The 139,053-nt window shown below is 49.4% G+C and overlaps 6 protein-coding genes and 1 long non-coding RNA gene across 18 annotated transcripts in view; 5 read left to right on the forward strand and 2 right to left on the reverse strand.

Annotated features, from left to right (window-relative positions):
• The window catches only part of Spns3 (SPNS lysolipid transporter 3, sphingosine-1-phosphate (putative)), a 51,043-nt gene extending 44,546 nt beyond the window's left edge, over positions 1 to 6,497 (forward strand). For 4 of the 6 annotated variants that reach the window (XM_076936382.1, XM_076936384.1, XM_076936380.1 and 1 more), the window contains 3 exons: positions 4,965 to 5,063; positions 5,145 to 5,316; positions 6,164 to 6,497. In XM_076936382.1, coding sequence (XP_076792497.1) covers positions 4,965 to 5,063; positions 5,145 to 5,316; positions 6,164 to 6,225 — 333 coding nt within the window. In that variant the 3' untranslated portion in view covers positions 6,226 to 6,497. The remainder of the gene's footprint in view (positions 1 to 4,964; positions 5,064 to 5,144; positions 5,317 to 6,163) is intronic. The other 2 variants (XM_076936383.1, XM_076936381.1) reach the window with 1 other exon arrangement.
• An 8,334-nt stretch (positions 6,498 to 14,831) lies between these two features.
• Spns2 (SPNS lysolipid transporter 2, sphingosine-1-phosphate) lies at positions 14,832 to 53,800 on the forward strand. 2 transcript variants are annotated; one of them, XR_013111209.1, is made up of 13 exons: positions 14,832 to 15,224; positions 29,945 to 30,010; positions 41,383 to 41,519; positions 46,313 to 46,464; positions 46,667 to 46,733; positions 47,984 to 48,126; positions 48,403 to 48,555; positions 48,641 to 48,830; positions 48,961 to 49,026; positions 51,020 to 51,118; positions 51,202 to 51,365; positions 51,746 to 51,906; positions 52,344 to 53,800. XR_013111209.1 is itself a non-coding variant. In XM_034504581.2 (13 exons), the coding sequence occupies exons 1-12, from the start codon at positions 14,855 to 14,857 to the stop codon at positions 51,900 to 51,902; spliced, it is 1,650 nt and encodes a 549-aa protein (XP_034360472.1). In that variant the 5' UTR covers positions 14,834 to 14,854; the 3' UTR covers positions 51,903 to 51,906; positions 52,344 to 53,800. The 2 variants fall into 2 exon arrangements, 1 of the variants encoding a protein (XP_034360472.1); XM_034504581.2 differs by having other exon boundaries at positions 14,834 to 15,224; positions 51,860 to 51,906.
• A 102-nt stretch (positions 53,801 to 53,902) lies between these two features.
• Positions 53,903 to 64,548, reverse strand: Mybbp1a (MYB binding protein 1a). Its single transcript, XM_034504579.2, has 25 exons — positions 64,124 to 64,548; positions 63,925 to 64,020; positions 63,191 to 63,274; positions 63,035 to 63,109; positions 62,834 to 62,941; positions 61,951 to 62,126; positions 61,691 to 61,858; positions 61,466 to 61,583; positions 60,567 to 60,862; positions 60,276 to 60,386; positions 59,777 to 59,902; positions 59,357 to 59,624; positions 58,424 to 58,520; positions 58,192 to 58,343; positions 57,837 to 57,917; positions 57,620 to 57,748; positions 57,370 to 57,540; positions 57,120 to 57,280; positions 56,488 to 56,731; positions 56,277 to 56,408; positions 56,122 to 56,190; positions 55,600 to 55,713; positions 55,382 to 55,483; positions 54,692 to 54,840; positions 53,903 to 54,584 (listed from the first exon to the last, which is right to left on the reverse strand). Exons 1-25 carry the CDS (start codon positions 64,313 to 64,315, stop codon positions 53,990 to 53,992), a joined length of 4,014 nt encoding a protein of 1,337 aa, XP_034360470.1. The 5' UTR covers positions 64,316 to 64,548; the 3' UTR covers positions 53,903 to 53,989.
• A 1,255-nt stretch (positions 64,549 to 65,803) lies between these two features.
• Positions 65,804 to 83,002, forward strand: LOC143442759 (uncharacterized). Of its 3 annotated transcripts, XR_013111210.1 has the most exons (7): positions 65,804 to 66,017; positions 74,511 to 74,570; positions 75,667 to 75,824; positions 76,521 to 76,641; positions 76,826 to 76,909; positions 78,885 to 79,072; positions 82,233 to 83,002. It is a non-coding gene; the product is annotated as an uncharacterized LOC143442759 (long non-coding RNA). The 3 variants fall into 3 exon arrangements; XR_013111212.1 differs by lacking the exon at positions 82,233 to 83,002 and having other exon boundaries at positions 75,667 to 75,719; positions 78,885 to 79,071; XR_013111211.1 differs by lacking the exons at positions 74,511 to 74,570; positions 82,233 to 83,002 and having other exon boundaries at positions 78,885 to 79,071.
• On the reverse strand, positions 66,011 to 69,355 carry Ggt6 (gamma-glutamyltransferase 6). Of its 3 annotated transcripts, XM_076936387.1 has the most exons (5): positions 68,673 to 69,355; positions 67,807 to 68,009; positions 67,616 to 67,729; positions 67,107 to 67,309; positions 66,558 to 66,799 (listed from the first exon to the last, which is right to left on the reverse strand). In XM_076936387.1, exons 1-5 carry the CDS (start codon positions 69,023 to 69,025, stop codon positions 66,701 to 66,703), a joined length of 972 nt encoding a protein of 323 aa, XP_076792502.1. In that variant the 5' UTR covers positions 69,026 to 69,355; the 3' UTR covers positions 66,558 to 66,700. The 3 variants fall into 3 exon arrangements, with proteins under 3 accessions (XP_034363190.2, XP_076792502.1, XP_076792501.1); XM_034507299.2 differs by having other exon boundaries at positions 66,011 to 67,309; positions 68,673 to 69,040; XM_076936386.1 differs by lacking the exons at positions 66,558 to 66,799; positions 67,616 to 67,729; positions 67,807 to 68,009 and having other exon boundaries at positions 67,135 to 67,309; positions 68,673 to 69,193.
• An 8,518-nt stretch (positions 83,003 to 91,520) lies between the features above and the next one.
• Smtnl2 (smoothelin like 2) lies at positions 91,521 to 112,749 on the forward strand. Of its 2 annotated transcripts, none has more exons than XM_034506728.2 (8): positions 91,521 to 91,992; positions 99,288 to 99,375; positions 100,044 to 100,283; positions 100,778 to 100,853; positions 101,815 to 101,994; positions 102,889 to 103,006; positions 103,305 to 103,456; positions 111,662 to 112,749. In XM_034506728.2, the coding sequence occupies exons 1-8, from the start codon at positions 91,603 to 91,605 to the stop codon at positions 111,786 to 111,788; spliced, it is 1,371 nt and encodes a 456-aa protein (XP_034362619.1). In that variant the 5' UTR covers positions 91,521 to 91,602; the 3' UTR covers positions 111,789 to 112,749. The 2 variants fall into 2 exon arrangements, with proteins under 2 accessions (XP_034362619.1, XP_076792503.1); XM_076936388.1 differs by lacking the exon at positions 91,521 to 91,992 and adding an exon at positions 92,287 to 92,381.
• A 25,907-nt stretch (positions 112,750 to 138,656) lies between these two features.
• Tekt1 (tektin 1) overlaps positions 138,657 to 139,053 on the forward strand; it is a 24,285-nt gene continuing 23,888 nt past the window's right edge. Inside the window, exon 1 of the mRNA XM_034507085.2 lies at positions 138,657 to 138,788. The gene's annotated coding sequence lies outside the window, so the exon portion shown is untranslated. The remainder of the gene's footprint in view (positions 138,789 to 139,053) is intronic.

The raw sequence follows: 139,053 nt of genomic DNA on the forward strand, positions 1-139,053 counted from the left end.
AGAGAGGGATGCTGGACTTGGAGCACTAGCCACTAAAGCCTGCTGGTTCCAGCCCATCCCACCTCATGGAGTACTTGAAGGGCCGGCTGGGCTATGAGACCTAATGCTGTTTTCACCACATGGTTTGCTGTCCAGAGTCCAGCTTACTCCTTCCCCAGCTCCACTGTGTTCAGTCTCTCAGCTGCCTCTGAGGAGGCATGAGGACTTTGAACATTATGAAAGTCTGAACCCTGATTGATAACAGGACTCCTAAGCTTAGGAACACCGGGGGCCTCCTGCTGTCTCCTGGCAGACTGGCGCAGTCTAGCACTGGGTATAGAGTTCGGGGTGGCCTGGCCATAGGTAGAAAGCTGTCTGGTGAAGAGGCTCAGGCTGGAGTCCTCTCTAGAGATGGCCCTGGGCATGAGCCTGCTTCTGCCCTGTTACACACAAGCCATGTGACTTTAGGCAGGTTGCTTTGTATCTCCGAGCTTAGGTTTCCTGATAAGGAAAATGGAGATGGAATGTTAGTCCCATTGTTGCGGGAGTGGGGGGAGAGACAACCTGTAGAAAGTTTAGCCCAGTATCAGGCACAGGGGTTAATGGATAGGATTCCTATTGTGAATCTGAGGTTTCCATGGCTCTTCTATCTCCTAAAGTTGTCTTGGGGTCCTAGAATCTGGGTTTGGAAGGACCATGGGGATGTATATCATTTGATCAGACAACAAGATCTGATTGAACACTATGTTGACAGGATGTTCACTGCCTGCTGTGGTTCAGACTCAGCCCTGTCTTTGGCTCTAGTGAACAAACATATCACTAGATATAGCCAGTCTTCCCTGCCCCTCTCTCTGCACCTGGAGACCTAGGCTCCAGGCCAGACTCAGCCACAGACCTGGCAAATGGCCCTGGGCCTCAGTTTCCTTGCCCATAAAAAGGTCTAATCATTACCTGCCTAGTGGGGTGAGTGAGACAGCCCGAGGGAACACCCACCCTCTACATAGCTCATCCCCTCTCAGGCGTTCAAGCCATACTGAACCTGCCCCCCACAGCTTCCTCCGCTTACCCCCCACTGTGATCCCTTTTCCACATGACAGCCCCAATGATATGTGGAGGCTACTGGAGGCTACGTGGCTTCCCTACGTCTGTCTCTGCTGGAATCATTAACCTGGCAGAGCCAGACACTTTGCAGTGCTAAAGAGGAGTGTGCTCACAACTGGGAAGGAGGGAGAGGGTGGTTCTGGGGGCCAGCTAGAATCTGGACTGTGGGGGAGCTGGCTGACCACGTGCAGCCCAACCTACAACTCTCCAAGCCCTTCATGGCTTGGAGGCTTCTGCTTTTAGCCAGCTCCATGCTCTTCTCTCTGCCTTCTCGACTGCTCTAACCCCAGTGGCCCACAGTGATCTTCCTGTATTAGATAGGATGGTGGTGTCAGGGAGCACATCCCTTTCAGCTCCCATGTTTTAGAGGGGCACACATTTACAAGAGAGTACACTATGCAGACATGGCAGAAAGCCAAGTGCAGGAAACAGAGAGGGGGCACATGTGGAGACTGAGGTCCCATGGAGAAAGCAGGTCAGGGAAAGGACTTATGTGGGGACAGATCGTGCAGGAAGTGGAAGAAGGGCCCCTGTACCTACCTGTGCTTCCTCCTAAGCGGGAGGTGAACTTCTCTTTGCTTGCTGTGTGGCTATTGCAGCCCGAGACATTCAGGTGGATAGCTGAGAACAAAGAGGGTTTAACAGGAAAATGAGATAGAGACTGTGGGTTCCTGGGGAGCTGGTACCTGAGAGGGGACAGGGGACAGGAGAGAGGGGAGAGGAGAGAGGAGAGGGGGCAGGAGAGAGGGGACAGGGGACAGGGGAAAGAATGGACAGTGGAACTCAGTCAGGAGTGTTCTATCTGCCTGTCATGCCTATCCCCACTACTTATGATGATTGTGGCCATCACTTGACCTCTGTGAGAGCCTCAGCTCAAATGCATGATAGATGGGCAAGTAACTCCCACCAGTGTGCTCCAGGCCAAAAGAGAGCAGCGAACTAAAACCTGTACCCTGTGTGTTCCTGAGGAGGTGTCATCTAATCCCCACCAGCCCTGCCTCAGGGTACCACTCTGTCCACAGGGGAGAATCTAGGCTCCTTTCTGTGTCTCCAAGGGCTGCTCCAATGGCTCTCAGACTTCATTCTTCCTGAGTCAAGCTTAGAGGAGCTTGTCACTGATTGCAGGCTCTTTGTCCTCATCATCTGATTGGATGGGTGGAGAGTCGGGACAGGAACTGCATTGCCAGCAGACTTCCCACAGAGGCCTGACCCAATAGTCCAGCACAGCTTCTGGGTTTTCATAGTTATCTCTCCAGCCTGCAGGTTCCTTGCAAATTTCTCTTTATTTATCTCCTTGTTCTCCATCCTCACGAGGAGCTCGTGCCCTGTACCCTCCCTACACATCTTCTCCTGGCTTGGCTGTGCCTGAGGCAATCTTTTCTCCTGGAAAGACAAAGAAGGTGTCTCTCTCTATCCCTAACTCTGCTCCAGGAGCCTCCAGCTGTCCTACCCAGGCTGCTCCTCTGAGGCTCACTCTTCCTCCCAGGCCTGAGCAGAAGGCTGCCTGAGGAGGACTGTATTACCATTCAGGGGTGTCTGGCCACAGGGGTTGAGTTGGGGAGTGCAGAAGGCAAGCTGCCAGGGAATCTGTCCTTAGTGATTGTCTCCCCAACTTTCTGTAAGGCGGTGGCTGCCAGCACCTCTCTTGCCCCAGGCTATAAAGGGACCGGCTTTTCTGAGAAGGGTGAGCCAAAACACAGGTGTTTTTGTCTCAGAAGCTGGTGAACCTGGAATGTTGGAAACCTAAAAGCCACTCATTTTCAAAATTACCCACCCCCAGCTTGCCAGGTGCTGCTAAGGCCCAGCTTTTGCAGAGTTACAGGCACTCAGAGGAAGCAGGGAGGCAGGAGGCAGGAGGCAGTATCGATGTTTCCCTATATTGAGAAGGTATGGAGGCAGGTTGCAGACCTTACTCTGAGGGTCTGAGCAGCCCCAGCCCCATGTGGATCTGTGTGGATGCTTGAGGCCTCTATGTAGGAAGCCAAAGCTGAGCCCGTCTCCTCAGAGCCACCCATGACTAATCACATAATTATGGGGTGAGAAGGAAGTCCTGAGAAGGTGCAGAGCTGTGGTTGGTTCCTCCTCCAGTGCTGCCAGGTCCTGAGGATGGCAGCAGGCCCAGCTTCTCTTACTATGTGGGAAGAAAACCTTGGCCTCAGTGACCACCGTATCATCTGATGGCCCACAGTGGCTTCCCAGCTCAGGCCTGCCCACCTACAAGCCCCTCTCCTCCAGCAGACCTCCTGTGTTTGTCTGGAAGGGTTCTGGATTCCAGAGCCATATTTTTGGGATCCTACCTTCCTGTGTCCCTTTTGACCTCTCTCTGTAAGACATTGATTCTCCTGCCCACAGGCAGGACCACTAAGGAACCTCTCTTTTTATTTTATTTTATTTCTTTTTTGAGATAGGGTCTCACTATACAGCACTCATTGGTCTGGAACTCTCCTGCCTGTGCCTCCTGCCTGTTGGCATTAAAGGTGTGAGCCACCATGACCTGCTTCTGTTTTCTTAGCCTTTGTCAGCTCCCCTCATCCCTTAACAGCGGAGGGTCAGGAGGCCAGTCCCTGGGAGGAGAAAGCCTGTCATCCAGTCTAGACCCTGTTACTTCCTGGTTGGGGTGCTCTGGGCAATTTAATTACCTGCTTTGTAAGGTTTTCCCATCTATAAAATACAGGAAATAATCATATCCCCTTCATGACTTGTTGGAGCTGATACATAAAAACACATGCAGGAAGTAGTCATTAAATGCTATCATTATTATTATTATTATTATTATTATTATTATTATTATTATTATTTGAAGATGGGTTCAGATAATGGACACTGAGGTTTTGGGGACAAGGCTCCAGAGCAGCAATCTCATCTGTGGCTGCCATGGTAGGGAATAGCTCTGAGCTGGCAGCTTTTCTCCTGAGACCAGTCTTTCAGGAGGTTCCATTTGACTTACTTGGTCGGCAGATTTTCACTAGACCCCCTTGTCCCTCATGTTACGGTACTCCAGGGACACAGGTGAAATTAAGGACTTTGCTATTAATACAGTATGAGAGGTAAGGAAATGGACCACAAAAAGACTCCTCCCAGTTCCAAGGGCGTGCTCTCATCTAACTGTGGTGCCTCTGTGTGTGTGTGTGTGTGTGTGTGTGTGAAGGCAGGCCCCTAAACCTGAGAGGGCTTCACAGAGGAGGTGGCATAAGGGTAAGTCTTAAGTGAGAAATAGTGCTGCCGCTGTTGGCCCAGTGAGGGAATGCCTGCCAGGCAGGAAACAAACACGCTCAGAGCCTTCTGCCAGCAGGACAGATATTCATGTGAAGCTTCTGAGTATAAACTGAATGACACCATGCATAGCCCTCAAGGTGGGTACTATCATTATCCCATTTAGAGAGGAGACAGGAAAGGCTGAAGCGACTTGCCCAAAGACGCACAGCTAATGGGTAGGGATCAGGAGTGGACCCCAGACTGTCTGACTCCAGAAGTCACATTCTTGATGCCCTTACCTTCTTGCATGGAACTGTGTGAGCCTCCCTGGCTCAGCTGCCCTGCACTGGCCATACCTACCTGCACTGATCTCTGGAGCCCTGAACTGAGATACTGCCTACCACTGTGTTCATAGCCACGCGGACTCTCCCAGCTCCAGTGTGAACTCCCAAGAGTGTCTCTGTTCAGTGCCATGCTCCTTTCCCACGATCCCTGTCCTTGGAGGCCTCTGGGGCTTCAAGGGGCCTGAGACTGAGAGTGCCACTCAGGTCTTGAAAGTCAGTAATTCCCCTCCTGTCCGTTCTCTGATCTGTCCAGTCTACCCACTCTGGGCAGATTGGAACAGAGGGAGAGGGTAGTGGCACCCTGTCTTCCCTCAGGCTTACCTCTGGGGCTTCTGTGTTTTGCAGTCAGTGGTGGTGCCCAGGTGCCGGGGCACGGCAGAGGCCCTCCAGATCACAGTGGCCCACGTCCTGGGAGACGCTGGCAGCCCCTACCTCACTGGACTTGTAAGGAGTGCCTAAGTGTGTGTAGGGGAGGAACCTGGGGCCACCTGGTGGTCCTGGCAAACACCCGTCTCTTCATGACAGATCTCCAGTGTCCTGCAGGCTGAGCGCCCCGACTCCTACCTGCAACACTTCCTCAGCCTGCAGCACAGCTTTCTGTGTTGCGCCTTTGCCATCGTGCTGGGTGCTGGCTGCTTCCTGCTGACTGCACTGCACCTGGAAAGAGACCAGGCCCGGGCCAGGCAATCTGGCAGAGGTACTCCTACCCCTTGTTCTCCCTGCCAGGCTCCAGGTTGGACACTTCTGGACTGGGAGCAGTGGTGACTGCCTCTGCCTCTGGATGGTCCATTCCAGAGCATTTTTTATGCCCCTACCATGTGCCAGGCAAGATAGCACATTGCCAGAGAGAGAGAGATGGAATTAGGCAAGTCAGAGCCCTCACGGAGCTGATGCTTTAGTGTCTAGAAGCAGACCAAAACCAGAAAACAGGAGGGGGAAATGTTTGCCATTAGAGCTATAGAGACAAAAAACGGGAAAGGTTGATAAGGACAGATGATGTGGTCCCCATTGAACTGGTGACACTGGAGTGAAAAAGCAAAGAGGAAAGGGGGGAGCTAAGTAGCTATCGATTGGAAGGGGCTCCAGGAGGTGAGAACAGCTTGTGCAAAGGTCCTGTGGTGGGAATGTGCCTGATGTGTTAGGGTCTGACAAGCTGGCCAGTGAGACTGTACCAGGGACGAGGGGGAGGGGGTGAGGAAAGCAGAGCACAGGGAAACCCTTGAATGGACTGTTGCCTTCACTGAGGGGGAGATGGGAGCCCCTGTGAGCTTTCCAGAGGAGAGGTCCTGAAGGTTTTTGTGAACCCATCCCCTGTGGATGCTGTATTGAGAAGAGAATTTAGAGTGCCAGACTTGGGGCAGAGATGTCTCAGAATGCTCTGGGCACTCGAGTTAAATCCACAGGGACGGCACTGAAAGGAGGACTGATTTGGGATTTATGATGCAAACAGGACCTCAAGGATTTGTAATAGATTGTCCCCAGGGCTGGTCTCCAAGCCTCTTCTACCTCCTTTGGGCTGACTGATCATTTTTTGCCTCCCGCAGGAACTCTGGACAACAAGGACATAGCCAGCAGGAACACCGGAGAGCCAAGGGCTGCTATCTGACACCAGTACCCCACAGAGTAGCCCTGAGCCCGGCTTGCAGTAAGCAGGCTCCATCCTACCTACATCCTGGGAGCCCCACCCATCTTGGCTGTGACTCAGGGACCCCAGCTAAGCTACACTTGCCACTTTTTCAATCCCCACTAGAGAGCTGCCAGGATTGAGCTGTCACCATCCTCCAGGGAGTCTGGGCCCTGTGTCTTCACCCTCCAGGGAGACCAGGCCCTTATTAAAGCATGACCAGTGCAAAGCCCTCGGATTTCAGGGCTTCTAGACCATCTTGTTATTTATAGCCTTGTGAAGCCTCTGCAGGAAGGAGGGGGAGAGAAGAGATGGGCAGGCCAAGCCAAAGATTCATGGTGGCCTCTACAGTGGGGATCCTGAGGGAGTTGCTCGGCTTTGGTGTCTGGGCGTCTCCACCATTACCTTCTCACTCAGACTTAGCTTCTCCAGTTTGCAGAGGCACAGGGGACACACAATACCTCTCTGTGAGAATTCGTCATCTGAATGAGAGGTGGTCTAGGAGGTGGGTTCCCTGTGACTGCTGGTGCAGCCTGTGCAAATTACAGAGGCAACTGCTTCCTAGCCACACGCAGAGTGGCTCGCATGACTGTTCACACATAGTCCTGAAGTAGCCCTCCCTCTCTCCGGCCTATGCTTTGACCTCAGCATCTCCATGGGGGTGTGTGTGGGGGTACCTCTATGGGACCCACGCTTGGCACTGGGTTCTGAGCAGCTGGGCTCAGCGGGCCCTGTAGGAGATCAACAGCTTCCAGGCAGGCAGCAGCAGGGAGGCATGTTCTTTCTCCCTCTGACCCCAGCTCTGTCCCCGCCCCTGGAGCCCAGCCAGGCAATCACTCACTCACTCACTGCCACCTCTGCTGTGCCAGGCTGTGTCTGCCTCCCAGCATCTGTGGGCAGAGCAGTGGCCCAGCATTCAACACAGCTCCTGGTCCTTACATTCTTCTCCTGTCTCTTAAGGTTTCTCCTTGTCTCTAGTTTGCTGTGGCAGACCCCTGGAGCTATGTTCACTAGGTCAGCCTACACCTGCCCCGAGGATCAGCTCTCCTCAGGGACAGACAACTCCAGGACAAAGAACCCCCTGCCCCCTTCACAGGTTGGCATCTGGAGCTCATGAAACAACCACCCTGAAACTCCAGGGAAACATGCTGGTGTGGAGAGTATGATTCTCTAAGAAGGCAGCCATGCTGCTCTCAGTATACTGAGGATCAGGGCTTCTTCCTCCCTTGATCTCAGCTGCAGATTCCACAGCTCTATTTGAGAGGCATCAAATGCAGTTTTCTAGCCCAGGCCCCACGTGATTCTCTCAAGCTAGCACCAGGGTCAGAACCTAGTATCCATGCAGCTGTGAAGCTCAACTTCCAGACCATGGGCAGAGTCCATTGGCTGGGAAGGGAGGTCAGAGACATCATTTGTGCTAAGTCTGCAAACATTCATTGATATCAGTAGGTCCCATCAAGGTGTGGGCTCCAGCCTGTCCTTGGACCTCCCAGCCCAAAGCAGGACAGAGAAAAAGGGGTCACATGACTCAGAAACCTTCTAGAGGTAGCTTTGGAACAGGTAAAGACAAGAGATGTGGAAGAAGAAACCCTAGGTAGGGGGAACAGAATTATGGTAGAGGGGATGGGGCAGGAGGCACATAGTGACTCATGAAGGGTGAGGCCAGAGGGGAGGTATGCATGCCACTGGTAGGAAGAGGCAGGACTGGCTGGAAACAGGGGCCCTCGGTTGCCTGCCATAGTGTTATAGCTTTCATCCCTAGTCTAGGGTCATTTCTTCTAGTGCACTCTGAAGTCTGAGTTCCTAAGATTCAATGAGACTTGATGCTCATCCAGGGGGTTACAAAATATTGTTTCTAAATGAGTCTGGGGAGTGCCAGAGTTCTGGGACTGAGGGACCCTGAGAGGACAAGGCCACACCTCATCTACTGCTAAACCAGGCCCCAGCGTCTCTCGGGTTCTACTTCTTGCCTGTTGGGGATCAGTCCCAGTAGATGAAGTCACAGGTGCAAGTCTGTGAGAGGACCTCAGTGCCTTACCTCAAAGAGTAGAGGAGTGTAGTAAACAGAATATATCTTTATCGCCTGAAGGGCAGTTGTTGGGTAATCCTGGTTACTGACACTCTGGGCTTGTTTGTTGGGAACGTCAACAGGAATGAAATGAAATGCTATTTAGCAAGCAGAGTCCCCAAGCCCGATCCTGCTCTCTCCCCGTTAATGACTCAGCTTCTAGGAGGCATCTTGGCAGGAAGATGTGCTTGCCTGTGCCCGTGAGACCAACTTGCTCTCCAGGTTGGTATATGACCATGGCAGAGGTGCTTGTAGCCTGGTGATGAAAGCTTTCCTTCCTCTCTGTCTTTACAGGGTTGAGCATGCATCTAGGTTCCTGCACCTCTACCCTGGCTTGTTCTCCAGCAGCTAGCCATTGACCTGTCTGTCCCACTCCCTGAACTGGGTGACTTCCTGCTGTATCTGGGTGGGGCTGTAAGGTAGCTGAGCTTACACAGGTTCTGTCAGAAAGTACAACAAGAAGCATTGATGATTGTTGAAGCCATGATTTACCCCAATGCCAAGAGGATAGGTTTGCACTGGCTCCTTCGGGTGGCCTTATCAGTTTTGGCTATGGAGCTATATGCTACAGAGATGGACTGACTACTTTAAGGAGGCAAAGGACTCATTCACAGTGTAGGCAGAGCTCATAGAATTGATGGGAAGGTTGAACAGTTCGAGTTTTTACCTCATCTTTTAAGTTTTTCAGAGCTCTAGACATTCTTTTCCCACTTAGTCAAGATTTAATGCCCTAGACATAAGAGTCCAGTTGGGTTAGGTTGGAGCCTCTGCCTGTGGCTTGATTCATAGCTCCATTAAGACCAGGAAGCCATGAGAGCTGCTAGGAAGAGGAATGAATTAATTCTGCTCATCCAAACCAAATGGCCAGGGGGGTGTGGTTTAATGACAGTGTGTTTTCCTAGCAGGCCCCATGTTTGATTGTCAATGCCAAAACGGTGAAACGGTGAACATTAACACACACACACACACACACACACACACACACACACTTTCCTCAATGACAGCATCTACTGTGATGATTTGGAATGGGTCACTGGACTCTCTACAAGGTGAGAGACAGGCTCCTCCCAATTTCCTTCCAGAGACTCTGTTTCTGAAGGTCTCAGTCCATGATCAAAGGTAACAGAGGCACCTACAATTTAGAAAGTGTTAAAAGTGCTCAAGTGAGTCACTCATCGACGCACGCCTTTGATCCCAGCAATGGAGAGGCAGAGGCAGGCGGATCTCTGCCAGCCTGCTCTATAGACTGAGTTCCAGGACAGCCAGGGCTACACAGAGAAACTCTGTCTCGGAAAATAAATTAAAATAATGGAACACGAACTTTGCTATGAGTGGGAATTCAGAGCCATCTGTTCTGAGCAGGAGAGAGACCAAGATGAAGTGTTCAGAGTAAAATCATGTGGCAGGCCCCAGGCTGGGGGACAAAGACTCCAGTGAGTTGTCAGTGTAGCAAGAACGGGAGCAGAATATGGATGCCTTCTCCCAGCTGGGGTGGTGACCTGCAGGAAAGCTGTTTCGAGGATGGAGGGAGGAGTCATGGTGGAGAAAATACCTTTTCTAGAGATACCAGGATTGAAATCTGGCTGGTTTCTGACTCACCCAGAGCGACAGATACACAATACAAATCAACACATATTTCCTGCACCTGCTAAATGTCATTTGCTCATTCAATCAACAAACATTCTCTAAGCACCTCCTCTGCACTGGATGGTGAAGATGAATCAGATAGGGGATGAGTCCTTGAGGCTCATGTCTTTTGGAGGTGGAGTGGTGGTGGAATCATACAAACATAATCAGAATAATGAGTTTGGCGTGATGGAGGAATATACATTACAACATAGCCTCAAGGAGAAATGATTGGTCATCCAGGTGGATCAGGAAAGGCTTCTAGGAGGAAGTCAAGTCTGTACTGAATTTGTGAAGGACCAGCTACAGGAGCTAGTCTGGAAGGCCTTGTAATACAGCAAGAGCCCAACTAAAGGGTCAGGGGAGTGGGTTGTTCATGTGACGCTCTCCGTGGTCCTGAACCATCATTGAGTTAGCAACAAACAGCTTTTCTGGTGAAGGACAGACCCAGACTACAAATAAGTGAGCCAATTTTTACATTTGCCCAGGCTCCAGAAAGTATACAACTGTCAATCCAAGGATCTCTATGTCCTTGGAACAGTGTCTCAGATCCTTTACCATGAGATAATATACTGGAGATATGTAGGAGGCTCTGAGGCCAGAAACACATGGGTTAGGAAGAGTTGTGAAGCCATGAAGAGATCTATGAAGATGCAGGTAGTGATGGGACCACAGGTATAGTTTTAAAATTAGTAACAGTCACTCTGGGAGAAAATCCTGGAGGTAGATATGGGGCAGGCAGTCCAAGTGAGGCATCTGAGGGATCTGAGATCTATCAGTGGGCAGTGGGGAACACTGAAAGTGAGACTTGACAGGCTATATCTAAATAAGGGGTGCAAGTAAGACAGTCATAGATGGCCCACAGGGTTTCTCCTTGGTGTCATTGTGGGTCAGAAGATAAAAGATGCCATGATGGCACGCAGATTAGAGGGAAGGATGGTTAGCTCCATTGGGGATAGTTTAAGGTGTGTGTGGGGGGGATTGCTAGGAGGATATATGGGAGACTGTATGTGAAATGAGGACTTGGTGGTAAGGACCGTCTAGAGGTGGAAGTCAGGGTATCACAAACAGAGGCATGATCACCAAGACCCCATGTGTAAATGAAGGATGCCCAAAGGGTGTGCAAGTGATGAGAAGCTACCATTGCCTGAGACAGGGAGAGGCTACCATGTGGGGATGCCAGAGATGAGAGGAACAGATCTGCAGATCATCAGCCTTGGTGGAGCTCATCGTATGTTCTCACAGAATGGTCTGTAGAGCCATAGTCTTACAAACTGTTCGTGGGCATATGGTAGCTTCTCCCTGCCTCTGGGAGACTTGCAATGTACATACCCATTGTCCTGGCTAGTTTCTATTACTGTGACAAAACATCATGACCAAAGACAACTTGGGGAAAAAAGGATTTATATTACTTACACTTACACACCTCAGTCCATCATTGAAGGAAGCCAGGGCAGGAATTCAAGGCAGGAACCTGAAGTCAGGAACTGAAGCAGGGACCATGGAGGAACACTTCTTACTGCCATGTCCTTTATGGTTTTATCAGCCTGCTTTCTTATTGCACCCAGGACCACCAACCCAGGGATGACACCACCCACAGTGGGCTAGGCTTTCCTACTTCAATCATCAATCAAGAAAATGCCCCACAGGCTTGCCCACATACCAATTTAGTAGGGACAATTTCTGAGTTGAGGTTCCTTCTTCTAAAATGTCTGTAGCTTATGTTAAGTTGACATAAATTTAGCCAGCACAGTCATAGAAAAGGATCTGAGAAGTCTCTCAATAAGGAAATATCTGTTTACTTCACCGTTTCCCAAATATAGTTATTTGGAGTAATGGCACCTAATGTTCTGTGCCTCATTTGTTTTGGAATTTGTTGTTGAAAAAAAGGTCACACTGTGTAGATCACACTGGCCTGGAACTTGCAATCCTCCAGCCTCAGCTTCTCGGGTTCTGGGATTATTGGTATGTGCTAGCTTTTGTGTGGTGGTTACAGCCTGGAGCTGATGAGTGAACACCAGAAGGTCCTGAAGCCATCGCTGAGTTCAGATTCTCATCATGTCCAGAAGAAAAGAGTTCTGTAGAAGATATGGGCAGAGTGATGGGTAACCAGGAAGGTACCGACTTAGGAGGTAGCCATAGCTTGGCAGACTGCTTCTTTCTCTAGAATCTCTCAGTATCCTAAGCACAGAGATAGAAATAATAACACACACAGGTCTGATGGACATGGTGGCTCATACCTTTAATCCCAGTACTTGGGAGGCAGAAACAGGTAGACCTCTATGAGTTTCGAAGTCAGCCTGGTTTACACGTGAGTTCCAGAACAGCCAGGACTCTACCTCAAGCCCCCTCCAGAACAAATAACACCCAGAGGCCCCCTGACACTAGGATGCTGCCAGGAGTTCCCACACAGTCCTCACCCTATGCACCACCTCACAGCCAGAAAGCGCCTATTGTTTCTATCACCTGTGGATAGGAACCCTTTATCTTACGGAGGATCAACTCTGGACACTGCCTTTAAGTTATAGTCTTATAGTAGGAATGTATGGTTTGCTTGGTGGCAAACCAGGGTTCTCTCCCACCCCACGTATGAAAGACTCAAAAGTCTGCCCTCTTTCCCAGCTCTAAAATTCAACCATGGGTGGAGTTGAAGGGCAGTAAGTCAAAGACCAAAACTTGCTCTGTTGGGCAGAGTGGTGAAAGGGTGAGGGTTCAGGGCTGGGAGATAGAGATGCAGCCCGGGTAGAGTGCAAAGTCATCAGAGAGCCTCCCTCACAGACACACAGCTGGGCAGCATCCACAGCAGACATGGCCCTCTATCTGGCACAGATACACAGGTCTGGCCCCCATGGAGCTTCTGGATCTGTATTTGTCTGCTAATCACCTGTTATCCCTGGCCACCCATTAAAATCACCCCCCCCCCATCCCCACTGACTTTTTAGGCCAGAATCCAACCAGCTGGAAAGAGGCAGCAGGCAACTTTCAGAATGAAATCTGTTTTCCTAACCTTTCGTCACAGTCATTCATACTCAACACGCTGAAGCATATTTTTAGTTAGTTCACAGAATTTAAAAGACACCTTGAAGGCGCCAAGAAACACCAGCTTGGGGATTAACTTTGCTCACTAAGACAGTAGAGTGTGAGTGTGTGTGTGTGTGTGTGTGTGTGTGTGTGCCCGCGTGCCTCATGCTTTGTCATCCATTGGCTATGCCATGACTCACCATGGTTGACACCTTCACAAGATGTTCCTGTTGTGGACGTGGGCCCTGGAGCAGCCTACAATAGCAAGATGATTTCAGAGCCCTGGCTTAGTACCAGCCAGACCATTGACTAGTTGTCTGTTTATGATGGGTCACTTTGGTGACCTGGAGCCTGTCTGTGAAACAGACAGAAACCACTGAATATCTGGGGAGCTGAATTAAGTCTCCCCTGACTCTCTCATTTGAACCAAGGGCTTGGCACACACACACACACACACACACACACACACTAGGGAGAACATGCTATACTGGGTTTTAACGTCTTCTCTTTCTTTTTAAATATTTATTTATTTAGAGACATGTTGGCCCGGACTCACTAGCCTGGAACCTCAGAGTTGACTTTAAACTCACAGAGATCCCCTGCCTCTGACTCCCAAATAATGGACTTTCGAGAGTGTACTTCCATGGCCAGCATGGATTTAGTTTTAATCAAAGCCCCGAAGAGACGAATGAGAGAGAGTTGCCAAGGGAGTTTCTCAGACCCAGGCCACATCTGGGTCAGAGTGGAAAGACCATTCTTTACACAGAAGCTACCTAGCTGTTCTCCAGAGCTGACACCCCCACCCCACATGCTCAACTATCTGGACTATATTCACCCAATAGAAACAGAGACCCAGAAAGACAGAGTGTTAAGCCACACGCAAGAGCGGATATGGGCTAGGATCCAGCTTTCCAACATTCACTAAAGGTTTTGTGGAGATGGTACCCTCAGATAGGCTTTCCCTGCTCTATTCCCTCTCCTCCCCCTCGCTTTTCTGAGAGACAGAATCTCTCCTGACTCAGCTTCCCAAATGCTGGGGTTACAGGTGTAGGACATCCTGCCTGGCTTTGAGGAGGCCCTCCTGGTTCTCCTGGGCTCTAATCCGAGCCCTGGTTCTCACAAGCTCCACTCCGTGGGCGTAGAGATATGATCAAGTGCACACACGGGAGAGAACCCAGGGTAGGTTGCGGCCTGGAGCTGCTTCTCTAGAGATAAGAACAATGTACCTTCATGAGGTCTGTGTCCTGGGTCCATCAATCATGATTCTTAGGCAGCGCTGCCTAAATGGACTGAATCAAGGTAACTGTTGGAGCCACCAGCTCGCCAACAGGTTCCCCTGTTTTGACCACATCTGAGACATTTTTAAATGCGTAGTTTAAGCCGCGGGCCCCCCTCGGCCTCAGCCAGGGGTCCTCTCCCACCGCAGGGGCAGGGTGGAAGTTGAGTAGGGTCTGGGGCATCCTTCTTCCCTCACCTAAATCCTAATCAATGCTGCAGCTACCCCCACAATCGCTTCCTGATCCCCGAGGGTTCCGTGGCCGCAGCGCTCCTGCGTGACTTGCGCCCCCATCAGGCGGGTGGGGCTCTGCGGCGAGGCTCCCCCGCACCCCCCGGGGCAGCACGTGCGGGGCGGGGCTGTGGCTTGAGGCCGGAGGTGATTGGACACGAGCCTGGTGGGCGGGGCCGGCCGCAGCTGTCAGAGCCGCCGGGGCCGCGCGTCTCACTGAACAGTAGCAGCGGCGCAGCCAGGGCTGGAGCCCGAGCGCAGAAGCCGACGGGCCGGGCCGGGATGGTGCAGCGGCGGCTCCGCGGCGCGCGCACGCACTGAGCGGGCCCGGGCTGGGCCTCGCGTCCCTCGCGCCCCCCGCGCCCCCCGCCGCCCCGGCCCCGGCCGGCATGATGTGCCTGGAATGCGCCTCGGCGGCGGCGGGCGGCGCGGAGGAGGAGGAGGCGGACGCGGAGCGGCGGCGCCGGCGCCGGGGGGCGCAGCCAGGGGCTGGAGGTAGCGCTTGCTGCGGGGCGCGGGGTGTTGGGGGCGCTGGAGTCGTGTCCGCCGACGAAGAGGTGCAGACGTTGTCCGGCAGCGTGAGGCGGGTCCCGTCCGGACTCCCCAGCATCCCCAGCACCCCTGGCTGCGCAGCCGCTGCCAAGGGCCCGGGCGCGCCGCAGCCCAAACCCGCCAGCTTGGGCCGAGGGCGGGGGGCAGCCGCTGCCATCCTGAGCTTGGGCAACGTGCTCAACTACCTGGACAGGTACACTGTGGCAGGTGAGCAAATGCCCCATTCAGCCCGAGGACCAGGGCCCTTCCATTCCAGATGCCCTAGGGAGCTTTTGGTTGCCAGCCCCCTAGATCCAAGCCCTCTGGAGAGTCCCTGAGGACCCTCTGTTCAAGCGATGCTCTCGTGTTCCATGGGTCCAATCCAAAGCACCCCAAACCCCGTGTCAGGGGTTGGTGGAGTTTCCACCCCTGGAACAGCCAGTGAGCCCTCGCCAACCCTTGACGGCTCATCCGTTGTCCTCCTGAAGTCTCCTCTGCGTCTCTCTTGCCTTCTCGCCTGTGCGCCCCCTTCCTCCACAGCCGCAGGTTCCCCCGGCCTCTCCTCCCTTTCCACTAGCCCAGGCCGTCTGTGCGTGCACGGGCCCGTCTGTTCCTTCTTTCCTCGGTCTCAGCCACCCCCCCTGCATGCGTGCGGCCAGTGTGTGCGCCCCTTGCGGGTGTGCGCCAGGCGGCCCAAGTGTGTGCGCGCGTGGCGGCGAGGATATGTGTGTGTGAGCTTGTAAGCGCGTGGCTGACAAAGGCTCAGGCCTGCGGGGAGCCGAGGGAGGGGCGGGGCGGGTCCGCGCCGCCTGGGGACCCACGATGCGGTTTGCAGCTGGCCCTGGCTTGAGGCCTGGAGACGCCTCCTTCTGCTCCATGGCGCTTGGAGCCTGGAGCAGGCCTGGGGGCGGGGGGAGGGGGGGTTGGGGGTGTCTAAAGAGAGGCAGCCTCATGCTCCTTGCGCATCTCTGCGAATGAACCCTAGGTCTGAGACTGAAATGGATACAACTGGGTTTCTATCCTGAATGTGCTTGATGTGTGTGTGACCTTGGGCCAGTTTCAGCTTGTGTTTAGTTCTGTTTCCGTTTGTGAATTGATTGATCCCTGGGCCTCTTAGGGTGGATGTGGCTCTGGGATTGTATTCTGCTGGCGTCTCTCCCTGTCTTTACAGGGGTCAAGAAGTAGGGACTTGTCCTAGAGCTGGCCCTGCTTGAGAATAATGCAGCCTTGAAAAGAAAAGAATCTGGCTAGGTTGGTCCCGGGAGCTCCCTGTGGAGGAGAGCAGTTGGGGGGGGGGGGGGAGGCCCAACATTCTAGCCTACAACCTAATGAGAAAGAGGGGAGAGGAAAGGGGAAGAGAGATGATTTGGATATTTTGCCTGACACTAAAGAAAACTCAGGGATGACTGGGAAAAGAGAGCCCTGACATAAACCACACAACCACATGCCACCTGGGTACTTGGGTGCTCTTTTTTGGGCCTCAGTCTTTTTCCTGTCTTGAATAGTTTTGTGTCAAGTGGAAGGAAAGAACTCTAATGGGAGAGCAAAAACTATCCCTCCCTCATTTTGCATGTACACCCACCCACCTGCTCTCTGTCCCTTCCTGGGGGTGAACTTGAACCAGTAGCATCAATTTTTGGGTCAGGCTGTCCTAAGAGACTGTTCCCTTGCTCTGGTGAGCAAGAGCATGGTGTACCCTCAAGTGTGCCAATCTACCACGCATATGATGTGCTGCCCAGGGCTCAGGATCTTAGGTGCGCACTCTGTGAGGACAAGCCAGAGAACATTGGGGGCCCTTACTTTGCAAACCAGGCTCTTTCCAGTTGAGGGAAGTCAGGCTGTTGGTTAGTCCTATCCAAGGTTGCCCAGTGGGGTGATCAGCAAAGCAGGTGTTAGACCTCCCTTCCCCCCCCCCCCCAAGCCTGGTCTGAGTCTCTTCTCTGTCTTAGGTAGGAAGTATTGTGTGGCTTTTAGTTCTGCCATGCTTGTTTTATTGTGGCCCCAGGCCACTACTTCTGAGGTTCCTAGAGGAACCTGAGGCCAGGGGCAGAGAGGGGGAGGGGGGATCAAGGAGTGGGGTCTTATCTACCTTTGCCAATACTTGGGTCAGAGCAGGAGAACAAGATAGCAAATTTGGGGTTAACTGATTGGGGGGCAGTGCAGGGGGGGGAGGGAGGCCTGGAAAACTCTGGACATATACTGCCTGAGCCGTGTATCTCTCTCACTGTCTTGCCAAGGGTGTAAGCTTGTGTACTACCCCCACCCCATCCCCAAAACAACAGGCGTCATTTCCTCTCCGGATAAGCCTGCCTCCCTTTCTTTATGATGGCCTTCCCTCCCCCTGCCCCTGAGTTCAGTTTTTAGGAATATTTACAATCTCTATGGTGACTACCATGGCTTTCAGGGTCTTGTGCCAGGACCTGAGTCCACCTGTTGCCTGCTGGCCCTGCTGGGACAGAGGCGGGCATATAGACACTCTGCTGTGTGGGCACTTTTGATGTTTGTACCCATCTGACCCCTAAGAACCTCACAGTCTGGCCCCAGCAACCTCATCAAAGCATCGGGAGTTTCTGCTTTTCTTTATGTCCTTCCTGTACAGTTCTGTTTGCTCACAGCAAAGCCAGTTCTGTCCAGAGGAACACAATGCAAGCTACATATGAATGCCAAAATGTCCGGTTTTCAGGCAGAAAGAGAGCAGGTGCAATTAATATATTTTATTTGTATGTGTGCACATGTGGGCACAAGTTTCTGTAGGTACATATATGAATGTATGTGGGTGGGTGGGTATGGAGGCCGGAAATCAGCCTCAGGTGTGGTTTCTCAGCAGTGGCCCCCACTCTTTTTTGAGTCGGGGGTCTCTTATTGGCCTGGAGCTTGCTGATTAGGCTAGACTGGCTGGCTAGTGAATGCTCTGGAGTTACCTGTCTCTTCTCCGCAGTGCAGATTACAAGCACACATGAGCACAGTAGCATGCTGTCGAGCCTGGGGTTTTAAAAACTATTTACTTTAGTTTACATGCGGGTGGGTGTGGAGGTCAGAGGTCAACTAACAGGAATTGGTTTTCTCCTTCCACCGTGAGTTCTGGGAATTGGACTGAAATCATTAGTCTTCATAGCAAAACCCCTTATTCTCCAATTATCTCAGTGGTGTGAGGCTAGACCCTCCCCCACCCCACTCCATAGGTTCTAAGGTTCAAACTCAGGCCTTCCTGTATCAAGCACTTTAGTAGACCAAGCTACCTCCCCTGCTCTAAATAATACATTTTATTTAACAGGACATGCCCAACGATTTTGTTGTTATTCTGGGATATCTTACATCTCTTTTCATACTGTCTTCCAAATCATTGGATGATTTGGATTTACTATCACAGCCTGGGTCAGACTCCCGGTGGCTGGGTCACAGGAGGATACAGTGCAGGGTTAGAGTCTTTGCCACCAGAGTTCGTATCCAGCTGCATCAGTTTGCCAGTTGTGTGGCCTTGAAACCATCACCTGGGCCTTCTGTGGGCTGAGTTCTCCCTCCACCTTGGGTGGTATGGAATGAATGAGAATGTACCCGCAGCACCTGGGCGGAGGCCAGATACCTGGGAGGCCTTCACAAAATGTCATCTGTCTGCTCTTTCATGCAGAGGCCCAAGCTGTGTCCCTAACCAGCATGTCCTTCCTCATTCTCTCTGTATATGACAGTTCTTTTTGGGCTGTCCTTCGGGATACCTTTGTAGAGCCCCTCCCTTCTGCACCAGAGCTGGTCTCTGTCCTGGGAACTGCAGTGGCTTGTACCTCTATGTTAGCATTCCCAGCGCCACCCCATGATCCAGGTAATTATGGGCTCTCCTCCTCATGGGAACCCCCTTAGGGCAGCCAGCCTCAGACTTGGGAAGGAGGGCTGGTCCCCAGTCTCTGCTCCTAAAGTACTGCTTCACTTGGGTAACACTGAGTTAGCACAGCAACCTGGTTGACTACCTTCCCACCACCTTCTTATACAGATGGAGAAAAGGACAAAGGTAACTGTGGCTTCCAGGCCAGGAGCAAAGTTCCCTTTCTGGCTCTGCTTCCTAGAAGCAGAGTGGACTCTAATTAGTCTGGACTCTAATTGTGGTTGATGAGTGACTATTTGATAACCAACATCCTTCCCCAACTTCTTCAGAGCACCTGTGCCCTTCCCAAGACCTATTTCCTCTTCCTTTGATCCAGCCTGTGGCACCTGGAGTTGGGCTGGGCATCATTGTGGGGGCTGGTGAGGAGAGACAGAGCCTTGCCCTGGGGGAGTCCTTTTCTGCCAAAGAAGCTGAGACCAGTATCCATGGCAACTACTCACTAACACAAGCCCAGAAGGAATGATGAACACAGGGAACCTGCCAGGAACACAGGCCTGGCAGGCGTGGGGTTTCCCTTGAGCCTCTGGGCTGGGTCCTGCGCTGTGGTGTCAGGGCCCACTCTTCTCCTAGCTCTTTGTTTCCCTGTCTAGTTGAGTCTGTTTAGGGTAGACATATGGGGAAACTGAGGCCCAGGGTATCAAGTCACACTACACGGTCTTGTGGCTTTATGACTGCCACTCTGAATAGAGATGGTCACCCCCTTGGGTAGCCCTATCCTGGCTGCTGCAGGGCTTCACTGTGGGGAAACCCCCACTAGGGCTCTGGGTGTGGTATCCAGATCAGCTGTGCCCAGGTAAGCTTCAGAGTCCTGGAATGCCAGGTGACTCAAGGCCGGCTGGCCAGCCCCATGCCTCTGCTTCCTCCTCAAGTCTCTTCCTGTTGTTGCTGCCAGCACCTTTACTGTTGACCTTTCAGAGGTCAGTACCTCTCACAGGAAGTACCCAGGACCCCTTACAGCCTGGCTGGGCCTCAGTGTACCGTTTTGTGGTTGGGACAGGAAGGCTGCAAGGTCTGTGGATCACAGCCTAGTCTGATAAGGAGCCTAGTCTGATATAGTACTGTGGACAGTTGGGTCTGTTTGGAGAGGGGACACCCTCATCTCTTCCCCAGATCCTTTGACTATAGGAAGTGGCTTTTGTTTCTGCTTGGGCATGGGGGCCTGAAATCTTGAGGACAGACTGAGATAACAAAGGAGGCAAACAGAACACTGGTCTCATCCCCAGGCGCTGAGTGACTTCTGTGCTAAATGTCCTGCTACTTTCTGGCTTTGCCAGAGTAAACCATCTTTGCTGTGTGAGTCAAGATGTCTCCTATTCCCAAATCTATATTCAATGATTTTATTTATTTATTTATTTATTTATTTATTTATTTGCTGTGTCACTCCAAGGGTATTGAGGGCACTTGGTATCAGAAAAACTTTTCTGCTGTCCCTGGCTCTCCCTAGACCTCCATCTCCTAGTATCATTTTAGCCATGGTCCCCAGGAGCTATAATCACTGATTTCTGTTTTCCTGTGGATCTTGTCAGTGTCTGCCCTTGTTCCAGAAAGTCTCTCCTCTGATCTGAGCCAGGTGTCTGATACTTACTTTATTTTAAAAAAAAATTAGATATAGGGTGTGTGTGTGTGTGTGTGTGCGTGCGCGCGTGCGCTTTCCCTGTATGCACATCACATGCTTGCCTCATGCCCGGAGAGTGGGGTGAGAAGAAGGAATCAGATACCCCAGAACTGGAGTTAGAGGTGCTTGTGGGTCACCATGTGGGTGGTGGGAACTGAACCTGGGTCCTGTGCCATGCAAGGGCAACAAGGACTCTCAGCCACTGAGCAATCTCTCCAGCAACCCTTCCTCTTTGAGACAGAATCTCATGCAGCTTCAGCTGGCCTTGAACCTGCTATAGAGCTGATGATGGCTTTGAACTCCTGATCCTCTTGCCTTTACCTACCATATGCTGGGATTATAGATGTGTGCTGCCATCCAGCCCTAGTTTATGTCATGCTAGGATTCAAACCCACGCTAGGCTAGCCCTCTACCAGCTGAGCTATACTCTCAGCCCAGCTCTAGGTTTTATTTATTTAATTTAAAACTTTTTACATTTATTTATCATGTGTGCACATGTACCATGGCATGCTTGTGGAAGTCATAGGACAACTTACAGAAGTTGTTTCTCTCCTTCTACTATGTGGATGACAGGGATTAAACTCTGGTCATCAGGCTGGGGGTCAGTACCTTTACCTGATGAGCCATACCTCCTACTTTTAAATTGCCTGTTTTTGTTTCCATCATGGCACATGTCCCCTTGATAGGGTCACTATCTCCTTCTGACCTCAAGAGGCTGACATATCTGTGATCTCAGTGTGCACGGGAGGCTGGCACAGACTTGGGTAGCAATTAGGTGATCCAGCCCTGCCAACCTCAGAACACCTTCTTTGGGATGGGCAGAGCATTGATTAGCTGGACAAGTAGAGAATCAGGCCCCTGTGCAGAGGCTGAGCCTCTATGGCCATAGCTGGTTTGTGGATTCTGCCCTTTTATCCTGGCCAGGGTGCACAATGAGCCTCTGAGCTGGCATTTCCTGGAAGGAAATGAGATGAAGTGGGGTAGGGCTGTCCTTGTCTGCCCAGCCTTCAGCCTGGACAATGGGGGCCTCCCCATCCCAGGTGGAGCCACTTCTGGGCCTTCAGGAAGACATTTGGGAGGACATTCAGGAGGGCACTGTGGTGGCTTTCCTCATCTCTCCCGTGAATAAGGCTGGGCCTGGCCCTACAGTGAGATCCGGTGAAGTAGAGAGCCAGTCTGCTCGAAGTCTGGGCCTCTCCTGTTGGCTAGGAGGGGTGAGAAGACAAAGATAGTTCACAACCAGAACTGGGGGACAGGGAACACAGCCTTGGTCTCTATCTCTCCTTCTGCCCTCAACTCAGCTACGGAACTTGCCCCAGTCTCCCTGCACCCAGCTGTGGTCTGGGTCAAGATTTGGCCGAGTAGGCTGGGCCTGAGCAGAGGGGTAGTTTCTGTCAAGGATGTAAGGACAACTGGTGTGGGTGTTGAGGGGAGACTTGGATTGACAGTGCAGTCCAGGCAAAGCTCTAGAGGGTGGAAGCCAGCTCAGCCAAGCTCCTGCTTGGTCCCTGGCTGTGGTCATGTACCTCTGAGATCCGGAGACAAGAGTCCCTCAGGCTCTGTGGTTACTAGTGTAGGACACAGAAGGCTTGAGCCAACCCAACTCAGACCTCTTATCGTTTCCCTCTGCTCTCTGCCCCAAGCCATGGTCTCCTATCACCTTGATGGTCATACTGCCACACCTCTGAGGATCGAGATAAGGCTGTGGCCACATTGTCCCTGGCCCCTGGTGATCTGAGGAGTTGCTGGTCCAGGCCAGAGCTATGTGGCTAAGCTGGGAAGGAGTGGCCGTGCAGTGCCCCCAAATTGCTAAGGCTGAGTCTGGTTCCAGGAAAGGCAGCCCCAAATGACAGAGTAGAACCGCAGGCCAGTGGCTGGTCCCACCCACCCTGGCAGGGTGAGCTAGATGAGGAGGGGCATCTCCAAGGCTGTTGGAGGTCTGCGGCAGGTCTCTGGAGTAGGGATGGGTTTTCCTAGGGTCCAAGGCTAGGGCTTTTTACCAACATGGCCCCAGCCAAAGTCACCCTAGACTGTCCCGATACTAATGGCTTTAGCTTTGCAGGGTTGTGTCGGAGAAGCAGGGTCACCATATGTGAGTCTAGAACATACCCAGTGAGGTTGTATCCAGGATGCTAGGCCATTTTTAAATCAGCAGCTGAGGCTTTGAGAAGGGGGCAGATGAGTTGGTCAGCTTGTTCCTGAAGGACAGGCAGAGGTTGGTCTGAGAGTGTGTGTGTCTGGGCTGGGTCCCCAGGCTGTGGCTTCCTGGCCTTAGCCACCCAGAGCCAGGCTCTTGAGCCTCTGTAATTACCAGGGTAGAAGCTGCCAAGCACTGGATGGGAAATACTCCCACAGGGAGCTGGTACCGAGGCTGCCACACAGGGCCCAGGTTTCTGAGGAGGCAGTGATAGAGGGCAGGGTGGTGTATCCCTTCAGATCCCTAGGACCTGCTTTCCCAGATATCCACCTCATTTCAGATAAAGGAAAACCGAAAGGACAGTTGTCTGCACTGGAGCTGTTTCCTGCCCCACTCATTAAAGATCAGGGATAACCGTATGACATGTATGGAGTACCTACCATGTGCCAGGGACCCTTCTAAATATTTCACATGGATTAACCTGCTCAAGCCTCCTAGCAATCATGGGAAGTAAAATTAAGTCGTAGAGATGGGAACTAGCTCAGAGAGGTTAAGTAGCTTTCCTATAGTCACACAGCAGAGAAGGTAGAAAAGGTAGGATTTAAACCCAGATGGTCTGGCTGTGTAGTCCATGACCCTGAGAACTCAGCTAAGCTGACTGCTGCTTAGGAAAGGCTGAGGCAGGTGAATGTGTCTTGGAGGACAGGTGTGAGTGCCACACAGACTGTTCTGGATAGTCAGGCAGGAAAAGCCCTCAAAATCATTCTGTCTTGACCTTGGATCTGAGGCTGCCTAAGGCAGGGCTTCCAAAGACAGTGCAGATTTTTTTATTTTCCTTTTTCAGGGGATGGGGTTGTATATAGAGCAGGCTGGGATTAAAGGGGTGCACCACCACACCTAGCAATGTGGCCTTTTCTTACATTCAGCCTTTTGAAGACTTTGGTGTTAACAGGATGGGCTTGGCTGAAGGAGGCCTGGCATCCTGAATCAGGGATTGGTCTCTTGGGGCTTCTGGTCAAGATGGGGACTCACCAGGAGCCTCTGGGACAGCTGAAATATGAGTAGAGCCAGAGAATGTCCAGGTCTAGGGTTCCCTGAGGGTCACAGGCTACACCTCAGCAAGAGCCTCAGAGGCCTAAAGGATACCCTGGTGGTATGACCTTGGAGGATGAAGTGGATCTTAACAAGTTGCACTGAACATCCCAGGGAGGGCATGGCCATGGCTGGGACTGTGAAGGGCCAACCACGTGGGCTACTGATTTGCTTGGCCAGTGACTTTGGCTACTGTGTTTATAGATTTTTTTTTTTTGTTTTTGTTTTTGTTTTGTTTTTCGAGGCAGGGTTTCTCTGTGTAGTCCTAGCTGTCCTAAAACTCATTCTGTAGACCAGGCTGGCCTCGAACTCAGAAATCCGCCTGCCTCTGCCTCCCAAGTGCTGGGATTAAAGGCATGCGCCACCATTGCCCAGCATGTTTATAGATTCTCGGTGCTGAGAAATCAACCTGGAGCTTGTGCATGCTAGGTGAGTCTCCTGCCGCTGAGCTACATCCTCAGCCCTCTCTTTACTTAAAAAAAATAATAATAATTTTTTATCTTTAGACAGGGTTTCACTATGTAGCCCTGGCTGTCCTGGAACTTGCTACGTAAACTAGGCTGGCCTCCAACTCAGAGATCAGTCTGCCTCTGGCTCCAGAGTGGACGGATTAAAGGCATGGTCTGCACCATACCCACTCGCTTTACTTTTTATTTTAAGACACTGTCTGTTTCCTAAGATGACTTTAAACCTTTCATCTGCCTGCCCTAGCCTCCCAAGTAACTGGGCTTACAGGTATGTAGCACCAGGCCTGACAAGGGATGGCATATTGTAAAGCAGGCACCCTCTTTAAGAGTGACTGAAGGTCCTGGGCAGGTTTGCAACCAACCTACTTTCTCCATTCTGTCCATTTACTCAGGAAAGAAATGTGGGTTCAAGAAAGTGAGTAGGGAGTCTGGAGAGATGGCTCAGTGTTTAAGAGCACTGACTGCTCTTCCAGAGGTCCTGAGTTCAATTCCCAGCAACCACATGGTGGCTCACAACCATCTGTAATAAGATCTGATGCCCTCTTCTGGTGTGTCTGAAGACAGCTGCAGTGTACTCACATACATAAAATAAATAAATAAATCTTTTTTAAAAAATGAAAGTGAGTAGTTACAGCTAGAGCTTGGTGCTCTGTGTGTACGTGTGTGTGTGTGTGTGTGTGTGTGTGTGTGTGTGTGTGTGTGTAAGAGAGAGAGAGAGACAGAGACAGAGAGAGAGAGTCAGATTACATCAGCAATAGAGAGCCACAGAAGGCTCTGGGCAGCCCTGGGCAGTGAGTTAATGCCCTCCAAGCTGAACCTGGCACATGACAAGCCCTCTTCACCTTGCTCTGGTCTGTTGTAGTATCACTGAGCCAGAGGCTGAGTCAGCAGGTCTTGAGGAAGTTGTGGGTGATTCTGAAGCATGGCCAGAACTGATATCCACCAGGCCGGCTGCAGCATTAGCCCCTAGAGTTTAGAAATAATCTTGAGGATTCTAGAGGTTCAGTCTAGGACCTGGAACCCAGTTAGCGATTGCTAAATGTTTGTGAGATCTAGCTGCAGGAAGGATGGCAGGGGCAAGGAAGGGCTAGAAGCAGGAAAACTGCCAGCCAGGCTAGGCACTGAAGAAGAGAAGGAGCTGGACTTGTTTGTGTGGCTAAGGGCTTTTAGGAGGGCTACAGGTAACTCCTAGGGAGCCTGGGTGTTCAGTGGTGCTGCTCAGGGTGTGGAGCCAGCTGGCAGCTGTGGAGAGAGGCTGGGCAGCTGAAGGATAAGAGAAGGGTCGGTGGACCACCAGGGGTGGGGGTGGATGGCCGCTGTCCATCCTGAATGAGAACACAATTTGGAGGGCAGAATCCTATTTTTGTCTTCTTTTGTTTGGAAGGTCTCATGTAGCCCAGGCCTGCCTTGAACTTGATACATAGCCAAGGATATCCTCCTGTCTCTCTACCTCTTGAGTGATGGGTTTAGAGGCATCACACACCACCACACTTAGTATATGAAGTGCTGGGAATCAAATTCAAGGCTTTGTGTGTGCTAGGCAGGCAGTCTAGCAACTAAGCCACATCCCCAGACTCATGGGGGTGGGCAATTTCAAGGGCTGCTTCTGGGAGGGAGGGGGGGAAGGAGGGGTGCTGGCCAAGTGGACATGTTGGGGTGTACACACTACCGGGATGCACATGGCATGGCATGTCAGGTGAAGGCAGACAACAAGAAAAGGCTGAAAGCCAAGGTACCAGATAGAGATTGACAGATGCAGGATCCAAATGAGGAGAGGAGAGCCTTCCCCAGAGGGATGTGATGGCTATGAGGCTATGAAGGGATTGGAGAATTCAGGGGTTCTGCTATTCCTTGGTAATGGAGGCCCTGTGGCCAGGGAGCCCTTGAGAATGTAGGTCGGGTGGCTTCCTGGAGAGGCTAGCCTATAGCTGGATAGGTGGGGGGCTCTGCTGCGGTGGGAATCTCACCTTGCCCACTGCCTAGCTGGAACTGGTGGCCAGGAGGCTGGGCTTGGATTGAGCTGTGGGAAGCTGCTCCTGGGCATGAGGCCCATTCTGTGACCCAGCAAACCTCAGCCTCCAGGAAAGGCTAAATGTAAGGCTGTGGTAAAAAGGGAGGATGTGTGTGCCTGCGCCAGGCTGGAGCCCAGAGGGAAATGTGAGCCAGCTGTGAGCTGCTGTGACACATGCTTCCCGTGCCAGTGGCTATCGGGATCCTGATCCCATGTCACCCTGCCTCCCTCCAGGCCAGAAAAGAGCAAATGACCTAGAAAGGCTCAAAGGGGTCTCTTTTGATACAGACCCTGCTCCCCAAGAAGGTTACTCTAGCCTTACACCCACAGTTTTAGGGCATGTGGCCGTGGGGATTCCAAGCTTCCTGTGCCCTGGCTTCTAGACTTTGGGGACCTTGGATGCCTGTCTGCATGAGGGGAAGTGGAGAAAGCTTCCTGGAGGCAGACGCAAATATCAATCTGGAAAGCACTGGATAGGGAATGGCCAGTTGGAAGGTTCTGCAGACTTCGATGCAATGCCCTTCCCTGAAAGAGAGGTCTCTTTACTTCAGACCATGCCCTTTCTTTAGCCGAGGGTGGACAGCCACAGCCTGGGGTGGGGTGCGGGTCATTTTCCCACTCCCTCCTGATTACCCAGTCTTTGGGCAAACACTGAAGCTGTGACTGCCCTTGTTGTGAGCTCCAGAGCCTCACCTCAGCCTGTGCCCTGCTCATGGCTACCCATCAGTCTGTACAGCCACCCCACCCCCTGCTGTCCCTGGGGACCAGCACTGTGCTGGGGCCTGAGCTAGGGGATGGATACAAAGCAGTAAGAGGCGGGGTGGCAAGGGAGTCCTTTGCTTTTTCACCATAAACCTAGTAGCTGTGATGGAATCTGCCTTTGGTTTTTCTCCTGCCTCCTGACAGAGCCCCAAAAGTCATTAGAATTTTCAAAATAATTTGCATATTTGGCATGCTAATGTTGACTGATGGCAATGCCCCCAGGGAGCCTCAGTTTAGGCTTGGAAGCCTGGGACAGAAGGGGAGCTGGGCACTGGGTGGATTACCACTGGCCAAGGGTCAGTGAGTCAGGCCTGGTAACAAAGCCTCCGCAAAATTCCCAAAGGACTGGAGGGTGCTGCTGAGAGGCTCCTATGGGTGGTTCTGTAGGTGACGTTTTAGGAGGTAAGGAGGCCCCTGTGTCCCTCTCCATGTGTCTCAACGTAGGCATTGTTCTATGTGTACTCTGAAAATTTTGTCACAGATTGTGTGTGTGTGTGTGTGTGTGTGTGTGTGTGTGTTCCCCTGAGTTCTGTGAGCTGTGCTAACAAATGATTGTGGAAATCTCACAGGGCAGCCTAGGAGTTATGATAAGCACCTGCAGGGGGGAACAGCCTTGGGACTAAGTCTTCACCCTGGGGGGGTCTGATAACTCCTCAGGTGGATACTGTCAAAGCTGAAGTATTTCCCCCACTTTTGTCTGCTCCAGATGCCATGGCTGTGTGTTGTATGGGGACCCCCTACCTTGACCTTTGCTCAACTAATAGAGGCCAACTATTACAGAAAAAAAGCTTGTTTTTTTTTTTTTTTTGTTTTGTTTTTTTTTTCCCTTCAGTATGTCAAGACCTGGTTTCAAAACCTATGGCCAGCCTGAGGTACTATGTCACAGTGGCTTCCTTCCTCTGAGCTTTAGGTTATTCGTGTGCAGAACGGAGGTGGCAACTCAAATGCCAGACAAGTGGCAGGATCAGATTTGCCATGAGAGCCTCTCGGTATGAGAATTTATCAGGAAACAATTACTAATACATCAGCTCCCAGTCACAGTGGGTCCCATGAGCTTACCCCCATGACTACATGTGTCTTCCCCTATTGAACTAACTCATCCTGACCCATCTCTGGGATGGGTGCTAGTATCAGAATGAACCAGCAAGCACTGGGCATTGATGGACTGAGGGTGGCAGGAGGAAGAGAAATAAGGGAAGTCTGCTTGGAAGAGGAGGCGTGGATGCCAGTCTTGAAGGGGTAGCAGGGTCACTATAGTGAGTAAGCCTTGGGCCAGGACAGAGGGGAGGTGTTTGGAGGGAAGCGGGCACTAGGTAGGTTGAGAGGTAGAGTTGTCATCCAAGAAGTGGGGCGGGAAGGCAGGGTTGGCAGAACCGTGGACCTGTTTGTTGTCTGTGACCTGAGGAAGGGTTTGCACACTGAGGAGCCACAAGTGGCAATGACTGAGAGGCCTGGCTCACAAGAGAGAGTGGGCTGGGTGCTGGGGGCTGGGAGGTGAGTGTGGGTGATTTCCCAAGGTTGGTGCTGCCTCTTGGCCTCTGAGGCTGGACAGGGTACCTCTGGTACCACATAGCGACTATGGCCATCCTCAGGCCTAGCTCCTACTATCCATCGTTGTGGCAAGGGCATTGCCCCATTAGACCTTGGTTATTAAGTCATTAGCTGGTCCTCACACTGCCTCTTCATTACAGTAATTATGGTGAATCCACTCAGGGAATTAGAGAGGAGGCTGCTTTCTCCTAGCTGTCAGGTTGCCAGTCACCAGCTAGGCCTGGTCCTACAGTCATGGAGGTCCCTCCGCTTCCCAGCAATGTCTAGAGGAGGACAATGACATTTGGCGCTCCCACCCCATCTACCATCCTAGAACTAGACACAATATTCAGCAACCCCTGACACCCCCCCCCCTTTTGCGTTAGTAACTTTGAGCATATGGTTCAATCTCCTGTACCTCAGTTTCCTTACCTGTCCAGTGAGATAACAGTGCCAGTCTTTCAAGGTTAGATGGGTAACCCAGAAATACAAACCGCCAATCACCGGTAATGATGTTATTGTCAGACAAAGCTCTAGGGTCCCCAAGGGCCTCTGCTCCTGTGCAGGCAGCTATTGAAGGGAGGGCGTTGTCTCTTCCTCTTCTCTCTCTAACCCCCTCTCTGTGGCCCAGTGGTCCTTCTGTCCACAGAGATAAGCCCAGTGGGACCCGGGACTAGACTTCTGGGGGTATGCTAACTCGGGTACTTGGCTAAGAGCTACGGAAGCCCCCACGTAGCCATGGCTCTGTCTGTCAGCAGTGAATGGCTTGTAGGTTTTCTTTAGCTCCTGTTGACAGAGCCACAGTGGAGAGCAAAGGTGGTAAACTGGAAAAGAGCCATATCCTCTAGGACCTTCCCCAGCCTGGAGCCTCCCTGAGGCCTGTGTCCTATGTCTGAGAGGCCTGAGGCATGAGGCCTGGTCTTGAGAGCATCTGGCATGAGTGGTATATGAGAGAGAGAGAGAGAGAGAGAGAGAGAGAGAGAGAGAAAGAGAGAGAGAGAAACGCTTGTGTAAATGTTGCCTTAAGCTGCCTTGCTCCTAGCCACTAGTCTCCATAGCTGGCTGTGGCTGCACTCTGCTCCTTATCTGGGGACTTTGTGAACAGCAGACAGCAGGGCCTGATCTCTGACCCAGGGTTGAGCCACAGGAAGGGCAAAGGTCAACCTTATTGGGTTGCCACAGATGAGCCTTGCTCTGCTTCATACTTTAGGCTTCTTTCAGGGCTGATGAGCAGATGTCATGTCCAGCCTAGGCCTAGGAAGCCTTCAGTAGGGATAGGAGGGAAGGTTGGAACCCCAAGCTTCCCAGTGGCCTGACTAGCCTGGGCAAAGTGGAGGTCACAGCAGGGTAGGAATGCAGGAGGTGAGCCAGGCTGGTCTGAGACTGAGGCAGCTGATGGGTAATGGGAATGCCCTTGCGTTAGACTTTGCAGTAAGCACCCTCTATCTTCCCTCTAGGTGTTCTTCTGGACATCCAGCAGCACTTTGGGGTCAAGGACCGGGGCGCCGGCTTGCTGCAGTCAGGTGAGGCCTGTTCCTACCTCACTACCTGCCTCCGGGTAGTGACTCTGCTCAGCCTTCATACTCTTGGTCTAGTCTGTCCCTGCATCAGAGTGAAGGTGGGCATCGCAGCACAGTTCCACTATTGCCACCCACACAGGCTCTGTCCTTCTAAGCCTCAGCTGCTTTTCTTATAAAACAAAACACACACATCTGCCTAAGTGGGTATAAGAGACAACAGAGAGCACAGGGCTGGGTGGAAGCCTGCTATGGAGAGCCTTCCTTTGGGTTCCAAGGCATCATCGGTACCCAGGATCTTGGCCCAGTTGTTAAAGTGAACCACTGATCTGGGTGATGTCAGCTGAGCCTTAGTGACCTACTCCTGTCACTGCCCTTCCCTCCCCGCCTTTACTCTGATCCACTTAGGAATCGCCTCTTAAATGACAAGGAATGCCCCCACCTGTCAGCTTCTGAGGAACCTGAGGTCCTGAGTATAGGTTCAGCCTAAGGGTTGCTGTCCCTCCTTCCTGGGATCCCAGCCTCCCAAGGTTCATCAGAGGCAGGACCTGAGGTTTTCTGCACTGTTATAATATAGCAGAGGCCACATAGAAAAAAATCACAGTGCAGCTGTCTCAGCCTGTCAGCTCCCTTTCTGGAGATAGAAACTATGTCCCCCTTATCCTTGCCCTTCCTTTCAGGGCCCCTGTAGGATCTGTACTCTTGGCTCCCTGGCCTCACCACTGGCTTTGGCTATACCACCATGAACTAAGCTGCTGGAGACTCAGTCCAGTATGGGATCTCAGGTTGTCTGGTCCTGACTGGGCCCCAACCTTGCTGTGTGACTCCAGCTTGTCTCTGGGCCCTTGGTTCTGGAGTTCATCTGGCTTTGAGCCCTAGGCATGCTGGTGTGTGGGAGAGCTCTGGTTTGCATTCCAGCCCATGAACCCTTCCCCAGCCTGGCTGTTCTAGGAGGGTGGGGGTGGAGGGAATCTGCCTTGAAACCTGCCTGACCTGTCTGGGTGGCATTCCATATGCACAATGGCCCCTAGAGCTCATGAATGACATGGCACATGGCATACAGCCCAGGCCCCTCAGCGGGCACCCGGACCCTGTCCCTGGACAAAAATCCTGGATAGGGTCTATGGCTCAAAGAGAGACCTATTGATTGGCTCCAAACACTGAACTAAGTAGGGGCAAGGCCGTGTGGTCTCAGGTCCCCACAGTGGTCAGGATCCTACCCTAGCAGCTGTGGCCTCCATCCAAGCCATGAGCCCAGGCCCTTCTTTCCCCTTCCTGCCTCCCTGGCTGGGCTGCCCTGCAGGTTTCTCCAGGCATTAGGCTCTGTACACAGTGATCACCCAGAGGAAGGGGTCCTGGCCAGTGGTAATATGGGAAAAATGGACTACACAGCTTTCCTAGACCCTGACCTCTACCCCACATTGTCCCCGAGTTCCCGGGAACCTAGGTGAACCCCATCCCTCTGGTCCTAGCCTTGCTGGTGATCTGGAAGGAGGCTGTACCCCAGATTTTCTCATCAACTACCCTGAGTGTGGTCAGTCCTACCTGGCTTCTCAGGGACATGGAACAGGTATCATCCCCAAAGAATGTGGGAGGACAAGCCCTGTTTTCTTCAGCAGTGCCTCCCAAGCTGGAGTCTTGCTTCATGAGAGGGCACATGGTGCCTTCTGACCTCCAGGGACCTGGCTGAAAGTGGACCAGTACCCCACAAGTATAGTCTCCTTTGATTCTTCGAGAACCCTAAAAGCTGTCTTTGCCAAGTTTACTTTCTGGTGAACGAGGTAGTCCAAGGGAAGGGAGTAACTTGTTGAGGTCTCATGGCAGAGGGACCCTGTCTCTGCAGGCTGCTGCCCTTGTGGTTTATGGAGTTTGAGTGTGTGGCATCACCGTGTCCTCACAGTGGGTACCTCCCAGCCTTCTCAGAGTCTCACGAGTCCTTGCCTTGTGGTCTGGATCTGCTGTTCACTGTGACACGGCCGGGATGCTCCCTGTAGTGTCCTCACCCTGTTGGCCATTTGAGCTAAGAAGCTGGACAAGCTTAACCAGGATGTGACTCAGTGGGTACCAGAGCAAGGCACCTAATTGGCCTGTGCCCTAGGCACCTGTCTCTTCCCTGAGCCTGATAAGGTCAGAGCTGGTAAAGGGGCGCCAGCTTGGTGTTGCTGCTTGCCCGGATCAAAGGGCCAGGGCTGAGAACAGCACCAGCTTATTTGTAGGCTCCAGGGGCTTTGGGGCTAGGAGGCATGTGAGGAGATAGAGGGTTTGGCTTGGGCTTGCCCTTTCTTTTACCCCCTGGGAAGGTGTTCATTGTCAGCATCCCCTTGCACACTGCTGCTGGCTCAGCTCTGCCTCTGTAGCAGCCCACAGTAGACCTCCAGCCATTGGGGGAGCTCCCATAGCCCACACTGAAAGGGGTAGCAGCTACACAACCAGTTGCTTGGCATGCCCTGGACTGGGTGCTATTCATGCTTAGACCCTGCTGACAAGCAGATCCCCTGTCTCAATGGGAGTAGAAAATGCTATTCAGTTACCTTTCAGGTGTAGGGTCCAGCGTGGGAGGCTGGAGAGAGGGCAGAGTGTGCACCTAGCTGTAACTGGTGGCAGGTGAGAAAGCCTTCCCCAAAGAGGTAACATTTCAGTGGGGCTTTTTTATGCATGGGAAAGGACATCTGGTCAGTTCATCAGTAGATGTCAGAGCCCTGCCCCCACCCACCCACACCTTGCTTTCCAAGCTCAAAAAAATATGAAGAGAAAACCTGTTTAAATTACATAGCTGCACTTGAAAGCTAAAGCTAACAGGGAATTCCCAGGTGCCAGAAGCAAAGAGCTGAAGTCAAAAGCTAGTGTGGGAGATGAAGCTGAAGTCATGTTTCAGAGCTTGGAGGGCAGTTGTATCTGCTGGGCACTTGGCAGTGTTCATAATGACATTTTTCACAAAATTTCAGACACACACAACACAGAATAGCAGAGCAGGCTTGCCCTGAATGCTAGTTTTATAGCTCCCAGTGCATTGCTGCTCATCCTCTAGGTTGGGGGCTTAGCTCAGATTAGTACTAACTTAGACTTCCAGGGTTACAAGGCTGACTCAGTTTCCTGCCAGGACTCAGGCAAGGCCCTAGATGCCAAGCTTGTCCAGGCTGGCAGACAACTCAGCTGGTAGAGGTCCCACTCCAAGCAGATGTCGCCTGCCTGCCTGCCTGCCTGCCTCCGACTTTCTGCCGAGAGCCTGGTGCCAGTCCCAGTAGCCTCAGGCCTACTATGCACTCCTTTTTCCATAGAAGCCATCTGTTTCCAGAGACCCTAGCAAAAGCAAATCCAAGTGGCTCTTTAGGGAAGCCTCTGTGATCCAAAGCTGACATGGACACAGGTGACAATTCTTCCTGAAGACAAACTCAGATTCAAAGTAAATAGTACACACAGCAGGACAGAGTAGGTGAAGAGTGTGTGATGCAATGGTAGAATGCTTATCCCACAGGTGCAAGGCCTTGGGTTTCATTCCCAGCACCAGGGAAAAATACAGATGCCACAGGCAACTTGTCTTTGTGAGAGACTGGCAGCTGGTCCTGGAAGCAGCCTGAAGAACTATAAACAATAGTCTTGTTTTTGAAAGATTTAAAAAAAATAGGTATAACTAGCCAGGCATGGTAGCTCATATCTGAAATCCCAAGCATTTAAGAAGGCTGAAGAGAATTACTATGAATTTTGGGCTAGCCTGGACTACAGAATGAATTCCAGGGTAGCCTGAGCTAAAGTGAGATTCTGTCTCAAAAACATGTGTTAATGAGTAAACTAGACCCAGTTGAAGAGAAAATAAACAAATTAGAAGATGAATCTGAGGAGTCAGCGTCAATGCAACACAGAGAAGGGGCAGTGGGTATGACGTTGTTTGTGATAGTACCCGGTCTTTGTGACCTGTGATTGGTCAGCCGTGACCTTCTGTATGAGGAGAATGGAGGAAGAAGAGGCAGAAGAATCAGTAGACATTTTTGTGAAGGGCTTGAAGGCTAAACTAAGGTTCCTGGGTTTTTTTTTGTTTTGTTTTGTTTTGTTTTTTGGGTTTTTTTTTGTTTTTTTTGATGGAAGGTAATTTTATATTTATGTACAGAAAACCCAAGTGTACATTTTTAACCCAGTTTAGTGGCGAGTTCTTTAGCTTTTGCCTTTTCCAGCTTGGCAATGAGAGCCACAGACTTAGGACCCAGGACGTTGCCTCCCCAGTGGCGGCGGATCTCGTCATATCTGTCATTATAATTGGTCCTAATGGCTTCCACCAGCTTAGCTAGAGCACCCTTGTCTTCCGAGTTAACCTGTGTAAAGGCAACAGTGGTACATGTCTTCCTGTGGACCAGGTGCCCCAGCCTGGCCTTTCCCTTGATGATGCAGTAAGGCACCCCCATCTTTCGACACAGGGCAGGCAGGAAAACCACCAGCTCAATGGGGTCTACATCATGGGCAATCACCACCAGCTGAGCCTTGTTGTTCTCCACCAAGGTGGTGACTGTATTGGCTCCTGCTCGGAGGACAGGTGTTCTCTTAGTTGGGACGTCCCCTTTGCCAGCAGCTTTCTTCTCAGCACGGGCCAGTAGCCTTTGCTTCTTGCTTTGTCTCTGGCCTGTACTTGTGGGCAAGCTTAAGCAGCTGAGTAGCTGTTTGCCTGTCCAGGGCCTGGGTGAACTGGTTAATGGCAGGAGGTACTTTGAGCCGCTTATAGAGGATGGCTCTTTGCTGTTGCAGCCTGATGTATCGGGGCCACTTAACGAAGCGTGTTAGATCTCTTTTGGGCTGGATGTCCTGCCCAATGCTGAAGTTCTTGGGCCTTTTCTCGAACAATGGATTGACCACCTTTTTGGCCTCCTGTTTCTTGACGACGGCGGGGGCCGGGGCCACCTTCTTCCCCTTGGCCTTCTTTCCTTTGGGCATCTTGCTCGGCTGGAGGAGAGGTTCCTGGGTTTTTATCTTAGAGCACTAGGAAGGCAGAGAAGGCTTTCGAGCAGAGCATGTGGTAGTATGCATGTTCACTGTTGCCCAGTGTAGGAACCGACGGCAGAGGAGGCTGGAGGCTACTCAGGGCTTGAGTTTGTGGAGCCACAGGAAGGGCCAGGGGAGGGGAGGGATGGAGGAAGAGCTGGCTCAGAGTGAAACTAGACAGTGTCTTCAGGCCTCACTCTTCTCCATCTTGATGAGCCCAGCGACGCGCTCTGCTTCGGCAGACCACGGGTACAGCTAGACAGCCCCACAGTCACCCTCTCAGGGCCCGCTGTTCAAAGGAGACCCGGAGAGGCCAGCGCAGGCTTTTTGTCTAAAGTAGACGTAGAGAGAGCAGCAGTGCTGTTTTTCCTGCCTGAGGGCTGAGTGTGGAAGGACACCAGATGCCACTAGTGGGGCTATGTTAAAGTGGCCTGGGTTGGACCTGGATGGCAGAGGCTGCCCACGTCTGTCTGAGCATCCTCCCTGCCCACAGGATGTGGAGGGTGGCGTGTCTTCTCAAAATAGCAGCCAGCTGGAGTCTGAATTTGGGAAACTGCCCTGGTTCAGCCAGGCCAGGCAAGAGCAGAAGGTAGGCTCCATGGCCACAGTGGCTTCTCTAGCTACTTACCTTGCCGTCTCCTACTCTGATGCCACTTTCTGGGGTCATGCAGGTCCCATGTATAGTGAGAGTGACATCTCCTACCATGGATAGGGCCATAGCGTGATTGCCTGTCAGCCTGCATAGCCCCCATGAGGCCTGCTCCTGCCTTCTAGACGTCTGCACACTGCATCCTCTGTCAGCTGCAGGAGGTCGATGACACCTCAGGAATGTCATTCAACCTGTCGTCTGTCTTATTTTTCTTTTGTGTTACTGGGGATAAAACCCAGGACCCTGAACTTGGTAGGTAAGTGCTCTGCTACTGAGCTATGTCCTCAGCACTTTCATTTTACTTTAAAGCAAGATCTTGCTATGTATTCCAGGCTAGCCTGGAACCTGCTCGGTAGCTCAAACTTGCAATTCTCCTGCTTCAGTCTCTTGAGTTCTAGGACCACATGTGTGCATTATCCATGATCTCTCTCACACATACACACACCCTCGCCCAGGCTCCTTTCCATTTTCTGATGGCCTTGAGCCAACCCTGTGAAGGAGAGTGAGGCTTGGTGCCTAAGCTCTAATGCTGGGCTGACCTCCTCCCATCAGCAGTAGCCTGGGTACCCTGCCCCCTCTGCCTGGCTCCTTGCCCTACAGCTCCATTGTCCAACCTGTGGGCTCAGCAAGTGGGAGCTGAGTGAGGTCTTCCCCACACCCTGGCCACAGGATGTCCTCGTGTATGCGGGAACTGCCGGGAACTGCTGGGAAATCCACTCTGCCTACACTGAGGTTGGGGGCGGGGCAGGGCAGCCAGTCTAGTCTGAAAGCTGTCCTCCCACAAGCCCATGGGGCTAGGGTGGACAGCACAGGAAGCTTCTAGTTGTCGCTGGTCTTTCTTTCCAGCAGAGCTGCCTACGGGCTTTGTAAGCCTCTCGGTGCCCATTGTTCCCGAGGGACATATAGTTAGTTCACTGTCCTTTGCTTGAGTTGTTCCTCCTGTACCTATCCTGACAGTGTACAGTGACTGCTGCTGGCCAGTGATGTCCCTGAGGGCTAGGAGGAGCCCGAGGCTCCCCATCAGGCTGCAAAGGTTACCTGGCACATTCCTGACCCTGAATTCCTTTGTTCTTAAGGGAAGTCATAAGGTCTCTGGCAGGCTAGCTATGTCATCCAGGGTGAGTTCCTCTACCCCTCCTGGGGCCTCAGTGGCTCTAGCTGTAATGTGGGTACAGAAAAGTAGGGCTCAAGTTTTCTGATGGAGTGGAGGAGCTTGGGAGCACGGCAGGCCAGACTGGCAGGTGGAGTCAGGTGCCCTGCTATTCTAGGAGCCTACCCAGCTGCAATGTTCCTGCCCACTGCATGAGCAAAAAGCCAGGGTAGGAGAGCCAGACAGCCCTGCTGAAAACACTGTGAGGTGGCCAAGGCCCGGGTGCCTGCCTCAGGTTCCTTCAGTCACCCAGTGAGGGCTTTCCCAAGTACTCCTCCTCACAGGGGTGGGATGGGACATGCTATGTATGCCTCAGAATATTAGCCCAATTCTGGTCTCTAGGGACATATGTCCCTCCATGGCCTTCTCATGCTGCGGCCTGACCCATCTACTGCTGTTCCCAGTACACTATGAATATTCTCTGATGTCAGGGGCATCTGTGGGGACCATCCCCTTCCCAGCCTAGCATCATGTGATGTGATTTAAAGCAAGGGGCTTCAGAGTTAGCTAAACTAAGGTTTAATTCTGGCTCAGACATACAGTTGCCCTGTGACATCACTTCTTTCAGCTGGGCCGTCTTCTCTGTAAGATGAAGTTAAGAGAGAGCATCAACAGAGATAATGAATGCATATGTCAGCATGTGTCCAGGACCTGGTCTGTCATCTGTCATAACTGATCCATCAATGACAACTGCAGGCATTATTAACAAGAAGCATCTTGCTTCATTAACCATCATATAATATAACTAGAAGACTTTAAATTATATATATATGTATGAGTGTGTGTGTGTGTGTGAGTGTGTGTGTGTGTGTGTGTGGTGTTGTCATCATGGTGAACTCTAGGAGTGTTTCATTACCCACTTTGACATCAGCAGGATTTGGTGCTCCTTACTGGTTCACAGGCTTTAAATACATCGAGCTGTGTAATTCATGGATGGACCTGTACTTTGGCTACACAAGAGGCATCACCTACTCTGATTTTCTCTGCCCACTTCCACCCAGCCCAGACTGGCATACAGAAGGCAGTTGTTCCTCTTCCCCTAAACATGTGTAAGCCCTTTGAGACTAAGCTTTTCCTTGTCCACATCCTGATCTAATCTTGGGCAGGTCTTAGGAGGCAGGGCTGACAAGAAAGCATTCTTTCTGTAGATGTAAGGAAATAATATTGGCCCTGGCTAATGTAAACATGGGCCTTGTTGACCCAGCCTGTGCCTCAGAGGGCAGGGCGCGAAGCACCTTCCCCCGCACTGCCTCATCCAATACTCAAACCACCCAGAGCAGCAGCTATTTTTATCTTCATTTTACAGATGAGGAAGTTGGCGTGGGGAGCTGGCTCAGAGTGGCTCATGAGAGTCGATTGTTAAATTTTTAGGAATTGTGTGAGCTGATTGTTAGACACAGCCATTGTTCAGAACTAAATTATATAAACTTACAACAGAGTGATTTGTATTAAAAGAAGCTGATAATTTCTCAGAAGTCATCACTTCCTAATTCCTTTTCTACATCAAGCTATTATCAGCGTGCTTAAGGTAAACTCCTTTTATCTGAACGGTGGAAACTCCTATGACTGGACAAGGTACTGAGCTCTGAGTGTCACATCTCTTAGGTGACTGGCCTCAGCTGGGTGGGAGTGTTTATATTATGGAAATGCACAACCCCCAGGCATCGTGGAGCCCCTCCTCTGTCCCTTTGTAGAGAGCCTGTTTCTACACATTTACCAACACACCAATGAAGCTGGGACAGAGACTTGTGACCTGACAAAGGAGCCTACCTAAGAAGGCTCAGAGCTGGGCTTGAACCCTGGGTAGGGTGTCTTTGAGGCCCATGGACTGATTCCGTTTAAAGCCTAAATCACAGACCTGAACAATGAGGTCTCCTATCCTGTGTTTTCAAGTCCAGTGGACCCTACGTGCTACCCTGAGCAGCCCACTTTGCCCTGCTCATGCCCTTCCTCTCTTCATTACCCCTCCCTGCTAAACTGTCTCCCCAGAGGCTGCTAAACCATGTACACATGAACCCAGGGGACAGAGGTCAGTGTTGTCTGGCCATCTGCCTACTGGCAGTGGGACTGCTTTCCATGAGACAGAGGGCCCTCCCTGTCTGTGGTTGGCCTCTACCCTGCCTGAATCTCTGTATCTCACCTGGAACACCACCCGCTCCCATCATCAACAATGGCATTCTCTCCAAATCCCTGAATATTACTGTGCTCTTGTCTCAGCAGAGCAAAACCAGGTCATTAGTTCTTTGTTCAGCATCTCCTGTCTTACCCGTGAGGATCCCACTCCATCTGGCTTCTTAGTCTTGTCTTCCACCCCTCCCCCTCCATCATTTTGCTACAGACACTCTGGCCTCTTTCATGCCCCTCAAACACGCTGAGTGCTCTGCTGCCCTTCTCCCTCCAGTACTTCTATGAGTGTTTTTTTGCCTCCTGCAGGTCTTTGCTGAGGTAAAACTTCTCGGCCTCTTCTGTTTAATACTGTGTGGTCTGTCTTCTCTCTCACACATAAATACAAATGTATTATAATGTTTGTCATACTCTAAGGCAACACTAGATTCTGGCTGTACACAGCAGCAAAAAGGATGTTTGGCAGGGATGTTTGAATAGGAATGGCCAATGCTTCATCCTTACCTCAGTCACAAGGAATGACTTAGTTTTTGCCAGATTCCTTAATTCCACCTGTGGCTGCAGGATCTTCCCTGTGCACTAAGCTCCTGAGTTTCAGGACACCTTTGTTTCTGCAGAAAGCCTTATCTTCCTCATGCACCTGTCAGCAGCTGCTTCTCACCACCCCTTCCTCCAGGCTCTGGTCCTCCATATACATCTCCTGTACCTGCTTAATATTCCTTGCCATGCTATACAGCTTATGAATTGTTACTACTATTGTGTTATTTATGTGCTTTACTTCCTTAGAATATAAGTTCCAGGAAGGCAGGAATCTCGTGTTCATCTACCCATGAATCCCAAACACCTAACGTCAGTATGTTATAGGTGCTCTGTCAGTTACTTTTCCGTTGCTGTGAAGAAACACCATGGCCAAGGCAACTTATAAATGTGTGATGGTTTCAGTGAGGATGGCTTCCCTCCGTGGCTCCTAGGTTTGAATGCTTGCTTCCCAGTTGGCAGAAGGGAAGGACTTGAAGGTGTGGCTTCATTGGAGGAGGTGTACCATGGGAATGGGCCTTGAGGTTTCAAAAGCCCACACCATCCCAGTGAGCTTGCTTTCTGCCTCCAACTTTTGGATAAGATGAAAGCACTGAGCTATTGCTCCAGCACCATGCCTGCCTGCCGCCACCCTCCCCACTGTGATGGTCATGGACCTCACCCTCTAAACTATAAGGAAGTCCCCAATTAAATGCTTTCTTTTATAATTTGCCTTTGTCACAGTGTTTCTTCACAATAGGACAGTAACTAAGCATGCCCCTCCCTCTAATTGTGGAATGAATTGATGCATGCATGAGTGACTAAGTGAATGGCAGGGTTTCCAGTATTCAGGATAGCTTCTGCAGCCTGCTGGGCCTGAGGGTATCCGAGTGACCCAGAAGACAGCAAGGCCTGGCATTCCAGGCTCAAGTTTGCCCTGATTTGCTGTGTGACTTTAGGTAGATCGATCCCTCACCCTCTGAGTCTCTCCTTTCAAGTATCTGTAAAGATTCGGAATTTTATGTGCACAAATGTTTCCCTCCATATGTGAGCACTACATGAGCGCTTGGTGACTACAGAGGGTAGAAGAGGACGTCAGATCCCCTGGGATTGCAGTTAGATAGTTGTGAGCCACCATGTGGGTGCTCGGAACCGAACCTGGATCCTCTGTGAAAACAATTTCTCTTAACCTCCGAGCCATCTCTCCAGCCTCATTCTCAAGCATAATACAGGAAGTAAGGCAGGCCATGCATGCTGGTGCTCCCAGCAGGGAGGCAGAGGCAAGTGGAACACTTGTGAGTTTGAGGCTAGCCTGGTTTATATAACATGCTTGGTGCCAGCCAGGACTACATAGTGAGACCTGTCTCCGAACAAACAAAAGAATATGGGCTGAGGATGTAGCTCCCCAGCTGGTAGAATGTTTCCCTAGAGTACATGAAGCCCTGGGTTTGATCCTTAGAAGCACATAAACTAGGTACGGTAGTGCACACCTGTAGTCCCGAGCTTGGGAGAAGATGGTAGGACCCAAAGTTCAAAATCATCCTTGGCTATATAGCAAAGTTAAGGCCAGCTTGGGTGACAGGAAGGCAAGCAAGCAAAACAAATAGCCAAACCTAAGGGACTTGGGCTCTGGGGCTAGGCAGACAAAGGTTCCGACTTGGCAGGTCAGGTTCCCTGAGCCTTGCTCTCATATGGGAAGCTCCTAGAGGTGAAGTAGTAAGCCTTGGGCTAGCACTCTGAGGAAATGTTCCAAGGGTCACAGGATGTGGAATAAGCTGGGGGTGATAGAAGAGTTGGAGTTCCCATGTCCCCTAATCCCTCACATTCCCCCTGCCTGCTCTGTGTGCCACACACTGAAGTTGTCCCTCCAGGGCCACTTCCTCCATCTGGATCCAGGCCCAGCTATGTCTCATTGCACTTGGCTTTAGCCAGGACGGCAAACACTCCAGCTCTCCTCTCTTTTTTCCACAGTATTCATCTGCAGCTTCATGGTGGCTGCCCCCATCTTCGGCTACCTGGGCGACCGTTTCAATAGAAAGGTGATCCTCAGCTGCGGTATCTTCTTCTGGTCTGCCGTCACCTTCTCTAGTTCTTTCATCCCTCAGCAGGTGAGGTCCCCCAAGGTGCCCCTGCTTAGCTGCCCCCCACAACCCCATGTCCAGTGTGCATGTCTTCAGAGAGTGTTGCTCTGGGCTCCACAGACTGAGTTGCTGAGCTTCAAGGCAAAACCATGGCAGGTATCTTTGTGTTCAGTTATAAACCAGCCCCACAGACAAGGACTTCTCTGTATTGACCTGGACTAAGAGGCTTGCAGCTCTGCGTGGCAACCTGACGTTCTGAGCAGCCTCTTGCTTGACAGGATGCCAGGAATAGAGTAAATAAGCATGCCCCAGGAATAAGGGCCTTGGCTTTCAGTCCTGGCTCCCTTCAGTTCTCTTGCTGTGAAAACCTAAGCTAGTCCCTGCCTGTCTGTTTCTGGCTCAGTTTGCTCTTTGATGACCAATCAGCCCCTTGAATCTGAGTCCCAGGAAGGCAAATGTCAACTCAACATCAAGGTGTTTTAAGAAATACTGTTGGCTTTCACAGTCCTGGGTTTGAATATCCCAACTTTGTTGGCCACTGAGCTTTGTGACTTGGAGATGTACTTCGCCGTTCTGCGCCTCAGTCTTCTCATTGTTAAAATAGGAATAATCCTACTCAGGCTAGCCCTCCACAGGAAGCAACTGATGTTGATGAATGTGCAGCATGGAGCATGGCCCCATCCAGAAAGTCCTCCTTTCTGTTTGTTCTTTCCAAGAAGGCCTGTGTAAAGTCTCATGAGGGCAGTGAGCCTCTCATGGCTAGGAGTAGCCAGCCATGTGACAGTGTCTGTGTAGAGTGATGGAGGAGGAATCAATGTCCTTCCTCAGGAGCTCTCTGTCTATCTCTGTCCTTGGGAAACAGGGGCAGATAGATGTAACAGATAGTTGTTTCACGCTCACAGCCTTCAAGATGTGCTAAGTGTCAAACACTGAAGAGGAACTGTCCCCTTGCCATCCATAGGTTCCAGGAAGGCTTCCTAGAAGCGGGTAACATGAATTTAGCAGACATGACTGGGAAGCCAGTACTTATATTGAAGAGGGCCCAGGCAGGGGCCATACCCAAAGATGTAGGGACAGTGGATTGTGTTGAGAGAAAGAGAAGGGTATCATGGCCGGAAAGAACGGCAGGGACTAGGTCAAGGAGGGCCTTGAGTGCCAGGCCCGAGGCCCAGTCCTTCCTCCTGAGGCAGCACTGAGCCCTGGAAGAGTCCAAAGGACAAGGAGGAGCCAGATGCTCGAAAGTGGGTCTGCAGAGCTGTCTTTGCTTCAGGGAGATAGGTCAGGCCCAAGACAATTCCAGGCCCAGAGCCTGGTCACCATAGAAACAAAAGACCAAGTCAGGAGCCCCAAGAGCCCTCTGAGCCTTGACCTGGCCCTGGCTGGGCCCCTGAGCCTGCTTCTAAGACTGATCAATGAGTCTAGATCTTGATGCCCTCTGTGTAGGGAGAAGAGATACACAGAGGCAAAGAGAGAAACTGGTCACTTTCAGTTGCTTTGTAAACTCTTTGTGATAACCATCCAAGCACCACAGGGGCATGAGGGGGGGGGCATTGGCAATGTGTTTTTAAAGTTAATTTGGCAGAGAAACTGCTTTAAGCAGCCAAAAAGAATGAAAAGTATCTGTGAGTGGGGTTTGCCCTATCAGTTGTCAAACAATGACCATTCTGGCTAAATCAGCCAAGGGGCAGACTAAGTAATGATTGATCCATGAAGCAAGGCCCTGGGGAGTGGGGAGCCAGTGCTGGCTGAGGGCACATCTCTCACCAGTGGCTCCAGGGAAAAGGGATGACCTCCATGACTGGAAAATCAATTATGGTACTATGTCAACCACGATGCAAAGTAAGCTTCAAATGGGGAAGTGAAAGCCAAAGCAAGACTGAGACACCTAACTATAAACCAACAAGAAAAAGACAATAGCTGATAGGAAAATAAACAAAGTGTTGTCAAGGCATTCCAGAACATTCCAGAACATGCCCAATGGCCAACGAATGGAGGAAGAGATAGCTCGGTCTCTGCAGGAATCAGAGAAATGCAAGGCAAAACAACAATGAGATACCATTTCACACCCATCAGATTGGCAACAATTAAAAAGGCTGACAATACCGAGTGTTAGCACAGCTGTGGGGAAGCCCGGCTGCCTAGCTGTTGGTGGGAGTGTAAATTGGCGGAGACTCTTTGGAGATCAGAATGGCAAGATACTGTAAATTCCCTGCTGCGTCCCTACATGGCCTAGCTTCTGTCTGGAGGGACACAGCCAAGAAAAACTCCAGTGTGTGGACAAACAAGTGCGAGGATCCTCCTAGGGAGAAAAAAAAAAGGATGGACAGATGGTTCAGTGGTTAGGGGTGCTTACTGCTCTTCCAGAAAACACAACTTGGGTTTCCCACTCCCCATACAGAGTGGCTCTTAACCACCTGTGAGTCTTCTGGCCTTTGGCACAGCACACACACATATACCACACAAACACGCACATAACACACACAGAGCTCATAAAAACACTTATATACATCTAATTTTAAAAAATATTTTAAAAACCAAAAAGAGAGATGCTGGAAAGATGGCTCGTTGATAGGAGTGCTTGCTGTGCAGGGCGAGGCTCTGAGTTAGATCCCCAGCAGTCTGGGTAAAAGCCAAGTGTGGTAGTATGCTCCTGTAACCCCAGGGCTGGGGAGTGGGGACAGCTGGCTCCTGGTGGCTCACTGACCAATCATTCTAGCTGAATTGGTGGGTTCCACGTTCAGTGGAACAAACTATTTAAAAAAAAAATACAATGGAGAGCAATAATAGAAGATCCATCCAACATTGACTGTTGACCTCGATGTATACCTGTGCACACTCATGCACACACTTCTTGTGTGCACACACACACAGAGAAGGAAGGAAGGAAGGAAGGACAGAAGAAAATCTCACTCAAATGCTCACCACTGGGGGGCAGAAGGAAGCTAGAGAGATGGCTCAGGAATTAAAAGCACTGACTGTTCTTCCAGAGTCCTGAGTTCAATTCCCAGCAACCACATGGTGGCTCACAACCATCTGTAATGGGATCTTATGCCCTCTTCTGGCCTGCATGTGTACATTCAGAAAGAGCACTCACATACATTAAATCATAAAAAAAAAAAAAAAAAAAAAAAAAAAAAAAAAAAAAAAAAAAAAAGCCCACCATCGGGCCCAAGAAAATACTCATGGTATACTCATACGGAATGACTAGTGGAAGAATTCAAGGTGTATTCATATGGAGTGACTAGTGGAAGAATGGACTTGGTCAATGCCAATTACTGTGCTTATATCTTAAAAAAAAAAAACCAATGAAGTACATGGTGGGATTTTAAAAAGTAGACCATGCTGGGTGGTGGTGGCACACACCTTTAATCCCAGCACTTGGGAGGCATCGAAGTCTCTGTGTGCTCAAAGCCAGCCTGGTCTACAGAGAGTTCCAGGACAGTCAGAGCTACATACAGAGAAGAAGAAGAGGAAGAGGAAGAGGAAGAGGAGGAGGAGGAGCAGGAGGAGGAGGAGGAAGAGGAAGAGGAGGAAGAGGAAGAGGAAGAGGAAGAGGAAGAGGAAGAGGAAGAAGAAGAAGAAGAAGAAGAAGAAGAAGAAGAAGAAGAAGAAGAAGAAGAAGAAACAAACAAGAGCATGGAACAGCCCCCTTCTGTCTGTTTGAAGCACAGAGGACACTGAGTGCTGTTTCTTGGGACTTAACATGTGCAGCATAGGACAGAGGCAGCATCAGTCTGGGAGGCCCCTATATGGGGCGGGGACAGAATTGCCCTAGATGCTAGAAGCTGAGAAGACTGATGTCTCCAATGTATTTCAAGCATGAAACAGAAGAGGACGTTTTGTACTGTGGGTCTCTAGTAGGCTTTCTTGAACAAGGCATGGAGGAAAATAAATCAAGATTTGACAGCATCAAATTAGATATCAAGAAGTCTGTGGATGGTGAAACTGGGTAAACAAAGAACTGAGAACAGTGATGACAGATGACAAAGGATCTCACCCTGCCATGTAGAAGAAGCTCATATAAATCCATACAAAAAGACAAGATGACCCAACAGGAAAAATAGGCAAAGGCTGTGGGCAATTGATCCATAGGGAAAAGAACACCAGGAACCAGGGAGACTGAAAGAAGGTCAAGGTGGAGGGTCAGCAGCCCCAAGCAGAGACAGCCAGGAGTCAGAGAGGTGGCAGGAGATGGCTGGAGAGAGACGACAGGGACAGCAGGGGAGAGCTGAGTATGGGGAGTGCAGCCAAATGGGTGGTAAGGGTGGGGTAGGGAAACCATGACCAGTCTGGGTTCTCAGGCCCTGGGCAGCTGGAGGCCAGGTCCACACCAAAGGAGTTGGACACTGACAGCTGGCATGGCCACACCCTTTTCCCATTGCTAGCCTTTGAGGTGTGTATTAGAGAGGGGCTCTGAGCCCACTAGGTGGCTATGCCTAACCCCCCCCCCCCCCCCAGGGTTCTCAGTGTGGTCAGGTTTGGTCCAGCTTCCTTGCTTGGAGGAGGGGCATAGAGCAAAGGTGATTTTTGAATCCTGAAGTGAGGCCAGAGAGGCAAAGATGCCTCAAGTGGATACAGTCCCCAGTGCTTCTGGGAACCCAGAGAGCCCTGTCTTCTCCCAACCTAGGAATAATCCATCCCAGTGAGATCTATCATTTTGAGGGGTATTCTAGGGCCCTGTGTAGCCTGTGGCTATGGTCATCGCAGAGGCTAGTCCTGGTCTCATTCTCTCTCCTGGTTTTTGGACCCTGCCAGGGCTGGGGTATAATGGGATAGGAGTAACTAACTGGTGCTCCAGCATCCTCTGTTCTCTTCCACAGTATTTCTGGCTGCTGGTCCTGTCTCGAGGGCTAGTAGGTATTGGTGAAGCCAGCTACTCCACCATAGCACCCACCATCATCGGCGACTTGTTTACCAAGAACACACGCACACTGATGCTGTCAGTCTTCTATTTTGCCATCCCCCTGGGCAGGTAAGTATGGACCGACACGATTAGAGGGAAGAGCACCAAAATCCCTTAGAATTCACTAACCCTGCTTTAAGCAGACATGGAAGCTGGCAGCTGCAGAGGACTCCTGGACCCACTCTTCCACAGGCTGGCTGGGTGGGAGGAAAGCATGAACTTCCCACACAGCCTGGCTGCTGGGTCTGACATATGTCTGTCTTATCTGCAGTGGCCTGGGCTATATCACAGGTTCCAGCGTGAAGCAGGCAGCCGGAGACTGGCATTGGGCCCTGAGGGTAAGGCCTAGGTCCCCCCCTGTTTAGCTCCTTACTCCAGTCTTTTCCCCCAGAGAACAGCCCTGCCCAGAGGTCAGACTTTCACCAGGCTTCCTCCCTCACTAGCCTGGGCTCTGGGGCTTGCTTCTTAGATCAGTTCAGGCTGAGGTATCGGGAGAGTTAGACAGTCCTGTCATCCACAGGGCCTCAGCCCAGGGTTGGAACCCTCCCCGCTCAACCCCCAGGAGTTGGAGAGGATGAGGATTCTCTCACCATGTCAGGAAATTCCAGGTCCACAGCACAGCTTCCTGCTTCCAGTGCTGGCTCTGTTCTAGGGCGAGGTTGGGACAGGACCTCTGTGTGGGGGCCCTTAGGGTCTGTAGCCACTTCCTGTTCTGTTGGAGGGTTGGGGCAAGTCACTAAGGCCCCAGGACAGTGCAATCGGAGGAAACAGAGATCCCCCGTCTCTCAGAGGAGCGGAAGCTCAAGACAAAGTGTTTTTTCCTCAAAAGCAGGAAGGAAGCAGCCACCGTGGAATTTCATAATGGGGAGAGGGGTTAGCCATAGGATGGGGCGATAATACATGCAGAAGAGTTCCCCAGCCCACAAGGAATCAAGCTTCTCTTTTCTCCTGGGCTGTGTAGAGAGAGGCTTGGGGGTGTCATTCTTAATGTGGGGCTGGACACAGGGAAGACCCATAAGGCCTTGTAAAGAACAGGTCGCCTGTCTGCTCAGCCCCTCCCAGTGTTTGAGGGACACACCTTGGAACAGTCCTACCTACCCCAGGGATTAGGCAGATGGGTATTTGGCCGTCTACCTACAGATGAACTCCTCCACTCAAAGACGCCATTCCCTATGCTTTTCACCTGCCTGCCTTCCTCCTACCTACCCATTCACCTCCTGTCTCTCCATCCATGCATGAGTGTGTCTATCTATCCATCTGTTTAGCCACCTCTCCCTCACTCACCTTCCCCCCTCCTCCTCCTCTTCCTCTTCCTCCTCCTCTTTTGTCCTCCTCCTTCCCTCCATCCCTGAAGTCTGTTGATCTTTCTTGAACTCATTTTTCTGTCCTGCCTTTAGTCTGGACTGTCCACTTTGAGCCCCCTAACACTTTCCCTGGCCTCATCCCCAGCGACTTTGCTCAGCCCTTCCGTTACTCGGCAGGGCAGATATTATTAGCCCAGGAAAAGGGCCTGGAGTCCAGGTAAGTTACCTGGGCTCTCCTATGCAGCATAGACAGCATTCAAACTTCACATCTCCCATCCTTCCAGGTTTCCCCCGTCCTGGGCATGATCACAGGAACACTCATTCTCATCTTGGTCCCAGCCACTAAGAGAGGCCATGCTGATCAACTGGGGGGGCAGCTCAAAGCACGGACCTCCTGGCTCCGAGACATGAAGGCCCTGATCCGAAAGTGAGTGCTACATGAAGGGTGTGGTGGGAGGAGGCGTGGCTAGAGCATGCCCATCCATTCTCACCTGCCATCTACACGGCCTGTAGTGCTGAATGACATTTTGGCCTGAGAGGTTATTGTTCCTGCATCCTGAACCCTCAGCTGGGCCTAAGAAAGAGCATTTCTGTCTTGGGAGGGAGCAGGTAGCTGGCTGGAGGGGAAGAGGCTGGCTCCTGGGCCCTGGTGTAAGGGCTGCCTGCTGCTCCAGCTCAGTCTCCCTTCCTGGATTTTCCCCAGCCGCAGTTATGTCTTCTCCTCCCTGGCCACATCCGCTGTGTCCTTCGCCACAGGGGCCCTGGGCATGTGGATTCCCCTCTATCTTCACCGTGCTCAAGTTGTACAAAAGACAGCAGAGACTTGCAACAGCCCGCCCTGTGGAGCCAAAGACAGGTAAAGCCTGGACCCAAGGGATGGATGCCTCTGTCTCAACCTTGGCCTTGCTCAAATCACACTCTACTGTCTTTTGTCCCCACAGCCTCATCTTTGGGGCTATTACCTGTTTTACTGGCTTCCTGGGAGTAGTCACAGGCGCCGGAGCCACTCGTTGGTGTCGCCTGCGGACTCAACGCGCTGACCCATTGGTGTGTGCCGTGGGCATGTTGGGATCAGCCATCTTCATCTGCCTCATCTTTGTGGCTGCCAAGACCAGCATTGTGGGCGCTTATGTGAGTCCACAGGAGGTTGGGGGAGATAGGCTAGAGGTGCAGTCTGACTTGCTGGACCCTCTGTCCCCATAGGGAGGGTCCTGTGTCCCTGCCCCGTGCCCCTCATGGTTGCTTTCTTCTCTGTGAATAGATCTGCATTTTTGTTGGAGAGACACTGCTGTTTTCTAACTGGGCCATCACTGCAGACATCCTCATGGTAAGCCAGGAAGGCCACAGTCACCATGTGCTGACTGACCCAGGCTTCTAACTTTCATTGGGGTAGCTTGAGAGGGTGGGTGAAGAGTAAGTAGCACTTGTTGGTGGGAGAGGTGAATCCAGAGGCAGGGAGGGGATCAGAGATATATAGGGGTCAGATCTAGGAGAGGCCTGAAAACAGAATTGGGCAGGTAAATATTGGGGTATAGGGCAGGGTTGTCTTCTCCTGTCTCAGGTTTGTGGCTAGGAGGCTGGTAGTGCCAGGCTGGCACTGAAGTGGTGCTGCCTGCCAGGACTCCTCCCCCAGTAGTTGAGTGTCCTTGCATTCTGCTTTGCCAGCTCAGGCTGGGTCCTAGGCTGGGTCCCAGGCGTGCCTGCTGAGTGCCTGCGGCTGGCTGGACAGACAGAGGCTGTCTTTACGGGTCCAACAATGGCCTGCAGACCAGCAGGCCAGGAACAAAGGGCTATCTGAGCAGCCTGCTCAGACTTGTGTTCCTGGGTGGGGACAGGGGGAACAGGGGAGGGGCTGTGGGCCTAGTGACTTGTAGCTCTGAGTGAAATGGGGGTGGGGGGGTGGGGATGTCAGGAGCGAGTGTGACTCCTGCCCGTGGCCCTTCTGGAACCTCCAGATGGGGGTCAGGAGACTAGAAAGGGCTGGAGATGGAGTGGGAGAGGTGTGGGGCTGGGGAATAAACACCCTCAGTGTGCTTAGGGGCTGGTGCTCAGGCCAGGAGGCCAGGGTCTGGGGGCCTTTGTAGTCCCTCCCTTTCAGGAAGCCTACCGTGTCCCACTCTATGCTTGCCCACATACCTATGTCCTCCCCCAGGGCCTCTGCTTCCTACCCATTTACATGTCGTGTAGAGGTGTGGGGAGGACTCGGTTACAGACCTCACCAAGAGGATGGGCAGGAACAAGGGCAGGGACAGGTCACTACATAACCCCTGAGTGAAGGGCAGGGACGGGTCACTACATAACCCCTGAGTGAAAAGGGTGGCAAGACTGAATCAAGTGTCTTTGGTGCTGGGCAGCACGCCCTCCCCTCACAACCTCTCCCCATCAGTCCCCCGAGAACTGTTGGCAGGGTCTGGGTCCCAGGGAAATCATGTCCCAGTTTTACTAAGTGTCCCAGCTAAGTGACTAATTAGTGGTGGAAATGGGGCCATGCAATCTCCTTAGATCCAGATCCCTGTCTCGTCACCACCAACAGGATACTTTGAGGGTGCTGGCTGCTGCCCCTGTACACAATGATAGGTGTCATGGACAGTGAGAGAGGCTGGAGCTCAGGGAAGGGGGCACCTGGTACTGCGTGTCCTCGTCTCTTCAGTCTCCGATCAGATACAGTCAGGGCCTATTCTGTCTAGCTCAGGACGTCCTGGGGCCTAGGGGTTCTCAGCCTCTGTCAGGTGCTTGAGTTCAAGTAGAGGCTCTTTGGGGTAGAATTCTAGTTCATGTTCTCTCTCCACCTCAGCCAGCCTCATCCTTGCTGCGTCCTCAAGGAAGGGAACCAAGACAGGTGTTTAGCTTATAGAAAGGAAGGGCTGGAAGCCTAGAAGCTGGAACTCTGTGTCCAGAAGTTGCACAACTCCACATGTGAGCCCTCAGAATGAAGGTTCCCTCCAGGAGCATAGCAACCTGAGGTCAGCCTGGGTTAAGTAGGAAGGCCCTATCTTTAAACAAGAAAGAAAAGAAAAAGTACCTTCAGGCCTTTTAACCCAGCTCCTCCATGCTCCAAGAGCTCTGGCCTGAAGATCTATGCCAACTGATACCCACGTTGTGCTCCATGGCTGAATGTGGTAGGGAGGGAGGTTGCAGATTCCCATCGCTGAGGACGACCAGCCCAGTCTACACGGTGGGCAGGGAAGTGCAGGGCTGGGTGGGAGGAGTGAAGGTACCAGGACAGGAAGCTGAGGCTGTGGGGGTTTCATAGTGTCCTAGCCACAGACATGAGCCTCACGCATGGACCTTCCAGCACTGACCTGCCCTTTCTCCTGCAGTATGTGGTCATCCCCACGCGACGAGCCACTGCTGTGGCCTTGCAGAGCTTCACTTCCCATCTGCTGGGGGATGCTGGAAGCCCCTACCTCATTGGCTTTGTGAGTGTCTAGGGGTGGGGCTTGCCTGGTGTGGGGCACAGAAGATAGTCCTGTCCTGACACCCGTACCCCAAATCTCCACAGATCTCGGACCTAATCCGCCAGAGCACCAAGGACTCCCCGCTCTGGGAGTTTCTGAGCCTGGGCTATGCCCTCATGCTGTGCCCTTTTGTCGTGGTCCTGGGTGGCATGTTCTTCCTTGCCACTGCTCTCTTCTTCCTCAGCGACCGCGCCAAGGCTGAGCAGCAGTGAGTAGGGTTGGGGTGGGCATGCTGTGAAGCAGGGACTGACAGTGGTAGTGTGGAGGAGATATGAGTTACTTGTACCTCTAGGGCTAGGTGACCTGCTGGAGGCCAGGGCCAGCTCTAGAACACTTGGCTCCAAGTCTTCCCATGCCCCTGCTGGTATGTTGTAGGCCCACCCCACTGTGGCCCAGGCTAGTAGATGCCAGGCCCTTTTGGAGCTCTAGACATGGGTTTTTCACTGGACTTTCTCTCAGGGTTTTAGAGCTGGGAGACCCATCCCCTTCTCTCACTTTCTGACTTCTTTCTCCTCTTTTCTCTATTCCTTTCTCTCTCTCTCTTCTCCCTACCCCTGGGCTTTCCCACCTCCCCCTGGGGCTGACGAGGTCCCTGCCCAGCGCCTCCGGTCTACCGGCCCCAGTGATTCGATGTGCCAGAGCCGTGCCTGGGCCCAGTCCCCGCTGATGTGCCACCCTGACCCCCGCCCGTCTCTCCCTCAGGGTGAACCAGCTGGTGATGCCGCCTGCATCCGTGAAAGTCTGAGGTGGTGAGTGCAGGCCAGGAAACTCCTGTGGGAGGAGTGGCCCTGAAGAAACAGGGAACAAAACACCTTCCAAACCATCTCCTCCCCTAGCACATCCCCTCTGCCTGGGTCTGCCCTCTTCCTCTGAAGTGTTGACACGAATCTGTATTTGTGGGAGCTGGCTTCTTCCAGTAAATCAGTGCCCTTCCCTCCCTGGAAGGGCCAGGAGCATAGGTCAGCACTGGGACTTGCCAGGTCCTGCTGTCCTCCTAAATCCTCCTAGATGTGTCAGGGCAGCTCCTACTCTGGCCTTCCCAGTGGCCTAGCCCTTGGAAGCTTTAGCTTCCTGATAATGTTAACCAGGGTCAGAGCCCCAAGTTCATAGATGTGGTGAAAGCTAAGGAAACCAGCTTTGGAACAATTTCCAAAGCTCCACCTCTGACCCAACACCCTTCCCACAGGTGCCGCTGGGACAGCAATGAACTGCAGTTTAGATTGGGAGAGGTTCTCCAGCATCCTGGACCTGCAGGACGGTCCCAAAGCTTCCTGTGTGACTCACAGTTGGGTACCCACCCTCTTTGGCCTAGGACTGCCAGGACTGAGTGGCCCTATCTTCAAGAAGCTACATCCTCAGTTAACCTGGAAGACTGTGTGTGCTGGAATCACTCAGTTGGACACAACTCCAGCCCTGGTTGGGGGCTGAAGGGCCAAGATAGAAGCCACCCTGCAGTGGGTAGTTGGGAAGATTCTGGCCTGCCCTTAGCTCATGTGATCTTGAGGGAGCCACTATCCTCCCTAGACAGTGGAACCAAGGAGCTGGAGCTTCCTCCCTTGTGTGCCATGCAAGACACCCTCCACAGCTTTGAAGAAACAGGTCCTGGGCTATACAGGTCGGTCTCAGGACCTCCGTTGCGGTTCTGAGGTCCGCCAAAGACCCTGGTGTATGGGGACCATGTCCCCACTCTTAGGCTCTAACCTTGGGAACAGCAAATTCAGCCTGGCATATGTAGCTGGGTACCCACTTCTGGGTGTTCATGGCTGGGATAGTCTCCCAGGAGGATGCTGTCTGTGCTGTCTTCAGCTAGTTCTTTGCCTGGAGGTTTTTCTCAGGTGGAACCACCCCCTAGAGGAAGCTGCAGCACTAGGGGGTGAAAGCCCTGTGGTAAGCTGAGAATTTGACAACCTTCTCTCCTCACCCCAGCTCCCCAAATCCTAGAGTCCCCAAGAAGCCACCTCCTCCTACAGGATGACCCGAGAGCCCTTTCCAATGAGGAGCCAGATAGGATGCTAAAGGACTTACACAGCAGTCCACACTACTTTTTGGCCCAGGGTATGAAACTGGAGACTGCCCAGCAGTGCCTGTAGGTATCATCCCCCAACTGACTCTCACCGGGCCAGGCCTTCACCCAGCCTTTGATCACACCATTCCCACACATACAACCCCACACTCCCCTACAGCCACCTCAGTCACCTTTGGGCATTTATCCCCAGCTTTACACTCCTCGCACACTGTAACCAAGGTGGCTCTGGTCCTGGGGTACCATTGGAACCTACGGAAACTTCCAGAACCAGCTTGGACAACAGTCCCTGTGGCTGTAGTATCCCATTTGCTGTAGCTTCAGTGGTGTTAGTGGTAACCACCACACCAAGCTCTGGGGCACCCTGGGGCTTCGGACGTGGGTTTGCAGAGGGTGCTATCCCTAAAGACCAGCCTGGCTCCCACCCTAACCCCAGCAGGGGCCCTAGCAATGTTTTCTTGTTGTACAAGAACCAGGTCCAAGTGTTGCCTCCTCTTCCTTCAGGAAGCTGAACTGCTCCTTTATTTTTTAGAGCTGCTGATTGTGAATCTCAAAGTCTTAAGAAAGAAGCCAAATATATATTCCTCTTGTAAATGAAGAAATAAACCTATTTAAATGTTTTGGTGGTTCTCCAGTGGAACAACCTGGGGAGGGGCGGGACTGTAGCACATGGGCTCCATCCCTGGAAGGTTGGTAAAAGATCCACTCTTTGGAGACTGGTGTGTCATATATCATGGCTTGTTTATTAAAATATTGGTGAAAAAAAATAGTCTCTAGGGCTGCTGACGGCAGGGAAACAGCACACACACTCAGGGTGTCTGCACTCTCCTCCTGACCACTCTCCTTTTCCTGACCCCACTCTGTAACAGGCTGGGACTCCTGCTCACCAGAGACAGCCGTGCTCGTGCTCTTTTCTTCTTCGGCAGGGCAGACTGGGGGGACTTTGTTATAACCTCCTTTGTGCTGAGAGCCTTCTGATGTTTTTTGCTTTCAGGCTCTATAGGGGACACAGGAGTGGCTCCATTTACTTGTGACAGCTTCTCTTTTTTCTTCTGCAGTTTTGGGGTCTTGGCAGGGGTGCTAGGGCTTAGGGTGGGGTTATTGGGAGCCGGACTCTTGGCTACAGTTATCCCATTCATCTGTGACGGGGTGCTGGCCTTCCTCTTCCTTTTCTTCTTGCCTGTGCTGGGGGGCTGGTCTTTACCAGTGGCAGCAGGCACAGCACCTTCTGTCACTGCATTCTGCTGGGATGCAGCATTCTTTTCTGGTGTGACGCCCTCAGATTTAAGTTTCTTTCGCTTCTTGGTCTCTGGCAAGAATCCCTTTTTCTTCCGCTTTGTGCTAATGGGGCTCTGGGTGTCACTAGGAATATCCTTGGCATTCTTCTTTTCTGACTTTGGACGCCTGTAAGGAAGAAGAATACAGAGTGTAGAGTGTGAGTGTGCAGTGCTGGTCAGAGGGAGGGTCCTTTTAGTCACATCCCCAATGCTGGTCCCTCTCCCAGAACATACTGGACTCCTAGCATCCTCAGGGCCTGCCAGTAGAGATCGTAGAGGCGATTGGAGCCAGATGAGTGATTCCCCTGCTGCAGGCTTTGCTGCAGCCTCTGCTGCTTGCTCTGAAGCATGCCCAAGAAAGCAGTGAGGTCCACAGAGAGCTTCTGCAAGGGAAAGGCAGGCTGGAGTAGCAGCGGCAGTGACCAGGCCTCTCGCCAGCATTCTGGTCTTCCCACTGGCTACTGGCTCCTGCCCTTAAGTCACTGGTCCCTCAGTTGTGGAGGAAACAAGGGCCCCTAGCACTGTTTCTCTTTTCACAGCCAGGAGCCTGGGTCTCTGCTTCTGTAGTTCCTCATCACCCCCAGCTGCCCAGCTGCAGTGGCCCCCTGGCCCTCATCCTGATGCCTCGTGAGTAACTCTTGCCCCTCCATTCTGAGCCTAGAACCGCGCCCTCATCTCTAGCTCCTCCCACTGATTACTACCATCTCTCCCATTTTCTTTCTGGCACAGTGACGCGGCCTCCCTCCCAATCCACCAGGTCCACTAGCATTTCATCTTTAAAAGGCCAGATTCCTCCCCTTGGAACCTCCATGTGGCTTCCAGGCCACACACCTCTGGTGATCTTTCCCCGGGAGGACTGTCAGAACCCTGATATGCTGTCCATTCCACCTAGGGCACTGATTCTTGGGCAGCTGGCTTACTTACCTCATGATTGACTGTCCTGAAGAGAGTGTTCAGCAGCTCCAAGATGGATACCTCCCTCTGGTGCTCCCCCTTGCTCTGTGCCTCCCCAAGAGTCTGCAGGGTCTATAGAGAAAGGACAACACTGAGGCACTCCTGAAAATAGCCCAAGGCCTTTCTACATCCTACACATAACAGTGGCTCAGGGGGAGGTTCATGGGTGGGGGCTTCACAGCTATTACCTGGGTGACCTTTCCCAAGAGTTGGCTAATCAGCTGCTCCCACTCAGGATCCTCAAAACATACTCTCAGCTCCCGTGCAGACAAGGTCTTCTGGAGCAGCAGGCATGCCTGGGCCTGCATCAAGGAGAATGTGGTCAGCAGGAACCCCAGTATGTCAACTCAAGGCTTAGGAGCCCACACAAGCTTAGAGGCGGCTGCCTGTGCTAGGCCTTACAACCATCAATTCCTCTAAGTGGGAAAAAGGCTACTGAGGCCTGGAGAGGCAGTGGTCCCAACTGGATAAAAGCAAGATCAACCTCTAGCCTGCCTGATAGCCCTGGCATCTAAGCTGACAAGGGATGCCCTCTTATGTAGGCCAGAGATAAAAGTCTCAGCAAGCTGGAGGCCTTGGGCCAGACAGCAAGGTTCCTTCAGTTCCTCTGTGGTGTGAGTTACAGCACTTGAGCACAGCCGAGGTCAGTAAAGCAGCACCTCTTAGGCTTAAGTGAGAAGACTGTACAGGTGTTTCAGACAAACCCTTACCTGATGGCGGGCCCGAGAAGGGCCAGCCACATGCTGGACGAGGATGGGGAGCAGGTTCTTAGAGATCACCTAGGGGTTGGGGAAGGACAAGAGGCCATTAGCTGGGGACTGGGCTGGGCAGAGTTCCCAACAGGCAGGCTGGCTCCCATACTTACCGGGTATCGGGAGAAGAGGCTAAGGAACATGGGGACTGTGAGCGGGCTGTTACGCTTGGTCAGAAGAGATTCCAATGATGCTGAATACACCCGGGTCACAAAGTCCAAGTTCAAGCAACTAGCAGTCTGGTCCTGGTGAGAGAGCTGGGGTCAGACTGGGAGCAGGGGGAAGGCTGAGGGAGAGTCCTGGCAAGGGCTGGCCCTGGCTTACCTCTGAGTCCTTGGGCTCAGCCTTGGTGTCAGCTCCCTGTAAATCCTGACCATCTTGGTGCCTCTTAGTGGTGTTGCCCTTGAGGACCCGCAGCAAGTACAGAGAGGCATTGAAGTAGTAGAGGGCGACAGAGGCATCGGCCTGGTTGCCAGCCTGCTGCACAAGCCTCTCCACCTGGGCATGCAGAGCCTCTGCACAGGGCTCCACCTCGTGGCAGTAGCGCCGGGCACGACACAGATGGTGCCTATGGGCAGGAAAGGCAAAGCTGGTTAAAAGGTGTTTCTCTACTTTGCTCTGTCATGCACAGTAAGAAGAGCAGTCCCATTGCACAGGTTAGGAAACCAACTTAGAGATGGACAGAAACTTGATGCCTCAAACTGCCCCACCTCTCCCATATGTATCTGTCTTGTGGAACAGTGGCCTCCGACCTCTGTAAAGAAAGACAAAGTTCTATGTCCTCAGAGATGGAAACAGAGTGGGCTTGTCAGAATTCCCAACTATTCTAACACCGATGGCTGGGATGGGACCAGATCTTCAGGACCCCTACTCTACTTGGGTGCTGCACGTGTGAGAAAAATGAAAAGGTGGAATCAAGGGCTATGTGTTCCCTGGGGTAACTCATGCACACTCACATGAAGATGCGGGCGGTCTTGTGCAGGAGGTCCTGCTCCTGCTTGGTGGAGTCTCTGCTGCGCATGCTGTGCTGGATGATGTTCAGCAGTGGCTCAAGTAGTTCCAGAATCAGGGGATGCTCAGGCTGCTTGGTCACCAGCACCTCGATCAGATCTAGTACCTGTGGACAAAAGGCTGAGAGTCAGCCCATACACAACATGAGAGAAGCAGGAGCAGCTCAGGGTGCCTGGCAACTACCTGCAGACTCACCCTGATCTGGAAGTCCCGTCGGAGCTTCTTCTCCTTCTGCAGCTTGTTTTTCTCCTCATGCCGGGCCTGGATGCGCATCTTCTGCTCTGCAAATAGGCTGGCCAGGTTCTGGTCCAGGGCCATCATGGCCTCATCCCCAAGCTCCTCATCCTCATCCTCGTCCTCTCCACCCTGAGACCAAGAAGCAGAGCCATCAGCCTACCCTTAAGTGGGCAGACAACCCCCTCTCTCTCCCCTGGGCCCTGCTCACCAGTGCATTCCCAGCTCGCAGCACTTCCATCAGCTGCTGACGGAAGCCTGGGTCCACATCCTTGTCACGGTCCTCCTCTTCACTTTCTTCCCCAGCCTCACTGTCCACGTCACTCTCTGAGTCTTCATCCTATGGGTGGGAGGAGTTAAGGCACCTTTTTGATGACACTGTGCCTCTCTCCAGCCACCAGCGCGACCTTGGCCTTATGGCTAAGTACCTCTCCATGCTCCAGCCGCTTCTCATCGGCGTCATCGGTGACCACCACATTGTCATCCTCATCCGTCTCAGGGTTGAGCACCTGAGGATGAAGTCCCAGACCACTGTACTTGCTGCCCCGACTTCATACTCTCTTTAGGTCACCCCTGCAAGTCTCTGCTATGTTGGTCAAAGGCCCCCACCACCCCAGGGAGGAAAAGAGGAGTGTCTTTTGAACAGGCTGTGGGGATGGCCTGGGGAGGGTGGCATGTAGCATTTTGATGCTGCAGAGGTATAGAAGAGGAAGATGTCACACACTCCCACTACATCTCAGTGGACCCATCTTCTAATCTATTTCTCCAAAGGCCCCAACTCACAGCCAGGATTAGCTGCAGACCACGTGGAGTAAGGTAGGGACAAATATGACCAAATACACTCCGGACCACCTGGCGCATCAAGTTGCTGGGCTGGGCCAGCAAGGACAGCAAGATCTCCACCATCACCTCCACCCACACTGGCTCCTGGGAGGCTACAAGAGGGAAAGCAAATTTAGCCTGAGCAGGATAAAGATACCCTGGTTACCCAACCTGGCCAGGAGCAATGACACACCTCTGGCTCTGGAGCGTGATCGGCGGGGCTTCTGCTCCATGCTTTTCTTGATACAAGCCTGAATGTCTCCGAGAACATCACAGCTTTCTGCAGGGGACTATGGGAAGAACAAAGCAGACATCAGAGAGGAACTGAAACCAGAGTCCTTAGGTGTGTCTGTCAGGTCACCCATACCATTCACAATGTGTACCTCAAGAGCCTTTTCACAACCTGTGTGTAGGAACAAGACCACAGAGCCTAAGTTCCCTATCAATGCCCAGTCAAGGCTGAAAAGAACACCCAGGGCTACAGGACTAGCAAATCCCAACCTCACAATGTTGGGCTAACCTTGTATTCATTCACAAAATAAATCTGTTAGTTGATAAACAGAGAGGGAGACAGTGTGGTTCTAGAGGGTGATACAACTGGCAGAATGTGATATATTAGGAAGCTGGTAGGATACAGAGTCTTTGCTGGGGAACACTACTAGCTTCAGGCCTGACTGTCCCTTGCTTGGGGTTGGGGGAAGCCCCGAGTTAAATATAAAGCACTGGGCCCCACTTCTAAATTACAAGTGTCCTGTGTATCAAACTGGCCTCCCTCCTGTAGGGGGCAGCACTTTCACATCCATAACTTTCAATCAGTAAATCACAGCTGGAAGGGACTGTGGGACTGTCAATCTCAGCCACTGGAGGTGTGGCCCAAAGCAAAGCTTCTGGTACCTGCAAACACAGGACAGGCCTCCAGGGAAAGCCTGGGATGCTGGCTGGTTCTCACGTGGATGGAGTGGGTTAATTTTTCCCCTTGAGTTATAACTTTCATGCAGGACTGGGTTGGCTTAGGAAATCCAACTTCAACCTCTATGTCCCACTGCCCCCAAAGCCACTGAGTGGGGGGAGCTCCACAGTGCCTCAGAACTCCAGGTTCCACGCCTTTCTCTACAGACCACAATACCTTGAAGAGGTGGAGGCCCACTAGAAGCAGCAGGTGCTGGAAGGCAATGGCCTTAGTCTCTGAGGAGCAGGCCTCTAGCTCCTTCAGAGTACTCATCATCTGGTCCCAGGCCTGACGCTGCTGTGTTGTAAAGGGTGTCACACTGGTTACATTGTGGTTATGGTTCAACAGCATGTCTGCCAACTGCACCAGGCGGTAAGTCCAGGGCTTCTTATTTTCAGCCAGGTCTGGTGTCTGCCTGAACTTCATACTGAGGGTCTGCAGTAGGCTGGGTAAGAGGAAGGTAGGATTCACAAGACAGCAATAGCACACCCAACTTCCTCTGACTACCCTGGGATTCAGCCCCACACCCCAGGCTCACTGACCTTGTTCACAGCTCAGAAAAGAAGTGTCCCCATCTCCTGGGTAGCCCAGACCTACCTGAAGAAGGCACTGACAATGACCCCACGGTTGCGGTCGTCCAAAGGGAAGGAGAACTGCTGCTTTGTCTCTGGGATCTGGGGCGTAGCCTTCTTTGTCTTAAAGAAGGCGTGAAAAAAGCAAAACCTGCGAGCAAACCAGTAGCAGCATGGCTAGACATCCCTCAGCTGTACCACATAAGGGCCATTTCTCTAGTTTGATCCTCTGAATACAAGTAGGCCACCTGAGATCAAGTGGGGAAGCCAGAGTTGCACCTCTGGAGCCAACAGATGCTGGCTGTGGGCAAAGGTCTGCTACAGATCAAGTCTGAACCTTTGTGGTTCCACAGCTGTACACTTTCCTGGTCTCTTTCCTTCATTGGATAATATAACCCACAGATCCCCTCCCTATGCCTATTCTGTACTAACAACTTAACCTGAAGGCTTCTGGCTCTAGGGGAACCCAAACAAGAGGCCTAGTTTCATAGTCATGCCACCCACATGGAGTGTCCCTCACACACCTGGCTATTTGCTCCACCACAGCGTCATCCTTCTCCAGGTGCAGATGATCCACAAGGCTGACCAGGCGGTGGATGATCCACTTCCGGAGCCGGAACACAGCTCGCTCAGGCCTGGAAGCAATAGAAGCCGAGTGCTCCTTTGCCCTGGGTCCACCCACACCCTGCCAATGTCCACTCAAGAGACACCAAGGCTACCCCCAAAAGCTAACTTTCCTCCTCTCCTGGCTCTAGTTTGAAGCCATTCCATTCAAGGCTTTGGGCTCCTCAAAGCTCTTGACACCTGCTACTCACACATTCAAGGAGGCATCCTGAACTCTCTTCTGGTTGGCAGTGCTGAAGTCAACCAAGGAGTCCAGGTCAGGTTGCAGGAACATGTTCCGTAACCAGGCCACATAGCTCTGCAGGGCTTCAGTATTCAAAAACTGTGTGACACGCCAGAAGGTAGGCATGACAGGGAGACCTTGATTGGTGATGGCTGTGAAGGCCACCATCATAGTAAACTGCCGCTTAGGGTCGTCCTGGCATCCTTCTAGGAAGGTACCCACATATGTACTTATTTCTGGGATGAACTTGAACAGGTTTTGGGGCTGCAAGAGATGAGCATCAGTTTGGGTTAGCACAGTGAAGAGGCAGGCACCACCACCACTTTTCTACCTTTCTCTCTAGAGATTGACCCCAGGGCTTCCCCACACCAGTTACACAGCAAGGCTGTGCCTAACTTTGGCACAGCTCCATCAAGGCCTATCCTTCATCCCTCAATTCACCCCCAGCACAGGATTATTCCCAATTCTCCCTCCAAGATGGAGGACAAGATGTTTTCCTATAAGTCCTGATAGATAGGTGGGTGGCTCAAAACCCACCTGCTTTCTGACAACCCTCTGTACAGGGACCCCACCATCACTGTCTTACAGGTGCTAGGCACAAAATGCAGAGCACACAGGGGTCAATAACCACTCCCCTCAATGTGACAACCCCCCCACCCCCCGCCAGCAGTGTTCCAAAGATGGCTGGCTGGGCTGCTGGTGAGTGGGCCTCAGGACAAAAGGGTCTGATCGTGTCTTCAGAGGAAGAACCACTGCCCTGGCCCTGTGGGCAACACTGACCCCACGGGAAGAAATGCCTACCTTAGAAATGACCATGACCGCCCTGGCCCTGTGGGCAACACTGACCCCACGGGAAGAAATGCCTACCTTAGAAATGACCATGTTCTCCCCAAAATGGCGGATCAAGTCTCCTCGCATCACCAACTGCAACTGTTCTTCTGAGAGAAGCGGCAGAGATGCACCCAGTAGGCGGAAACACATGTAGCTAAGGAGGAATGGGGCAGAGCCTGGTCAGGGCCCTGTTCATTTAGAACCTGTTCAGAACAGGTCCCACTTAGGCTGGAGGAGGGGGGAAACCAGTGTCACACACACCTGGTTGTCCAAGATGGATTCTTCAGCAGCCCCCCCTCCAAAACCTCCTTCCAGAACAGTTCAAACTTGTTCTCCTTAAGTGCCAGGCGGAGCAGCTCCAGAGCCACGTCAGGCAGCTTATGCTCCTTCTTCACAGAGTTGGCTGCGGCCTTCAGTATGTTCACCAGACTAGAAAGAAGGCAAGGGGATGCAATAAACATTATCCAAAGGCTAGAGTGCAGGACACCCCCAGTGAGAGCCCACTCACAATCTCCTCAAACCTGGGAATGTTGTCTGCTGAGAGCAGGTCGACCGGGCCGATCAGTGACTCGAGCTCTGTTGGCACCCTCTGCCGAGCCAAGAGGAAGAGCTCCAAGTACTTGGGAGAGCTGAGGATCACATTCATGTCACCTTTGAGGACCTTTGGCAGGATCTCCTGGAACATGGACTCTGGGACCTGGAGTGGGGGCACAGGTGGAATATGGTTTTCCTGGTTTTGGTTTCTCCTTCTGGGTCTTGTTCTACCCACGGGTTTCTGATACCCCACCAGTCAGCCAACTTGCCAAGCATCAGACCCGTAAGAAAGCACTGCTCCCCCAAGCCCCAGCATCCTATTGATGGCTAGCTGCCCTGAGGACTACATTTAAAATCACTGCTTTCTGTTTTGTAACAGGACTAGCCTGTTTCATATACACAGGGTCCTATGTGAAGAGCTGCAACTTGAATTCTGATCCGTCTCCATTTGTGCCGAAAGGACAAATCAGAGATGAACTAGTGGCAAATGATTCTAGATACAAACGTGCCTTGGTCTCCCAAGTAGGATAGTGCAGACCCAGGCTTGACCAAACTACGACAAATGTACTCAGATTGTCTTCTACACATTCAGGCATTGACAAGCACTAAACACTGTTTCAGACCTACACTATCCACACAAAAGCCACCAGAGAGGGTTATGGCAGATGTGAAGTACCTAACTGAGATGTGCTGTGACTCTGAAAGACATGCCAGATTTAAGATATTTGGTGACAGGAAAAAAAAAAAAAAAGCACAAAGCTCCTTCTACCAGTTGCACGGTCAAACCATCTGTCCTAACGTTTCTGTGTGCTAACCCCAATCTCCTCAATGTTCCCCAAACCAGAGAGCATGATCTGTGATTCTCTCTACCTGGGAGAGGATGTCCACCAGAGCCTTTATTGGCTGCCCCTGTAAGTGGTTGTGGTGATGGGACAGGATCTTCAGCAATTTCACCGACTTCACCAGGGCCTCTTTGTCCTGGTATCCATAGAGAGCAGAGGATGAAGAGCAGGGCATGCTACTGTCTGTTCCCCTCCAACCCTAAACAGTCCCTGTGCCCAAAACTCCTACCTTCACTAGGCGGCCCGACTGAAAGAGGGCTAGCACTCCAAACAGGTTTGCAAACAGAGTGGGTCTCATCATTGCCTAGAAAAATTCCAAACACAGGTGAAGAGGGTTCCTCCCATAGCTGTCAGGGGCAGGCTGTCTGTCTGGAACCACACGCACCTTGTTCACTGCTTGCAGACTGTATTTTTCTTGTATCTGACTCAGGATGTCACACAATGAGATGTCTTCAAAAGACTGCAACAGCTGACAGCAAAACCAAAAAGAGCTCAGGAGTGGCCAGGAGACATCAAAGCAGACCAAGTCAACTTCCCTTCTTCAGCTTTCCCCAATATAATGTTGGCCACTCCTCCCATACCTCACAAGTGCTGCGGATAGTCTGATGTTTTCAAGACACCAAATCTTACATAGCTGAGCTCCACCTCCACCAAGGCTTTGGAAGGCCTAGACTGCTTCTGTACCTCTTGGAGAAACCCATCTTATCCACAGACCTTATTCTGAGTTGCCTTGAGGCTGACTCTACGGCTTAGTCTTCATTGCCTTTCGTTTGTACAAATTTCTATGTGGTCTGTCATCAGCTGCCTTCCTAACCTGGAGGGGCTCCCCAACCTTGCAGAAGCCAACCTCAAAGCTCACTACTTCCAGTAACTGTAGCTAATACATGTGTAGCTGATAAACGTGTTTCAGAAAGAAAACGTGTTCAACTTTCCCCACCTGCCAGGACTTTGTTGTAGATAGGCCATGTTTCGGCACTTCCTCCCACCCATGTAACGATGCCTGCATCCCATCTGAAGTCTCTCGGATTTCTCCTTACCCAGCAGCTGCGGTGCCCCCCTACCCTTAGACTCCACTCTTTGCCCAGCGAGACTGTGCCCTTGCCAGACGCACTGCCTCACCTGTGCCAGCGCCAGACTGTAGCAGGGCCTAGCAGCTTCTCGGCCCACCCCAAGCCCAGTGATTAGGCGCTTCAGGGCATATTTCATCTCCGAATCCTACGGAACCAAGAACATTACTCGTGTTCAACAGTGATCTAAGGGCCCACCTCTCCCCCCTCCCATCCAGAGTAGCGACTGGGCCCAGGCTCCTCCATCATACACTCGGCCTTGTGCGCAAGTACTCCAACAACTTCTCCGTAGCCCGAAGCCGCGTTTCCTGCTCCGGCTTGGCGATGTCCCAGAAGAAGTCCAAGAACTCGCGGCTGTGCTCCAACAGGCTGCGGCGGTCGCCTTGCGGCGCTTCTGCGGTAGACGCAGGCTCAGCTTTCGCGGGGCTCTTCATCTCCGCCATGCTGAACCAAACACGTGGGATCGGAAGACAGTCTCTTCCAGGTCAGGTCTCCGCGCGTGCGCACTGGGACGTCAGATTAGGGGCGGGGCCTAGCAGGTTGGGAGTGAAACGCGTAGGGACTCGCCTTTTCCGTACGGTCTTGAGTGCAGCAGCGTCCTCCGCTCGCGCATGTGTAGAGGCTGCCGTTTTGGTCCCTTACGCTGGCGGAGTTTCTGACGACCCGCATTGCAAACAAATCGATGAAAGAGCCGTAATATGGTCTCTTTCCAGACCTGAGTCTGCTCGCGACCCGTTTTGAGACACCGGTGCAGCGGCTATTCCGCTTCTGTGGGCTTCCTTTCTAGTGGGAAGAGATGATTAATGAACAAGTAGCCAAATACATTTAAAACAATAATTATGAGGAAAATAAGGAATGTAGGGAGCAGAGGGGGACCTTTGAATGTTAAAATACGTGAAAACATCACCTGTTAAAAATTAAAGAGAAAATTCAATAGATCTTATGATACTATTTAAGAGACCATGACAAAACGTGGCTGACAGCTGAGGAACAAGATGGGCTCTCTAAGAGCAGGCAAAAGAACAGGCCAAGGACGTTTCTTCTACAAAGGCCGCTCATCTCTTAAGGGAATGATGTCAGTAAGAGGAGGAGGAGGACCCAGGTGCTGGGAAGCAAGGTTGTATAGGACACGGGGCCAACCTCAAGAGTTCGGATTTCCTCTGCCAGTGCAGGGAAGGATTTACATCTGATTTGCGTGTTTAAAAGATCAACTGAGCCGGGCGGTGGTGGCGCACGCCTTTAATCCCAGCACTTGGGAGGCAGAGGCAGGCGGATTTCTGAGTTCGAGGCCAGCCTGGTCTACAGAGTGAGTTCCAGGACAGCCAGGACTACACAGAGAAACCCTGTCTCAAACAACAACAACAACAACAACAACAACAACAACAACAACAAATAGAGATCAGGGATATGGCACATTGGTTAAAAGCACTTACTACTATTGCAGAGGATCTAAGTTCAGTTCCCAGCATCCATACAGCAGCTCACATCTATAGCCCCAGTTACAGGGGATCCAAAGCCATCTTCTGACCTCAGACAGAAGATGCATGTGGTACATGTACATATATGTAGTCAAGACACACACATATTAGATAAAAGCAACTTTTTTAATTAAAATAATTAAACCCTCAAAACCTTAAATCAGAATTGCCCTTTTCTTTGTCAGGTGCTACTGGATGTCCCTGGCCTTGACCTGAGGAACTATTTCTAAAGGATTGTATCCAAGAGATGACAGGGAAAGTCAGGGTCAACCCAGTTCCGGCTCTTCTGTATCCAGGGGCTCCTCCTACTCATTTCCCCAGCCCTTCTCTGCTCTGCCATCTGTTCTGCACATGAAACTAAGAGATTTACCTTGCACAGATGGAACCCCAGAAAGCAGAAGGTGGCTGGAGCATGAGGAAGCTAAAAGAGACCAGGCTCCTCCCCCCCCCCCCCCCCCCCCGTCTGCTGTTTATCATCTGTGCTGCAAAGGTTAACAGGAAAGTTAACCAAAGAGCATCGATGTCACTTTGTCCCTGGGAGATTTGGACTTTATTAGCTTCCAGTCCAATTGATAAAGGTCGGCAGGGAATGGTCCAGTGGAAGATGGAGCTGCCCACCTGGCTGAGACTAGGTAGGGGCGGTGACTCCCACTGGACTTTCCTGAAGGTAAGCTGCACTCAGCCTCTTTTCATCGATCTCTAGGTCTTTATTTGATACAAAAGCCAGAAATTCCATCAGTGCGGGGCACAGGAAACGTGGCTGGACCAGCCCTGGATGCCAGAGCTAGAACCAGGCAACAGAACAGGATGGAGGGTTGATGGAGCAGCAAACATATCACAGATACATTCTCTTCATACATTCATTGCTGCTAGGCCTTCTCTGTCTGGCTCTCAGGTTCCAGACACCTCTGCCCGTCTGTTAATACCCCTGAAAGGGGCAGCAGCCACTGGGGACACTGGAGACATGGGCGTGTTCTGCATGAACTACCACCTGCAGCAGGGCCCCTTGGCCACATATGCCAGGGCTCTCTTTGTGTCTTTGTTGGGCTTGATGTTGGGGCTGCTGTTGGATTTGAAGTGTTGCCAGATGATTGAGCAAGGTGCAAGTCATGGCTTTGGCCCCTCTGGGGATCCCTGAAGCCACCAGCCCCAACATATCAGCTTCTGTGTCATCCAAGTTGCCACGGAGAATGAGTGGACAGGCCCAGGCACTAGGTGCAGAGCTGGCTTCCAGGTTGCTGAGCAGAACACCAGTACTTGGGGACAGATGTCCCGAACCAAAGGAGCTGTTGATTGAGGAGGTTAGAAGGAGCATGGAGCCATTGCTGTCCACGGAGGCCAAGGCACTGCTCACTGGGGTTTTGGAAGTTTGCAGGTGTGATGAGCAGGAAGCTGAGCTAGGTGTCCTGGAGTGAAGACTAGACTCCAGCAGTTCCAGAAGTTCTGGGCCTGCTGAGGGACCAGGAGTAGTGAACAGGACACCTTGAGGCAGAAGAAGCTGCAGTGCAGGCTCTAAGGAAGGCCCAGGCTGAGCAGAGGGCAACTCTAACCCCAGGTCTCTGACCAGCAGGTTCAGCAAGGCATTCCCAGCAAGATCTGGGCTGGAAGCCAGAGCTGCATGGCGCAATACAGCTGCCAGGTTGGGGTTGGAGGCTCGAGCCCCAAGACCCAGTGGAGTTCCATTAGTATGGCAAAACAGTGGACAGAGCCCCTTTGTGCCCTGGACTGCTAGTGCACTTGCCAGGGATGCATCTACCTCAAAGCCCTTTTGAGCCAGCATGGCAGGCTTGGCCAGCAGGTGTGGCCAGGGCAGGTTGCCAAAGTGGGCATGAAGCAAATGCAGGGCAGGCAGAGCTGTGGGCAGTCCCAGGCCAGGGGCCAGGATTTGGGTTGGGCCTGCTGTCAGGGCAGTTGAGTTTCCTGAGGAGCTATTGTAGAAAAGACCCCAGAACGTGGCACCTGTTGGGAGACAAAGAGACCACACAGGGATCAGAGGCACTGGCCAGAATTGAGATCAGGATCCTCCAGCGGTCCCAGGTGGAGAATCACTGTTTTGCTTGCAACAGAGGTCACTGACTAAGCCTGAAATCAAGAGTTACTAACCAGGGTCAAAGGTTACTCAAGACTAGGCCTGGTGCTCAGATCCTATGTCCTGCTCACTAGCTAGTCTTGAGGTAATGGATTGACTGCCCGGATAAGTTACAGGTCACTAACTAGGCCCCAGGTTATATGCTCTAAGGTTCAGGGCCCACAGATCACACTGACCTAACCCTGTTGCATGAGGATGTACGACCGCCAGGCACAAAGCAGCTCCCACTCCAGCGTCCACGACATTGCCCCCAGCGACAAGCAGCTCTTGGCCCAGTTGGGAACATGTGGCTGTGGTAAGGAAAGGTCTCTGTGTGATGGGGAGGTGCCCTGGACCACTGTCCCCTAGCCCCTTCCCGAACACTGACCTGCAGGGCTGATAATGGCGCTGTGGTGGTACACACCAGGGTCATGGGAGTGTCTGCTGGCTGGAGGGGCCACAGAGCCCAAGTTTCCAAAAGGGCCGTTCCTACTGTGCAGCTGCCTCAGAGCCAGGGAGCTGCTAAGAGCCAGTAGCAGCAGGCCTGCCAGCAGGCGGGCCCAGGCTCCTGGTAACCCACCAACCTTGTTCCTGCAGGAAGGGGAGTCCTGAGCCAGGGATGGGGTAAAGGAGCACCCAAGAATCCCAAGAGGACCCAAGGAATGTGTCCTCCAAAGATTTGATTTTGCAAGAAGATAAATTGGTGAGAGAGAGAGAGAGAGAGAGAGAGAGAGAGAGAGAGAGAGAGAGATTGATTGATTCATTCCAGGACCAGGGCACTACATTGGCAAAGACACAGAGGTAGGAAAAAAATTGGAGAAACTGAGGCTGGCTTGGAAGGAGTGTCTACAGAAAAGCTGGAGCAGGGGCCAGTCAGTCAGAGGGAGACCTGGAAGGGGTTTAGCACACTGAGAAAGGAGGTTGAGGAACAGGATTTAGCCAGGTGTACCAGGTCCCAACCTGTCCAGCAGGTGCTATGGCATGGGGCTGGGATGAGGCTGGCAAAGCTGGGACAGGATAGGGACGAGCTTGATACAAATTCGATTCAGATACACAGACTTTTCTCTAACTGACTGTCTCAGTCCCAAGTTGAGTCTGCAGCCTAGAGCTCCCCTCCCCACACTCATCTAGAAAGTCCCTGGGGCTCAGCCAAGTGTGGAACTGAGTGACCCAGCTTAGGGGTTCCAGAGAGAAAGAGAACCTTGCCAGCCGTTCAGCCTGAATTATGGGGTTCCCAGGCCCTTACTGACTCACCGGGGGGTATTTTGGATTCTCCTTAGGGAGAGGACCAGTGGCTCTACTATTTCTTCCTCTTCTTCCTCCTCCTCTGACTCCATGCTAGGCTCCCAGAGTTGCAGCTTGTGGTAGTGTACAGCTTCTGTAGTGGCATCCATGGCCCGTGCTGCCCCAGATCTTTGCTGAGAGCCCTGACAGTTGAGACTGCCAGGTAGGCAGGCAAGCAGACTGTGGCTGGTGCTGGGTGGCCTTGGGGAATGGAGGTGGTGAAACAGAGAACAGGTCTGGGCAGGGCAGGGCAGGGGAGGCTGCTGTGAGCCTGCTTCATTAGGACACGGAGCTCTCATAAAGGTTCCCCAATCGGCTGCCATACAGGGCTCACAATTTATACAGGTCTAAGAGGAGTCCAACACTATAGCTATAGACTAAGGGGTGGGGGGTGGACCCTCTCTTTACCTGTGAGATCCCTAACCTACTCAGGTCTCTAGGGACCATGGATATGAATTAAAACTATGGTTATAAAGGGTAGCCTGGGTGGTGGCTTAGCACCACCAACCAGGTTATATTGTCAGGGTGTGGCTTTCAGAAAGGGTCATGGTCCAATCTTAGGCCACTATGAGATCCTGAGAACAACTTGGGTGGTAAGGGCCACCCCTGGATGTGTCATGTGGCTTTTGTCCAGAAACTAGCATCAGAGACCTCTGTGGGGGAAACAGTCTGGAAAACATGGTTCCAACCTTCTCCCTGGAATTCACATCAAGGACCTGTTCCTGGGCAAAGTAGTGCTATTTGCAACAGTCCCACATTGGAAACTACCCAAACACCATTGTCAGGGAAAAAAAACCCACAAGCCACTATTCAGTCAATGGGGTGTCTGCAGCAGAAAGGATGAGCAAGCTACAGTCATGAGTAATACTGTACGTGAATCAGAGGGGACATGGTGAGTTAAAGAGGCCAGGCAGAAAAGGGCACCCATTGTGTGTCTTAAGCAAGGCTCGGAACAAGGTTAAACCAGTTAGCTTTTAGAGTCAGAATGCAGCTGGAGCTGGAGTACAAAATAGAGTCAGGGCATCTGGGAAGACCCAGAGAATTCTTGTTTACCCTTCCTTCCTTCCTTCCTTCCTTCCTTCCTTCCTTCCTTCCTTCCCTCCTTCCTTCCTCTTTCCTTTCCCTTCCTTCCTTTCTTTCTCTCTTTCCTCCCTTTTCTTTTCCTTCCTTCATTTCTTTCTTTCTTTTCTTTTCTATATTTTTTTTGAGACTGGTTTCTCTATAGAGCTGGCTGTCCTGGAACTCACTCTGTAGACCAGGCTGGCCTTGACCTCACAGAAATCCTCCTGCCTCTGCCTCCTAGTGCTGGCATTAAAGGCATGGGCCACCACACCTGGCTGTCTTGTCTCTCTCTCTTTTTAAAGTACTACTAACGTTTATTAAATTAAAAGTTTTTTTTTTTTTGAGTTTTTGTTTGTTTATTTGAGACAGGGTCTCACTATGTATATACTAAATAGGCCTTGAATTCAGAAATCTGTCTGCCTTTGCCTTCTGAGTCCTGGGATTAAAGGTGCGTGCCACTATGCCTGCCTTTAATGTTTTTTATTACATTTCTTTTGTTTATGTTTGTATATGTGTGGTGTGTGGCACACGAGTGTCATGGCATGCATGTGGAAGTCAGAGGACAGCTTATGGCAGTTGGTTTTCTGCTATCATCAGGATCCAGGGACCAAGCATAAGTGGTCAGGCTTGACAATGAGCACCCTCTATCCACTGAGCCATCTCAGTGGCCCTTTGTTTGTTTCGAGACAGAGTTTTATGTAGCCCAGGCTGTCCTCAGGGAGGGTGTGTGGGGGTGAGGGAGTGTGGCCTTAAACTTCAAATTCTCCTGCCTTCACCATCCCAGTGCTGAGATTATAGGTGAGCATCACCATGCCTGGTTTAATTAAAAGTTCAATATCAAAATATGAGTGGCAAATGGAAGCTAATATCAAAATGTCATAAGAAAGTGGGTCCCTTAGAGAAGGGGCCTGGACCTTCCTATTAATTAGACAAACATTATTTGTATTTGTTACAGTGGTTTCTTTCTTCTTTTTTTTTTTTTTTTTTTTTTTTTTTTTTTTTTTGACAGAGTTTCTCTGTAGTAGCCCTGGCTATCCTAAAACTTACTCTACAGACCAGGCTGGCCTCGAACACAGACCCTGCTTCCTGAGTGCTGGGATCATAGGCATGCACTGGCTCTGCCAGCTGACCTAGACAGCTTCTTACCTGTCACATTTTCACCTTGGAAGAGTCTTTCATCCTGGTTGTCAGCTTGGTGGACTCCCGGCTGATGTCTTTTAACAATGATGTTGGTTTCATGGATGTACCCGGTGTAAACACAAATCAGGTGGCACATTTATGAATACTTTTCTGCATGTACTTTGTGTTTTATGAAAACCTCATTTTCTACACTAACATCAGCCGTGTCTCAGAGAAGTTGGGAATAGAATAGAATAGAATAGAATAGTTGGTCAATAGGTGATGTTACAGCTAAGAAGGGCCAGAAAGCTCCAGTATGCTACCACGCAGAAGGATAACTATAGGTAACAACCATGTACTATGTCACTAATTATGTATGTATGAATCATCTATTTTTCAGACAGTCTCTGTATGTACCCCAGCCTGCTCTCTAACTTGAGATCCTCCTGCCTCAACTTCAGTGCTAGGATTACAGATGTTCATTTCAAAACTAGTAGGATTTGAATGTTTTCATGACACAGAGATGGTAAATGTTTCAGGAGAGAATGATTTTTATCCTCATTTAAACATTATATAATGTACATATGTATGCAAAACATTATATGATACCCCATTTATATAGTCTGTATGTATCTTATCAATAAAAGTAATTATTTTTTTTTGTTGTTTTTTGTTTTTGTAGAGAGGTATAGCTCTGGCTGTCCTGAAACTTGCTCTATAGACCAGGCTGGCCTCAAACTCAGAGATTTCCAGACTGCATCTGCTTCCCAAGTGCTGGGACTAAAGGTGTGACACCATGCCTGGCAATAATGAAGTTTTTTTTTCCAATACAGGGTTTCTTTGTGTAATTTTGGCTGTCTTGGAACTCACTCTGTAGACCAGGCTGATATGCACACAGAGATCCTCCTGCCTCTGCTTTTAGAGTGCTAGAATTAAAGGCTTGCAACTCCACACCAGGCCAAGCATAAGTTAATTTTTTAAATAGTAAGTACAGGGGCTGGAGCGATGGCTTAGCACTTAAGAGCACTTGCTGCTCTTGATAATATGGGTTTAATTTCCAGCACCTAAATGGTGGCTCACAACTGTCCATAACTTTATTTCCAGGAAATCTGATGCCTTCTTCTGGCCTCAGTGGGCACCAGGCATGCACTGCATGTGGCATATATACAGATGTGCAGGCGAAATACTGATATACATTAAATTTTTCTTTTAAAAGAAATGCTGTGGGCTGGAGAGATGGCTCAGTGGTTAACTGTTCTTTCAGAGGTCCTGAGTTCCATTCCCAGCAACCACATAGTGGCTCACAACCATCTGCAATGGGGTCTGATGTCCTCTTCTGGTGTGTCTGAAGAGACCAATGGTCAATACATAAATTAAATTAATTTAAAAGAGATACTGGGTACAATTCCCTGCCATTGGGGCACTCAGGAGCTCCTGGCAAAAGAATTACAAGATCAAAGTTAGCCCTGGCTGCTTAGTGAGACTCTTTTAAGAAACAAAACAAGGGACTCAGCAGTTAAGAGCAACCAAAAACACACACTGCTCTTGCAGAGAACCTGAGTTCAGTTCCCAGCACCCATATCAGGCATCTTATATCTGCCTGTAACTCCAGCTTTAGGGGATCAACACTCTCTTCTCCTCTCCTCTCCTCTCCTCTCCTCTCCTCTCCTCTCCTCTCCTCTCCTCTCCTCTCCTCTCCTCTCCTCCCCTCCCCTCCCCTCCCCTCCCCTCCCCTCCCCTCTCCTTTCCTCTCTTCTCTTTTGTGCCTCTGAGGAACATGCATCCACCCACTTAAACCCATATGCATGTACCCAAATACACATTTACACATCATTAAAAAGAAAAAAAGAAAGCCAGGTGTGTGACCCATAACTTTAATTCCAGCACGCAGGAGGCAGAGGCAGGTGGATCTCTGAGTTCGAAGCTGGCCTGGTCTACAGAGTTTCAAGATGGCCAGGGATACACAGGGAAATCCTCTCTCAAAAATAAAAACAACAGAAAACAAACAATCAAAAAACAAGACAGACAGACAGAGAAAGGAAGGAAGGAAGAAAATAAGGATAGAAGAAGGAAGGAAGGAAGAATCAAGCTTGGGAAGTCAAGCATGATGGTGTAGGCATATAAATCTCTGTACTGAGGAGGCAGAGGCAGGAGGATCAGGAGTTCAAGGTCGGCCTGTGCTCTGAAACATTGTCTCAAACAGAATGAAACAAAACAAGACAAAAGCAAGCTGGGTGCTTTGCCTCACTCGCACAAGGCCCAGGGTTCCATCCAAGCATTGAACAGTAAAAACAAGCAGAGGTAGGCATATCTCTGTGAGTTCCAGGGCAGCCTGGTGGTCTACAGAGGGAGTTCCAGGACAGCCAGGGCTAACGTAGAGAAACTCTGTCGAGGGGCAGTGGAGGAGTGGGGGTTGGAATGGGTGTGGGTGTGGGGTAAGCTTCCTAAGTTGCCTTTGGGCACCAGCTTTTTCTTTTTAACTTCTTTATTTATTACCGTGTACATATGACCATGGAATGTATTTGTGGGAGGTGCACATCACAGCATGTGGGGAAGTCAGAGACAATTTTGATCAGATCTGTTCTTTCATATTTACTCCGGTTCTGGGGATTGTTCTTACATTTCCAGGTATACACTGAGCCTTCTTATCCAATGATTTATTTAAGATTTGTTTTTATTATTTTGTTTTATGTGTATGTGCATATGTCTCTCTGTGTTTTCACATGTAAGTACAGATGCCTGAGGAGAAGTCAGATTGTCCTGTAATTGGAGTTATAGGTGACTGAACTCCTGGTTGAAATGTCTGGAAATTGGGAAGTGTGATCATACAAAAATTGGCCACAAGATGGCAGTGGCACATGGCAAGGCTTGGTTTGGGTGGAGGTTGGACCTGCCTGTCAAGAGGAACCTAAAAGTACTTCAGGGCCACCATCCAGAAAAGGAAGAGAAAAGGACCAGAAAGGAAATTCACATGTCTACATGTCTGGGTGAAGAGAGCAAAGAACTCCAGGCCAGCAAGCAGCGCCCTGAGCTCTCTAGAACTGTTGTGTGGTTAGAACAGTACATTTGTGCTGTGTGTATTTACCACGATAAAACGTGCAAAAAAAAAAAAAAAAAAAAGGCACAAGGAAAATAAATAATTTGAAAACAACAAGCCAAGAAATTTTCCAAATGTACTCAAACTCATGATTACTTAAAGTTAAAAAAAAAAAAGTATTCCTTGCAACTCCTCGTTCTGTTTGATCAGGCAGTAATGAAAAGTGTGTGTGTAGGGAGTGGGGAGTCAGAGAGAGAGAAAGAGAGAGAGCGAGAGAGCGAGAGCGAGAGGCAGGCAGAGGGAGAGACAGAGGGGGAATTTAAGTATCTGTTCTTGGGTTCTTTTCACTCCCTACTTGGTGGCTTTTGTTTCCCCAGAGCTGAAACTGGCTGGGGGAGGAAGGGGCAGCGTAGCCCAAGCTCGGAATGAGCTACACAGTGGCTTCTCCTGCTTTGTGAGCTAAGTGGGTTTGGTGCTAAGGAGCCTCTGGGTGTTAAGTGGCTGCTGTGAGGGCCTCCAGGTGGCGCTCTTGGGAAACCTTTATTAGGGCTCTAGTCTTGTCCTTGAGTCCCTGGCTCTTTGTTTTATAGGACACAGACACATTTCTGCCCCTACCTCTGACAGATTTTGGGGTGCTAGTTTTCAATCAGGTAACGTTCTTCACTTTATTATCAAAGCCATTACTAGTTAACAAGTCTTTTACACATTGGAGTTTTTGTTTTTTTCAAATGGTCTCTCCATGTAGCCTTTGGAACTCATTCTGTAGACCAGGTTGATCCTCAAACTCAGAGATCTGCTTGCCTCTGCCCCAGCCCCAGTGCTGGAGTTAAAGGTGTGTGCCACGACCTGGGTTTTTAAAATCAAATTTATTGAGGTCTACTTTGCATAATGTAAAATTCAGTGTTCATCTGTATAACCATCAATCAATACCATAGACATTTTCAACAACCACAAAGTTACTTATATTCTTTTGCTTGCTTTTATTAATATTTCCAACCTTTGGAAACTGCTGATCTTATTTCTATCCCTATATGTTTATAAGAATCATAGTTTGAGAGCTTAAATATTATAAAAGTCATACAGTGTGTACTTGTGTATATCTGGTTTCTTCCAATTAGTATAGTCTTTAAGAAATTAAGATACATTTTAAAAAGAGATAGAGTTAAGGATATATATATATATATATATATATATATATATATATATATATATCCTTATTCACGCTAGGTCAGCAGTCTATTGATGTAACTGCTGACCTAGAGTGAATGAGGCCCCAAGATCAATCCTGGATAGTGTTTAAAATAAATTAATAAATAAAAGATCTAAATGAATAGGGAGACATACCATGTTCATGGACCTTGGAACTCAATATTGTCAGTAGGGTATCATCATCTTGATAAACATTCATCTGAGTAGACTCTCTTAAAAGCTAATTCTAAAATCCAGTCCCGAATGTTTTTGAAAAAGAAATATGTGAGAGGACCAAAGCCACCCACTTTTTAAGACTTGTTACAAAGTTTCAGTAATCAATATACTGTGTTTGCTGTATGTATACTGTAGACAGATAATGGGGCGGAACAGTACAGAGATAGACTCATTCATTCACAGTCAAAGAGTTTTTGTTTGTTTTCAATGAAACAGGGTCTTGGTAGTAGCTCTGGTTGATTTAAAACCCGTTTTTTAAAATGTGTTTAATTTTATTTTATTTATGTGTATTTCTGTATATGTATATGCACATGTATGTAGGTGCCTGCAGAAGCCAGAAGAGGGCACTAGACCTGCTGGACCTGGAGTTAAAGGTGTTTGAGAGCTGTTTGTGGGTCCTGGGATCTGAAGTCAGGCCCTCTGCAGGGACCTCTTAACTGCTGAGCCATCTCTTCAGAGTAATAATTGTATTTTTCCAGGTAATGAGTAAACTTCTTTGTGCGTATGGTTCCTTCCTTTCCTTCTATTTTAAGACAGGGTCTTCTTTTCTTTTTTTTCTTTATTCTTTTCTTTTTTAAAAAAATTGTTTATTTATTTTATGTAAATGAGTACTCTGTCGCTCCATCAGAAGAGGGCATCAGATCCCATTAGAAATGGCTATGAGCCGCCATGTGATTGCTGGATATTGAACTCAGGACCTCTGGAAGAGCAGTCAGTGCTCTTAACCACTGAGCCATCTCTCCTGTCTCCCTTCCCCCTTTTTAAAAAACAATTTTGTTTTTGGTTTCTTTCTTTGTTTCTTTCTTTCTTTCTTTCTCTTAAAGATTATTTTGTGTATGAGTGCTCTATCTGCATGTTCACCTTCATGCCAGAGAGGGCATCAGATCCCATTACAGATGTTGTGAGCCACCATATGGTTGCTAAAAATTGAACTCAGGACCTTTGGAAGAGCAGATGGTGCTCTTAACCACTGAGCTATCTCTCTACGGTCTTCTTCATCTTAGAATGGTATCAAACTCACAGTGTAGCCAGAAATGACCTTGAATTTCTAATCCCCTTGCTTCTGTTTCCTGGGATTACAGACACGTGCCCTTACACTCAGTTAATGAGGTGGAGATTGAATTAATGCATGGCTTTAACATTTACTTAATGTGTATGTGTGCTTTTGTCTGCAGGCATGTCTATGCACCATGTATGTACCTAATGCCTAGAGAGGCCAGAAGTTCAGATCGCCTGGAACTGGGAGCACAGATGGTCATGAGTGGATGGATGCTGGGAAGTGAATCTGGATCTTCTGTGAGAGCAACCAGTTCTCTTACTTCTCCATCTCCCCACCCCATAATGCAGGGTTTTGTGCATACTAAGGGAATAGTCTGTCAACTGAGCTACGCCTTCAGCCTACCTGGTGGTTTTTAAATGGGTACTAAATGCTGTAAATTTTATGTTGCTGAGTGCTGTATTTTGATATATTCCTTTGTAGAGTGTTGGATTTCGTTCTGGCATGTTGTAACAACACTTGTGAATGCTCTTGATCCATTCGGACTTCCTTTGAAGCCTTATTATGGTAGGAAGACTTTATTTTGAGATTAATTAATTCTGCTACTAATGTGTGATCTTTCTGAGGAATCAGTCCAGTGATTGATGGGTGACAAGAGCTTTTCGTTAGACTATTTCTAGTCTTGTGTGAATTCCAGACATTTTTTGGCCTACTACTTTGTGGCAACCCTTTTCCTGGCCTTGGGTATTTTCTTCTCACACACGAGAGCATCAGTTTTTTTGGTTCAACCCTCCAGAATACTCTTCTGTAGACATCTGGAGTTCTTTTCTATGGTGCTTGTATTTTCTCAGTACTTTGTCTTGCAGATTGCTTTCCATTTAGAACTCCAGTCTTTTTCTCCGAAGCTCAGTGAGACTCCATGCTCCGTTTGGGCTCTTCCCCGTTGTATTGTGACCAGACACTTCTTGAAGCTACAAGGCTAGGAACCAGGATATCACACAATTAATTTCTCTCTTCTCAGGGATCTAGGCTACCTGTTGTTTAATGTCTAAATTTATGGCTTGTATATTTTCTCCACATTTCTTTCCTTTTCTGTTTCTCTTCATTGTTAGCCATTTTTCTATATTTCTAATTTCTTTCAGTTGGAAGATTTCTAAAGCAGCTAACTCTTCAAAACCAGACATGGAAGTCATTTAATAGATTTTTAAGACAGACATTGAAGACTAGCATCAAATAATAATTCTCTGTTGCCTGTTAAGTCCCCGGTCACCTCTATTCTATATTTCTTCTTGTGTAGAAGAAAGTTTAATGCATGATGTCCTTGTCCTTTCAGAAGGTGTAGGAGGGATCAAAGGGGTGCTCCAGGAATGGAGGAGAAGCTGAGAAGTCTTGCTGAGAGCATGGATAAGACTAGGAGGAAATGGGGTGTTGTTTTTAACAAAATTTTAAACGTTCAATTTTACCAATAAAGACTCGGGAACCAGATGCTGGGGTGAGAGCCTGCTAACTCAGAGAGGCAGAGAAAGCGCCCAGCTGACCTTTCTCTTCAGCCAATGTCCCTACAGAAAGCTTTCCTCTCTATGCTGTCTCAAAAAAAAGCTCAAATTGAATGTCCCTCCCACCTACTTCCTGTGTGTCTCTCTATCCATCCTCCTGACTTCCTTTTACTCTCTATCTTTTTTTCCATGTTCACTCACTGTCAACTCTGCTTCATGACCTAAGGTTAACTTTATTTAATCTTGTTTACAATAAAACGAACACTGTTAAATTAAGGGTGTGTGTTACAGCTGAGCCTCATCACAACTAGAAACATGTTTTTCCAGTAATAACACAATCTTGGGGTTCACAGTGTGATCAAATATCCTGCAACACTGGGGCACCTGGCTGTAATGAAAGGAATCTAGGGCACTAGGTATTGATGGGATGGATGGGAAAAGGGGAAACAAGGCTAGCCACAATCCCTTTAAGAATGTGAGACCCTCTCAGGTAGCCCCCTGAGGCAGCAGACCCCACATTCATTCTAGCTGTGTGAGTTACAACTGCTGAGACCCTCAGTGGTTGTCAGGTGGGCTCTCCCTGACTCTATAGTCAGCAGTGTGGGAGGTGGGAGGGACTGGATAACTACACCGTTCCTTCACCCTGGGTCTAGAGGAGGTAGAGACCATCTTTAACCTTGTCTGTGTAGTGCACATATCTGGCCAGGCAAAGGTCTCAATGTAACAGAACATTTGGGAAATAGGAAAATGTCCCATGCTATATGGTTTGAATGTGAAGTGTCCCCAACAGAATCATGTCTTGAACATTTGTTCCTCAGCCAATGGTACTGTTTTGGGAGGTTGAGGAGCCATTAGAAGGTGGGTTCTACATGGCAGATGTAGCTTATTAGGCGGGACTTTGAAGGTCTTAGCTCCCATGGTCAACTATGGTCCTATGCACCTCTTGCTATGTGAACATAGCCATGCCTTCTCTGCCATGGAGAACCGCAATCCCATGAAACCACGAGCCAAAATAAACTTTTCATCTCTTCTGTTGTTTCTTCTAGCTACATCTGTTCATGGACATCCCTTCTTAGGCCACCCTGGATAAAGCAGGCCTCACCTCTCCTGTCACTACGAACCACAGACCCTGATGCCATCTTGACATGCCACGACCTGGCACCTGCAATCAGAGGGCAATGACTTGTGTGAACATGGCCTATCCATATTAGAATACAAACTCCTTGAAGCCAAGGTGTTTCTTTTGTCTGTTGTTGTTTTTCCAGATCTTGCCATGGTCCCTAGAAGACAGTAGGATTCTATAAATGATTGGCGACTAACTTAATCAATACATTCAAACATGCCCACGGTCACAGTGATGCTTTTACAACAGCCAAAGGTCAGGTGTGACCTAAATGCCCACTGATTGATAATAGATAAACTGTGTGGAATGTCACTCGGGTTTAAATAGTAAAGCCATTGATGCAACATGGGTGAATGCTGGGAATATTTTTATTCTGAGTAAGCCAGCCACAAAACCACAAATGTTACTGATTCCCTTACGTGGGGCACCTGGAGTGGTGACATCCCTTACCAGAAATCTTGGAGCAGAAAGGGGGAACATGATCTTTTAGAGTCTTGGCTGAAGTCAGAGGTAAGGCAGAGACAAGGTGAGCTAGGACTCAAGCAGCATCTGCCACACAGGGACCTGGACTGTCTTGCCAACCCCCACATGCTGTGGTTTTAGTTGCAGCAGACAAAAACCTAAAATCAGTCATCACAGCCAGCAGGTGTTGAGCCTCTCCATGTTTGGAGGATGGACTTCATTATTGTTGCTTCCTTCTAGATTCTTCTCTTCTCAGTGATGACCAGGAATGTTTTAAATGTGTCATTTGCTCTTGAAACATACAGTTGTGTATACAACTCTAAGTGTGGGTTTATTTTCCTTTATCTCTCTATTTTTTTTTTTTTCTGCTTCCTATATTGCTGATGAAGACTCTGATGCTAGTTAGAGCCTTGCCTTTTACCTGTTTAGATAGCCCCTGCCCCCAACCTCTGGCGCTATGATTGCAATCCCCCCTCATCCCTTTCTGTTCTTAAGTTTCACTAAAATGTGAAACAGGAGTGGATTCTTGTTGAGACAGGATTTCTCTGTGTAGTCCTGGAACTTGCTTCTTGGTAGACCAGGCTGGCCTCAAACCTGAAGATCTGCTGGCCTTTTCCTCTTTAATGCTGGTATTACAGCATGAGCTACCACGCCTGGACTATGTTCTATTTTTCTTTTTTTTTTTTTCTTTCTAATTCATGTGTCATGGATGTGTGTGTGTGTGTGTGTGTGTGTGTGTGTGTGTGTGTGAGAGAGAGAGAGAGAGAGAGAGAGAGAGAGAGAGAGAGAGAGAGAGAAAATGTAAGCTAGAGGTCAACACCGAGGGTTCTCTATCACTAGTATTTTTTAGACAGGGTCTTTCATTGAATGATTTTGGCTAGCTTAACAGGCTAGCAAAACCCTAGGATCTGCCTGTCTCAGAAACAAACAACAACAAAATAAGTCCAAGGAAAAGCTGTGTACATAGCTGCAAGCCCGTCTTCCTTTTTAAAACTTTTTTTTTTTTTTTTGGGGGGGGGGGGGTTGGAGAAGTGGTTCAGCTGTTAGGAGCACTGAGCACTGGCTATTCTGGAACTCACTGTGTGGACCAGGCTAATCTTGAACTCACAGAAATCCATCTGCCTCTACTTCCTGAGTGCCGGAATTAGAGGCATGCAATATTTTTTAATATTTTTAAATTTTTTCTTAAAATGTGATTAGGTGTTTTGTGTGCATGTATGTCTGTGTATCACATATATCCCTGATACCAAAGGAAGCTAGAAGAGGCACCAGTCCCTTGGAACTGGAGTTACAGACAGTTGTGGACCACATGTGGGTGCTGGGAATTGAACTAGGGTCCTTTGGAAGAGCAGCCAGTGCTCTTATCTGCTGAACCATCTCTCCAGCTCCTGGACTTAACTGCTGAGCTAGCTCTTTAGCCTTTGCACTTTGTTTTTTTTTAATTAAAAAACAAACAAGCAAACTAAACTTTCAGTTGATTTGTGTGCATGTGTGTGTGTGCCCACATGCAGGCATTGTATAGATGTGTCATATCACAATGCACATGTGGAGGTCAGGGGACAAATTGTGGCAGTCAGTTCTTGCCTTCAACTTATGGGTCCTAGGGAATTGAACTCAGGTAGTAGATCTTGGTAGCAATCACCATTACCTGCAGAGTCATTCTGCTGGCCCTGGTTTTCAAGGTCATTTTCAAATTAACTATAAAGTGCATACGACTCAAGGCTGTCTGCTAAAGGCCTCGGCTTGGTCTCTGTTGGGCTGGCCTCCAAACTAGGGTTTCCTCAGAGTGTCTACTGTGGCCTCCACCTCCTGTGAGTGATCCGATTCTGAGACAGTCCCGATGAGGTTGGGGGCTTAGCTGAGGATCCAACCACAGGCACGTGACTTTGTTTTTGTGGTGAGTTTGAGGGCTACTCTGGTTTTTATGTTCCTCAAGTGACAGCATGGGTCCCAGTGTTGGGCAGGCCCAGGCCTCAGGCCTGCTTCCCTTTGTACCACAGCCCTTACTGTGTGTTTTCAGCCTTGCTCTGGTCCCCACCCTGGGATTGCCTGTCTTTGACCTTCTGTCCTGTGAGAGCTTCTGCCTCTTCTCTTTTAAGAAGTCTCATGCCAGGTGTGGCAGCAACCCTCTTTGATTCCTACCACTTGGGAAGTAGAGACAGGAGGATTGCTTCAAGTCTGAGGTCAATCTGGGGTGTATAGCAAGACTGACTGAAAAACAAACAAACAAAAAACCAAGAACCAAAACAAAACAGAAACATAATAATAATAATAACAATTATTATTATTACTACTACTCACATTCATTTGTGTGTGTGCGTGTGTTTGGTTGGACACATGCCAGTGATGTGTGTAAAGGTCGGAGGACAACTTGTGGAATTTGGTTTTCTCCTTCCACCATGGGCCCTGGGGGTAGAATTGTATCAGGCTTGGTGGCGGGCATCTTTACTTGCTGAGCCATCTTATCAGCCCTTTACAGACTTGATTGCATTCATTCATTCATTCATTCATTCGTTTATTCATTCATCTGTTTATTTATATGCACATGAGTACAAATGTGTCCCCCTCTGGATCATATATGTGTCATTCTTTTTGTTTGTTTGTTTTTTGTTTTTTGTTTTTTTTTCAAGACAGGGTTTCTCTGTTTAGTCTTTGCTGTCCTGGAACTCACTCTGTAGACCAGGCTGGCCTCCAACTCAGAAATCCTCCTGCCTCTGCCTCCCAAGTGCTGGATTAAAGGCGTGCACCACCACTGCTCAGCTATATGTGTCATTCTTAATTCTTATACTCCAACGTTTATGTGTTGTAGCAGGAGGCGGCTTCAGTCATCTTTGGCCAGAATCGATGTGACTTTTCTACGTGTGATTCAGCTTCTGCCAATCCCACAGCTGATGTCACCCCTGCAACATTTTGTCATTACAACTACTCACCCCAAGCCTGTTTGGCCTTGTTGTATAGGGTCCATCTTAGCCCCCGGCAAGGAGACTTTGCTTTTGGTGGTGCAGGGAGCTAGATCTTGGCTTCAGCACATTAGGAAAGTTGTCCTGTTGTTACACCTGGTTGTCCCCATTTCATATGTATACAAAGTCCCCTTTTATCTGTAATAGATGTGGTCAGGGGGTGATTAAAAGCGTGGATTGTACTGAAGTCTAGATGGTCTGCTTCTCTTTTAAAGCTCTTTTTTAGGGTCTCACCACAGTAATAATAAACTGGCCTTGAATTCAAGGCCTTCTTCATCTGCCCTCAGCCTCCGCAGTGTTAGTATTACAGACGTGAGCTACCACCTCTGGACTATATTCCATTTTTCTTTTTATTTGCGTGTCCTGTGTGTGTGAGCGTAAGCTAGAGGTCACACTGGGTTTTCTGTCACTCTCTATTATTTTATAGATCATTTTGGCTAGCTTGGCTGGCCAGCAAACCCCAGGATCTGCCTGTCTCTGCCTGCTTCCCCCAGGCACTAGCTTTTCATGGACGCCAGAGATCCAAATGCAGGTCCTGGAGTTTGCGTGGTGAGTACTTTACCCACCCACCCCGAGCTGTCTCCTCAGCCTCTATGTCCTACTTTTCTATAATGAAATAGCATTTATGTTGGACACAGTGACAGATTAATAAAAATGACTCATCATAAAATGGAACAACAATAAAGTAATAAAATATATGTGAATATAGCCTCTCACATTATTTTATGATATTGTCTCTGCTCTTTTTGTTTCTCTCTTTCTTTTCCTCATCCTGTCTGAGCACTGTCCCCCCCCCCCCAGGGTCCTTCTTTCTGTTCGGTGTGCCTTGCTGTGTGTGTTTCTTCACCCCCACTGAAAGTTTTTCTTTACCAGCTGATGCTGTCTGCTGTGACTGAGATTCCCTCTGCTGCTATCTGTTGTGCTTGAGCTGTTTCCTACCTTTTAATTCTTTAGCTGGCAGAGAAAATGAACCCTATCAAGATCCCTAGACAGTTAACACTTCTTAAAGATGGTGCCTCATTTATAGAGAGCCCAGGCTGGCCTTGAACTCACAACCCTCTGACCTCAGCTTCTTGGTGCTAGAATTACAGTTGAGTGTCCCCACATCCAGCCCCGACCTTCTTGTTGACAGTTGGTAGCTGAAACCTTGGAAATTGAAACCATGGATGAGGGGGTACTGCGTATGCCAGATTTGGGCCTTTGTCTGTAAGGGACTCACGGCATGGAGTGCTTTAACCTTCTAGTTTTAGGATCAAATGCTGTTGTCATGCTCTCCAGTTTTCAAAGATTAGTGAGCCATGACTTGGGATCTGAGCCCAGAGACCTCTACTTCTCTGAGAGGTGTGTGTCTCTGTGTGCATGCACCAGTACTATTTGGCATTTGGGGACAGCTGTAGAATCAAGCTCTGAGCCAGGTGTGGTAGTTCTTTAGTCCCAGCACTTGGGAGGCAGTGACAGGTGGATCTCTCTAAGTTTGAGGCTAGCCTGGTCTACATAGTGAGTTCCAGGGCAGCAAGGGCTGCATAGTGAGACTCTGTCTCAAAAACAAAACAAAACAAAGCAAAACAGAATGGAAAAGCCCCAAACCCAAACAAGAACTAACAGGAAGGAATCAGGCTCTGACTGAGGTGGGTTGTTCTTCAGCTGGGACTGGATTGGTGAGGACTGGGGAGGGGGCAAAATCAGGAAACCCATCCAATAGCACTTGCCTCCCATCTCCAGCTTTGGCTGCATCCTATCTCTCTACCTGAGGGTGGAATGCAGGCCCTGGGTTCTGCCCTCTCCATCCTGTCTTGTACATACCATGCCATTTGGGGAAGAAAAAAAAAATCCTTGCACTGCGCACACAAGGGTTCCAGGGCTGGAAAGAGGGGGAAGTGTGCACAGAGCTCCTTCCTGAGAGAAACACACTCATGTGCTGGGTGTGGCTCTGAGGTAGACTATTTACCTACTCTGTATGCACAAGGCTCTCCCCATCACAGAAGCCACCCCTCCTCTCCAATAAAGCTCTTAATCAAAACCAAAACCACAACCAACAACAACACAGAAAGCAGTCTAGAGGGTGACTTAGTAGTAAGGTTGCCGGGACACTTGGCCAGGAGGTATCAAGGCTCACACAAGAGGGCTCATTCAAGGGTGCAGCACTGAGCCCCCATGTATACTGGGGGGCTTGGAGTCTGGTTCAAGCTTGGAGTCAAAGATCTCATACCCATTGTATAGTTCCTTCCGGGTGCTGGGTTGACTGGGAACATAAGCGTGTCTGCCCATATCCCTGCGGCAGAAGACAGGTGCCCAGTCTCTCTCTGCCCTCCCCTGTGTGGGGCCAGCTGCTCTCCCCCTCCCCCCCACCATGCCAGTGTCAGGTTCCGGGCAGTTCCCTGGGGGAACTTTGATCTGGAAAGAATGAGAGTGACCGATCTGGCTGCTGCCCAAGGCCTAGCCATGTCACTGAGACCTGGCCTGGGCTGCCCCTGTTACCTTTCTACTCGGGGGACACCAAGCCGTTGCCATGGATTAGGGGGCGAGCAAGGCAGCTTTCTTGCTTTCCTAATGTCCCTTGTACTCATTCATTACTCTTGCTTCATTCTCTTCCCTCCCTGTGAGTGAGGTAGGGTCGTGATCTTTAGGGACATCCTAGTGTGGAGGCCTACGACCACATCCCAAGCAGACTCACTGCTAGAGAGAAAGAGCGAGGGGTGGGGAGACTGGAGAATAGTGAGGGTACAGGTTAAGGGGGGCTCTGTGGCCCTGGGAGATGGACAGCAATTTGTCACACAGCTTGACAAGCAGAAGGGATGCTTCTACAGGGGACCGCCTCAGAGATAGACACAGAACTATGGCAGTCCCACGTGGGAAGCTGAGAGAGGGGCACTTGGGGCTGGTTGGAAAGAGCCTTAAATGGCTTCCTAAGGCCCCTGTAGGCAGAAAGAAGAGTGGGCCAGGGGGAGGGGTCTTTAAATGCCTGGTGGGGGAGGTGGCTGACTGTATGATGACACTTGTAGGCTTTCCTGAGGAGGGGTCTGCTTCCTCTAAGACTTTTCTTCCTAATCCCCCACTTCAACTCCACTGAGCTCCCCAAATGCTGCCAAGCACATCTGCCTCTACAAAGGGCTCCTAAGGACCCTGCCAGGTTGAGGCCCAGCCCCCTGCTTTGACTTCCCCACCCCCACTACCCACTCTGACTGACATGGCCTTTTGCTGGGCTGAAAGCAGACACTGGCCGTCCTGCTGGGCCCCTAGGGAAGGCCCGGTGAGCTGGAGCCCTGCAGCCTGGCTCCTCTTGTCTTGGAGGCCACTGAGCCAGGCCCTATAAATAACCCCTCCCCCGGCCCCTTCCTTGAGAGGAGGGAGGGAGGGGAAGCAGGCTAATGCAGGGTTGCAGGGTTAGAGGGACCGGGCTTCTTTTTAGGGCATTGTGGAGGGGTAGGATAAGGCTGAAGAGAAAATTGGAGCCTAAAGTTTGAGGCTCAGTCTGATCTCAACTAATGACCACTTGGCCCTTGGGTCTGGGGCGAAGGTGGGGGGGGGGGCTCTCAGCTAAGGCATCTAGACTGGGCTGGCAGGCAGTGTGTGTACTCAGAGACTGTTGGTATGTATGTATAAGAGGAGGGTCGAGTCTCATCCCATCTCTGGACAAGTTTGCAGAAGCTCTGGAGTATAGATATGAGCTGTGGGTCCATGTAGGCTAGGCCTGGCCTGTTCCAGAGACACCATTCCCAGTCGTCAGAGGCTCTGTTTGCCGAGGTCTTAGCTTAAGACCTGCTATCTTTGCCTTTCAGATTGTACTCCTAGCTCTCTCTGGTGTTCTCAGGGTGCTGGGGTGAGAGAGTGAGGTAAAGTCAGTACAGGGACCTCCCTAAGCCAGGGGGCCAGGGCTTGGGGCTGGGACCAAGTGGAGAATCTTGGAAGTGGAAAATGTGAGCCCAACAGTCTTATCTAGGCTGGAAGCAGCTGTCTCCACACCCTGTGTAACCCCTTCCTCTGTGTGTGTGTATAGATGTATGTAGGTGTGTGTATGTGTGTGTGTCTGTCGGGTGTGGTGTGTGTGGGGTGACACAATACTGCAATTCTTATGCTTCAGGATGAAACGGCGGTGTTTGTCCTCAGTGTAACCCGGGCCTCAGCAGAGGCTGATAGGAAATTCCTCCTGCTCTGGGGCAAGAAGCCCAGTGTTGGTCCAGGAGGGCAGGGAAGCTCAACTCTTATTCACCCCTCTCCAAACCAGGTTTCCTTTCAGAATTTTATATATGAGAATCTCTTTAAAGAAGATCTCATAGAACTTAGATACTGTGCCTTCCAGAGAGACTTCTGGATCTCAGTCAGAAACAGGATATGTGGTATGTATGTGCAAACTCAGGCTCAACCAACGATTTACATGAGAACAGGTAATTAATATAAACCTATGCATATAAGCCACACACACACACACACACACACACATCCAAGCACATGGCAATAGAGGCCACATGTGTCCTCACATCTGATGTTTATACAGGTTTATATACTATAGTTCTACCTACGTATGTGTATGTATCAACCTAGCTTGACCACCTATGAACAAATCTCTCTTACAAAGGTGAGCATGGTAGAACAGGCTTGTAATCCTAGCACTTAGGAAGCAAAGAACAGGAGTTCAAGGTTTTCCTCTGTTGTGTAGAGCATTTGAGGCCAGCTTGGACTACATGAGACCCTGTCAAATAAATAGCAAAGAAAATAGAAAAGAAATTCTTCCTATAAGCATGCATTCTTACAAATATGTACCCACCACAAATATGAGCAGATGTGGGTATAAATAGTAGACTCAATTAATCCCCTCATCTTTCCTTATCATGATACATGCACAGACAGACACACCCTCAGATGTATGGAAAAAAGATGAAGGTTAAATGTCCATTAGGAGCTAGAGAGATGGCTCAGTATTTGAGTGCATCCTGTTCTTCCAGAGGTCCTGAGTTCAGTTCCCTGCACTCTTGTCAGGTAGCTCAGAGCTGCCTGAAACTTCAGCTCCAAGAGATCGAATGCCCTCTTTAGACCTCTGGAGGTACTATACTCATAATGTACAAACCAGTCTGAGCAAGCTTGAAAACACACACACACACACACACACACACACACACACACACACACACACACACACAAATAAAAATTAAAAAGGCCCATTAGTGTGTGGTAGAGTGTTTTTCAGGAGAGAAGCAAAGTTTAAGCGGTGTTTTGCGGAAGGGGTGGGGTTTGCAAGGGTGGGTGGGTCTTTTCCCAATCTGCTTAGGGTCTATTGGTTCCCGCCCCAGTCTCCAAGGCTCTGTGTTAGGCAGGTAGAGTGGAGAAGAGAGCACAGATACACATGTCTCTCTCTCTCTCCTGGGTTCCCCCGAGGGTGATAAGACCTGGAGACTCCAAGATTTTCCCATGCTGACGCCTCTGCTACTTGAGTCCAACCACATCTCTACCCCTCCTTATCTCACTCTGCTTGGCTCCTGGACCCAGCAGCCTGGCAGGAAAAGATAAATGGAAGCCCCGCCTCCCCGCCAGTATGGATCACATAACAAGGCACAGTTTCCAGCGACAGAGGGTGGATTTGGGGATTCAGGAGGAGTGGGGGTTGTATATTTGCCAGGAGTGATGGGCTTAGTCCTGAAGCTGCCTGCTTTCTCACTTTGGGCCTATATAGCTGCATTCCGTGAGGAGCGGGATCCAGCTGACTGCAGGTACCTCTCAGGTGGGATGCCTGCTGGCCAGGCGGTTAGCTGTTACGTGGGACATAACAGGTCTAGCCTGGCCCGTGACCCTCCATGGTCTTCTCTGGCCGTGGGTCTTGGGAGAACACCAGTGAGATGTACAATGATGGCCTTCAACCCAGCCTGATATGGGTCTGAATGTGACCTGGAGATCGGCTCATGAGCCTTCACAGTTCCCTGGAACGCACTCTCTCGGGAGCTCATTTTAGTGACTGGTGCTCCTATATCACTAAGGCCAGAATTTGAAAAACACCTTTGCTTTTCTATGCCCTCTCATCCCCCACTGTCACCCACCCAACAGTCCTGCTGGGTCCCCTCCTCCCAGACAACCAGTCATCCAATGCTTTTAAAGCACTTATTTATGTCAGTTGCTACTCCAGCTGTGGAGGCAGAGGAGGACCCGATGTACCATGTACATATATGCATATGGAAGCTGGGATGGACCGCTACCAGGTGGGTGGGCAGAGCCTAGGAAACAAAATAACAGCAGGGGATTTGGGCTTTTAGCCAACCTAGAGAGAAGAATTACTTAGAACCCGCTGAATCTGACTGTGCCCTAAGAGGTGAGAGGAAAGTTCTCCAACCAGGACAGGGCCCTTCTCAGCTCTCCTTGTGTCTTCAAATGTCTCTCTGAACAGCTTTGAGCCATTCCCTGCTCCTCTCCTGGCCTCAGTTTCTCCACATCAGATTGGTGCTGCTAACTTTCTAACTTTGTGTTTGGGCCTGGCATGAATTTGATTTTGTGAGGTGACTGACAGGGGGAACTTTGACTCACATCAGCCGAGGGAGGGAACAGCAGGCTGAGAGGTCAAGGAGGGGAGCCGAGGGCAGGTGCCAGAACACTCTGTGGGAGGTCAGCCTCTACTTGCTTGCTCTGACATCAGGGCTGGTGAATGCAGAGGAGTTCAGCCTGATTGGTCTGCCCTCATCTCCCTCACAGCCTGGTACAGGCCAGGAGCTGTCTGGGGATGGCGGGATGATGAGAGAGGGGTTTCCAAGAAGGGTTGAGTGGATCCTAGGGCTAGGAACAAAACCCCCCCTCCCCATCTGTGTTAGAGTCAGGGTTAGGGTGGTGTTGGTCCTCTGTCCAGGCTCAAGATGTCTCCTCCCTCCCTACTTTCCACTTCCTCCTCACCTTCTTCACCCTACCACCATCCCAGGCTTATCTCTAATTTAGAGGTGGTTTGACTGCTGAGGGACAAGACTGGGGGGAGGGGACGGTTAGGGGACAGTTGGAGGATGGTTTGAATTCTGTTCCCTCTAACCTTCTGGCCTCAGAAGAAGTCCTGCTCCAGCCTCCCACAAAAGTAACTCTTGGGTCTTCTCATAATGTCTCAGGAAGGACCAGACAACTTAGCTGAGGTTGGAGAGTACGTCTGGGTCCTTGGCAGGACTCTCCATCTTTGCCCTACTACTCCTTGGGATTCCCACCCTACAGATCCATCCAGTTACCCACTTTCTCCTGGACGGTCAGAGAGAAGGCTGGACCCTTGACCATTTTCTACTCTCAATCCCCCCACCCCAACACACATACCATGCTGCTACCCAGGGGACATACTCAGGAGGTTGGGGTCTAACCTGTCTGTGTCCTTCTCGGGCATCTTTTGCTTCCCTGGCTTCGGCAAAGGAAAGGTTGGACTTCTCTGACTCCAGGGCTCAGACCTGTAGGGTGGGCAGCACTATCTGGGGCAGAAGTCCTCACAGTGGCCCCTCTCCAGGGCTCTATCAAAGATTCCACCCGGAGAAAGAATGCGAGGAGTGGTTTGGCTCACCCTGTCCAGACGGCTGCTTGGAACACACACACAGACATGCAACATGCACGCCTTTTGGCGCTTGACTTTCCCATGAAATAATTGCTGGAAAGCTGCTTGGATTAGGTAACCCAGTGTTCCTTCCTGTCCCTCCTCGGGAGAGGGGACCGGTCCTTAGCATCTGCTAGGCTAACCCAGCTCCTGGGGAAAGAAAGGCCAGTCCAGGAGGGTCTGGGGGCTCCCAGACATCCTTGGAAGCAGAACACTATGATGAGAACAAGGCTTTCAGCCTGCTCCTATAGATCATCTCACTAGGCTTGTCCAGCCTTCAAGCCACTTTCCATAGCCCAGGCCCAGAGAGAGCTAATTAGCAAAGCCTTTTTGCACAAAGAATGGGATGTTTTCATCTTTATTTTAAATGTTTACAACATCTATGATACTGTTATCCTAAGCAACAATTGCCCCCATCCTCCCTTCTTTGGTGGTGTTTGGGGTTTCTAGGCTTGGAAGGGGACTCTCTGGGATAAGGAGCGCAGGAGAGAAGAGGTTTGAAGGTTGGCAGGTGGATAGAGGTTCTTGACTGAGCTTGGGGAGGAGGAGGCGGCAACACACATATTAGTTTTTGATCCCAAAGCTGCTTATAGCAAGATTTTGGAAATTGGGTCCCAACTTTCCTGTTCATCCTCAGACTCTCCTAAGTTTCTTAACAGAGGCCTTTGTCATCCTGAAGTTCTCTCCCTCCCTCTTCCACACACACACACAACACAGAGTAGGCCTGGGAGGACAGGAGGGGCATTTTACCATCTGCCTCACTCCTCGTGGTCGATAGTGATCTCAGAACTGGTGCAAGAAATCGCAGGTGTCACAGATGGGACAGGAGCCACCTCAGTGCCAGCTCAGCAGCTTAGAGCACTATTTGCTATTTGCTCTTGCAGAGAAGCCCCTGAGCTCTGCTCCCAGCAAACATGGTGGCTCACAATTATTGAAAACTCCAGTTCTAGAGGATCCTGACACCATCTTGTGATATTTGTGGGTACCACACATGCTGTGTAGATACAGACAAGCAGGCAAAACACTCATACACATAAAGTCAGAGAAGTATTTTTTTTTTTTTTTAAAAGTCTCACAACACAAGTGAGTATTTGCGAACTGGATGGCACTGGTGGCGACTGGAGACCCATACAAAGGTGAGTCAGAGCGGTCATGGTGTGTGTGTGTGTGTGTGTGTGTGTGTGTGTGTGTGTGTGTGCAGTTCCCTAAACAGGGAGAGAGTCCCAACCAAAGCAGACTTGCAGGGAATGTGTAACTCTCCTGGTTGTTGTTCTGAGAGTAATGTCCTTTCGAGGGTCTTCTTCCCAGATCTTTCCCCGCACCCCCCACTCCCCTTTGGATCAAGGGGGTATGGAACTCCTTACTCCCCCAGGGATCTTCATCCCTGCCAAGTAGAGAGGAAGAGCTCACCACTAGTGCCTCCCGGGCCAGGCATCCCGCACCGGCCAGGCGAGTCCCCAGGGGCGGGGTGTCCTGGAGCGGGCTGTCCCGCCCCCTCGGCCCCGCCTCCCCACTCAGCACCCAGTCCTGGGGCTCTAGGGGTCTGCCCCGCCCTGCTCCCGCCCCTCCGGCCGCCCCTCAGGCCCAGCCAGCCGCGCCCCGCCAGTCGTCGCTGGAAGCCGCAGACCTCTCGTCGTCTCCCGCGTTCTGTCTGCTGTCCGATCGGTGCGCTCTGCTCCGCCATGGAGCCGACCCCCGAAGCCGAGGAGGCGCACACTGTGCGCGAGGCGCTGGGCCGCTACGAGGCGGCGCTGGAGGGTGCGGTGCGTGCACTGCACGAGGACATGCAGGGGTTGCAGCGTGGCGTGGAGCGGCGCGTGGCCGAGGCGCTGCGCCTGGCTGGCCCCTTGGCTCGCACTGTGGCCGAGCTGCAGCGGGACAACCAGCGGCTGCAGGCGCAGCTCGAACGCTTGACGCGCCAGGTGGAGGCGCTGGGCTTGGCGACTGGTGTGTCCCCTGCACCCCGCACGCCCAGTCCACCTCCTGCGGCCACAGTTACAGACCGGGCCCCCCGCCTGGGCACCGCACGCTTCTCCAGTCATGCCACCTTCTCGCTGTCCGGTCGAAGCCCGGTGAGCCCCGGGGGGTGCGGCGCGAAGGGTGTGAGCGACTAGGAGCGTGCCTGGGGGGTGTAGGGTTGGGAAGTTAGTGCCGCCCATCAACTCCGAGTGCGTGCGCTGGCGAGCGTCCTCTAGTCAGAGAGCTATACCTCCACCTGCCGCTGGGACTTGGTAACCAGGATTACACTAGCTCTCCAGAGCTGGAAAGGACCGGAGAAACATTGTTTTAGTAGGCCCTCTGCACCTGTCTTGCACCTCTCCTTTCTTTGGATCTGGGGGGTGTTTTTTTTCCTTGAGATCTGCCCTCTCTCATCTTTCCCACCACTTTTAAAACTTTGGACGCCAAGGTTCAGTCTTTGATAGTTCACTGTCGCCTGGGGCCTCACCTGCAAGTTGGAATGGTCAGCGTCCTCTGCCTGCCCCCTACACCGGTTTTGTTCACGCGTCCTGTGTTGCTGCTTCACTGAGGCCTGACCGTTCCGGTTGTAGATTAACCCCGTGTGTGTGTGTGTGTGTGTGTGTGTGTGTGTGTGTGTGTGCGCGCGCGCGCGCGCGCGTATCTGAGTGCACTCTGGTTCGGACTGCTCAGCAACTGTTTGTGAACTCACATTGAAGAGGGCAGATCCTTTGCTGGAAACGGAGAGGGGGAACTGGCCTTTAACAGTGTCTAGATTTCTGGGGTCAGTGACTGGGCAGAGGCCGGTGTGAACCAGTCTTACCACATTGATCACGACCTCCTGGAGTGGCAGAGCCTGGCTAGAATGTTTCCATGGTGTGTGCAGTGGCCCTTAGGTGGGATTTTCCATCCTGACCCGGATTTTGCTTGGGGTAGTGGTGGGGGGTGGGTTTCAAGGGCCAAAGTCGGAGTACACTGCACCTGCCCCCTGCCTTGGTGCATTCCCAAGGCCCTTAGGTCTGCTGTAGGCCTCAGAAGGAAGATGTCAGATAAGTCTTTACCCCTGCAGGTCTCAGCCTGGGTGGAGGTGACCCTAGACTGAGCAGTGGCAATAGAGTGAGCAAAGATGCCCTGCTTCAGACTCTAGTTCTTTTGCATTGGATATTTGAGGAGGGTGTGGTGATGGAGGCTCTGCTCTTGTCATGTCTGTTGCAAATAGGGGCACTATGCATGCTGCCCCAGAGTGGCCAAAAGTGCTTACAAGCCAGAGTGCCGCCTTCAGGTGTACAAGAGAGGCACGAGTCGTGAAGGCTCTCAAAGTTAGCAAAGAACTGGGCTTCGGGGATGGGGCCAGAACTCCTGGTGTTTCAGTGTTTCACATGAAGTGAAGACATTTAAGTCTGTCCTATGAGTCTGCAAGTCTGTAGTCTAAAACTGCGGCTGGGAGTGCCACATGTGCCTAATACACTGTGCCATCACCTGCTGCTGAAGTTTTAATGTCTATTTGTAACTTGTGGAGGCAGCTGTTCAAGTTTTAAGAAAAACAATGAATCCCATGGCGATTCGAGAGTGTGTGTGTGTGCATTTGTGCACGTGTGTATGTATATGTGTGTGTGTGTGTGTGTGAGCGAGTGCGCACATGTGCGTGCTTCTCCAGCTGTGACTTTTTAAAATGGGATTTTGCTATTATTCACCAGGTAGGGGAGTTGGGGAGCTCTATGGGGAGGAGCAGGGTCCTCCTTGACCCTAGTACCTACCCTTCCTCAGGGATGGATGGTGGGTTAGGGGGTGACCAGAGTTGAGTTTGTGATTTTTCTCTGGGAGATGTGAACAAACATCTCTTTACTCAAAAGACAGTACCCAAGACTGGCTTGGTGAGCCAATTAGTTTATTGGGGTTATTTACAGGAGCATGGGTAACTCAAAGGCCTCTGTAACATCAAAAGCCCACACTAGCAAGGGTGGCGCCTCCTGAAAGCTGCACAACGCGCAGGCAGCTCCGCCAGTCTTCCTTCTCCATCCTTTGTTTACTGTTCATCTGACCTCGGGGAAGGATCTTTCTGAGTTTCCAAGCCCCCTGTGTTCAGTGAGTTTCCCCGAGTTTTATGGGCCCTCCCCTTCCCTCTAAGAGGGAATGTCTCCATTCTAAGGAATTAGGCCCCAGAGGCAACTTAACTGTGAAAGTCCGAGCAGAAGGGATGAGTCAGGTGAGCTGCCTGGGACAGGAGCTTCAGAGTCAGAGTCAGCAGCAGACAGGGTGCTCTTTGGACATGAAACAGAGACTTAAGCTAGGGGAGACTTGTGGAAGAGGGTCAGCAAGGATGCTCCAGCCTCTGGGGACCGAGGACAAAGGAGCTGCACAGTAGTCTGAGGGCCTGAGAAACGTCCTGGGGCAACGAGTAGCAACTGTAACTGAGCTTAAGGGATGGCTCTTCTCCAGTTGGACCAGAGGGCCTAAGGCTAATCAATTACCCCCGCCTCACCCCCAGATGCCTTCAACACAGCAACACCCATACAGGCTCTGAGCTAGTTTGCGGTAGTGAGGACTGTCTGTCTATGAACGAGGATGATGTACAGAGTCCCACATGAGTGCTTGAAGAAGGGCTGTCTGGTTTCTCATATTCGGTGTCTGTGGCAGGGGCCTTGGTGTGAGGGTCCCCATCCTGTGACTACAAGCCAATGGTAGCTGACCCTCTTGGTTTGTAACCAGATTCTGTGGAGACAGGTATTTTATCAACCTCCTCCATGGGTACTAGAGATGGGTTGTACCCAGTATGTAAATATTCAGAAGGGGTTGATCAGTTCACTCACTTTTGAACACACGAACCTTAAAAAGCATGAGCCTAGGAGGCGGGAAGGCGTCCGGAAGCCTTGGAGGAGGAAGAGGACAGACAGGTCAGTCTGGTGAAATAACTAGGGAGGACCTCCCTGCAGGAGGCTTGAGGGATAAGCACTTTTCTCAGGAGATACTTTGAGACATCTGGGCCTCAGTTTCCCTGCTTTTAAATCAAGGCTTGAGGCGGCTGGGGTGATGGGTGGGGGTGATGTAGAGGTGGAGAGGTTGCTCAGTGATTGAGAGCATGCTGCTTATTCGAAAACCTGATTTCCATTTCCAGCACCCATGCCAGGCAGCTCACAATTGCCTGTAACTCTAGCTGGGGGTGAGTTCCAGTGCCTCTGTCCTTTGCAGGCACCTGCACCTCACTCCATGCATATAATTAAAAGTAAAATAATAATAAACCAAGGGAGATTGTCCCAGCCCCTTTGGGCCCAGTGCAGTGAGCAGGCTAGGCAATTAGTGCCCAGATGATCTGGTTAACAAAACTGAAGAACCACTGCTGTTGTCTGTCAGAGAGAAGGGAACCAGGAGGCTGGGATCCTGGGGTGGATGGCTGTAGCCCGAGGTCAGACCTGGGCCCGGGAGGCTGGCAGTGCATTGCTCCCTGGAGATGTCATCCTCAGCTAAGCTGGAGCCTCTGGCTCCCCGCCGTCAAAGCACTACAGTCCCTCTGTAATAACTGCCAAGAGGCGAGTGTCAGAGGCCCCATGGTGAGAGAAAGCAGACTCACCTTATCTGCTTGCCTTTCCCAGAGCCAGTGTGATAAGGGGGCTTAATGCTTTGGGGAGAAGTTTGGATCCAAGTACTCAAAAGCTGTGGTGTGACTGGAGATGGGCTGGGGTGGCCATTTTAATCATCCTAAATAGGGGTTCTGCCCTGTGTGAGTTGTGCAGAGTCCACGTATGAGCTCCTGTGTCCCCGTGGATCAGTCTTGCAATGCCCTTCCTTCCCTCAAAAAAAAAAAAAAAAAAAAAAAAAAAAAAAAGCTTTCCAATGAGAGGGTCTCATCTCTCAGTTCCTCAGTCCTCAAAGCCACATTTATTTCATCCCCTGCCTCTCCCTCCCCCGCCGAATTCCCAGGCTTCAGCTCTCTCACAGGGCACTTCCCCTTCTCTAAAACAGAGCTGAGACAGGAGACTGTGGGAAGAGGAGGCTAGCACAACAGGACTCCCCAGCCCCGGGGCTCTACTGTGATTTCTGCCCTGCTGCAAGCACAGAGTGGGCTCCCCAGTGTACACAGGAAGACAGTGGCTACCTGGGGAGCAGATCAGCAGCCTCAGGGTGGGCAAGGGCTTAGGACAAGATCTTGCTCAGCCCTTTCCTTCTGTGGCTTTACCATCTGTGAAGGTCCCACTGGATGTTCATCTCAGCCTTTATGCTTTTTCCTTCCTGCCATCTGGCTGAGATGTGTCTAGTGGGGCTTATCCCCTGGCTCTCTCACTTGCTATGAGTTAACCTTTCAGGGACAAGGTGCTTTGTGGACAGAGCCCTGGGTGGCAGAAAGAGGAGGCCCCAGCCTCAAATGTTACCTTGATCACTGTCTTCAGCCATTGTTTAAGTTTGAGAACTTCTTTGTACTACACCAGGCTCGGTTCCCTCTCTGTTTAGTGATGGGTCAGAGCTCATTTTAGAATTAGCCCCTTGGCCTGAAACATAGCCAAGCCCCTTTTCCAGGCTAGAAGTGGTTGCAGTTTGGGGCTGGAGGATTCAGAGGCTGGGGAACTTGGGAGTCCTGGCTCAGCCTGTACCTGACCCTCCTTTTTGTAGAAACCCCTTAGCAGGAATTTGGCCAGTCCTGAGATGTAGGAACTACTTGTGTCTGGTCCCCTGGGGTACTGTGTGTGTGTGGGGGGGGGGGGAGGGTGGATGGGGGAGCAGATGGGGAGGGGTAGGGGGAGTAGAGACTTGTAATATGCAGCGACAGTTGTCTATGGGTGGCGGTGTTGTAGATACTTACATTCCTGGGAAAATGATTTCACCATCAGTTTGCCCTTTGAGGCCCTTGTCTAGACCTGTGGAACCTGTTGGACAAGAGGGGTGGGTCAGGGTAGGAGGGGGGACACAGAGACCCCAGAGCTGCTGCTTGGCCTCTGTGACAGTGGAGGATGGGCTTCTAGCTAGAAAGGCTGGTTCTCTTTCTGCTGCTGACTTAGCACTAAGACTTCTAGAGGTGCCCCTCCCCACAAGTTCTGGAGTGCAAGAGGCATCAAATATCTTGTGATCCTGAGGGTGGGCTTGCTTCTTCCATCTCCCCTGTTAGATCAGAAATTGAGGGGGGTCTCCTGTCCAAACCCCAGGGCTCTGTGTTCTGTCCTCTATTGCCTCCCCAGGACCCTACCCTACAGATGGTTGCCTCAGCCTCCAGAGTCTGTTAGCCTGTTGGTGTGGCCCTGCCTCTTCATCCTGGGAAGGGGATCCCCTTCCCTGGCTCCTCACTTGATCAGGACTTGCCAGTTGGAGGAGCATCTGCATGAGAGGCTTATAGGTTCCCTCCCCCAGCTTGTCTCTGGCCTGCCCTCCATACCTCTGATCTGGTTTCCGCCACCATCACCAGTGACCTCTCCTTGGCTAAACACAAAGGACACATTTTCTCATCTTGACTTTCTTTTCCTTGACCTCAGGCACCCTTTGGACTTGCTTCCCTCCCTGGCCCTCTCAGCCTCCTGCTGGGTTTCATCCCACCTCCCTGGCTGCTCTGCTCTCCTGGCTGACAGCCTTCTGGGCTCCCTGAGATGCAGGTGCTTATTTGCAAGGCTCCCAGGAGGTGGTGGAGGCATTGTTTCCTTGTTTTACACTAGGTCTCCGATAGGCCGATAGGCCACCTGATGTCCTGGGTGCCCTTTACACCATCTTCCTAATATAGAAAACTTGGCCCACCGCTCCCCAGTATTCCTCAGCAGACTTTCTTGTTACTCAGACTTGGGCTTAGAAGAAGTTTGGCCTCTTCCCTCCCTCCCTTCCTCCCTCCCTCCCTCCCTCCCTCCCTCCCTCCCTCCCTCCCTCCCGTCAACCATCTCTGCTCTCTTTTGCCAGCCATTTTCCTTTTTCTTCAGAGTACAGTACTCTTGCCCTTGGCCTTCTCACATCTTTGCCCCCATAATTCCTCTTCAGTTCTCCTTCAGGGACTGTGGGCTTGATTTGCTATCTGTCTTCTTTAATGCCACCTTTGCTGGCTTCTGAAGTGTGACCCTCAATCATGCTGCAGGCTCCTTGTTTAAGTCTAGATGGGCAGGCAGCTCAAGCTGCAGGATCATGTGGGATCACAATACTGGGGCCTTTATGCCTCTCTGCTCTTGTTGTCACCAGTCGTTCTCCTGGGAATAGCTTCTGTCACTGGGTACCTAGCACACTGAGGATTTGGGTACATTGCTTAGAGAACTCTGCCCCAGGGAGGCAGACTGCCTGAGGTATCACAAGTGGACTCAGTACCAACTGTGTACCTGCTTGCCCAATTCCCACCTTGGATGGGTGGACAGGCGCCTCCAGACCTGGCTGTAGGAGGACCCGATTCACCTGGGGTCGGGGACAAACTGTCATCTGGGAAGCTTGTAGAACAAAGGAGCAGCCTGGGATGATCTGGGACAGGCACAGCCAACTAACCACTCAAGCTACCCAGGACAGAACTCTAGCAGAACTCCAGGTTAGGGACAGCTCTGTCTCTCTTTGCTAGGCTGATTGCCCTAACTTTAGTGTCATAGACACTCTAAGCCTGTCACACCTTTGCTGGGAAGGGGGAGGGTTCATTCTCCTCCGGCTACATGTTCTGGCTGCCCTCCCCTTCCCCCAATCACTTCCATAGGCAGTGGGTACCTTCTTTGAGCCTTGAAGATAGCATCTGTAAAATGGGCCCGATATTTGTTTGATGACTAAATTACATTTGCATAGCTTTCCCCTGCTTTTGATCCAGAGGAGATGGGCTATGACCCAGGCCACTTGGTAGATTGGCAGCTTAGCCAAGATCCCAGGATTTCCCTTGATACCTTCTCTTGGTGTTTGTTCCTGTGCCCCAGAGCTATTGTAGTCCTGGAGGGTGTGTAGAGCCAGCCATATCTGCATACACTATATGTCTGGGGAACTCTGTGTTATTGTGTCTGGCAGAAAAGCCCCAGGGTGACTTGGCTCCATGTCCATTTTTGTCCCCAGAAGACCTTGCACCACACCCTATCTGCTTCTTCCATGTGGACAGTCCTAGCTGTGGGGGACAGGGACCTAGGCCTCCCATACATCATCTGGTGTGTGTGTGTGTGTGTGTGTGTGTGTGTGTGTGTGTGTGTGTGTGTGTTATCTTCAGAACTTGCAAACTTGATCTTTATTCTCAGCCTTCTTGGACTCTGGGATGAGCCTCTCAGGGTTTGGGAGTCCCTGGAGTTAGGTGGATGCATGCGTTTTCTCTGGATCATTGCTTACCATTAGACCTTCTGTGGGATCTTTTCTTCCCCAAATGAGTGAAGGTTTTGCCACCATTACCAGCCGGGATTTGGGGGAAGTTCCTTTAGGGTGGCCAGGTGATGGGGCTTTGGGATGGGCATCTGGCTCCCACTGACAGGGTTCAGTGATGTTGGTGCCTCCACAGAGCGTGGAACATGATGAAGCCAGTGACCTCGAGGCGAGACGAACTTCAAACTCATGCATCATGGAGAATGGACACCAGCTGGAAACCGGTAGGAACCTGTGGCAGGAGGGAGGTTGCTGGGTGGATCTGTTCAGGGCCTCAGCCAGGCATCTGTGCAGCCATCTCTGGCTTTGGGAGCAGGTGCTTGAGACTGATCTCCACCAGGAAGAGAGACTGCAGGGAAGCATCCTCATTCAGTATGTAGTAGAACTCTTAAATTACAGAGAGCCTGGTGCAGTGGTGCACGCCTTTCATCTCAGCACTCAGGAGGCAGAGGCAGGTGGATCTCTGAGTTTGGAGGACAGCCTGGTCTACACAGTGAGTTCCAGGATAGCCAGAGGTACATGGTGAGACCCTGCCTTGAGAAAACAAAACAAAACAAAACAAAACAAATAAAATAAAATATACAAAGAAATGGGAGTTCAAGTTAGTGATCTTCTCTGTTTCTGGAAGAAAACAAGCAGAAGCTGAGCAAATGTTCATTCACAGAAGTGGGTAGAGAGTGGACTGAGCTGGCGACAGGGAAGTTGAGGAGAATCAGGTCTAAGTGGTGCAGTAAGATGTATGTGGTGATGGAGGTAAGGGAGGCTGGAGTGGTCAGAAGGCTTCCTGAAGGAGCTGGGAGCAAGGCTCAGAGAGGCAGGAGTCCTCTTGGACTGAATGTGGAGGAATCTGAGGCTGCCATACCGACATACCCTGGTTGGTCATGTGTTACAGGTCCAGCCAATGGATCTTCTGAGGTCCAAACCTCATCAACCCAGGAGTCCCCTAGGCCACGTCCTGTGAGCCTCTCCTTGCGGATGCCCCACCAGCCCGTCACAGCTGTCACCCGAGTCTCTGAGAAATTCTCTGGGGAGACCTCAGCTTCAGCTCTGTCACCCACATCGGCTGCCATTGTGGGGGGCTTCACCCCAAGCCCTAGTGAGGTCATCAGCCCTTGGACTCCTAGTCCCACTGGTATGATGAAGGGGCAGTATGGGGGCTGACAGGAGGAGGACAGGGCCTGGGTGGGGGTTGGCAGGAAACTCAGGACACACAGGTCAGACCCCAGCCCACCATATTCCTTGTCCCAGGGACCTGTCCTTACCACATTCCTTTCCAGAGACGCCATTAAGTGGGGAGTTGATGGCAGATTGAGACCATGGTTACCTTTTATATTTGATAATTCCCTCAGCACTAGCAGGTCTTTATTGGGCCTGTGTCTTGTCCTAGTGTATGACTTGGGCTGGAGTTGTTTTGGCTTCCCAAGGAGGGGTTGGGGCAGTATTTTGTCATACACTGTTGGAGACCCTGGACTTTGTGTCCTCAAGAGCAGGGAGGGGACAGTTGGAAGGACTTCTTGGATGTCACTGTCCTGAGATAGTGCCCACTGAGCCCAAGATCTTGCTGGTCTACAAAGTGATTCTGAGTAGGGTTAAGTCTGTTGTTTCTGTCTTTCCTTGGTCTTATAGAGAAAAGCTCCTCTTTCACGCGGTCTTTGTCTGGCTCTGGGTATGGAGCAGTGACGGCTGGCAATCGCAAGGACAGGTGAGTCTGTGCTGCCTAGGACCTGAGCTGCAGGGCTCTCTCTGGGCTGACTGTCTAGGGAGACACTGTAGAACTAGAGCCGTGGGGTGGGCTGGCAGGCGGAGTTGGAGCTGGGGAGGGAGGTGACCAAGGTTGGTATGTGCGGCTTGGTTGCCGCTTGGCTTCTTTGACCTTCAAAACAAGTCTATTAAAAGGTGGCTAGTGTGTGTTGGGCAGAGATGGGGTGGTGTGGGGAGTGGGGGAGTCTCAACTTCTCTGGGAGGAAGGTGGGCAGGATGACATTTGACTTTGTTTTCCACTCTGTCTGGGGGACCTCTGAGTGAGGTATTTGCTGCCATAGGAAGAGCAGGTGCCTGGAGAGGCTCAGGGTTAAAAGCTAACTTTGGCTGACTAAGTAGATGTGAGAGTGGAGGAGGGGTAGTAAGATGAATTTTTTTTTTAAATAATAAAAGGGGAATTGTGACTTCCTGGCAGATTGTTCTTGGGGGAGAACAAAGAGGGTCCTATCTAGAAGTGGTGGAGGAGGGGGCCTGGTCTGGCTCTGGGTATCCCGCTTGCTCTCCCTAGGCATTGACACTTACCAAGGGGTGGTAGTTGTGCCTTGAGAGGGAGCCACTCTCCCTCCCTAGTTGGGCGTACTGGCCAGGTATGCTACCAACTGCAGTTCAGTTCAGAAAACCTGCAAAACCAGTTGGGACCTGAGCAGGTGGGACATGCTCCCCCACTGCTCCTCCAAGGTCTAGGGGTCCCTGATAGGTATAAGCTGTCTGCTTCACTGTCTCATGCACACTCATTCAGGAAGGGTGTTACACCTGGGACCCAGAGGAGCACAAGTATGGATATTCCACCCCTAAACCAGCCCAGTGAGCTCACAGAGCAGGCTCAACCATGGCCATAGGCATATCAGGCATAGCAAGGGCCGGTTGGTTCTGTGTTCCTAACATCATGATTTTCTCCTCAGCCCTCCACTGGTGACCCCACCACAGTCACCCCCATCCTCGCAGCCTCCAGCTATGACTCAGGCCCCTCGCCAGGGAGAGCGTCGCAGGGAGTTGGTGAGGTCGCAGACGCTGCCTCGCACTTCAGGGGCACAGGCTCGGAAGGCACTGTTTGAGAAGTGGGAGCAGGATACCGCGAGCAAGTATGGATATTCCACCCCTAAACCAGCCCAGTGAGCTCGCAGAGCAGGCTCAACCATGGCCATGGGCATTCAGGCATAGCATCTCGAGGCTGGGCCCTGACTGTTTCCCAGTGGGATGTTCCCAAGGTCAGATCTCTCAGGCAGAGGTCAAGGTCAGGGTTGTTTTACAGAGCTGATTGAGGTTGAGGAATTCCTTCTGGAGGGAGAAGAGGGCTGTGGGGCCAGCCTATTGACAGGTGCTCTCCTCCATTTGTAAGCTACTCCAGTCTTCTGCTCCCTCAGTGTTCCTAGGCCAACCTTGCATCCGAATAACTGCTTCTTCTTTTTCTGGGCATGATCTGGGTGTCTGAGAGGGGAGGCCCAGCAGTGGGGCTGGTATTGCTTGAGGATGGAAGAAATGACACAGTGGGACCCAAGGACTCACCAGTTACTCCCTGTTAGAGATGAAGACCTTAGATTGCAGCCTCCTTTGCATGGTATTGATGCCTGCTGAGTTCAGGTCACTGCTCATGCTTCTGGGATGGCATTCAGCTCTAGTGAAAGAATCAGATCCAGGAAGCTCCCACTGCCCCAGCAGCTTGCTTTCTGGTACGACTGAAGCCAAGAAGGAAGGCGGGATGAAAAGAGTGGAAAGGGTGTTCAGGAAGAGGTTTAGGGGTCCATGGCACCCAGGTCCTCTGTCTCAAGATTACCCAGTGATCTCTGCTTCCTGTAGGGATACTCCTGGGGGGTGGGTGGGTGGGTGTGGTAGAAAGCTGGGTATAGGAGGCTGCATGGCTGATGGGTGGCATTGTGCTGTGACCACAGCTGTAGCATATGGGTTGAATACCAACCAGAAGGTGTAGGAATGTTCTTTTCATTGGCTCCCACAACAGGCTTGCCCTCTCTCCACAGGGGCAAAGGTGAGACCAGGGCCAAACTAAAGAGGTCACAGAGTTTTGGTGTGGCCAGTGCCAGCAGCATCAAGCAGATCCTCCTTGAGTGGTGCCGTAGCAAGACTGTGGGCTATCAGGTGAGTGGGCTGAGACGAGCTAGGAGTATTGCCTGCCCTTGACTTGCTGGCAGGGCAAGATCCTGCCAGGCTGGGGAGGGATGGGAGCCAGGGAGCTTATGTCTTCTGAGCGACACTGAAGCTACCCACAACACATGCTTAGGAATTCTACCTGAGCAGATGGGTGTAGTGCACCTTAAGAGGTGAGCCCCAGCATAGTGTGCTGTTCAGTGGGTTGGGACTGGAGGAATCTGTGCAGAGAGTTGAATTAGGTGTCAGGAGTGGGGTTCCTGTTGACCTCCACTCTCTTTGCTTGCAGCATGTGGACCTGCAGAATTTCTCCTCCAGCTGGAGTGATGGGATGGCCTTCTGTGCCCTGGTGCACTCCTTCTTCCCTGATGCCTTTGACTACAATGCCCTGAGTCCCACACAAAGGCAGAAGAACTTTGAACTGGCCTTCACCATGGCTGAGTAAGTATGGCAGGTCCTAGCTGGCTACTGGTCCCAGCCTAGACCCTGAATACAACTTCTGCGCTGGTTAAGATCAGGATATACAGACAGCTTTCCAGTGAGCGTAGGGACCTTGAGGCCATCCAGTCATTTTTTTCTCTTATACAAATGGGAAGACTGAGGCTGATGAAGGGTGTGCCCAGAGTCACACATTGCTCAGAGATGGAGCTGTTTCTGCTTTTCCTGCCTCCTTGCTGAGTGCTCAACCTTTGCTGTACAGTCCAGGAAAGCAGCCACAGACAGAGTCCAAGGGACAGTGGGGCAGGGGCACTGTGTACATCCCCTCAGGCTGATGTCAAGGTCCTCAGAGGGAAGCTGGGGTTGCCTGGTGTATTTTAAAAGTAGATCATGTTTCCTTAAATACTGTCATAGCATGGACTGTAGAATTACCTCTGGCTTTAGGCTTGTTTTCTGTTATTGTAACAGTACATTAGAGGCTAGGTGATTCATAAAGAGGTTTGTTTTGGCTCCTGGTTCTGTAGGCTGGACATTCAGGAGCCAGGTGTTGGGGTCTGCTTGGCTTCTGATGTATGTATGTATGTATGTATGTATGTATGTATGTATGTATGTATAGGTTACATGTATGAAGTGTTCATGATGGAAAGTTGAGGAGTAAATGTCACCTGTGTCAGCAAGTAGGGGGACAAAGGGGCCTTGGTGCTTTGTAACAACCTCTTCTTGGGATAACTCACCCACTCTTGTGAGAAGCATATTAATCCCTTCGTTAGGGTGGATTCCTGATGATCTAAATGACTCTTAAAAGCCCCAGTACCTTTCAACACTATCACAGCTGGGATCAGGCCTCAACATGTGTCTGGGTGGGGACAAGCCATATTCAAACCATGACACTTGTCTTGTATGTCCCACTCATAGGGAGAGGATCTGGGGGAGGGGAGCACAGTTCTGGGATCAGGATATGCTTGGAAAACCCGTTTGGGATCTGGTTTTTGGCTCATGAGAGTTGTCAGGACCCTGTGGGTCACAGCTGTGTATTCCATCTGAGCAGGGTGTGTATTCCAGGTGGGCAGGGTGTGTATTAATTGCTTTTTAAAATTTTTCTATGATAAAATATCTGATAAAAGCAACCAAGGAAGGAAGGGTTTAAAGGGATTGTGTGTGTGTCTCACTGAGGGGAGCAAGGCAACAGAGTATCAGGTGGCTGGTCATGTTGTACCACAGGCAGGAAGCAGAGGTAGATAGATGGATGAAGAGAGAGATAGAGAGAGGTGCTGATGCTCCAGCATACTTTCTTTGTCATTTGGTACAGGGACCTCAACCCATAAGACGAGCCGTCCATCCATTCAGGATGGGTCTTCTCTTCTCAGTTAAACCTCTCTGGAAACATTCTCACAGACACACCCAGAGGTGTGCTTCCATGCTGATTCTAAATCCAGTCAAGTTAAGGACAGAGAAGAACAGTCATGGGGTGTGTTTCTTATAAAGACTCTTTCTGAGGGTATGGGTAGGAATGTGAGAAGGGGCAGGTACCACTGGTGGGACAGCACCCTCTCAATACCCACACTGCCTCTCAGTACCATTATATTAAGGACTGTGCCTCAACTCAGTTTGGGTGAGTTTGGGTAAATACAAGCTATATTCAAACCCTGGCCCCTGGATTCTTTGTATTACACCTGGGGGATGCATTGAGGGGGATTGCTAAGAGCCCTGGGCCTGCTGTTGCTGGAGCTGAGTCTGTCTGAGAGGATGCAGCCAGTTCACTGTAACCTGGCAAGGAGGGGCCTGCCCTAATACCTGCTCTGACTTCATTGCCCCTCTTGTTCTTCCCCTAGGGCTTCTTGTTGGCTAATCCCAGTCAGAGAGTCAGGGAATCACCACAGGGTGGCACATCACAGCTCCAGAAGAAGAGAGCAGGACACAGACAGTCATGCTCAGGGCTTCCTGGTACTTTCTGAAGAGTAGAGAAGGAAGGCCAGCTCCAGAGTTGCTCTTCATTGTGCCTCCTCTTGCAGCCTCTGAGGGACTATGTTTGTCTTGGTTGTCCCCTAAGGTCCCACATCTTCACTTGACTTCAGTGATTGGGCTGGGGGAGGTGCAATGCCAGGTTTTCTTTGTTATCTTTATTCTATGTCCTGCCCAAGCACCCAGTCCTGGTCCTCCACACTAGGACCTAAGCCTGGACAGAGGGGATGGAGACAAAGGGTCTCATAACCCATGCTTAGTAATGGAAGCCTGCCTGGAGCCATCATCACTGACCTTCTCTAAGGCAGAAGTCCTTCCTAGGGGCAGAATGGGGGCTCTGGCTTGCAGCTCCTCAACCTGAGATTTGGGGATAGGGGTCGATGCCTGTTGTGTTGATTTGGATTCTAGGTCCCTTTGGGGTCAGAGGAACGCCTTGTGTACTTTCAAAGCCTTCCCTTTCTTGGCTGCTTGGGATTAGCTGTCATCCTAATAGCAGAAACAGCTTGGTCGAGTGTGTTATGCAACTGGATCCAGACGATGGTGGACTTGGGCCAAGTGTCGCGGCATGATGTTGGGAGGGGTGGTTCATAGGAAGAGGCCCAGCTGCTTGGAACTCAGGAATGATGGCTGTCAAAAATCAGACTAGAATGTGTGGGATCAGGGTTCCCACTTACATACCCCCAAACTCACTCGAGTCAAAGAGGCTAGGTTTGGCTTACAGAATTCTTTGTCATGAAGCCTAGTAGGTTAAGCAGTGCCAGTTTATGCCCTGGCCAGCTTGGTCACCTATAGCCAATGATCCAACTGGATTGTAGCAGGGAGAGGGACAGTTTGGGCAATGTGGTGGTGGCCCTCTGCCCCATATTCTGAGGAACATAGCTTCCCTAGGCAGTTAGTGCCAGAGCTACTCCAGGATGTGCTTTCCCAGCAGGAGGTTCCAAAGCACAGAATCTCCAGACTCCACACAGATGTTTCTTCTATTCTCAATCTGGGGGTGGGGTGGGGGGGAGAATGGTGGCTGGGCCAGGCTTTGGCTTCCTTCTCTCCCCAAGCAAACAGCACAATAAGACCTTGGCCCTACCTCTCTGAGGCCCAAGTCTGCTCCCAGCTGGGGAGGGGAGCAGGGTATGATGGGGCCTCTGAGATGACTTCTGGCTTTTTCCTGTCTGCAAAGAGTAGGGAGGGCCACCAGGGGCAGATCTGTGTGGGAAGCTTACTCAGAGCCTGGGAAGGTACCTCCCCTGATGAGTCATCTGTGGGATTATCTCTCAGGTACAAGGGAGTGAGGGCTGTGGAGGTGGGCTTGCTTCCCATGGCCTTCTGGGAAGGCAGTGCACTTAGATCTCTGGTTTCTTGAACAGAAGCTGGCTAGAAAAGCTGCATGGGACACTTGCCTGAGGATTTTGAAGCCAATGTCAGCATCTTAGGTTAGCCAGCAACAACTGAATGGATACATGGTACCCTTGAAAGTCATTAGGAGCTACCAGTGCAGAAGGTGTCTCAAAAAGACAGGTTTGGGAACAGACAGCCTGAGCTGAGAGAAGTGTGGTGTCTAACCAAGGCATGACCTTTGGAAGAAAAAGTACACATTGATAGTGTTCTCAAACTATTCATCCAGGAAAGGAGTGCTTCCAGAACTTTCCATGAGCAAGTATCTTTAGGGCATAAAATGCACCAGGAACCTTGGGAGTACATGTGTATGCTGCCCCTACTCTGTAATTTCTGGGCCCAGAGGTTCCTTGTCTCCTAATCTGTGTGAGCAATGTCTTGCTGACAGCGAAAGCGTCCCTTGCCTGACAGGTGTTTAGGGCCTGGAACAAGGGAAGACCAGCTCCTTTTATGGAAGGGGCAATGTAGGGTGGGTGCCTGACCCTTCTGCACCTTTCCTTCCTACCCCAGCCCATAGCACAGGAAGCCACAGGCCGTGCAGCCCAAGGCTTCCCACTTGCCCTGCGTGGAATGCGCCTGCTCTCCAGTTACACGCAGCAGAAGGGGCTTGAGCGCTATTTGTAGTGCCCATGTGTCTCCGTCTAAAAGCAGACGGGAGGCAGTGGTCCCACCCCTGGTCTGCTTTTAGGACAGTCTTAAAACTTACCCCCCCGCACCTCCTCCATGGCCTGGCATAGCTGAAGATACAATAAGGAGTAAAAGGTGTGTAGCAGTAGTAAGCTAGAGTCACCCCTGCTTCCGGCTGTGGGTGACACTTGAAGTCGTCTGAGCCTTGTGGGACTTCTCCATGTAGTTTCGATTATTTAAAACAAGCTTAGATCACTGTAACAAAAGCATATATATATATTTTTTAATGTAACGGCCGATTGGGGCCTCTAGTGCTTTGAGACTTAAATATTTTAATAAAAGTCAGTAGTAGCTGTCACTATCTTGTATTCTGTCTCCTGGGAGATGGAAGGCTGGCAGCAAAACACCCAAGGGTCCGAGTGCTTCCTGTTCGGCAGTCGAGGAGTCTTGTTGCCGTTGTAGCTGGCACCACAGTATCTCTGAAGGAGCACATTCTATTTGCAGGGACAAGCTGGGTGAAAGGAAAGTGTCCCTAAGGGTCACCTATGGGCCAGACAATGGCTTCAAAGGCAGGGATACTGTTGGAGCTGAAGGCTGGAGAATGGAGTTCCTTAGAGAAGGGAGCAAGTGAAGGGCAGAGGTGGCTGAGGAAAGAGTGCTCAAAGATGGCTGCTCGGTGTGCAGTGATTCTGTCTTAGAAACTGCACTCACCCTGTCTGCTCAACCTTGGAACAACAAGGGGTAGGGTGGGGACCAGTTCTCTGTCCGCCTGCAGGAAACGCCAGCACCTTGTCCATGACTTGCTGACAAGGCAGTGGAGGGTGACACCAGGGTGAAGCCTTTACTTCCATCTTTGTGGCCACTCTTATCTGGAAGGCTTGCTTCCTGACCAGGGAGTTTGCCATGGGGGTGTTTGCTGGAGCATGTCTGAAGCCTCTAGAAGGAAGGAGGGGTTTGCTTGATGTCTTCTGCACAGATCAGGGACATCTGGGACAAGCCAGCAATTCTGACTAACTTATGAAGCAGCCTAGAGAGGAGTCAGGATGCACTCAGGGGAGAGTGCCCTTCAGTTTAGGGAGAGACAAAGGTGTATTCCAACAGGAGAAGGGCTTTCTTGTGGAGGGGAAGTTAGCTGAGAAAAATCTTGGGAGTGAGAGGTGAACTGAACCAGGAAGCTGAGGAACATCTGTGGCCTGAGGAACAGTTTCCTGGTGGCCAGAGGCTCCTGCAGAGGGGTCAGAACAGTCCTGGACCTGGGGGAGGGAGGACAGGTGGAGGGAAGAGAGCCTTCATGGGGACAAGGTAGCATCTGAGTTCTCTTCCAAAGCTGAGGTCCCAGGCTTCTAGTGCTGTCCTCATGGTGCTTGAATGTTTCTAGTGCTGTCCTTTGATGAGAGACCATCAAAGGGATCATGGAAGCTACCCCTGTCAGTGATGACCCTATAGGCTCATGCAGCTGGTTTGCCTGCACCTGGAGGTTTTTGAATAGCAGACTCGAGAGAGAGAGAGGATGTGGGAGCTGGGGTTCTCCCTGCAATGTTGGGGTGGGGTACCACATGATAAGCGATAGCGTCTCAGGTGAACTCAGGTCCCCAGACTCTGAAGGACTCAAGAATTTTCAACTCTTGGCTACAGGGCACCTTTGTATGCTGACGTCTTTGACACCAAGCCCTGCCTTGGTCATTTTTGGGGAGAAAGGGTGCCAAACCGACTTGTCACCATCATGTAACCTCTGGGTTCCCTTACAGGTCACCCTCTGCAGCCCCAGGGGGGAGACGGGAGTCGGGAATGGGATCCAGGACAGATGTCTCCATTTCGCCTTGACATTTGGTTTCTGGCCAGCCCTCCAGAGCAGAGCCCAGCTGGTGCTTATGTTACAGTCTTTGTCTGGGGAACAGGCAGCCCAGGGAGCTGTTCTGTGAAAGTGTTGCATGAACTGCGCTGAGCTGGCTGCAAACTCTGGGATGGGATGGGGGATCCCTGGCCTCTCTGCTGGGGTCTCCCATCTGGCTGGGCTCTGGGGTATAAAGCAAAGTGTATAAAGACAATATGGAGGCATAGCCTTTCAGCGAGCCTGCTGGGAGTCAGGGGTGAGCAGAGGTGGATTCTGACTGACTGCCTAGGAAATGGGTACCGACAGGTGACAGCATTGTCAGTGTTGTCATCTGAACTAGCAGTGTATATTCCATATCCAGGCTTCTTTCCCCATTATCTGCTCTGCAGTGTGTGTGTGTGTGTGTGTGTGTGTGTGTGTGTGTGTGTGTGTGTGTGTGTGTTTTGCATGGTGCATGCACATGAGTGTGTGGGTGTGTATACCTATGTGTGTGCATGCAGATGCCAGAGGAAGATAATGGGTGACTTCCTCCATTGCTTTCTGACTTGGTGACTTGAGACAAGGTCTCACAGAACTGGCAGGCAACTCAGCATTTCAGCGAGGCTGGTTAGCCATCAAACTCCTGGGATCTACCTGTCTGCTCTGTGTAGCCCTGCTTATCCTGGAACTTGTTTTTGCAGACCTGGCTGGCTTCAAACTCACAGAGATCTGCCTGCCTTTGCCTCCTGAGTGCTGGGATTAAAGGGGTGCACTACCATGCCTGACCATGCTCAACTTTTTATGTGGGTGCTGGGGATTTGAACTTAGATCCTCATAGCAAACACTGTTACCCTCTGAGCCGTCTCCCCAGGAGAGCTGTTCTCATGGGTTTACATTTTTAGGTCTGATACACTTTTTCCAGAGGACTGAAAAGGGCAACAGATCTTTAGTATTTTTTATATGAAGTTTGTTGAATCCATGAATGCAGAGTCTGTGGTTACAGAGGGTCAATAAGCATGTATGTATTTGCTGAATCATGGTTAAACTCACCCTCCTTACTGTGGGTCTTGTGTGTGTGTGCACGTGCATGTGTGTAGGTCAAAGGACAACTCAGGTGCCTGGAGCTCATCAAGCAGGCTAGGCTGACTGATGATCAATGGGCCCCAGGGATTTGCTTGTCTCTGACTGCCCCCTCCCCCGACAGTGCTGAGATACCATGCCTGGCTTTTTTTTTTTTTTTAATTTGGATTTTGGGGATTTTAACCAGGTCTTTGTGTTGGCAAGGTCAGAACTGAATGAACTACCTCTCCAGCCCTATGAGTCATGGTTTTATTTTTGTTTTGTTTTGTTTTGTTTTGTTTTTAAGACAGGGTTTCATTGTGTAACTCTGGATGGCCTAGAACTTACTAGGTAGACTAGGCCTGTCTCAAATTTAGGAATCTACCTATGTCTGCCTCCCAAGTGCTAGGATTAAAGTCATGGGCCACAGTGCCTGGCTGGATCATGGGTTTTGCTTGTTTGTTTCTTTGTTTTATCACGTGTAGATGTGTCTGTCTACACATGGCTATGTACCCATGAGTCCCAGCACCCCAGAATTGGTCAGATTCCCTGGAGTTACATATGGTTATGAGAATTTGATATGGTCTCTGGGAACTGACCTTGGGTCCGCTGGATAGAAGTAGATGCTCTCAACTGTTGAGCCATCTCTCCATCCCCTGAATTGTTTTTTGTTTGTTTGCTTGTTTTTTTTTTTTTTTTTTTTTAAGTTTAAAAAACTATTTCAGAGGCGGGCATGAAGATACATGATTATAACACTGCTATTTATGAGGCTGAGTCAGGAGAATTGTGAGTTTGCTGGGCTACACAGAAAGCCCACATCTCAACAAAACAAAACAAAACAAAACAAGCAAACAAAAATAGCTGGGCAGTGGTGGCGCATGCCTTTAGTCCCAGCACTGGGAGGCAGAGGCAGGCAGATCTCTGTGAGTTTGAGGCCAGCCTGGTCTACACAGTGAGTACCAGGATATACAACGCTTCACACAGGGAAAAAAAAAACAACTAAATAAAATAAAAACATGCATACTGTTTGAGGAAGCAGATGGGTAAAGTCATCATTTTGCCTCCGTTTTACATTTGCTTTCACAGTTCTTGCCGATTTGTCACGTGATGCTGACACGTGATGCTTCCTTACTTCTGTATAAACTGCATAGGTGGTTTGAGTCTGTGGGAGTCTGGGAAATGCCCCATGGACTCAGCAACTCCCAGGGTTCTCTTGGAGATCTTGAATTCCCTTCTGGTGTGCACTTGAGCACCTCAGGCTCAAGGCAAATTCTGTTTGGGGACAATGATAAAAATGGCTCAATTGTGGCACTGGTTGTTCACGAGAACCATGTGTTGATGGGGCTTCTGTGTTTCAGGAATCTGGCCAACTGTGAGCGCCTCATTGAAGTGGAGGACATGATGGTGATGGGCCGCAAGCCGGACCCCATGTGCGTCTTCACCTACGTTCAGTCGCTCTACAACCACCTGCGTCGCTTTGAGTAAAGCTGGCAGCCTGGAGTGGCCAGGAAGAGACTCTGAGGTCCCTCACGTTCCCCCATGGCAGCCTGACCCACATGAGAGGAGCTGCCTCTGTGGTGTGAGCTGCTATTTGCTCTCTGGCATGTGACCACGTGCCCCTCACACTCAGTTACTGACTAAAAGTATTGATGAGGCTAAGCTGAGCCCCATAGCCCCTCATAGCCAAGGGCTGGAAGGAGAAGGAAAAACTCGAGAGTCATAGAAATTGGTGCTAAGTAATAATCTTCCCACAGGAAGTGCTCATGGTTTCCCCTCTGAATTTGATATATTGGCTTGACAGGGTTCCATTAATTATCAAGTTTTCTTTCTTTTTTTTTTCTATCAAAGTATCTAGAGTTTTGTTTTGTTTTAACTTTCTCACATTCTTGTTGGTCCCTTTCTCCTCTCCCCCTGGGCCACTTCCAGGAAGCAGTTTAGTCATCCCCAAGTCTTATCTTTCTATCATCTCTTCTCTATGAGGAAGTGGCAAGGTTTCTACCTAGACCCAGAGGGGCTTCTGGTACTCACAGGAGACTCCACAAGTGTCCAGCTAAGGAATGGTTACCTGGACCTAAGGGATGAGAGAATTCCCATTTGCGCCAAGTATTTATAAAAAGAATTGCATCTGTACCACTGACCTGTTTGTACACAAAAGATGTGTCACTCTTTGCTTGTGTTTGTTATATCTGTTTGGGAAATGGGGAGGGTCGGGCAATAAGAGACTGCATAGGTTTAAACAGAGATCTACTGAAATCATACCTTACTTGTTTATGTATTTAATACCACTTGCCCGGGAGGCTGAAGATGGCATCTTCTGTCTACCAATGTGCTTGTCCTTCAGCCATCTCTATGTTGTTGAAGGATTGTGAACAGAAAATTTACCCCCTGCCGATCTGTCCCTTAGATATTGGCAAAAATATTATGATAAAAAGTGGCCCAAAGTTGATGGCTTTGAGTGATCATTGTTTGTGTGTGTGCGTGTGCGTGTGCGTGTGCGTGTGCGTGTGTGCGTGTGTGTGTGTGTGTGTGTGCCCGTGTGTGTTTCTTTCATTTATTTATTTATTTTACAATGCAAGGGGTTGGAGGGTGGAACCTATGTCCTCTAATATGCAGGCAAGCTCTCACCACTGAGCCCCACCTCCTGCCCTGTCCCTGGGGTGGTCCCTTTCACGGAAGCCCATCAAGGAGTGCTGGTTTTATTTCACAGATGTTTGGCAGTGGAGTTTGAATAGAAAAACCATTAGATTCCATAAAGCTGCAGCTCTTAGCTTTTTCTTCCCCGAGACTGAAGATTCATCTTATAATTGAGTTGGGTGTTAGCCAGAGACTTTTCAAACCTCCTTTGAAGGACCTAATATGGGGTCTTTGTTTCACACAACCCCCCTGAGCGGGGTCGCCCCTGTGTCCGAGGTGTTGGGTCCTTAGGACAGAATGTTGTCAGGGATTCTGAGCTCTGTGGCAGAGCTTGCAGGTTGTTTGAGCATTTTCAGTGGCTCTATTTGCTCAGGCTGTGGCCTCTATCCATCTTTTGGGTTTTCCCACAGTGGGAGCCGTTCTCTTCCTGGCTCTCTCAGCATTTGTAGGCTTGGAGAGCCCTATTCTTAGCAGAGACACATACTGGGGCTTAGGGTTTCAAACTTAAAGCCAACAAGGGCACACTAGGACTCTATAAACACCATGCCTATATGTCACTGAGTAGTTACACATGGAAAACCATGCTCTCAGACATGGCCTTCTGCCTCTGCACATAAAATATAGCAGCTCTTACTGGGATGAGGAATTGCTTCTCTTAAACTGCAGGAACAGTATCCCTTGTGTCCCGCCTTCAGACTATTACAGACTAGATGTTTTTAGGGTTGGCTCCATGATGTTCTTGTTTACAGTTGTGCGTGTGTGTGTGTGTGTGTGTGTGTGTATGTGTGTGATATAGAATTAAAAGTAATGTTTTGGTCCAGGTGTGATGGTACACATTTGTGATTCAGCAGTCAGGAGATGGAGAAGGAAGATTCTAATTTCAGTCTAGCTCAGGCTACATCGTTAAGAACATGTCTCAAAGAAGGGAAGAGGCATTTTAAAGACGATCACATCTAAGACCAAATGTGAAGTGTCAGGGAAGGGAGAGAAATGGGATGAGTCTCGGTCTCAAGACGTTTTGAGATTCTATTTCTATAGAATATGTTTCTATATTGTATGTCAAATACACACATATATATGTATACATATATATTCTACTTCCTTTTCTTCCCCCTCCTCCCCATCGCTCAGAGTCTCTCGTCTCCTTTCATTTAACATGTACATATATAGTTTTATGTGACTATATAAAACTCAGTAAGCCAGGCATCTTCTGACCAGATTACATGAACGGTCTCCATTTGTGGAGTCTGAACCCTGTTGCCTTTTACTGTGGTGATGCAAGGCTTTGCATCCTTTCTCCTTTCCTGAGTGATTTCCTGGAGCTGCTCATAAGAATCTTCTGGTTTTTCCAGATAGAGCCCCTCACCTGGATTTCGTTAAAGCTTATTAAATCTCATCAAATAGTCTTATGTGTTTCCCTGACAGGACCGTTTCTCCAGAGCCAAGACGGGGTTTCATTTTCCTGTCAGCTGCTGGTGTTTTTCCATGCAAGTGGGAGCCTATAAGCACTTTCTGAATATGATATAGCATGCGCTGGTCAGAGGAGACCATGCAGGCCAGGTGTGTGGGGGAACAGTCTGTTAAGGCCAATGTGTTTCACAAATGTGTTCCATGATGAAAGGTTCTCAGCTTTCCCATTGGCGGTGGTCAGGCTTCGTAACTGGAGGAGACCGGGTGAGAGAACTCTTTATTTCTGCTATTATGATCTGTTGATGTGACTGCAAGCAACTTGAGAGAAGGGCGAAAATGCCGACTCTGCAGGCCTGTTCAGGGTGCTGCTTCTGCAGATGGGTTTCTCCAGTTAGTGACAGTGGGGCTTCATCCTGGTGACATCATAGCCTTTTGAGTGGCCTGCTTGGTTCCCACCTTTTCTCTCCTAGGTCTACTCTCATATCTTTGAGATCAGCTTCTGCCCAGTGATGGATGTCTCTGATGTGGTCCTTTTGGATCTTTCTCAGTTTTAATGTTTGGTTTGGACTTGCCTTTGGAGTCTTCGATTGCTTATCTCTTGCTATTTGGACACCAAATGACCCTTGACCTTCTTTGAAAGAGCATGCTAAAAATCCTAAGACTGTGGCTTAAGAGATGGCTCAGCTGTTGGGAGCACTGACTAGTCTTATAGAGGACCTGGTTTCAGTTCTCAGCACCCATATGGCAGCTCACCATTGTCTGTAACTCCAAGATCTGATGCCCTTACACAGACATGCAGACAAAACACTAATGCACAGAAAATAAATAAATTATATTTTAAAAAATCCTAAGGCCTGCCTGCTCTCTGGAAAGCTCCCGTTGGGGAAAAGCACTTGGGAAGAAGGAACTCAAGAGTGTTCTCATCTGTGCCCCACAGGGCATGTGGGAGGAGGTCCCAACAGTGGGGACCGGTGGGACCACTGTGTGGTTGGTGGTACCTGGGACACGTCAGACATGTCACTGCCTGTGTTTCTGAGCTGGAATCTTGTCCCTTGTCACGTTGGCATTTTGGGTCTATTCCTGAGGCAGGTCACATATCTCTCTTCCCTCCCCTAAGGCAATCCAGTTTTGCACTGCCACATAGGTAGAAGTAGAATTTACAGTTCTCACAGGCCTTTTTTTTTTTTTTTTTTTTTACATTTCTCTTTTGGTTTTTTTTTTTTTTTTTTTTTTTTTTTTTTTTTTTTTTTTTTTCCACATCTGAGAGAAAGTAAAGTGGTCAGAGAAGAACTATGAGAGTCAGTTCTCTCCTTCCACTGTGTGAGGCCCAGGGTCAGGCTTGGCAGCAAGCACCTTTCCCCACTGAGCTGTCTTGTTGCCCCCAAGCTTGTGCTTCTCTGACATCAAGAGCTGATAGCGTGGTCCTTGTGTGGACTTTGGGGAGATCGTGGGTGTCTGAACTGAATATTTTATCTCTTCCTCCCCACTGCCCTACCTAAAACCTGGCTTCTCCAAGGGGTCACTGTTTCCGCTAATGGCAGCACCATCACTGCCCGGGTGTCTGTGACAAAACCTTGGAGGTTTCATGTCACCTGGGCATCTCGGTCCTGCTCCCAGGGCAGTCTACGCTTTTGCCTCTGTGCACTGTGAAGTCCTGAAGCATCCAATCTAGCTGTGGTTTTTAAGACATTTACAGTTGACAGATCTGTTGTCACTGTTGCATCATGTCACAAACATCTCTATCTCATTGTCCACACTCTATTTGCAGATTTGTGTTGTTTTCTCAGTATATGGTTGTTTTGTTTGTTTGTTTTCTGAGCTGTTTGGAAATAAGATAGAAACATCATGAAGTCCACCTCTGGATGTCTGCAAAGACAACCTGAATTCTCAGGGATGGGGATACAGCTCAGCGGTCCAGTGCTTGCCTTGCATGTACAAAGCCTTGGCTTTAAATCTCTACACACACACACACACACACACACACACACACACACACACACACACACATTCCTCCCATGCCAGCAGTTTATCCTCGAATTAAAAAAAAAACTAAGCATCTATACTTTTTTTTTTTTTTAACTAAATTTAATTTAAATACTCTTACTTTTAGTTATGTGTACATGCATGTGTGTATGGTGGTGTCTGGAAGTCAGAAGAGGGTAGGATCCCTTGGTTGTAAGCCACCTGATGTGGGTACTGGGATTTAAACTCAGGTCTTCTGATAGAATAGTAAGCATTCTTAACTGCTGGGCCATCTCTCTAACCCCAAATATCTCATCTTTATTTTTTTAATTTTTGTATTTTATATAAAGGGTGTTTTATCCTTTGTGTGTGTGTGTATGTGTGTGTTTTCACAATATGCATGGAGTGTCCATGGAGGGCAGAAGAGGGTGCTTGTTGCACTCCATGCGACTGAAGTTTCAGATGCTTGTGAGCCACCATGTGGATCCTGGAGATGGAACAGTAAACAGAATAAAATATAGATGAAGTATTGGGTGTTGCTGCCACTGGTTCATAATGCTTGAAGCCTCTTCATGTAAAATGTCTTACTTAGCTCAGTGGGGAAAGGTGCTTGCTGCCAAGCCTGACTACCTGAGTTAGATCCCTGGGACTCCCATGGTAGAAGGAGAAAACTGACTCCCATGGTCTTTCTCTGACCACCCTCCTTTCTCTCAGACATGATTTAAAAGAAAAAAAAATGTGCTTAACCACGGAGCCATCTCTTCAGCCCAACACTCTGTCTTTGAGTGTGCCATCTTTGTTCCTACACCCACATGCACTAATGGCTGTTGGAATTTCCAGGACCCATGTAGAAGGTACACAATACATTGGTTGTGATAAGTGTGTAGTTATTTTTAATCTGAATTAGATCCTTTCTTGGGGGGAGGGATACAGAGTTTCACTATGTAACTCTGGCTGGTTTAGAACTCAGAGTGCTGGGATTAAAGGTATGTGCCATCATGCCGGGCCTCTTTGGATTCCTTTTGTACAACTCCAGCCTGGTGCCCTGCAGACTGTCCCATGCTGTATTTGTCTGTTTCCTCCAGATCAAATGGATTTAGGTGACCATGTTGGACACCAGTACTATAAAGGCTGTGGGTATTTCTGTGGCAGCAAGTGAGGCACAGACTGGGTGGATTTGCCTTTGTAGAGTTGGCTCTCCCATCTTTATGTGGGTTCTGGGGCTCACGTCATTAGGCTCACACAGAAAGAGCCTTTCCTTGCAGGAGAGCTGTGTTGCTGGTCCCGTGGGTTTATTTTTCATTCACCATGTTGTGTTTTCCTATAGTCAATTTTTTTTTTTTTTTGGATGCTTAAACATGTCTGAAGTTTGTCCAGTGAGAGAAGACTTGCCATGCCCTCTCGACTCTGTGAGCTCTTCTAAGGTGTTTCAGGCTGGCTTTTCCCTGTTCCCTCCCTGGAACCAGCCACTTCATCAAGTAGTTCTAGTGTCTTGTACTGGGAATTAAGACCCAAGACTTAGGTGTGCTCATTCCCATTGGGTTTCATGCTCTTGGAAGAGAGAATAGAGCTAAGACATTTTATACAAAGAAGCTTCAAGCACATGAATCAGTGGTAACAACACCCAATACCATTGACTTCATTTGTATTTTATTCTGTTTACTGTTCTATTTCTATATTGAATTCCCACAAATGTTAATATATTTATGAATTTCTGTTATAATATGCAACAATGGTATCAGAATTTTTATTTAGTGGTATCAGGGTTTGGAGCCTACGGCAGGCCTACACTTCCTAGGTAAATACTCTCTCACTGAGCCACATAGTCAGACCTTTAAAAAATGTCTTTATTTTTTACATTTAAGTGTGTGCGTGTATGTGGGTGCACACACACACACACACACTCATGCACATGTGCACACAAACAGCCACAGTGCACATATGGAGGGTCAGAGGACAACTTGCAAGGTTGGCTCTCCTTCCACTGTTTTAGGGGGTCAAACTCAGGTCACCAGGCATGGTATTAAGCATTCTTACCCTCTGAACCTTCTCAGTGGTTTGAGATTGTTTTAAATTTTGAGATAGGGTCTTGATAAATGACCCAGGGTGGTTTTCAACTTGTTTGGTAGCTCAGGCAAGACTTGAACTCATGGTCTTCCTGCCTGAGTCTCACAAGTCTCTGATTTATAGGCCTGCACCAACACACCTGGTTTAGTGTCAGAACTTTTAAACAGATAGACTGCTAACAGCACACCTACTATGTAAAGTTTGAGGGTTTTTTTTGCAGCCTCCAGGCTCCTTTAGACTATTTACTTACAGGTTCACAGTAGTTCAAAACGTACTTTTCTTTCTCTTGGAGGTCATGAGTTTGGTATGCAGTTAAGTTCATTTGTGTCTATTTATTCTGCTGATGGATTGCCTCTATCATTTATTTTGTGTATGTGTAAATTCTTTACTCCTTCCAAGGTCCAAGTGCTATCAGGAGTACTGTGTTCACATTCTTCCATCTGTTTCCACCCTCTGACTTTTCTCTGGTTTATTCTTTCTGTGTCTTTCTATTCTCTCTTCCTCTTCCTCTTCTTCTTCCTCTCTCTCTCTCTTTCACCTTATTAAAAAACAGCATAGCACATACAGTTGGCCACGCCAATGAAACCTACATCCATGTATTTAAATAAACATGGGTAGAAAAATAGCTTTTAAAATTCTATCTGTATCAAACATATTTAAGCCCCGATAACTGAATTCCTATAGTTGTATTTGTCAGAAAGAAATCAACTAAAGTGAATGGGATTGTTTTGCTCATGGTTTTGGAAGTTTTAGCCCATGGCTAATGTTCACAGCTCGTGGGCACTACTGTTTTGGGGTCTATGGGGAGACAGTGTATCACAGCAGGTATGACTTGGAGGAGAAAAGAGCCCCTCAGTTCAGAGACTTTTTTTTTTGTATGGCTGTTATGTCTGTGCACCATATGTATGTTTACAGAGACCAGAAAAAGGCATCAGACCTCTTGGAACTGGAGTTACAGTTGCAAGCCACCATGTGGGCGCTGGGTAAATGAACCTGGGTCCTCTGGAAGAGCAGCTAGTGCTCTTAACCACTGAAACCACTGAGTCATGTCTCCAGCCCCTGCTTCCATTGTTCTACCAGACAAACAGTTCTGAGCAGAGCAGCCTCCTGCATTTGTTGTTTTGCATTTGTGTGAAAAGACTTCAGGTTTAGCTTCCAAAATTGAGTAGTTTGTTAGATGTTGTCAAATTCTTCTCCACAGGAGTTGGACCATTTTGGACTCTCACGAGTAGCATAGAGTGTGTTTCCCTCTGTGGTGGTGGTGGGTTTTTCCAGGCCTGCTCCGGATGAGTGATTCAGCATAGTCATTTGCTTATGTGTGTTTTTATTGTTAGGTTATTTCTCTACTGGTGAAAGTGAGCCAATCAAAGCCAGACACTCTCTCTCTCTCTCTCTCTCTCTCTCTCTCTCTCTCTCTCTCTCTCTCCATATATATATATATATACACACACACACACACACACACACACACACACATACATACATATATACACATATATGTATGTATATATGTATATATACACACATATATGTACATATATATACATATATAAGTACATATATATACATATGTATACACATACATACATACATGGGCTGGAAAGATAGCTCAGTGGTTAAGAGCACTGGCTCTTCTAGAAGACTTGGGTTCAATTCCTAGCACCCACCATGTAGCTCACAACTGCCTGTAACTCCAGTTCCAGAGGCTCCAACACACTCACACAGACATACATGCAGGTAAACCACCAATGCATATAAAATAAAATAAATTATATATATAATTATATGCAGGTTTATTGGGCAAGTTCACTGGTCCTATGTACGAGGCCAGGGAAGTCACCAAGGGGAGGGAGACAGAGGGGAAGGGGAAGAGAAAGAAAGAGGATGCATAGAAAGATGGAGGAAAGAGAGAAAAAAGGGGGAAACAGAGACCAAAATGCCTGGGTTATATAGAGAAGAGCATCTGGGAGAAGGGCAGCCCAGCCCCTGGGCTGGAAAGTTCAGGGTTAGGGCCAGGGTATGCCAGGTAGGGACTGAGGGGCACTGGGAAAACCTGGAGGCCCGATCTGCTTTGGTATGTAAAATATGCATTTCATCTCCTTGTTCTGGATCTTGTATATGAGATATTTGTGATTTTTTTTTTTTAAATGACTCATTTGCTTTTGTCCATGGTTTTGATATTCAAGGCTCTTTATATTTGGCAAGTTCTGTGCTTCCCGAGTCCTCCTTCTATGCTGCCTGTCCTAGTTAGCTTCAGTTAACTTGAGAGAAGTCTGGAGTCACCTGGGAAGGAGTTCAACTGAGGGATTACCTCACGGGCCTGTGGGCATGTCTCAGGAGAACTCTTCTGATTGCTGGTAGATGTGGGAAGAATGGTACCACCCTCCACTCTGGGTGGTACCATTCCCAGGCAGGTAGTTCTGGGCTATGTGAGAAAGTGTGAGTGTGGAAGCAAGCATTCCTCCCTGGTCTCTGCTCTGCTTGCTGTCCCCATGTTCCCACGTGAGTTCTTGCCTTGCCTTTCTTGGATGATACAATGTAAACTGTAAGCCAAATAATCCTCTCCTCACTCAACCTGCTTTTGGTTAGTATTTTAACACAGCAACAGAAGGCAAATTAAGACACTGCCTGTCACCTGATCTGGTCCCATACCATCCCTCAGACTGGAGAACAATTATTTCCTGCTTTTGGTCTCCTGTTCTTTGACCTTGACCCTTTGTTTGTGTTAGGGTTACAGCGATCTTATTTATTTATTTTTATATTTATTTGGGAGGGGGTGCTCATGCCTCGGCTCATATATAGAGAAGGTTAGAGGACAGCTTGTGGGAATCCCTTGCATCTTCCCACCAGGTGGACCCCTGGGGTTGAATTTAGGCTGTCAGACTTGATGACAATTGCCTTTACCTGCTCATCCACATCGATATCGTCAAAAATGATCTCAAGATGCTAATCTGTGCGTCGTCTCTACTAGATAGGTGTTCATTGTCCTGGGGGTAAGGGATTCCTTAGCGGGTGTTCAGAGTCCTCTCACTAAACCAGGGGTTTCCAGTCCCCAACTCCCACCCACCCCCTTTCTTCGGTCTTCCCACTTCAGGGCTGCCTAAACATCACATCCTTTGGTCTTTGTTACTGTCTCTCACTTGTTTCCAGGTGCTATGAGCTTTGTTATATCACGGCTTTGTTTTATTCCAGGTCTTGAAGCCTCCTGAGGGCACAATGTGGCCTCTGTTCTCTACAAAGTCTAGCAAGGGAGTTTAGATTTTTTTTTCCTCAAAATTTAAAAATTACGCTTATTTTTAAAAATTATAGTTAGGCAAGGTGTGGTGGTATTTCCCCTTTAATCCTAACTAACACTTTGGAGGCAGAGACGGCAGGATCTCTGTGAGTTTGAGGTTAGTCTGGTCTACATAGTGAGTTGCAGAACAGGCAGGACTACATAGAGAGATTCTGTCTTAAAACAAAACACAAGAGGCTGGAGAGATGGCTCAGTGATTAAGAGCACTGGCTTTTCTTCCAGAGGACTCAGGTTCAATTAGACAAAACACTCATATATGTAAAAAAAAATGTAAAGAATGACTTTATTTATTTATTTATTTATTTATTTATTTATTTATTTATTTGTGTTTGCACATATATGTGCCTGAGTATGTACCTCAGTGTACATGTGGAGGCCAGGGGACAGCCTGAGGGAGTCGGTCTTCTACCACGTGGGTTCTAGGAATTCAAGGTCATTAGGCTGGACAGCAGCCTTTACCTACTGGGCCATCTTGCTGACCTCTTAAGCACTTTTCATTCATTCATTCATTCATTCATTCATTTGTTCATTCCTCTGTGTGTGTGTGTGTGTGTACTCACATGTGTGAGTGAGCTCATCTGGAGGGCTGAGGACAACTTGTAGGAGTTGTTCATTCCTCCTACCATGTGGGTCCTGGGGAGGTAATTTAGGTCATCAGGCTTGGCGGCAAGACCTATCCTTGCTTAGTTCTCTAACCCGTGCACAACGGATGGCCAATGCGTTCCCTTTGGCCAATGCTTTCCCCTCTGCCAATGCTTTCCTTTTGGCTGATTGCTGAGCATCAAGCAACAGCAGGAGGAAGGGTGAATGAATGGGGTGTTTTGACCATTCCAGAACCCAGCTGGAATTTCTGAACTGATCGCATGCCACCTAGGTTTTTTTTTTTTTTTTCTGGTGTGACTACCTTGTTCAATATTGCTTCCTTCCCAGTTGCCGGAGAGTTTTGAGATGCTCCTGGGATCAGAGTGGAGCTGAGGGTAGGTAGCTATGACTTAGCTGCTGAGTGCTTGAGCAGAAGCCCCACTGGCTAAGTGGTTCAGATTTCAGCTCCAAAGTGCAGCATCACTGCTGTGGACAGGAGGTACAATTAGTGTCACCATAGAAACCGACAGTCCTGTTCCCATCAGTCATTATTATGAAGTTGAAATGAGAACCAAGTTCAGTTTAGAACAGAAACGTGGTAAGAGACCTTTCCAAAAGCTACTACAGACCCCTCCATATGCCTTAAGGAACCACAGAATGTCCTTTCTTTCTTTCCTTCCTTCTTTCTTTTTTTCTTTCCTTCCTTCCTTCCTTCTTAAATTTTTGAGACTTTATTTTTATTTTATGTGTATGAGTGTTTGCCTGAGTGTATACCCATGTACCACATGCCTATAGTGTTTGAGAAGACCAGAAAATGACATCAGACCCAGAGACTGGAGCTATAGATGGTTGGGAGCTATCATGTGGGCGCTGGGAATTGAACCAAGGTCCTCTTAGAATAGCAACCACTGCTTTCAACCCCTGAGCCATCTCTTGAGCCCCAGGATTTTCTCATGAACAGAACATCACCTAGCTCAGTAAACAGGAGGGTCCTATGCTGAGTCACATAACAGACTCAGAGAACACACCTGGAACCACTGCCTCATGGATGACACCTCATTCTATAGAGTCCACAGTGTGTGGAGAGGGCATGGACTTTGCTCATGTCTGCCCACTGGGGGGCCTTGAACACAGTTTGTTCAGAGGGTCTGCTTAGTAGATCACAGGGCCTGCATAACAGTGTGACTGTTTCATCTACCTATAAGACTGCCCACCTGGCAACAGTGAGATGCCATTTGTAGGCCACCAAAGTCACTTTAAATGGGCTTTGTCGGAACTAGAACAGGATTTGGGGCACGGCTAACTACAAATCAGAGAGTGGGTTGGCTCGGTGGTGTGGTTCCTGGTCTGTAAAGGGTTAATGCACTGGGATAATCTTGTCTCAGCTACAAGGTTTCCCTTCTACTCTCCCAGGCTACCCCCACTAGCATCTGGTCCTCTAGGCCTCTGAGCTGTGTCACACGGAGGGCAAGAGAAAAACTCTAAGCTCTGCTCAGATCCCACCCACTTGCACCCCGCCCCTCCCAAAGTCCCCCTTAGCCAAGGCCTTTCATTCCACCGGACATCTGTTGGGTTCTGTCTGTTACTTTATCCAGCAGGCTTATGCTGCTGGGAGAGGGTGACTAAGGGAAACGGGAGTATTTTCAGCCAGGGGCCATCATCGATGCTGGATCAAGTGTCTTTTTGGTGCCCTGGATTTCAGGACAGGTGTGTTTTTATTCAGGAAAAACAGAACACTGAAATTAGAAGGCTAGATTTCCCTTCCAAAACATTACCCTTGCCAGCCCTCCTGGCCTGTCCCACTGGTGATGACAGCCACCATTTTGGTTGTAGAAGAACCATAAAACCCTAAACCAGGAGGCCAGGAGGCCAGGCTTCTGATCTCTTCCTCAGCTTCTAATGGGAGTGTTAATGCACGGAGCCTATGTTCCCTCCTCTTTGTGATGAGCCCTGCCTGACCAACCTCCAGGTCTAGTTGGAGGCATTGCTGAGATGATCAGGGGCTTGGAAAGGCTTCGGTCCTCAGTGGGAGATGACATGGTTATTGGGTCCCTGGTGTGTGCAGGGTAGCCTCCCTGTGTTCTGAGCCCTCTTTCAGGCCAGAGATGCAAAAGCAAGTACAGAGTTGGAAAGGAGGCCAGCTGGGCTGTCACCAACACCTGTCCAATGGGCGGGGCACTCTTTTTCCTCACACTTTTTTTTTTCTAGTGCTGGAATCAAGTCCCAGGCTTCACACATGCTCTGTACTTCATCCCTAAAACTCTCCCCAACTGCAGCATCAATGCATAGACAAAATTTACATCCTTTCAAAAACTAATTATTTGGGGGCCGGAGCGATGTCTCAGGGGTTAAGAGCACTGGCTCCTTTTCCAGAGGTCCGGGATTCGATTCGTAGTACCTGAACAATGGTTCTCAACCACCTGTAACTCCTTCTGACCCCTTTCTGACCTCCCTTGGGCACCAGGCATACACATACATGTACATGTAGGTAAACTACCCATACACATAAAACAAATCAAATGGTTCTTTTATCAAAGTTACAGTGAGCATAGATGAAGTCAAGTAGAACCAGAAGACATTGAATAATTCTAATCTATTCTCTTTTCTTCACCTTCTCCAATCTCGGTCCTAGAATCGCCTTTTCTATGTGTTTCCCTTTGTAGTTAATTGTGTGTCCAGCTGATGTTGTTTTATTGGTGTTTCTCAGTTTTTCCTTTGCAGACACCCATTGGTTTCCGGCTGGGGGGATGAGAACTTGGCTCTGCTACACTGTGACCCCATCACTTCCTTCCGTTCAGCTCCCCACGGTGTGGTCCTATCAGAATACTGGTTCAGTTGATAGTGTTTGCTTTATCCCGAGTTTGCAAAATGTCCAACAACTGAACTCTTATCTTCTTCCCCAAACCTGCCGCTGCTGGTTTAGAAACACATTCACACATTCTGTGCCTGCTCTCCATCTGGAGGGGGGAATCTGTTCCCCTCCTTTCAACAGAGCCACTGAATTCTGAGGGACAGAATCTCACTGAAGTAATGCTGTTCTCGTGGGCACCAAGTCAAAAAAGGTTTGGAGTTCTGAGCCAATGGGAAGAAGTCTGGTTCTCTGGAAGCCATCAGACTGGAGATGTGATGGTGGGAATCACACAGACACAGAGATGCTTCAGGAGCCTGGCCTACCTTTGCTTCTCAGACTCCTTGGTGGAGGCACCAGATAAGGGACTGAGAAAGGCCCTTAGATGACCCGGATCTACTTTCTCTGACAAGTGCCTAGCTAAACTCCATCGTCTGGTGTCACCACTGGAACTAACTGCCATCACTGATTCCATTACATGCTGGCCAGTTTCGACTGGTTCATCCATAGGTAACAGGAACAGCAGGTCTAACCAAGGCCTCGTTGCACTTGACTGCCGTGTCTTCCTTCTTTTTGCTCATATTATCTTTGGTTTCTTTCTTTCATATTCTCCCTCATTTCTCTCTTTCATACTCTTCCCTAGTTTGATACGTTGAGAAATACTGTGGTTCTGACTTTAAGGTCAGTCTACAGTTGACTGTTCTCACTTGCTCTAATGCTAGCACTTCCTCTGATGCTAGCTAGTCCAAGGCGGCCATCATTCCCACTGAGATAGCCTTTCATCTAATTGCAGCAGCAGCCTGCTGCATCCCAGCCCCTCTCAGAGTTCATTCTAAACACATCAGGAATGGCCATCCTGCTAGCAGGTGAGTTAGATACCTCAGTCCTCTGAAAACAACTGCAGCAATTCCTATCTCAGAGAAGATGTCCCAGGATGTGCTGCAAGGCCTCCTCAGCTGGCCCCTCAGATCTCTGACTATCCTTCCCCAGTTATCCTAGCCTCTCCCCCTTGACAGCCTTTCAATGCATTAGGCTTGTTTCATAGGTCCTATATGAGTTAATCTTAGCCTGTACTTTCCAAATTATTTACTGCTTTAACAAATTACCTAGAAATCTATTGTCAGTTGTTCAATCTACCCCCAGGTTATTTAAACATTTCTGGATATGACTTTCTATCCCTCAAGCAGGTGATTTTCTTGGATCCCTTGGGCACTTCCCTGCTGGCATTTGTTATATCTTCTCGTCCCTCTGGACTGGTTGCTTGGCTGTCGTGCTAGGAGTTCAATGCTGCCTGGTGTAATGGCCCAGAAATCCTTAATCCACCTAATCTTTCTTAGTTTACGTTCTCCTTTTGTTGGTGCACATCCTTGATGAATTTTTTTTATTTTTTAATATGAGTATTGCTTATTTGTATGTACACATGTGCATGTAGTGCCTGTAAGCCCAGAAGAGAGCATCAGAACCCCCTGGAAATGGAGTCTCCAGCACATGTGAGCTGCCTAACATTGGTGCTGGGAAACCTGACCTAGGTCTTCTGCTAGAGCCGCAATTCCCGTTAACCATGGAGCCAGTTTCCCAGCTTCCTGAAAATGCCTTAGTCCCTCCTACTCCATTAGAAAACACCTATGCTTAGCACTCAGCCACGATGTGCGCTTCACAGTCACACTGGTCATTTGGCTAAAAATATTCTAAGCTTGAAATCGTTTTCACAGTCGAGTTTCTTGAAAGGATAAATTTCTAATTCCTGTGACCACGGGAAAATGCAGCTCCACCCGGTTCCCAGTTGTTCGCATCCTCCTTTGCTCTGGGTGCTTTAAAATCTTTTCTTCATTCTGCGTACTCTAAAGTTTGTGCTGATGCCTCTTCCCGTTATTTGAGTCTCCATTTAGATGTGCCAGACACATAGTGGGGCCTTTCAATCTGTAGGTGCTTGCTTTTTTTTGTTGTTTTTGTTTGTTTGTTTTTTTTTTTTTTTTTTTTTTTTTTTTTTTTTTTTATGGTTTTGATCAGACCCCAGCACACAGACCCAGCAACTATCAAAATGGAAACAAGGACCTAGTCCATCAAAGACCTAGTTTATAATTCCAGGATACAAGGAAGTTCCTAAATATGCTATTTTTACCTTTTGCCTTCTGTAGGTCTGCTTCTCACTAACTATTCTTACTAATCAAAGTGTGTCAGTCAAGATATGAGTTTTGTGCATAAAATACAAAGGACAACGAGGATCTGGGCTACGTGATTTGGGCAAGCTCCCTGTGCAAATTCACTGGCTGGCAATACAAACTTTCTGTTTACCTTTAAGAGTGTCTATGTGTGGGCTGGAGAGATGGCTAAGAGCACCAACTGCTCTTCCAAAGGTCCTGAGTTCAATTCCCAGCAGCCACATGGTAGCTTACAACCAACTATAATGGGATTCAATGCCTTCTTCTTGTGTGTCTGAAGACAGCTACAGTGTACTCACCTACATAAAATAAAATAAAAAAATAAAATAAATCCTTTTTAAAAAAAGAGTGTCTATGTGTGTTCTCTGGTGGAATTACTGCACAATAATGCTGTTTTTATTATAATTTTATTATAATTTTTCCTCTGCTCATTATTAAAATATTTTTAGTTGGAAACTAGATTTTTTAGGGCACTTCCTTATTTTCATCTTTCTTCATTTGTAACAAGTTGAATATCCCTAACCAGAAAGTCTCAAATCTGGCATTAGAGTCCCTTTGACACTTAAAGTGATTCCAACATTGGAGCATTTTGTAATTTAGAAATTTAGATTAGGGAATGTTGAGTCAACAAGTCAATGTAAATATTCCAAAATAGGAAAGTCCCCACCCTGAAACACTCAAACTAAGCATTTCAAATAGTGATGTCCTCGCTGTGAGATGTTGCCACTGTGTTGATCAGATCTCTGTTCTTGTGACAAAGTACTGGAAGTAGTCACTTATAATGAGCAAAGGTTTATTTTACTTCACTGTATCAAAGGTTTCAGTCTGTGATCATTGGGCCTGGAGCAACACAGTGTGTTACCACAGCAGTGCGTGGAGGGAGGGGTGAGACAGTGTGTTATGATGGGGATGCATGATGATGAAGCTGCATTGGTAGAGTGGAGCAGAGACAGGGTTTCTCTGTGTAGCCCTGGCTGTCCTGGAACTCACTCTGTAGACCAGGCTGGCCTCAAACTCAGAAATCTGCCTGCCTCTGCCTCCCAAGTGCTGGGATTAAAGGCGTGCGCCACCACTGCCCGGCCAGGAGCCAGGGTTCTAATATCACCTGCAAGCAGCATGTCTCCAGTGACCTATTTTCTTTCATTAAATCCCACCTCCTAAAGGACTCATGCCTCTCAACAGTGCCACAGATTAGTCTTTGTGGGGGAATATTAAGAACCAAACCCAGGGTTGAAACTTGGCTTTTCTTTTTCTTTTTTTTCCTTTTTGACATGATAATATTACATCATTCACCCCTTCCCTTTCTTTCCTCCAATCCTTTCTATCTCAAATTCATGACCTCCTTTTGTTTTTACAAATGTGTGTGTGTGTGTTCCCAAATAAATAAATGCAGCCATCTCAGTTCATATAATGCTACTTGTATGTATATTTTCAATGATGTCCATTTGGTATTGGTAACCAAGTGGTGTGCTCTTCCCTGCAGAAGAGTATTTCTCCCATTCACAACACACGTGCACATGCGCACGCGCACACGCACGCGCACACGCACACACACACATACACACACACAAATGCACATGCAAGCACACATGCACACCTGCATGTAGACATTCTTGAGCTGGAGTTACAGGCCCTTTGCCAGACTCATCAATTCCTTCATTTTATTCTCTCATGGGTTCATATTTCCTTCATGCCTTCCTTTATTTGCCACTTGTCCGGGTTCTAAAAGGATTCTAGACAGTGAGCAGCTCACCCAGCTAACTCAGGCAGAGTTGCATTTTAAAAACAGATTTGACTGTCTTGCTCAAAGGATGAACAAGCTATACCTTCCCACTCAAGTGTGTACACACATTCTGTGGTAAAGCTCCCAGGAGATGGGTCAACCCATGACACTCCTAGGGACGGACACTGCACCCCCTACATAAAGTTGTCGTGAACTAATCCAAATGAAATGCTTTGCATAGCACCCGGCAGCTGATTGTTCTAGTGACAGTAATTGTAATGATTCTTAAAATCCTGGGATGAACATAAGAACTGGGGGAACTTGGGCAAAATTCTGTGTATCCTAGATCCAGCCCTGAAGACAGAAGCAGCCTTTTGCAGGGTTGGTGCTTTTGTTTGTTTGCTTGTTTGTTTGTTTGTTTTGGAAGCCCACCAGTCAGTGAAGCTCAGGGCTCTGAGGATTCTGCAGTGAAGGAGAAAGTCCCTTCTTGGCAGGGTGGTGGCTGCTATTACATTGTTTCACTTGCTAATTGGCTTAAGCTTCACCTGGAGTGTTCCCACTCCTTGACTTGAAGCTGTCTCTTTGGGATTCATCAGTTAGTGTCCTTTCAAAATTTCCTCCTTAAAGTTCGCTCCTACTCACCTCGGAGCATCTGTTTACAAGGTTAAAGTCTCTCTAACTTGTAACGAAGGTGGCTGGGCTATTCCGTCTTTGTTACTAATTGTCTTTTTTTTTTTTTTTTTTTTTTTTTTTCCTCGAGACAGGGTTTCTCTGTACTCCTGGCTGTCCTGGAACTCACTCTGTAGACCAGGCTGGCCTCGAACTCAGAAATCCGCCTGCCTCTGCCTCCCAAGTGACTAATTGTCTAGAGATAGCTACAGTTCATCCAGCCAGGCTCCCCAGATCTCCTTCTGGGATTTCCCCCAGACAGGGTTTGTCTGTGTAGCCCTGGCTGTCCTGGAACTTACTAGGTAGACCAGGCTGGCCTCAAACTCAGAGAGCTACCTGTCTTTTGCCTCCTGAGAGCTATGATCAAACCCATGAACCATACCTGGCTTTATCCTGCTGGTTATATATCTATATATATGTGTGGTTTTATTTATATATGTGTGTGTGGGGGGGTGATGTGCACATGAGTGCAGGTGCCTATGGAGACTAGAGGTGGAGTTCCAGGAGGCTGGTAGGTCTTGATGTGGAAGACTGAAATAGAATTCTGGTGTTTTGTAAGAATAGTATGTGCTCTTAACTGCTGAGTCATTTCTTCAGCTCCCAACAGACCAGTTTAAATCTCAACCCAGGCACCAAAGATCTCTGTGTCCAGTGAGCAAACAGTCCTCTAGGAGCTCAGTTTCCTCATCTGTGAAGTGAAGATGACGCTAATAACATCGAAACTCACTGAGCTGTTCTGAGAATTGAAGAGGTAACCAGTGCTGCACAGAGTTCAAGAAAGCTGACCACCACCACCACCATCGTCCTCTTTCCCAATTTAACCCTCCCTGCAAACCTTGGAGCTCCAGGCACCACAGGAGGTGATGCTCCCTACGTGTGGGAAGCTCTTCCAACGGCTGAGGCAGAGGAAATATGATCTTGATTTTGTTTGTAGCTTCTACTACACTGCATAGCAACAGAGCAACAACCAAATACAGCTGGCCTGCCTTCAGAGGCTGGTAGCTTGCTCTTTAAAAACCTATCGTAGAGACTTAAAAACCATTCCTGAAATGTCTAGTTTCATATCACATTGAGACACCTGTTGTAGTTAGGATGGTATTTGTTGCTTGTTTTTCTCAGAGTGGCTCTCATCACAAAAATACTGATTACAGATTTTCTTCCTGCCTGCTCCTGAAAGGGGAATAGAAACTAGTCACCACAGTGCCCTCTAGTGAGTCGTAGTGATTTCCTTGCATTTGGAAGAGGCTTCCTGTCCCCTCATTCTCTTCTGGATCATTAATTAGCACAACCAGCTGGAAAGAAGCTAGCTTGGCCCAAAAGGATGGTTTGGGGCATTTCTGTTGATGCTTACAGCAATCCATGGAGAGGCTGCCATCTTCACACTGACTGCTGGAGACTAATGAGGACGTGTGTGAATGACCAGGACTCTGGTCATTATTTGTTATTATCGGGCTCATTGGAAGATACAGCTTTACTACATATCGATTTTTTTAAAAAAAAAAAATCTCATTTTCAGCCGCTTGAACTATGAGGTGTGTCACTAATGTTCTGTTCTTATAGAAGTAGCTCTTCCATCTGATGGGCCCACGGGCTCCATCACTGTAGTTTCCTGCAGGCTCACAAGTTAGTAGTGTAGGAGTGAAGAGAGAGAGAGCCGCCTTTCTAAGAGCTACTGTTAGCACCAACAAAAATGTCCCCTGAACGTCAACCCCTTTGGGCAAGTCCAGCCTTTTCAAGCTGGATGTGCTAAAGTTCCAGAAGACAGTCAGGATCCACCCTCACCTCAGTATGCCACCACGACAGATTATTTTGAGCCACAGATAATCTGTGGAGCCACAAACTGTGGAGGAGCTGCAGTACAGGTAACTCCTATGTCTCTTTTCTCTGCTGGACAACAGGACGATTTCTCCTGACCAGCTAGCCAGAACTCTTCCTGCCGGTGCAGGGAAATCATCTTGAGGTGTGTCTGCATAAGCAGAGCCAAATGACAGAGTTCTTGTCTTCCATGGTTTCCCCAGTATGTTTCCCAGAATGTCCCATTGTCCCTAACCCTTTCCCTATGGCTAGTCACTTTGTAACAATGCCTTCTGTGAAAAACGATAGTAAGTTCCCCCTGGCCTGAGTCTAAGTGCTGTTTGCTAAAGTCTGTGTGTGTGTATGTGAGAGAGAGAGAGAGAGAGAGAGAGAGAGAGAGAGAGAGAGAGAGAGAGAGAGTCAATGTCTTGATTCATTATTTTTTAAGACAAGTGTCACTATATAGTTTAGACTGGATGGGACCTTGCTATGTAGTCCAGACAGGCCTTGAACTCAAGATTCTCCTGCTTTAGCCTCTTAAGTGCTGAGATTCATGTCTGGCTTTAAGTTTCTATGTATGAAGCTTCCAGGCATGCTAATATTACATTTAACATTAATACTAACAAATTATATGTTTTCTCCTTTTACTAATATAATTTCCAAGTTCCCCTGCCACTGAGGGAAGGAGATAAACTTCCTTCTCCATGATCCCATATGTGGAGCTGGCTATGGGAGGGGCAGTGGCCTCCACTCTCCAGGGAAGCTTCTCTCAGTGGGTTCTGCTTTTTGGCTGTTTGGACTTCATCAGCCTCAGCTGCTGTGCCCCATAAATGGCAAAAGACAAACTAACCATACAAACAGCCCAATGCATCATTACCCTGCCTCATCTTGACTTTCAGGCAGCTTTATGTGCCTCTGAGATGTTAATCCCCGAGGCTGAAATCCAAGCTGGTTTCCCCTCAGAGCTGCCAGGGCCAGCAGTGATGATGAGCAACCAGGCACTGTGTTTCTTCTAGAACACAAGGGATCTATTCAACGGGCACTCAGTCACAGCACAAAACACCATTCTTGAATCTCATCAGCAAAGGAAATGGGTCTAAGTGCAAAGACAACGTTAGACTCATGTTCTGTTCCCCACTGCAAAGGGAAACCCAGGGGAAGAGAGGCCACAGGAAGGAGAGAGCAAGCACCAGTTCTGGAGCTTGACTGGGCATGTGTGCAGTGGAGTCTGGGACAAGCAGCCGGGGGGCTCGGATGCACATCTCCGGCTTCCTTTCAGAGAGATGCTGCCAGGGTTCAGCAGTAGGCCCTTCAGTGCTGTCAGGAGACACGAGACAGTGCCAAAATAGCACACGAAGACGAATATTTGTATTTTCCATGGTCTGGACACAGACTGCCTGTCCCACGTGAGTTCAGGAGACAAGTATTTCCTAAGAGCACGTGTTAAACATCCTGAGCGGTATTTTAAAATAGGACGTCACAAACAGTCCTGATTTACTCAGCTAGTACTTCTGTAATTATAGTTTAAGATGACTGGCAATAATTAGTATGTTACCTTTAGCATGAAATTCTGATGTTAAAACACTTTTCACAATTCTAGAGACCACACTGTGGTCCAACCTTTCGAGGAGAGCCCAATCCACACCAGGATTCACTACCATCTTGATCTGTTAGAATCCCAGTCTTTGGGTCTGGTCAATGTACCAGAGAGAATTTCTACATAAAGAATGAGGACAATTCTATCTCCTCTGTGTGGAGTTTTTTGTTTGTTTGTTTGGTTTGGTTTTTTATGTTTGTTTGTTTGTTTTGTTTTGTTTTTAAGAATTGTTAGACACAAACTTTATGTGGAAAAAAAATTATTCAAAGGGGGGAGCTCTTAAATTTTCTTTTCCTGGAACATTTATGTGTCTGCATTATAAAATATAGCCCAGAGCCCGGTGTGGTACCACATACCTGAAACCCTAGTACTTGAGAGGTAGAAGCAGGTGGATCTCCCTGAGTTCAAGACCATCCTGATATACACTGAAAGCTCCAGGCCAAAAGGAAGCATAATGAGACCTTATCTCAATAAACAACAAAACAAAAAGATAGGCTGGAGAGATGGGCCAGTGCTTAAGAGCACTGCTTCTGCAGAGGTCTTGGGGTCTATTCCCAGGACCCACATTAAGCAGTTCAGAATTGCTTGTAACTCCAGTTTTACAGGGTCATCTGGCCTCCAAGGGTACCTTCACAATCATGGTGCATGTAAAATCATGTAGGCACATACACACATTACACGGTAAAAAAGTCTTTAGCGGGGAGGTGGTGGCACATGTCTTTAATACCAGCACTCAGAAGGCAGAGGCAGGCAGATCTCTGAGTTCAAAGGCAGCCTGGTCTACAGATACAGGACAGCCAGGGCTACACAGAGAAACCTTGTCTCAAAAAAAAAAAAAAAGTCTTTAAAAATCCTCAAATATAGTTCCTTAACTCTATGTGTGTGTGTGCATGTGTGTGTGTTAAAATTGGCTCATTAATTTTAAAACACTACAAATTGTTTATTTTGTGCCAGGTACGCTTGTCAATGTTGGCTAAACTACCGTCTCTAAAGCAATGTTTAGTGAGTATAATGCTTTATTAATTTATTTATCAATCTATTAGATTTAATAAATTAATTTTATTGATTTATTAATCAATATATTTAATCTAATAATTAGATTTATAGGATTATATAAAATAATAATATATTGACTGTATGTGATATAGTTCACTATATCACAGGCGGATTCATTTCAGAAGAAATCTCCCCCTCTCCCAAAGACAGAGTTTCACTGTTTTCACTGGAACTTGCTCTGTAGACTAGGCTGGCCTCAAACTCAGAGATCTGCCTGCCTCTGCTTCCCAAGTGCTGGGATTAACAGTGTGTGCCACCATCACAACCATGGCCTTACAAGGAATTCTTTGCCTTTTTCTTTCCTCCTCCCCTATAGAACTAGACAGGAAAGTTCTTTGACTTGGGCTGGAAAGTTGGCTCAGTAGTTAAAAGCTCCAGATTCAGTGAGAAATCCCATCTCAAAAACTAAGGTTGAGGTTCTCAGGAGCACCACGAGAAACCAGCCAGAGGCAAAGGAACTTGGCCTGCAACTCAGCACAGCTGTGGCAACAATTCTCTCATATGTATTATTTGTATTTATTTCCTGTCATTTATCTTTCGCTCTTGCATGTGTGTGTCATGCTGGTTTTGCTCTTGCTTGTGTATGGTTCATCTAGATGGCAGGACTGTCGCTTATGTTTCTTTACAGTTTACTGAAACACGTTCTTCTCTCTATTCAACCCTGTCTCACATATTTCCCCATCTTATTTGATTTTTTAAAAACTGATTTCTTTACATGTATGGGTATTTGGCCTGCATGTCTGTCTGAGCACCAGCTGTACGCAGGACCCATGGAGGCCTGAAGAAACAGAGCATCAGATCTCTTAGGACTGGAGTTACAGACCATTGTGAGCCACTGTGTGGGTGCTGGGAATCGAACCTGGATCTTCTAAAAGAACAGCCAGTGCTCTTGACTGCTGAGCCATCTTTCTAGGTCCACTACCCACGTCTTATTACAGGATCTTTTCTTTCTCTTGTCCAAATACCCTCATAGTTTTACTTCTCAATTATAAATTTCCATAGGTTTAATAATCTCGAAAATCTGTGGACCATAACGGTACCCAACCTTCCCTCCTGGCTACATTATAATTTCAATTATTTGCTTTTTAAATTTGGTCAGATATTTCACACTTCTTCCCTATTCTTCCTCCCATTCCCAACCTTATTAGTTAAAATCTGAGCAGAAACCATCTCATCCTTGTTTGTTTACCCTCCAACAAACTGACTAACTTGCTAGGACAACATTTACATAGTTTGGTTGTTCTCACAACTAACATCCTACTCAGAGAACAAATGTAGAGTTTACAACAGGCATCCTGAGCTTCCAGAACTACATACCCCAACTCTACCACATTCAAGTCCCATTTGTACACTGCAGATACTTGAACTGAAAACTACAGCTCACCATAAAGTAAACCAAGCAAATAAGAATCTTTCTTATTCCTTGTAAGTTTAGGGATGCAGCCAGAGAGTGAGTAATGCCTTTGCTCATTGTCTCTGAGGGTCCCTCACCTCTCAGTAGTCGGAGATAGCACGGTGTGGAACACTCTGTGACTGGCCCTGGCACCAAGAACCTGCTTAGAAGTTTTGGTGTTAGTTTAAATCACGTATGCTGCTGCATGGATGAAAGTCATTCTGCCCCGACCATGAGATAACCTCTTCCTTTAACTGCCATCAATCTTGCCACCACCCTCACCACCTCTCTGTCAGCAAGTCGCTAGTAAGCTTTACTGTGCATGGTCTGGTCCCAAATCTGTCTGCTGCTGCTTCCGGCTCATGTCACCTTGAAGTCTCTTACTCAAGATTTTCCAGAAACAAAGCTCAAGAAAGAATGATAAACAACCATGACTACTCCTCGAGTCAAAGATCACCTGTCATGGAAGGGCTAATGGTCAGGTCTAATACTGGTCTATTGAGCAAATTTGAAAAGGCCCCCTTCACTTTCCAACACTTCTGACTCAAGTTACGAAATGTATAAAGAACTGAGAGTTGAGACATACTTATCCAAGCACTTGGGAAACAAGCGTTTCACATAGCCATAGACTCTAGTGGACACTTGGACTCACCCCAGCTCTCCTAGTATCCAGTAACAAAGACAACCATTCCGATTTCTTATTTTTCCCTTCGGATTGAGAGGATTATTTAGGAATTCAAGTGTGAAATTATTTAGGAATTCAGAGTGAAAGAAAACTAGGAACATCCTCCTGCCACTCCGTGTGTGTGTGTGTGTGTGTGTGTGTGTGTGTGTGTGATAGAGTGTATATGTGTGCATGTGGAGGCCTAAAGTTGATATCTGGTCTCTTCCTTCATGGAGTCAGTCTCAGCTGAGCTCAGGACTTGCTGACTGGGCTAGTCTAGCCAGCCAGCTTGCTCTGGAGACCCTCAACCTTCACCTCTGGAAAGTTGGAATTACAGGATCACTTCTATGCCCTCCTTGTACTTATGTGGGTTCGGGGATCTGAACTTAGGTCCTCATGCTTGTATGGTAAATGCTTTATCCATGGAGCCATCTCCTTAGCTTAGGAATTTTCTTCATCTTCTGAAAGCCACACGACGAGGGGCTAGGCAATGCGAGAGCGGTGGACTTCAGTGGGTCTGATCCAGTCATTCCACAGGCTTAGATCACTTAAATGTTGCTCAACAGACGTCCCAGCGTTTCCCACTAGACTCATGCAATCAACTGTTTTGAAGTCTTCCTTGAACATGAGGAGACCAGAGGTCTGTTCCTGGCCCAGTGCCAACTTGCCTGTGAGACTGGACACGGTACTGTCAGGTCTCCCTCTTCTCAAGTCAGCAGAGTTAAACGGTGAGCTTCAAAGCCTTATTGTCTTCCCTCGTTTTTATTTCTGAACAGAATTCAATATGGCGGCTCCTAGGGCTGAAAAGAATTTCTTCTCATAGAAAACAACATCCCCTTGGTAGCCATATAGGTTCTGAACAAGATCATGGGGGAGCCCAACATTCTGAGCCCTAGAGATTTTCTCCCAGAAGTTGAGCCTCAGACACACCTTAGGGTGGGGAGGGGAGCTTGCTAACTTCACATGGTAGGGCTAACCCCAGCTTTCTGATGCAGTAGGCCTGGGCAGGGCTCAGGAATATGTATTTCCAACAAGTTGGGGGGCGGTGCCAAGTTGCTAGTGTTGGAGGGTTTGAACACTCAGATGCAGGTGCCTCTCAGCTCACTCACCTGGACAGAAAGGAATGATGGGGCCCTGGAATTACAGATAGCAGGACCTCTGGATATCAAATCAATGTTCTGCTCCCCACAACCCTGTTTTTGGTTATTATTATTTTAGCAAAGAAACCTTTTCAGTTTTACATTATTATTGTTTATTATTATTATTATTATTATTATTATTATTATTATTAATGTCTCCCTCTCTCTGTCCTCTCTCCCTTTCTTCTCCTCTGTGCGTGTGAGGTGTGAGTCTCTCTCTGTGTGTCTATGTCTATGTGTGTGTGTATGTGTGTAGGTAGAGGACAACTTGTGACAGTCAGTTCTTTCCTTCTAGAGAAGCGCTTTTACTTGTTGAGTCATCTTGCCTACCTCAAAGATATTAATATTAATACCAGAACTAAGAATATAGAGGTGAGTGTTAATTTCTTTCTTTCTTTCTTTCTTTCTTTCTTTCTTTCTTTCTTTTTCTTTCTTAGATTTGTTTATGTATTTATTTTATTGTTAGGATTGCTCTGTTTTCATGCACACCAGAAGAGGGCATCGGATCTCATTACAGATGGTTGTGAGCCACCATATGAGTGCTTGGCCTTGAACTCCGGACCTCTGGAAGAGCAATCAATGCTCTTAATTGCTGGGCCATCTCTCCAGCCCCTCATGACTGCCTTACGTTGTTTTAAATTTTATGCCTTTGTTTCATTATATTCATCTTTATGATTGCTTTCGACCACACAGACAGCTCTAATTTCCCATTTCTAGGAGTAATGCAAAGTTCTTTTTGTTTTTCTTCTTTCTTTCTCTTTCTTTCTTCCTTCCTTCCTTCCTTCCTTCCTTCTCCTTTTTTTTAATAAACGTGCTGCCTGTAAAATGAACGTGTTTGAAGATGGTTTATGGCTATGTTAAACTCATGACCTTGGCACTGAATGGCTGGAGTCTCTAAAGTGTAATTTTAACCCAATCCACAACAGTTTCAAGATCACTTAGCAGTGCGACCTTAACTGAGGAAAAGCTCGTTGCTTGGTAAATTTTACGCCTTGGGAGAAGTTATCTGGCTGAAAACCCATTCTTGCCTACCACTGTCTGGACCTATTCATGCACCGTGTTTGTCGCTAGGTTTGCAGGTCCTTCTCTCCGGGTTTGGAGCCGCGACCACACGCGGAACGCAGTCTATGTAGCTCGGTGGTCCCGGGCCTCCTGCGGCTCAGGACAGCGCTGAGACCGACCCGCAGTACACCTGTGGAGTCAGAGACTCTGGGACCCGGAACCCCGAGAGACCCAGAGTCCTGCTCCGTGTTTTGACGTTTTTCCGGCAGGATCAGACCTCTGACCACCCACTTTCTTTGTCTTACTTGCTGGGGTTACCCGTTAGCACGGCTCTCGCACATTCGCGCTTGCGCAGTCTTCTAACTAGGGCACCGTTGCGTCCGGTTGCCATAGAGACCACAGTTTTCTCTCCTGGTTCTCCCAGAACCAGGAGCTCCAGTTGGGATCAGGAGTGCCCTACAGAAGCTAGTATTCTTTGATGTACTGAGGTAAGTGAGCCCCGATCCACCTCACTGAAACCTTCTCCCTACCCACAGTGGTGTGTCTTTTTGTATCAGCCGTTAGCGCTGATATGGTCTCTTCTCCGAGACTATGCGTGTTTGTCCAAAGTTACATCTCAGGGAGCCACGCTGAGACAAACTCGGAAGAGACCTAGGAGGGACTGAACTGGGAGGCTCAGGAGTGTCTGAGGGGGTCACATGGGGCCTAGTGCTCAGCCTAGTCACGATCTGAATCCATCCTTGGTTGTGACAG

Source organism: Arvicanthis niloticus, chromosome 6 (genome assembly GCF_011762505.2).
Source record: "Arvicanthis niloticus isolate mArvNil1 chromosome 6, mArvNil1.pat.X, whole genome shotgun sequence".
Classification (NCBI taxonomy): Eukaryota; Metazoa; Chordata; class Mammalia; order Rodentia; family Muridae; genus Arvicanthis; species Arvicanthis niloticus.

Coding starts and splice junctions, on each gene's coding strand:
- Ggt6 (XM_034507299.2), bottom strand. CDS start 69,025: ATGGCAGCCGATTGGGGAACCTTTATGAGAGCTCCGTGTCCTAATGAA. Junction 68,010..68,672: donor AGAATCCAAAATACCCCCCG/GTGAGTCAGTAA, acceptor CCCTTCCTGCAG/GAACAAGGTTGGTGGGTTAC. Junction 67,730..67,806: donor CGCCATTATCAGCCCTGCAG/GTCAGTGTTCGG, acceptor TCCTTACCACAG/CCACATGTTCCCAACTGGGC.
- Spns2 (XM_034504581.2), top strand. CDS start 14,855: ATGATGTGCCTGGAATGCGCCTCGGCGGCGGCGGGCGGCGCGGAGGAG. Junction 41,520..46,312: donor GTTCTTTCATCCCTCAGCAG/GTGAGGTCCCCC, acceptor TCTCTTCCACAG/TATTTCTGGCTGCTGGTCCT. Junction 46,465..46,666: donor TTTGCCATCCCCCTGGGCAG/GTAAGTATGGAC, acceptor TCTTATCTGCAG/TGGCCTGGGCTATATCACAG.
- Mybbp1a (XM_034504579.2), bottom strand. CDS start 64,315: ATGGCGGAGATGAAGAGCCCCGCGAAAGCTGAGCCTGCGTCTACCGCA. Junction 60,387..60,566: donor CAGGATGCCTCCTTGAATGT/GTGAGTAGCAGG, acceptor TATTGCTTCCAG/GCCTGAGCGAGCTGTGTTCC. Junction 59,903..60,275: donor GTGGTGGAGCAAATAGCCAG/GTGTGTGAGGGA, acceptor GTTTGCTCGCAG/GTTTTGCTTTTTTCACGCCT.
- Smtnl2 (XM_034506728.2), top strand. CDS start 91,603: ATGGAGCCGACCCCCGAAGCCGAGGAGGCGCACACTGTGCGCGAGGCG. Junction 91,993..99,287: donor CGCTGTCCGGTCGAAGCCCG/GTGAGCCCCGGG, acceptor GTGCCTCCACAG/AGCGTGGAACATGATGAAGC. Junction 103,457..111,661: donor CTGGCCTTCACCATGGCTGA/GTAAGTATGGCA, acceptor TCTGTGTTTCAG/GAATCTGGCCAACTGTGAGC.